Source organism: Centruroides vittatus, unplaced genomic scaffold, assembly GCF_030686945.1.
Source record: "Centruroides vittatus isolate TY-2023 unplaced genomic scaffold, ASM3068694v2 contig_10, whole genome shotgun sequence".
Classification (NCBI taxonomy): Eukaryota; Metazoa; Arthropoda; class Arachnida; order Scorpiones; family Buthidae; genus Centruroides; species Centruroides vittatus.
In genome coordinates, this window is record NW_027120658.1 from 1,816,877 (window position 1) to 1,931,914 (window position 115,038).

Consider the following 115,038-nt stretch of genomic DNA (forward strand, 5'->3'; position numbering starts at 1 on the left):
AAAATTATTAAATCCTTTTACAAGTATTTGATTAATTAATTAATTTATTTAAATGGTATTTAATTTTGTGTTATATAATAATGATAATTTTGTTATTAAAAAGGATAATACCCTCGTTGCCCTTGGGCAGGGAAATTACAAATATTAAAGTAAACATTACTTTACACAAACATTAATTCGTTAATTCCAACATTTTTTTTATTGCTTTAGACTTTAGTGATATGAAGAAATTCTTTTTGTTGGTGTTTCTTAAATCAGGAAATTTTGTGTTACTGTCCGGAAGTACTCAGCAGAGATAAATTACGAACTTACTACAACACCTGTACATTTTCTGAGAGAATTTTTTATTAACAAACGTTCTCAGTCTACTCCCATAGGCCATAATCAGGCTTTTAAATCCGTTTTTAGAAAAAAAAAATGTTTCACAAATAAAACAGTCCATTTAAATTTTAAGGTTTGAAGTATACTAAATACAAATTTAACGAATTAAATAAATAAATTATGAAAAACATAAGGTTAACAATAAATAAAAATAAACTTAAGAAATATATAAGATTAACAAAATACAAATAAAAATGAGATTGAGAAAAATATAAAATATAACAAAAGCCAAATATGATTATAGGGGGACATATAATTCAGATTTTATCTCCTAATCTTTTTTCAATGATGTATTTCCAAGCTGAAGGAAATGCATTTGCATCCCTCGCGTTTAGGCACTGCTCTTTCATCTTGCTCTTGTATATCTCTATTTTTTCCATATTCATAGCGATGGTTGGAGAATGTACCTTTTTAATAATGTTTGCTTCATCCCACTTTATAACAGAGCTTTCCATCTGTAACATTGCAGATAAAATTGTATTACTATGACCTTTTTCTACATTGTACTTGTGTTCCTTGAGCCGCATGACGAGGTTTATTTTTTGTGACTTCAACGTAATTTTTTGGACTCCTAACTGTTGATTTTCATAGGGTATTTTGTATACAGCAGCCTGTTCTTTTATAGTTTGTCTTTATCATTCCTCAGTAAGTTGTAAATATTAAGAGCTTATTTGTAAACAATTCTTGAGTCAGCTCATTTATAGTGTTTCCCAACCGTTTGTTGTATGTAAATTTATTGATTCTATTGATATTTTTGGAAGCTTATTTTTATTTTCTTCATAACTCCTGATGAGCCCTTCTATAGGGATGTTGTTTACACTAAAGTTGTTGCAATTTCTTTAAAATATATAATTTTATCGTCATATGTAATATATAACTTTATAATTTATTGTTAATGTTAAAAACACTATCAATTATTTAATGCTTCTGTATCGAAATATATAGGCCTTATAAATTTACTATTAATGTTTGCTTGTAGATTTTGTCATATGCAAATATCTACAAGTATATTTAATAGATTTTCATACGTTAATTATTGGGAATAGTCGTTACATTTCTCACAAAGTTATGTAATAAACGGGTTGATGATAATTAGTAATTATTATAATTAATTATATCAGTTAGTGTGCCACGTAAAGTTCAAGAATTTACATAATATATTTTATGTAAAATCAATATTAAAATTGTTAAATAATTATTTAATTCATAATTAAAACTATGTTAACAAATTTAAACAAACTAATTTTAATTTTAATAAAATTATAAACAGCTATTCCGTAATTTAAAGATATATATCAGGCTTTGATTTAAATGATTGTTTAAAGCTCACAGAGGTATAAAAGTTAGTAGAACTTCAAATTCAAACTGTATTTACAGCTTATGCTATAAACTAAAAACTGTAAAATGTTTAATTTTATAAAATCCACAGCTTATACGTTTGTCTAGGGAATATTCTATAAACTTTTTGATACTTAAAAAGAATCTTTCGGGTTCTATCACCCCTTGGATACCAACATATGTTACCAGAACTTTATGAAATCCATTGAGAGGACTTAATCTTATCGTGTCTGCAATTAAATAATGATTTAACTACGTTATACTCACATAAAAAGTGTTTACCACGTTATAAATCTAAAAAATACACCTCGTTATATCTTTTAAAAATACTTTAAAATTAAAAAAGTATTATTTAAACTTCTGCTTATACATTTACTTTTAAGAATATATACAGATTCAAAAATAAGACAAAATATTCAACAATATATACAGATTTTTTAATATAATTAAATATAAATAATTGATTATATATATTATATATATATATATATATTGATTATATATTGATATATATTGATGAAAGTCGAGACCAGATATGGAAAAATTAGGGACAGGATTCCCCAATTAACGGCGCTACATAGATGACCGGCACGACTCTGTTGTTACCAGAAAAAGTATGATGTACAGGGGCAAGACGTTAACAATTTGAGATCCAGAGCATATATTTTTAAGTAAATTAATTAAAAATATTATTAAAAATTGCTGCTCGGCATTGTGACGACGTCACAATAATTTTTGCTTATTATTTATAGTATATAACGTGCTTGAATTGGGCTCTATTTTACATCTTTGACTCTGGATAACTGAAAAACTTTCCATTTTATGACTTTTGCTTAGAGACTTTTGGGTGGAATCACTAAAACTACAAAATATTAAGGATTCATTCAAATTCATTCATAAGTTTTTTGAAAGATCCTTTATTTTTGCACATTACAAAATTATTGTTACTTTTACTCATTCTGAAAATTCTTTACAATCTAAATAATCCACATCTATTGTAAATGAATGCGACAATTCGTTTTAATTGCTTAATTTTATAAAAGAAGGGAATAAAATGCAGAAAAAGAATATTAAAAATTTAAATTAATTTTTAGTTTTGAATTATAATTAAAAAAAAACTAATTTTGCTCAAGTTTTGTACAAGAAATAAGTCAAAAACTTGATATTTAATTAAAAACTGGAAATTAAATTATTTAATTTTATAATAAAAAGAAAGAAGTAATATTTATAAATTAGACACTAAAAAGTTTTTTGTGATACTTATTGTTTGCATAAGCGATGTTCCTCTGCGAATGTCCTGCATTTATATGTACTGATCAGACAATATCCTCACATTGCACGAATGCCATTAGCTTTAAGTAATGCATTACTATGTGATTTTCCTGATGTTAACGTTATCTAAATTGACTTTATGTATACCACGTGGTATTTGTTTAGTAAAAATACGATTCTTATTTATCTAGATGAATACAGAAATTATATTCACATCGAACAAAATTATATTAAGTGTGTTACATCTAACATAAAAATTTGTATTGAGAAAGTAAATTTGATTGGTTATTCTAAATTATACTTAATAATTTATTAACTGTAAAATATTAATATAATTTTATTTTTAATTATGTTTTCATAATTTTAAATTATATTTAATTGAAGTTACAGCAATAAAACTACGTATAAAAATGGGGATAGATAAGCCAATCTAGTCGTAAATAACGCATTTGTTCATATTCTTTCAAATGTTTAACAATAAAAACGATCGATTTCGAAAATTTTCTAAATCTTTTGCTGATTATTGTCACTTTTATATTTTATGTCAGCATTTTACTGTCTACAATATTCAGCTAAAGTTTAATTCATCTTCCCAGACTAAGCAGAACATAGAACTTTTAGCAATAAAAACAGAAGAACATAGAATTTTTAGCAATAAAAAGATACCTTTTTTGTACCGTCGTGTTCCATTTATTTCTATTCATCCGTTCGTTTGTCTGTCGACAAGCTTTCTCGAGAGCAAAAGAGAAGCTTGGGAGTCGAATTTTCATAAATTCTGTTTTAAATGTAGAAGCAGATACAGGTCCTGTATGAAAAGTGTTTATACATTGATTTTTAAGCAGTTTCTATGGAAACTAAAAATTAAGAGCTTTTATTTTTTATTTACTTTGTTAAGATATTTCTTAAAACTAAAAAATCTATGCGGTTAAATATAAAAATTTTTATATAATTACTTAGCATTCAATCTAATCTCATATTTTTATAAGATGCTTTATGCTTTAATATGATTAATTGACTTCTGATTCAAATTAACCAAGTTGAATAGACTATATTATGGTTTATAATGCATATTTCTAAATTATAATTTAATTTGACACTTAAATTTAAAAAAATATTAGTAAATACATTCAACCACAAGTTTAATTAAAGTGATTAAATTTAGTATTCCACACTCGATTAAGCGTAACTTATGCTTGATTAATTGTTAATGAAAACAATAAAAAGGAACATTGTAGAAGTAAATTCGGGACCTACACGAAAAGTGTTTATAGTAGATTGAGAATGTCAATATTGAGAAAGTGAAACGTATGTAACATATATTTACTCACGCTGAAAGTCTAAACTGCAACACGTTACCTTGTTTTATTATTATAGTTTGTTGCTAGGAAATGGAAATAACAAGAGAATTAAACATTATTCTCTTGTTTAATAGAAAATTATTATTTTAAAGTCGAATTAGTACATTAAATATTTCAAATTAAATTTATAAAACTTTTGTTCTTAATGAGACTTTGAGAAGAAAGTAGCTGCAAAGCTATGTTCTTCTCAATGGTATTATTTATTGTGACATCGTCTTAATACCGGGCTGGAATTTTTATTTATCTTTTAATTTGAAAAAATCACGTGATTTCCGATTCAAACCGGATGTTCGTATATAGTTAATCGAGACCAAATATAAAAGCTTGACCAGAAGTCGAGGCCAGATGAAAATCGAGATTAACAAAGGAGAGACGGATAGACAGACGACGGATGTATGGGTCTATAGTTTGAAAATTGCAGCTTTATTATTAATATATAACAAGAATTTTATATTTATAAAATCTTTTATTATTTAAAAAATATATATATCAGTGTTACAAAAGTAATTCAGCCTAATAGCAATTTATTAAACTATATTATATGAAAATATAAAGATTTATAAATTTCTTACAGATCCTTGATGTAAGGGCCTTCATGGATCTACCTATAAATGTTTGTTAATTTAATATAGATTTCATATTTTCAATTTAAAAAGAGTATTTTTATAACACTATACTAATTCTTTTACAGATCCTTTTACACTAAACGGTAAGTACTTTTTTATTAAATTTATCTCTAATTAATTACATTAAAATACTTGTTTATTGTCATTTTTATTAATAATACATTATATTTGATAATTATAATCTGCTTAATTACTATATCAATGATTAATATTATAATATAAAATCATTTATATTATCTGAGTACAGCTTCGATAACTTTTACGTGATATATGTAATTTGCATTCAATGGATGCATAATGAGTTTGTTAGATAAGTTAATGTTATGAAATTAGTATTTAATACTGACTTATGTAATGGGTGTACCATAATTAAATTCATCATTAAATCATTAATTTATACTTTCAATTATCGATTAATGTACTTTATATATAAGAAAATAATCGAATTTTAGAATTATTGCAGCGGGGATAATATAAAGAAAGGGATATTTTCTTTCAAGTAATATATATATATATATATATTTGTCATCAAATATTTTGCTGTTATAGACAGGTTTGTTCTTTTAAATCCTCGAGATCAACAGAAAGAAGAGTTCTTTATTTTGAAATTCAGTTGAAGATGATGTCGGATCAGGGATGAAGATTTTGTCATAGAATTCTGTGATATCAGACAAAGAACAAACAATACATATTTTGAAACGTTTACTTTGTCTGAGACTTTTTTATTTATGTTATTTCGTAGATATGTACGTTTAGTAACTGTCAATACATACGCTTTAAAAAATTTCATAAAAAATTATATAAATATTAAAACATATCAAAGAAAATATTATTATATCCAATAATATATATCGCCCATCATAGTTTAGTTAAATAATATATATATATATATATATATATATATATATATATTTATGTTGTGCACTTAATACATAAGCCATAATAAAAGGGTTTTTTTAGTAAGTCTTTTTTAATACTTACCAACTCGCAATTTGTCTTTATATAGAGTTATGGTATTTGCTCTACTAAAAACGAATTTTATAAATTAAACTTTTTAAACATTAATAAAGCGAATTTTAAAAATATTAATAAAGAACTATTCTGAAATATATATATATATTACTAATTTAATTAAATAAATAAAGGAGTATTGACATTAAAATAAAATTGTTAAATTATTAAAAGGAAATGTCAAAATGCTACAGAAAATGCAAAGGAATACAGTCAAACTTTGATTTAAAGTCCGTATTTAAAAAGAAAATTTGATTTGGAAAGTTTTGCTTCTGAAATTGGCGCTAAATCGAGTATGACATTAAATAGAGCAGCGCTATATAGAAATTCGACCGAATTTAGAAGGAAAATAGATATTAAATCATCATCGTTATTATTATTATTATTATTATTATTATTATTATTATTATTAAAAAGAAATGAATAAAATAAATTTTTTTTTGTAATATTTTTTGAAATTTTTAATTAATAGGATCAAAAGAATGAAAATGATACGAAATGAGATTTTTATTAGGTATGTTTGAAGGTAGAGTTGATTTGAAATATCCTCGGGTAAGCAAAGAAGATATAAAAGGATTGGAGAAACGAAGATTATTTTCATGGAATGATTAAATTAATTTTGTCATTAAATTTCGAAATTACTCGAAGAATTACCAAAGGCAAATACCTATTCCCACTGGAAAATACACAAAACCTTTATCAATTAAAATTAAGAACATTAATTTATTTTTAAATAGTAATTTATCATATTTGACAATTTCGACTGGTTGGAGATTGCAGCAAAAAAAAAAAAAAAAAAAAAAAACCTGACGAAAATAATTTTCTCTATGTTTACAATATAATAAAATTGATCTTAATTAATATATTTACAATCTAATATAATATTTTTATGTAAAGATTTACATTGTGCTAGATTACATTAAAAATTAAAAAATTAATGGCAAAAACATTAACTGGATGACCATCCTAGCGCTCTGAGGGTAGGTCAGAGGGGGTCCTATACAGCAAATTTTTTTTTCATTTACTTTTAATATAATAATTTAATTTACTAAAAGGCCCCAAAATTTTGCCCGCTATCCCGTGGACGGCTCTACTGAGGGGACTCAGATTAGATTTTTCATAGATGGACGAATATGTTTGGCCTCTTCATTGTGGATCTGTGATGGACATTTAGAAAACAGACACAAGTAATGCCGTAATGTTGAAACTTTTCTAAGTTAAAAAACTAATGTAATTAATTATAATCAGCAAATTTAATTAAACACCCACCAGTGCCAATAAGTTTGGTAAATAAATTTGGTACTAAACACAGGCAACTAGTTTTTAGAATTGCGCTTTGATGGCCACGTAGATTTTTCCGGATTTCTTCACGTGTCTAACATGTAAAATTGGCCAGTTTCCATAGAAAACTCTGAGATGTATTCCCTTGACACATTCCGTTAAACCAAATCATAATTAATAAAACTTTTATAAATAATTTTATAATTTTTCTCAAGCTCTTTGATGTAAAAATAAACTTAAGATACTTTACTAATTAAATGTTCGCTGCTTATATGTGCTTTTAATATTTAGTACAATTACATTAAAAGTGACTTAATGTAGAAATAAAATCCAGCAACGAGTTGCTTAACTTTTCTGGCAATATTTGGTGGCACCATCTGTTATAAAAAGTTTTTAGATAAGTTATCATACTTTTAATTATTATAAAAGAGCTTTTATTATAAAAGCTCTTTTATAATAATTAAAAGTATTGCTTTATTATAAAAGCCTTATTTTGAGGATAAGGATGGGTTTTATAAAAAAAATTGTAAATGCTAATAACGAGGACAATTGTCATTAAGTTAGATACTACTCGAGATAGAACACACGACCCCGCTTTATCTCCCCACTCCGTTGACCTTTGACAACAAAATTTAATAACATTAAGCCCCCTAATAAACAAACCTCCTTGCAAAATTTCAGAAATTTTCGACAAAAAGCACAGGAGTTATTAAGCTTCAAACAGGGTGATCTAAATCTTGCCCCCTCACACACATACACACAGTCTTTAACATCCATACATACAGAAAAAACTCTTAATTGATTTTTAGTTTCCGGACGTTTCAACGTCCCCGAGTTCAAAAATGTAAAAAATCTTGGGAGGGGGTCATTTTTTGACTGATCGCCATATTTTCCCTGTGTTATATATAACAGACCCGGGAAAGTAAAATAGTCTAAAACGTAAGAATTTTCTCATTTGAAATTATCCATTGAGGTACAATTATTAATTATTATACTATTCGGCTGCAATTTTCAAAAATTGTAGACCTATAAATTCCTACTGTTGTCCATCTTTTTGTCCTTCTATAATCTCGAGAACGATGTTAGATAGATGAAAGTCAAGACCAGAAAGCTTAGGGGCATTAGGCCCGATTACGTGATTTCCGGTCTAGATCGAAAGTCACGTGAATTCAATTCAAACTTTTCCCCAGAACGAAATTACATAGATGACCGGCATGACTCTGTTCTCAGGAAAGGTATGATGTACAGGGGCAAGCCATAACTAATTTGAGGTGGAGAGCATAGATTTTAAATTGAATAAATTAAGAATATGATTAAAAATTGCAGCCTGGCACTGTGAGGATGCCACAATAACTAATTTAATAATATAATATTATATATAATGTGTTTATTATATATTATTATACAAATTTTTTAATGTCAGAAACGAGTAAGAAATGAAAAAGTAAAATCTTCCAGATGGATCATTTATTGTTTTAAAACAGGGGAAAACTTTAACAGCATATTGATTGTTGTTAAACAGTTGTTTTGTTGGCAAACTTTCATCACTTAACATCTCATTAAGGAAAAATCCAAAAAAATGTCCAAATTTTTTGATTTTGTATCACTTCTTGTATCACTTTGTGTAGATTTTATTACTTAATTTTAAAAATTCCTCTTTATAGTGTGTTTCAAAGGTTTTTAGGAGTTCGAAGCACTAAAAACAACAAATGTGGAAGAGAATTTCAGCAAACTAAGGCAATGTTAACAATAATTATTATTATTATATTAATATTTCATTCAAACAAATATAACTTCTCTCACAGTACCCTTGCCTGAAAGGGGTACTGTGAGAGAAGTTATTACTATTACTAACATTGTTGTAAAGGATTCAGGTTCGAATCCGATCTTCTGATTTTCACAAATATCTCGAAATTTCTTTGTTATGATTGTAAATTGGATAGGATTAGATTGACGAAATAAGGCAACGTTAAACATGGGCGATCTGCCAAGGGGGTGTGCTTCTCGGGCGAGTTTTCTATGAGAAACTGTAATACCCAAGAAGAGAACTTTGAAAACTGCACGCGAGGCACAAACCCACCACCAACTACTAGTGCTAAATAGTGTAATCTCCTCGAGCAATGATGGGCATGATGTTGCCAATGGTACGGTCTTCTATGTTGGTTAAAATTAAATACTGGCAAACATCAGTTCAATCGTGTCTCGCGAAAAAAAAAATTTTCTAATTTCAGGCCCTCAGAACTTTAGCAACATACCTATAATTTAAGGTACCTGAATAAATATAGTATTATATAAATATATATTGATTACATAGCATTAAGTTATAATGCTAAATAACGTTTGCATTTATAAAGTTATTCATTATGCGTTAAAGATTAATTTCCAGATACATATTTATTTCAAAATATTATTTGATATTCTGATTGTAAAATTTATAAATCAATAATATTTTGAATTAATCACGTAATTCTATTTATCTGTTTTATACAGTATTTTGTATTGTAAAATAAGCAATAAAAATGACATTGAAAATTCTGCAATAATTCATTAAGTATTTTGTGATTTGGTACATTAATTATATCTTATTATTAATTATTATAGATAAAAATTTTATTTAGTATTCATTATGTTTCAAAATGTATACGGTTATTATCTATATTAAATATATATTTATTAAAATATAAACTATTTTTATGCGTGTGCAACTTTCGAATGTAAAAATAAATTATTGCGTGTGATATTTCATGCCATTCACTAAATGATAAATGCGGGAGATGGAATTTTGACAGTCGAACAATTGAAAATATAAGAAAGGGGATCCCATTACGGCTAACCATTTAACCTCTCCCCAAGAAATGACTAAGATATCAACTGGACTCTAGGTGATAGCTTACTCATTTCTTGGGGGGGATTGGAGTTAATCAAAACAATTGTCCACACTTATTGGGCCATTATGGAGCATCTTACTTCATTTTCCAGACATTGAATAAATACTACTAAAAGAATTTTCAAACTAAAACAAAAGAAGACTCAACTCGAAGCAGAATAAACACAAAAAAATGTTAATTTTTTATCGATAATATAAGTAATTATTTTTTTTATTTTCGACTATTGACGATTAAAAATTCGATTTCTATCAAAATTTTTAGTCGAACTCATCAATAAAAGTTAGAATATCGATTCAAAAACTAATTACCGGAAGAAAATGCATAAAATAAAATTATTTTTAAGGAAATTTTCACGTAATTTAAATAAAAAGTATTTCGAAATTAGTTTTCTTTCAACATTCTTAACATTTTGTCAAATAGATTTTAAAGATAAAAGTCTTTCGCTATCTATCACATGATAATTGAGCATGTTTCAAAATTACTAAAAAACTAAAGAATTTGAATGTTTTATCGTTTAACTATTTAATTTTTTTATATAATGTGTGAAATAAATTATAGTAGATTAACTACGCAGTAGATACTAATTATACTTCGTTTTAAAAATGGAATTTATTAACTCTCGTCGTGTTGTATGACACTTAAAATTATTGTGATAAAAGCAGCTGTAAAACATTTCAACAGTTTACAACACAATTAAAATATTTTAAAAGATGATCCTGTATAATTTTTGAAAAATCAGCAGAAGCTACAATAATAAATTATTGTCCAACATTTAATTCTTGAAAAATATTGTAAACTTTGTGAAGAGGCGAGATAAAGGGAAAAGGAAAGAAGGGAGAGAAAGGGAAAACAGGAGAGAGGAGAGAAAGGGAAAACGGGAAAGGAAAAAATTAAACAGGGGGAGCAGAGAGAGAGAAAACGAACGCTATCATCTTAGTTTATATTTTAACATAGTTCATAAAATGTATTTTTTTTAAGAAGTTGGACGTTGTCAGCTAGTCGAGGGAGGAACAATACATCTCTTAGAACAGCTAAGAATTTTTATCGAAATTCTGACTTAATACCTTTTGTGTGCGATATTTTTTCTTTTCCTTATTTTTCCTGCACGTTTTTTCAGATTCTGTTTTCAAAATTTGTCAACTTTCAGAAATTATAAATATAAAAACTAGTTAAAGGATGATTACGTTTTTTTCAATGCTTAATTAAGAATATGCCGACAATTTTTCGAATCGAAATTATAAATTTACTATTGTAATGCTTTAATTTAAATTATTTTAAGATATCGAATTAAATTATATCAACATTAATATCTATTAATTAACATTAACATCTCTATCAATCATTTAATGAAAGTACTTATCCAACGACAAATCCAAACAAAATTAATTTTATTTTGTTTGGATTTGTCTTGGAAATTAGAGAAAAAGCGCAATTAAAGAAACCATTAAACAACAAATACAGTAAAACCTGTCAAAACGGAAAAAGTAATTCCGGTTTACACAGATTTTACTATATTACAAAGTCTTTATTGAAGATTTCGAGTTGTAAATTTAAAATAATCAAATAAAATAGTTTATTTTTAATATTAAATTTGAAAAATTCTTACCTTATAAAATTAATGTGTGCATATGTATGTTAAATATTTATTATAATCCTTTATTTATCTGAGAAACAAGCCTAGATTGCATATTTTGCTTCGATGTGTTTATACTCGTATTTACAGGGTTGAGTATGTGTATTATAGAGTGGTTATATATATGGGTAGAATATGTGGATATATAGGGTATAGCCTATCAGCGGCGTGCCGTCATTGGAAGCGGTGGAAGCGCCGCTTCCACCTTCCCTTGTAGTTTCTAAAATATAAATTTTCATATTTTAATGTACTTCGAATTAATTAAAATTAATATTTTATTATAATTGCATTATGTATCTTATTACAAATTTCTATACCACATGTGAAAAAAACGATAAGATTGCTATTGTATATTTGAATATCAGTGGCGGAAGGGAAGCGCTTACGAGACAGCTTCCACCGCGAGAATAACTGAATGGTCTGAAGCAGCCAGAGGGCATTGGCGCATGCGCTTTACAGAGCACCAAGGTCAACCGGTTTAGCTGGTGGAAGCTACACCACGAGTAACGCTTCCAACGATTCTATCCCTTAGCCACTGGGTAGGGAGCTATTTGACTAAGTGAATTGTTTATGATTTAAAAAGTAAAGAATATTCAATGTTATTTTTATGTACGTTTTTTGCAAAGTTGTATTTAATTATAATTTTCTTTTAATTATATTGTAACTAGCAGATAGGCCCAGCGTTGCTCGAGCAAAAGTAACGATAGCGAAGATTAAGATTATTACGTTATAGTCACAGAAGAAAAAGAGTAATTTCATCAACAAACTAAATATTTCTAAAGAAAGGTCGAATTTGAAAATCGAATATTTTAATATTGTTCGATTTTCACGACGTGTTCTGATTATATCCTTCGATTTTCATCGAATGTTCTAAAGAAGAAAAGTCGAGAAAAACCGAACTAATCTGTTTAAATTTGAAAATCGAATATGTTCTGACATATTACTCTTTTTTTTTCCTCCAGCGCCTGTAAATCTTGCACGTCGCTTTCTCTTGTTCTCCATTGTTACTTAACACTTCCATCAACAATGGAAGTGTTAAGACTTAATCTTGTCCCTCTCCCCCGTGGGGAGGAATTTCGAAAAATCCCTTCTTAGTGTGCGTTCTCCTGACATACCCTAACTGCGTACCAAATTTCAACTTTCAACTCATAACCGTTTGGGCTCTGCGCTGATTATTATTATTATTATTATTATTATTATCAACTCGTCTCGATTATATATATAGATTATATTGACAAATTTTCAGACAAAATCTTAAGAATTTTTTATCACTTTTAGATGTTAATAATTTTAATATTATGAAAAACAATTTTTCCAAGCGTGTTTTAATTCTATAAATTAAGTAAATTTTATGGGAATTTGTTTTGATTTATCTAAATTACGTAGTGAATCGCAATACAGCAGAGCATCGATTATCCGACTCAATTGGAGACTGAGGTTGGTCGGATAACTGAAAAAACGGATAACCGAAAAGTATGAAAAATACATTATTAGTATGGTATATTAGTATATCACATGTAATAAGCATATTAGTATATCGCTATTAACCTACTTCGCGTTGAATTTTCATCGATGTTAAGCCTAACAAAATTTTTTTAAAATAATAATCGTCGTTAAATTATTTCTTTATTTTGCACAGAATAAATACAGAAATAAAGAAAAAATAGAAAATTAAGCCTGGTTTAAATACTGGCCTCCCTTTCATGATCGAGCCAGTGTTTCCAGCTAAAACACGCAAAAATTTAACAAAAATAATATTAAATATTAAAGTAGCCAAGATATAGCCAAATATTGTAGCGTCACATCACTAGCGGACATTTGAATTACCGTGGTCGGTTAACCGACGTGACGGTTGATCGGGGGGTCGGATAATCGATGCTCTGCTGTATTTATATTCGTGTCCGGACTATATTGACAAGTAACTCTTAAACATAAAACATATTATAATTAATGTCGATCCGAACAAAGACGTACTAAAAGAATTATATGATTTAATATCATTAATTTTTACGGTACCATCTATCTACCAGTGCGTCTGTTGAGCGCAGTTTTTCGACCACGAAGCAAATTCATACATTGGCCAGGAACTCTCGGTCGGAGGAAAAATTGTGGTCGCTAGCGTTGCTTTCGATAGAAAAAGAGCTTTTAAATACGTTGATAGAGTCGACGACCAGCGACTTTTATGATAAAGTAATTAACGACTTTGCGGAAAAAATCGCCGAATACAGTTATATTATAAAAAATTAAAAAAACAAGTATCATTGTTTGTATCATATAAATTTGTATTATGTACTGTACGTATTATTTGTATTTCAGAACTAAAATACATAAATTGTTTATTTTTGTCATTTCCAGTATTTGTTTAAAACTTTTATGGAAATGTCATGTACTGGACAGGTCTGACCCGTCACGAAAGACGCGAAAAAACGGTTAATTTAGAGAAAAATTTATTAGTTTAAAAAAACATAGGTAAAAGTCGTTTGTAGTCGGACACCCATTGTTTATATCAAACTGCGAGGCAGAAACCATAAATCGCGGAAGGAAGTCGTCCTATGATCGGTGGAAGATCGAATTCATCTTCGATTTTGACTTTTCTCTCCCGCTCCATGTAAGAGTCTCGTTACGTTTAGTAACCAGGGACCAACCACTCGAGAAGCGTGGTTGAGGGAGAACGCCCGATCAAAATGGACGAAAGAAAGAACGGAGATTGATATAATCCCGATAATCGAGGACACCTCGCACTCGGTTAATGTTCCGAATAACTAAAACGCCGTGTGTCAACGCGCAAAACAAAAAATACAATTTCTCGTCTATTGTGCCAACCTGTAATCCGTGCCACTTCGGGCTTAGACCGTGTCCCTGAAGCCAACAGAGGAAGTCTCGCCGTGCCCTACAGACTTGTCAACGCCGCTGAGTTTAGGTCATATTTATGTTCTGACGGTAAACTTAAATTATTCAAAAAGTACGAATGTAATTCGATTCAAATCGAACGCAGTTAATTAAATGGTAAATGGATTAATAAATACAACTTTCAAAATGTTAGCCTTCAGACACAATCAAATTCTGTAGACGTTGGTAAAGTTGGTCTGACTGCTGCCGAAATTCCTTTCTTTGCATCTCTGATGCGCTCTTGAAGAATCTGCAGGTTTTATATCGCAAACACATAAACTCATCTATGATTGTCGCTATATTTCAAAGTCTGAAGTTTAAATCCGGCGGCTATAAGGAGCATCAAAGATATCAATCTGGAACCACATACTTGTGATTGTCAAACATTTTTTGAGCGGATAAGGTCTGGTGTCATCTTGCGTGAACCAATCGCAAACAATTTCACCATATGAGTGAAACTGCCATATATAGGCTACTATGGCGTGCCGTGACATTTGATGATAGGAAAGCTGTGTTTCTGTAAGAAGCTGACTTCCAGGGGCAATCAGTTAATTGCGCATTACTGATTGCCTAGGGTCCATTCGTACGTGCGTGGTGGCGGAAGAGACGTATCTGACAAAAACCGACAAAAAAAAAACATAAAATAAACATATACTATGTACAGAATAGTTTGCTTTAGAACAATCAGCTATTCCGACTTCCTGGGCGTCGATATGGTTCTTTGATGGTCGATCGAAGATGGCCCCGGGACAGTATTTACAGTATATCTAATTATGACAACACGTTGCAACACAATCAAAACAGTTCTTTTGAAAGGTTTAAATCGGTATATAAATACATTTTATTTTACATAATTTTAAATAGCAATAGAATCTTTGTAATGATAATACACTATATTTCATCCTAAAAAAACATTAAAATTTGCTGTTAAGTAACTATTTTAAAATATAGCACAAAACTAGCATAAAATTTATCTTATTTGAAAGATACAGCTTTACAAACATTTACAATTTCATCAACAGACATAAAATTTTGAAAGGGTATTGATGAGAAGAATACATCAAACTAGAATTTGATTTGCAGTTTCAATAAAAATAGATATAAAATAAGGATTACGTTAAAAAAACACTCCAAGTAACTACAAGACTACTTTTTAAAATTGGAGGGAATGACTTTACATTTAAAGAGATATTTTATTGTTTAAATAATTAACTATTGTAAAAAATATCCAGCAAGAGTTGCGCAAGTTTCCTATCAAAAAAGTTAAAATTGCGTGTGGCGTCATCTCTTACGACATTTTATTTTAAAAAGTTTTTATATTATTAATTATTATAAAATGGCAAAAAACTTTATTATGAGGATAGAGACGAATTTTATTTAAAAAAATAAAAAGTTGTAAATGCTAATAACGGATAAAATCGTCATGAAGTCCGACCCCACTCGAGATATGACACGATCTCTTCTATCTTCCCACCTCCTCGACCTTTAACCATTAAAAATTAACAGCATCAACGTCCCTAAAACACAAACCTCCTGGAAAATTTCACAAATTTTTGACGAAAGGTACAGTAGTTATTAGGCTTCTAATTGGATGAATAAAATTGTGTCCGTGAAGTTCTTGTGAACTTCTTTCCCAAACTCGTTTCTTCGGGTTGGTCCGCCGTATGTATCACGACTCGATATAGTTGATCCAGGTTCAATGGAAAGCATACCCCCACACTCAAATTATACAATATTTACAGTTTATTTACAAATAAAATATGTAGAGTGTACAAGTTCGAAAACATAGTATGTGCAGAAAATACAAAGCGTACCAGATTGGCCTTCAGCAACTATTAAACCTTGGAGATGCCTCAGTTAGCTTGTGGAGTTGACTCAACTGCACGGTCCGTCCAGTCTCCGCACTTACCCGTCCCTGAGATAGTTACCAGAGAAGAATGCTCTCTCTAAGTTCAGCGGGCTTCCCAAGTCCTGAGACTACCGTGTACCAGTGTCTTGCCCTTCTCTCCTTCCTCTCCCGTTCGCTCCGCAATTTAAGGATATTTTGGACGGAAGCTTCCGACCAATCACGAACCTTTCTTGCCCGAACAGCTTACACCTAGGTCCACTGTTATCCCACGAGAGTGGGGCTTACATTAACGTCCGTCACCTGTTTACATTCAGTAGTTTACCATATAGCAAGTGGTCTATCGTCTGACCACAGGTGGGTCCAATAGACAACGTCGGCGCTTCCTTTGTTTTCCCTCTGTTGACAAGTCAACACCCTTACATCTGGCAAGTGGTATATTACTCGACCGCACGTGGGTCTAATTGAAGGTCGCGCTACTTTTGTACCCACTCAGCTAAAAGCCAATACTTTACAGTGTCCCCCACACATACTAACATCCATACATACAGAAAACACCACTTTTTTCATTTCTGGACTTTTTAAGGTCCCGAGTCCAAAAATGTAAAAATCTTGGGGGGGGGTAATTTTTCGACCGATTGCCAGCCATACTTTTCCTCTGTTATATACAGCTTCCCAAAAGTAAAAGTAATTATTAAGAACTAGAATACTTTATAATTAAATTTACCCCAGGGAAAGTTATTTTATTTATAAAAATATATATTTTTTTATGACATGTTTTATTTAAAAAGAATATCTTTTAATTTACATTTAAACAATATGCCAATGCATTGCCTAATAAAATTTGAAGTTTATTAAAAGATTATTTTATAGTTTTATCAAAATTTATTGTGTTTTTTTCCTCAGAAATTATTTTTAATTAATTAATATCCCAATCTTTATACTGATAAAAATTGCTTACTTTAATGCTTTATTTTATTTTCATTATATCAATTATCATTATTAATTCTTAACGAAAAGCCACTTTTTTACTTACGTCTAAAAAGTAAATTATTAACAAAGAAAAATTATTTAAAAAATTCGGAAATTTAATTATACATTATCTTTATTGAATTTACATAATGCTAATGACTAATTATTAATTATTTGGGCTAATTTAATTAATGTCATTTGAAATTTGATATTTGCTAAACAGAAAATATATGCAATTCGATTGATTAATCATAGTAAAAAATGAAGAAATTTAATATTCACGTTGTCTTCCAACTTCGTCTTAGAAATTAAGTTAATGAAAAATATAAACGATTCTTCCTGATAAATTATAATACTACCATTCCTGATTTTAAGATAATGGCTGTGAAATATGAAATTCTGTAATGCGTTTTATCTTAATTCATTGTACACACTCATTGACAAAAAAGTTTCGCACTAACAAGAAATTTCTTATGAAGCAAGAAGGAAGCACCAAAATTGAATGCAGCTTGGTTCCCAGATCAGCAGTAGAATAGTATGTCCTTCAATAGTAATCCTAGAAACGCACTTGCGGTTTTCTGTCACGCAACAGAAAATCTCACGTGTATTCCTAAGATTAGACGTTGGAGTTAGATGTACAGTACGTTTAATGGCTCAAATCAGATGCAGCCAAACAGCAACGAGCGAACGTCGTCACATGGCTCGACGTCATTTTCTACAAAATTCAACAATGAGATTATCTTATCTACGATCGCTTCGTTGTCGTCCATCTTTGATTTATTCCCCTTTCTGCCAGATAGTGTAGTGTATATCAGGGGTGTGATTGGCTCAGAAGTCACGTATTGTGTTTGACTGCGAAGTACAGGTTTGTCTATCGTAAGAAGACCAGGTATACTGAAAATTCTGAACACAGCAAGCCTCCGAGATCCTTTTTTAAAGGATACTGATGTAATGATTTTAAGGCATTACTTGGCACGAAATAGAACGACAACTTTATCATTTATGTATTTGTCTGAGGCATAGCTGTATGCCGAATTCTTCAGTAATGAGACAGTAATTTTGAGTAATATTTTCTGAATGTACTCAAATTGCATCTTTTGAATCAGACTCTTCAAGAGATCTTTTCGGGAAAGTTTGAGTTTAATCTGAATGTTGTAAAATATTTTAAACTAATTGGCAACGAATTTATTTAAAAAATAAGAATGATACAACCACGAACACATGGGCTAATATTATTGTCAAGATGCTGAAGAAGGTAAAAATTACATCTTCTTTGAGAACAAATTTATCTTAAACTATCCAATCTGTATATTATCACATTATACAAATTAGATAATTATAAAATGTCATATTATAATATTCATAAAGAAGATTTTGTGTAAAATAGAATGACGAACATTCGTATTAATTGCATTTCTCCTTCACAGATAGCTCGTGCAAGTATTGTGGAATATAATTATTTCATCTTAAGAGATTAGATCCGGCTCTTTAGAGAATGAAATTATAAATATTAAAAGACAACACAATAAAGTCTTGTTATTCTACGAGATTAGGAATACTTTTAAGACAAATTTGCATAATTGACAACGAACTATTACAAACTGAATTAAATTATCTAGCAAAACTTTTAATATCGTCTAGTCCAAATTTATGAATGGACATGGACGAGGAACAATAAATATTGAATTCTAGACAGACATTAAATGTCTTGACGAAATAGAAAAATTTGTTATTCAAAGACTATTCATAAAATATCCTTAAAGTTCTTTTAAATTCTTGGTCTCCTGTTTCTGATGCATCTATTTTTAAATCTAAGTCTTGGGAGACATTTATTTTTCTTCTCGATATTTATTCAGTTTGTTCAGGTAATATTTATAGGAATCATTCTAGTTGACAAATTTAAGTGCCCGTAATAGTTCTAACTTAAAAAAAAATGTAATAAATTTAAATGACCATTAAGGAAAATTTAACGAGAAAAAGTAGAGGACAAAGAGGAAATAATTTATGCACGTCATGTTATATTAAAAATTATATTCACTCTTATATATATATGAATTTACATTTGGCAAACGTAAAGCAGCAGTAAAAATTTAAATAGCAGTGTCTAAACCATTTATGTCCTACTAAAAATGATGTATTAAGTAGTGTTTTATATGAATATTTTTAAATATAGACACAGAAGGAACAGTTTTTCTCTTTGTTTGTTATTCTAACAAAGAATAAATCATTTGTAGTTCGTTAGATTTATCGCATCCAATTTTTGACCCTTTATCTCACGTCTTCAAGCAAAATAGGTGAGATCTTCCAGAATTAGTAATTCTATTAATAATAGGATATTGAGGAAGATTGATTTAAATTCCATTGTATTTGAGATTTTTGAATTGAATAATTTTTAAAAAATGTTATCATCTATACATTTCCAAATAGTTCAGCTATTGTATAATATTATATTTATTTAATGCATATTGTATATTTATTTGACAGGGAATGAAATGAAAAATGATAATACCGGGACATTATATTGCCAAAATACTGTATATCATTCTTTACGACCCGACCATTTATGCTTGAAATATGTCACGACAAAAAAATAAAATTGAACTTTTATTGTAGGCTCTTCTCCATCCAAAAATGCAAAAATTACATTCAGTCCCTCGGCATCAGATTCTAGAAATAAAATTATAATAAAAGATCGGTTCGATTTTCTTTTAATTGTGTTTTTGTAGCCGTAAATGACGTAAACAATACTATAATCATTTTTTAATTGTCTTCATTTCTAATTTTAATTGAATCAAATTAGAAATAAATATGAATTTATTTCTAATTTGATTGAGCAATTTTCTTATAATTTTGGCAATGCATTGTACAAAACTTAGAGAAAAATAAATTAATTTTTTCATACAAGCACACATGATAACATGAACACCCCAGGACATCTTCAATTAAACTTGAATTTATGACTATTTACAAAAATATAAAATTTTCGAGTCATTTCCTGTTTCACTCCACCACAGAAGTAACAGTGTATTGGCTTGAATAAACTTCAGTAGAACAAATGGTAAGTTATAAAAAAATTTCACACAGTTAAAATTGATCGAAACGCCGACCTTTTATTTGAGGATTCGGCGTCCTTTAAAATTAAAATAATGATTACAACTTTCAATTACAACTACCTTGCTCTTTAGCACAATATATTACTGGTTCAGGCCCTCTGGTGGCGGTTTTGGGTAATCCTAAAGTTCATTTGCATACAAGCACACATGATAACATGAACACCCCAGGACATCTTCAATTAATTTATGACTATTTTCATTGTTTTAATTTTAAAGGACGCCGAATCCTCAAATAAAAGGTCGGCGTTTCGATCAATTTTAACTGTGTGAAATTTTTTTATAACTTACCATTTGTTCTACTGAAGTTTATTCAAGCCAATACGCTGTTACTTCTGTGGTGGAGTGAAACAGGAAGTAGAATGACTCGAAAATTTTATATTTTTGTAAATAGTCATAAATTCAAGTTTAATTTTTTCACTTTCCCTCTTATTTTAAATTAAAAACTTCTTTTTATCAGGCAAATTATTCATATTAAATAAATTCATCGATATTTAATAAGGTATTAGTCTTAGGGAAAAATTAATAAATAAATATTTATTTATTGTGACATGATCAAAATGCAGGGCAGCAATTTTTTATCATATTTTTTATTTATTTCATTTAAAATATATGGTCTCCACCTCAAATTAGTAGTGGCTTGCCCTGTACATCATACTTTTCCTTAAACAGTAGCGTAATGCTGATCATCTATCTAACACCTTACAGGGAAAAATTTTGAATTGAAATAACGTAACTTCCGGTTTACATTGAAGGTTCATATATAGTTAATTGGGGCCCACTGCATCTAGGCTTTTCACATCTGTCTTGAGTTCCATTTATCTAACACCGTTCTCAAGATTGAGGAAAGACAGACAGACGGACGACAATGGGAATTTATGTCTACATTTTTTCATATTGCAGCTCAATGAGAATGACGTATTGTTTTAGTATATATCACGTAAGATAAGTTAATTAATGTTACGGATGTATTTTTATTAATATTTATGTAATATGATACGAAATTACGATTGTAAATGGATTTTAAGAACTACAAAATTAAACCTCTCCCATTTAGTTTACAGGCATTTTAAAACTACTTTAGGTAAATTTAAGTACTTATATCAACTAATAACTTCGATATAAATTGCAAAAAAGTACGCTAGAAATGAATTGATTATGTAAATGAGGATCAACATAACACAAATTCAATTTTGAATAAGAATTTTTACATCATTAAAAACGAGAAAAACTTATTGGACAGAAATTACTTTAATACAATTTAATACGTCTTTTTAATTCAGTTATAAGATTTTAAAATTTATACATAGTCTTCATTTTAAAGTTATAAGAAAAATAAAGATTTTTACAATTTTTTATATTACATTTTTATTCAATTACATCTTCATACAATCCAGAGGCATTAAAAACTACACAGACATAGGAAGAGATTATTGAAATTTATTTTATTAGAAAATAATTTATAGAAATAAATGCCTTTTCATAATAAATATTTTAAATAAATTACAAAAGAATAATTTAAATATATATAATTAAAAGTGGATGAAGATTTTTAAATTAAAAAAAATCTTGGAAAACATTAATTAATAAAATATAAACTACTACTGGTAAAAATTAATTTTATATTTAAGTTTTAATTCGTTTAAAGTAACGCAAAATAAAATAAATATATTAATAAAGCTAACATATAAATAAACAAATAAATAAATACTCTTTTTGTGTTTAAGTTTATAAAGATATAAGTTTAAAAAAATGGTAAAAATAATAAAATATTGTTAAATAAGATTAATAATTAATTAATATCTCATATGAACATCTTTATTTCGGTAGGAATCAAAACAAAGGCATCATTTCATGTCGTAGGATTAGTAGGATAAGGGAATGAAATACACAACGATCTGCCTCTCCTAAGAAGACTTTCTATAGGAAACTGCCTGTGTTTAGGTGTTAGACAAGTGAAGAAACTCTCATTGGTGAGTCGCATCACACTCGAAAACAAGCATAACGAGCTTTTGATATCTTACAAAGAAATATTAAATTTAAAATAGATCGTTTAGTGGATTATCAGCTAAAATAGGTAATCCGTTTTAAATGGATTATCAGTCGCTCACCCATCTTCCCTATTTTCAAAACTTGTTTTTATATAAATCAATTAAAGAGAAAGACAGGAGGTAAACCTCGACTACAGTATTAAATATGGCCTACATCAAAAATTGATGAATAAAACAGATAATTTACTCTATTTTTCTCATATTTTAACAAACCTCCATACTTTTTTCTGATTTATGGTATAAAAATATCAGTTTGGAAGGAACTATGGTGTTCATAATTTTAGAAAATCCATTAAAAGATTTACGAGTTAGGAAGAAAATTAGACCTTGAATGTTACTTTCCACTAAAAAAAAGGAAGTCACAATATAGATAATATCGCAGTAATAATCCCGTAATCCGATACTTTTCTTTATCTTATGGATTCAGTGTTTAAGGATTAGTTAATGCTTTCATTCGCTCGCCATGCGTGAATTTTTTATGATATTATGAAGAATTTTCTTCTTAATCTGAATACATTGAACAAAATAATGGATGAGATAAATATATATTAATCCGATAACGCTTTCGAGATTATTCGCTTACTTTTTGGGTGGATTTACATAAATACATTTGAAAGTCGCGCTGCAAATTGCATCACGATATTCGAAGGTAAATTGAAATAAGGTAATTACTAAAGAAATTTCATTTGATCGATTTAATACAATTAGCATCGGCAATATAATTAAATAGCAATTTTCGTGAAATTATGGGATGGGAATGTGCCGAAATACAAAAGAATTTAGCTTTCTATCTGTAGAAATAAGTCCTTTTCTCACATGGTTTTCGGATAAGATGATGGAGTATGGTTATTACTTTATAATAATTAACATTACCCTATTGTATATTTTACAAATACATAGAAATTAGACAAAAATTTCTTATGAAAAATTGTGGCATACATAAAATTGACTAACAAAAAGATTAATTGAAGTCCTTTAGCAAGAACGTGTTAAACCAATTTTTCAAATTTCTGTAAAAAATTACCAAAAGTTTCAAATTTACCCTGTATTTAAGACGGCTCCTAGGTGATTAATATTAGAAATTAATAAGCCATTCTGTGAAAAGTTATGAGTCAGAAAATCATATTTGTCCTGCGTGTGTAAAATGAAATTCAACAGTAGTGTTCAACAAGGACACTGAGTTAATTGAATGTGGTCTTGCTTCAAGATCTTCAATTAACGTTAGGATACATTCAGGAGCGAATTTAAATACTTGATCCTGGGCTATACACAGTGATGATTAGGTTTCCTAAACACACCAGCTTGGTGGGTGGAATGTGACGTCATTCACAGTTTAGTTTAAGAACATAATTTAAAATATCACTTGATTTCGTTCGATTTAAAAAGTAATAATTCATTAAGAAGGAATTTTACTTACATTTTTCGAGTTCTTCCACTGTCTTAATGTCGATATTCAATTTAAATATTTACTGTGTAAGCAGGTCTACGTTTGTTATGAGCGCTGCCATTACTGTTTTCGCTCTATCATACGTCACAGTAATCACATCGACGTGATTAGGATAATGTCATATCATTCACGAGCTTGTGACGTCGTTTAGGGACGATAAACGTGCTGCCAATTCTTTTCGCGGGTAATTTGTTAATTAAGCAAAGATAATTAATCCATTTTCGTATTTCTTGTAAAATAAATAAAAAACAAACAGAAGAAGAGTCATTTTATTAAGGAAAGTATAGAAATAAAAAGGAATAAAATAATTTAGGGCAACACCAACGCGATTTAAATAAAATTTGAATCTTGTTTAATCTCACGTGCAAATATACTTTAATTTTATCACATGGAAAAGGAGCTGTAAATAGAGAAAAATAACCTAATATGATATAAGTTTACTGTATTTATTTGATGTATTTTGCTGTAAAATATAATCATAAATTTGCAGAACATAAGAGAATTTCTTTGTACGGTTTCAACGTTAAAAAATTAATTTTATTTGTATAAATTTTATATTTTTCTAACAAATATTCCTATTTTTATATCATTAAAAACATCGTTTTAATCTTAAAATGTCCAGTTATATCTTCTTAGAATTAAATATTTAAATTTTTTTTATTTACGTAATTACCACATTTATTTATAATAAGTTTCATTTAATCATAATTAAATGTTTTCTTATTAAAATTCAAATTAGAGCCTATAATTTATGTATTAAATGTGTAAAATGAGTGGAATTGAAAATAAACTTAAAACAAGAGTTATAATTACGTTCTATCACAGCTAGCATAAGCATGTGATTCGTTGCCTGGCATTTATTATACATGGATTTACCTCATTATATTAAGAAAAAGTTATTTATTTTTTGTCAAATTTTATTATTTAAAAAAACTAATACAATTTCTTTATCTCTTTTGTTTCTTTAATTCACGACCACCTCCAAAAATTAAATGGTCAGAGCATCTCTCGATCTGAGAGGTTACTTATAGTAGTAATTTAAGTAAAAATAAAATATTAGACAAATTTAATTAATGTAATTTCCTGTAAAAATTTAAATTAATATCTAAATAAAATAATAATTAGAATTACAGTAAAATTAGATTAAAGAGTATTTTAATTTTTAATGTAATTAAGACAGAATTTTATACCAACGCAGAAACTTCATTGTGAACTATGAAATTATGGTATCAGAAGAGCGGAAATAAACAGAACAAAGAGTAGAAAACGGATATTTAATTAATTAAGAAGTCTTAAACTTTTAAATTTTTAAAAAAAGAACAACAACAATATGTAATTTGATCAAGTCAAGATCATTTCTAAAACCGTATTTTATACGTTAAATTTGGGTTAAAATCACAATAAAATTTTCAAATTTTAATTTAATTTACAGTATAAAAATTATTCCAATAGTGCGCATTATACGCGGTATCTCGAAATACGAATGCAGATTTCTTAAGTTTATAATTCTGTAAAGTAATTTCTTTTCCAGGTAAAAAATATACAAGAAAATTTATTCTAAATTATTAAATTATTAAATTAAAATTAATAAAAAAAGCTTAGAAGTTGTTAAGATAGAAATTAAGTTTACAAAATTTTTTGCGGCATTTTCCACCTTTTTATAATTAATAGAGTAACAAAATTGTTCGTTAATAATTAAATATTTAGCATAAATTTTTAAAAGTTTTAATTTTAAAATATATATTAATTGTTGAATGTTTAATGTTAAATTCAATTTTGAAATACTGTATTTTGAAATAAAGCATGAATTTGTCACAAGAACGGATTAAGAAGGATTCCATTGACGTCGAACAGCTGTTGATGACATTAAACTCGTGAAATTCTGGTTTGTTTTTATAATACAATTTTTAAAAATTCAAATGGAAAATTTTGATACAACAAAAGAACAAACAAACAATTTAATATTATTATTATTATTATTATTTTCGAAATTAAATTAAAATGAAAGTGTATCATTTACATTTTAAAAGGTCAAGTTATCTTTTTTCATTATTTGTAATTTTGACATTTAGACTTTCATTCCGTAATAAGAACCAAATTAAATATTACTATTTTTAGTATTTACTTAATGATATTTAATTAATTCGATACGATTTTTTTAACGATAATTCAATTAAGAAAATTATTATTAATGATATTTATTTTATAAGATCGAATTTAAATGCATTTAATACATATGTAAAGAGAATTAAATTTTTGTTATTTAAATTTATAAATTAATTATATTTACTTTTTATTGTTGAATTTATCTTTACTAATTTTTTTTCTCGTCGTATTTCCTTACAAGAAAACACAGCTTATTAATTTACGTAGAATCTCGACTAAGTGACCTAAGTGCAGTGGCGTAGTTAGGGGGATGCGGTAGGTGCGGTCCGCACCGGGCCCCTGGAAAGCGATAGGCCCATAGGGGCCCCAAAATCACAGAAAAAAAAACCCGAAAAATTTTTCACGGAAATCAAAACAAAGCAAAATTTGGCATTTGGCTGCTCGAGCTGCTGGGGTCCCTATTACACAGAAAAACAGGAAACTCAATTCTAATCTAGTTATACACTATATAAAACACTATACAAAAATATTTTAGTCCGTTTCATAAACAAATCAAAAAAATACCTAACGTTGCTGTATCTTCGGAACTTGACCTGATTTGTCAAGATGGACCAATGGAGCTTCTGAATTTTAATCATCGATACAAATTGATCGATTCGGTACCGAATATAGAAATCGGTCTCCGAATCTTCTTAACGATCGGAATTAGTGTTGCAATTTGTGAGAGAAGCTTTTTCAAGCTGAAGCTATTGATAATTAAAAACTACCTTGTTTGTTTGTTTAGTTATGGCAACGCAACACTTGGGCGATCTGCCTTAGGCGGGATGCCTTCCGGAAGGTCTTTTTAAGGGAAACAGGTCCTTATTTAGACGTTACAGACGTGGAAAATATCCGGAAAATTCCACGTGGCCAGCCGGTCCGAGCGATGCGCGAACTACCAGTGTTCAGGGTACGAAGATCGCTTGGCCACTGGTGGGCCTTAAAAACTACCTGAAATCCGACAATGAGCAACCTGAGATTGACGAACCTTGTCATTTTATGCCATTGAACGTGAAGTTACTGATTCCATCGATTTCGATTCTGTTATTTCTGATTTTGCTAGTCAGAAAGCTCGTAAAGTAAGTTTTTAAAATTTAAATGTATCCCAATATTATTTGTTTTACCTCGCACAAAACGGAATAAATAAATTCAAAAGCCAAAATTTACAGAATAAAGTACTTGTTTTTGTTTGGACGTTCCCGATTATCATTACCGAAAAAGGATACCCCTGACGAAAAAATTTTTTTCGGAGGCCCACAAATCTGGTTCCGCACCGGGCCTGGAAAACCCTAGCTACGCCGCTACCTAAGTGGTCATACAAGCATTGAAAATGGTTTAATTTACTGTTTAATTTACACACGATTCGCCTTATCCGGAGTTTTTCGTTATGCCATTACCGTTTAGGCCGGATAATCGAATTTATACTGTATTAAATTTAGGCAGAGACTAACTGAAATCTCATTTGAATGAATTAGTTTAAAATGTATAAAGAATTTAGTACAGAAGGTATCACTTCTACTCATAGAACACTAAGTGCTGAACAATGTAAAAAAACAATAAAGCATTAAATTGATGGCCAGGAAACAATTTTTAAATTAATTTTAATTAAGTTTTTTGTGTTATAAATAATTTGTTTGCATGGAATAATGTGATTAAAAGTGAAAGAAGACAAAATAATCACAATCAACAGATATGTTGTTTTAATATAGTTGATACAATTGAAGCTACAATAAGGATCTATATATTTTTCATTGTTTTTGAAACAACAACCGACCATAAACAGAAAAATTTCAGTTATTATTAATATTATTTTTTTTACAATTTTATATATTTAAATCATGAACAATATTATAATATCACAAACATCGAAAAAACTGTTTTATATATTAAAATTATTTTAAAATTATAATATATATATATTATATATTTATTTATTTATATTATTTAAAAAAATAAACAAAATTAGTGAATTAAACAAGAAAGAATTAAATATTCACGTTTAATTAAAATTTTAATTTAAATTTTATTTAGAATTAATAAATTAAAATTTTGCCGAATATTTAATTATGCGAAATTAAAGTTTGGATTTTTTAAAAAACTTCTTATTCTTTTATGTTATTTTATAATTATTTTACATGAAAAAAAATCCATTTGAAGATATGATGTGCAATTGAGATATTGTCGTCCTTTATGACATCATTTGTTTAAGGACTTCAGGATCTTCTGAAACAGAAAATAACGCCGATAAATATGAAATTATTATACAAAATAATACATTTTAAATATATATATATATATAAATAGTTAAATATTATTATACTACATCATTAGTCTAAGGACTTCGAGATCTTCCTTCAACTGTTCTGGAGCATAAATTATAACTAAAATCTACGTTCAGTTTTTTAAATTGTTCAATTAGTTGTTTGAATAGTTAACTGACTTTTGGGCCACACCCTAAATTTAAAAAATTATGTAATAATATACAATTTTTTATGCTTTATAACTCGGTTTAATCAGTATTAATTTAATCCACCACATCAAGATAGTAAATTAATAAAAGGCAAAATTTATTAAACAAATAATTTAAAATATAATTAGTTGACAAATATAAATATTTTAAATGTAAATTCTCGTAGGCCCTTTCTGACAAATGCGTTACGTATTAAAGGGTGAAGAATTGAATTAATATCTCTTATGACTTTATTTATCTTTAACAATACTTCAAAGTGGATTTTCGTAATAAATTTTATTAATACACCCTTTTAGATTAAGAAAATTGCATTAGAACTTTAACGAAATGCTAAACATAAATAACAGATGCTACAAATCAGATATTCAAAGTTGAATACTTAAATAGGTAAGTGAAGGAGGTAAACATCACTTATAATTAATGAACCTAAGGCATTTTATTTCATATAATATAATCGTGATTAAATTTGATAAACCATTTATTTTCTCTACTGTTAATGATATTTATATTAAAGAAAAATTAAATAAAAAAACGAGCAATTATTTATTGTGACGTCGTCACAATGCTCTCGATTTTAGTAGTGTCTTGTCCCTGTACATCATACTTTTCCTGTTAACAATAGAGTCATGCCGCTCATATAACTCCGTTTTAGAGAAAAATTTTTGGTTTAAAATCACATGATTTCCAGTTTGACGTTAAACTAATAATAATAATTTATGGCTATTTAAATCAGGTAGTTGCATTAAAATAAATTTTAAATAATATTATCATTTTTTAATTATTAAAACAAGAAGCACATTTCTTATGCATTTCTGTCTTTGACGCATGAGAAGTGGAAACATCTTTTTTACTTTTCTGACATTTTTAATAAATTTACGATTTTTTAAACAGTTAATTTTTTAAATAAAAAATAATAGAAAATTAATTTTAATTACTTTTTAAAGTTTTTATTTAAAAAATTCTATCATTAACTGTTAAAAGTAAAAATTACAACTTTTATTGATAAAATTCGAATAATATAAATTTTTCATTCATAAGAAAACAATTTTAATTAATTTTTTTACAATAAACAACATTTAATAAAAATTATAATATTTAAAAAATGAATAATTAATTTTCTCTTAATTAATTGTTTTCAAATGAGACGGAATTATTTTCATTAATTTGTTAAAAATATCTTAAAAATTTTCAATTTTTAACTTTAAATTAGAAAAATTTTTATTATTAAATGCTTAATAAGCTATTTCCTTAATATAAAATCAATTAATTAATTTTTAAATAATTTCTTTACGAACATTAGCTTCATATAACACGTGTATCAATTTAATTACCATATTATTAAATGTATAAAATTACAATGACACACATACACATATATAACGAGCAATTATTTATTATGATATCGTCATAATGCCAGGCTGTAATTTTTAATCATATTTTTAATTTATTTAATTTCAAGTATATGTTCTCCACCTCAAATTATTAGTAGTGGCATGCGCCTGTACATGATACTTTTCCTTTAACGATAGAGTCGTGCCGGTCATCTATATGACTGTGTCCTGGATAAATTTTTGAATTGAAATCCCGTGACTTCTGGTCTAAACTGGAATTTCATGTATTCTGTCCCTACGCATTTCATATCTTGTCTCCTATTTTATCTATCTAATACCATTCTCGAGATTACAGAAAGACAGATGAATAATCGCAGAAATTTACAGGTCTACAATTTTTTCAAATTACAGCCCAAAAATTACATGTAATAAGAAGTTACACCTGTTTAAATATAAAACAGATGAGCCTTCTGTGTATAAAAATTATCGATTAAAAAATGATTACTTCTTGTTAATTTTTAGAAATGTAATTTTTGCTTAAATTTGCAAAAATAATATATAAAATTTTTAAAAATTAATTTTTGCACCTTTAAAATAAAATGAAGTTTTTAAAAATTAACAAAAAAATTAGTAATTTTTCTTTTACGTACTTAAAAACACCTTCCTTAGCAAATCACAGGAGAGAAATGTCATTCTGTTGTATTTGATTCATTAAAAATCAGCATTAAAAAAATCCTAATTTAAATAAAATTAAGATTTCGTGTATTTGTATTTCATTATTGTACTTGCTCTTCTTTAATGTTCCTTGTGTATATTTAGATTTTGTGATTGCACTTGCTCTTCTCTAATGATGACATTGTACTTTCTCTTCTCTAATGTTATTTTATTATCCATTATTAATGAAAGTATAGCTAAAATAGTAAAGACGAATACTAAGAGAAGTCGAAAAGGAGAAAGAAAAGATAGAAGGATACTTTAAATTTTACAATATAAAAAAAAAAGTTAAACTAATTGAATTTTTGGAACCTCCTCAAATTTTTTTTTTTTTAATAATTGTCCTTTTATTAGTTGTTTTACAAATAATAAGTATGTGTTATGAATTGGCCGAATGGGTTAATTTGGAGAGGAAAATAATTCTTAAAATTATATTAAATTAATATAGATTTTAACTGAAAGACAATTATTTAGGATGAATATTTGTTATAGAATGCTTATGATATTGTTAATTTAAAATAATATTTTAATTAATTTAATCTCTATTACTAACGAAAATATAATTTTGATAATATTTCTCGTTAGGAGAGATAAAAAAATTTATATAGATTAATTTTTAGAATGGATAAAAGGATACGGTTTAAGTATGCAAGGAAGGTTATTTAATTTCCTCGAGAAAATGAAATTCCAAACAGTTTTAATAAAGGAAAAAAGGGGGAGAAGTTGATGACAATTAACGATGAATAGCTAATGAGCTAACGTGTTTTTTTAAATACGTTTTCTTAATTATTTTTTCGATATATATGTGATACTTAAGCTATACTGGTACTGTCGAGAAAAATGGACTTTTCTAATCGATATTAAAATTTATATCTTAATTCTGTCATTTTATATTATTTTTAATGACGAAACGTTTTCGTTGTTTAAATGTGTTTACATTGTCTTTAAAAAATTTTACCGTGTGCCATTCTCCTTTGAGTAAAATTATTAATTTGAAATAATCAATTTGACCTTGAAACTACTTATAAATTACCCTTTAAAACCTCATTATAATAATCGTCGAAGAAGGCATTTATTATATTTAGATACATTTAGATCATTAATCTAAAATGCCAGATAAAAAAGGAAATTTTCATAAATTTTTAATCATTTATTATGTATTTCTATAGAAAGATGTTTATCTGTTAATTACACAGGGTGATTCATTAACAGTTTCTTAGAAAGATTTATGATCCAACTAATTAATAAAATATTAAACTTTTAGCGCTTATTAACCTTGGCTCTTATAATTAAATACAGGATCGATAATATTAAACAAAACTTTTCAATACCTTCTATTTTAAGAAAGGATTCTATATAGGTTCTATCATAAATTTAATATATTATATATTTTTTTAAATTACAATAATATATATATATATATAAATTAGTCTGTATAATGTCTTAAAATATAATTTTTTTCTGTAATAAATTGTTATTTTTGTATGATAAATGAAGCAATATTAAAGATATAAAATTATTCAATATTTATAATATTTAAATATAAAGTTGTATGCCTAAATAATATACAATTTCATATCTTTATATGGGATGTGGTTATGAATGTTACATTGTTAATTGAATAAATTGTCTTGTCTTGTTTTTTTTTATTAATTAATTCATTATTTAATGTCGAAATTATTTTAAAATTTTATTTAATTATAATAAGACAAAATATTTAAAAAATTGTTATTATTTCTTTAATAATTTTATGATTGTATGGAAGCAATTTAACATTTTTTTCCTTTTTTTGTTCATAAATTACTCAGAAGTATAACTTATTGTCCTGAAATAAGAAAAAAGTTAAGATTCATCTTAAACTCTAATTTATTTAACTTAAAAACAGTAATATAAATTTATATGTTATTATTATACTAATAATAATAGAAAATATTAAAAATAAACATCAAAATTAAAAAAAATTATAACGATAATATAAGAAAAATAACATTTTAAATTGACTTTCAGATCAATAAACGTAATATTTATTAATAATAAAACTAAACTAAATTGAAATCTGAACGGTTTGTTTAAAATAAAACTGTAAAAAAATATTTATTTATAAATCAAAATTGTTTACAGAACGAAATTTTCCGTGCCAAAAGTTATTTAGAAACACGACATAATTTACGTAAAAAATAAAAACAAAATATGAATTAAAAAATTCTTTTTGCTTATCAAAAGTTTGCAAAGTCAAATCCGTACTTTTTTATTTATTTTTTTTAAATATATTTTTTTAAAGTTAGCGGACAAGCAAACTTCAATGGCAAGTTCTTATTGCAGATTAATATAGACAGATGCTGGGATGGAAGCAGTATCTATCAAGAAAGTGAAGCTAAGTGTTACTATAGCAACAAAGTCTTAAGTGTTGTGTCTACATAGAACATAAATGCCTAAAGTAATAACAAGCGAATTTATCATCAAGAAACACGTCGCATAAAAGCCATTAACAATCAGAGCAATTTAAATTTTTTTTTTCATTTTAATTTTAAGTCACTTTAAAGTAAGATAAATCAGTAATAACGAGTTTTGAATATAAATTTCATAATATAAATTATTTATTAGTATTTGTTTCCAAGTAGTTAATTAAAAGATTATTTAAGCATTAGAGACTAATTTAATTAAAACTTTTAACTGAATATATTTAATATTTATTTCTTTTAAAAAAATTAAATTTTATCGAAATTTTTAAGAATTAAACACGATTAAAGTCATACTTTTTAATGTATAACGTTAATTAAGTATGTATTTAAGCTTACATTATTGCATTTTTTATTATTATTTTTGAAATAAATTTATAAATTTTTAATAAATTCTATTAAATTTTTGTTTTAAAAAGTTTTAAAGTTTATTATTAAATTAATTCTTTATAAGATAAGGAAATAAATATATTTTATAAGATGATATCATATGTCATAATTTTCCAATGTAAACACAAACTTAATTCGTGGCTGAAATGATATTTTTTTAAAAAGTAATAATAAAAATTGAAGAAATAAATAAGAAAAACATGTCATAAACAAATAAAAAAAACCAAATAATAATTCTGTATTTATAAAAATTTTTGACATATGTCTGCTTATAGCTTAAATTGTTTGTTTATAATAAAAAAATAACATAAAAAATAATAATATTGTTCAAAATAAAAGAAATATTTTTTATTTTTATATTTCTGAAAGATAAAAATTAATTATTTAATTTATTTATTTAGCTAAATTGAAGCTATTTTAGCTGTTTTTAGTATTGAATTTCTTTATTTAGATTTCTAAATTTGTGAAAATCAATATTAATTATTTGTTTTCAATTCACGACGATAAAAAAAAATTCATAATTTTAATATTTTATTTGATTTTCTTGTATTAAATCTCTTTTTTAAGGGATTGAAGTTAAAAAACATCCAATTAATTACAAACTTTAATGGGAATTTTTAAATTAATTAATAAAGTAAAATATATATTTACTTAATTAATAATTTTGTTGTATTTAAAACATTTATACTATATAGGATATATTTTATATCATAACTAGTAATGAAACAATTTTAATATACAAAACAGTAAATTTAAAGGAAAACACCTTTAAATTTATTAAAATTAATAAATTCTTGCTAAATAATTTCTGTAAATAATATATATTATAACATAGAATAATTTGTTTTCCTGAAATAGAAATAAATATTTAGTTTAGAGTAATATATATTAAAATATTAAGAAGATATAAAAATATTTATTAATTCTTAGAAGTTTTAAAAATTAAAAAACATTTTACTTAAATAATTATTTAAGTAAGAAATTTATTAAAATATTTTATATTAAGTAGTAAGAAATCACGATTTTAAGCGAAGGACTTTTGTTTAAAATATATAATTTAATTTTCCTGGACATAAATTAAATTGAATATTGTAGAATGCATTTTATGACTCATTAAAGGAAGTGTTATTTATTAGTTTGAAGGTCAGTGGACCATTTAAACAATCTACACTCTTCATCTTCCATCAAACTTTTGATAATGATCCTTTAAATAACAAAATATCATATTAAGTGCTCCCTAAATAACTGTTTCATCAACGCATTTTGTTAAACTACGTCGTCTCTTAATATTTTAATGGATATCTTACAGTAGAAACTCCCTAAGTTTGTAATATATTTTTAAAAAAACAGTTGTTTTACTCTTTAAATTATAAAAATATTTTAAAAAATTAAAATGTAAATAGAACTTAAATAATATAGGTTGATATATTTGTTATTGAATAAAGAATAATATTCAATGAGCAAATTCTAATGTGTAAGCTTTACGACTATCTAAAATAGGAAAGATAAATATAGAATTTGAACCCACGTTTTAGAATAATATAATGAAGTGAGTTCGGATCCAGCAAGACTACAAAAATAATTTTCTGTCTGTGTATTTTTAGATAGACGTGTAATCATTGGAGGATTAATCATTAGGATGAGTTGGGCCCGAAAGAGAGGGGGCCCTGCTGTTTGGGACCCAACAAACGGTAGGTCCCCTGTTGAATAGAATGAAGTGATAGGAAACGAAGTAAGGGGAGCCTTATTAAAGCTCAGCCTTGGGGCCGGATGGTAGTTAATCCGCTACTACGTGTAGTTTAAACACAGGGAATTTCTAAATTGTATGATATACATAATGTAAGTTCGAAAAAACTGTAAAATTAATTAAAAAACTCACCTTCTTCAACAGAATACAGATCCACTAAATTTGGGTCTATCCTCCAACCTAAACTGGATCTCTTTCCCCACATTCCAGTTAATTTATTCCATCCATTTTTCTTATCCGCAGGAGTTTCAGTATCTCTCTTACCCCAGACTCCTTGCAAATTATTCCAACCTCTTTTACCCCACATTCCTTGGAGGTTGTTCCAATTTCTTTTTCCCCAAACATTTTGAAGGTTATTCCAATTTCGTTTTCCCCACACTCCTTGAAGATTATTCCATCCTCTCTTTCCCCAAACTCCTTGTAAGTTGTTCCATCCTCTTTTGCCCCACATTCCGGACAGTTCGTTCCATCCTCTTTTATCTACATTACCGTTTTCTACCCTATTAATAGCTGCTTCCAGTGCAGATTGAGAATCGCTATTCTCTGCACAAACTAAAGCCGCAATATAGAGAAATGTGATGGAAGAGAGCATGCATACTGTAACATGCTGCATATTGATGTACCCTACAACAGAAAGAAAAAAACAGCATAATTGATATTATTAGTTTAAATTTTTTAATCATTTTTTCAGAAGTATTTTAATATTTTAACATTATAAAATATACAATCTCTTCGAGGAGGGAGACCTTTAGACAACGAAATTACATGTCTAGAAAATATTATTTTATCTCTTGTACTAGAAAACAGATAGAGAAAAGATAATATTTAATGAATCAAAAATAAAGTTTCGGTCAATAAACGTTATTTTATTTTAATTTTAATATTTAAGGTCTGTCGTAAAAGTTTCTTTAGTGTGTTAATTAAGTTTAAAACTTTTCTCGAGATTAAAATATAAAATTAATAATAAATACTGTATGACTCTGACATTGTTTTCTTTAATTATATTAAAAACTTATTATTTTATCTCGAAATTTTATTTTATTTTATGAAATAATTTGTATTTATTAATTATTAAAATATTTTTCTCATTTAAAATTTTATTAATTAGTAAATTAAAATTATATTTTTAGAATAAAATTTCATTTATATCATAGAAAAAATTGAAAATATAAATGTATATACATATATATACAAATTACAATAAAATTAATTAAGTCTAAATATAGAATATTTTATTTAATATATTTATAATATTAAAAGTGAAAGAATTTTTTTATATCGAATTAAATTTTTAACATTTTCTTTTTCTGTTAAATTAAATTATAAAATATATGACTTTAATCGAAATTCTTGAAATAAAATAAACAATTGTTTGTTTTCTGAACTTTAATAAATATTTAAGTATAAAAAATAAAAATTATAAATTTTATTTAGAAATTGTAAGGATGATGAATACGTTATTGAAAAGTCAGAATTAAATAAAAATAAAAGTAAAAATTTAAATTTCAGAATATAAAATGATTTTTTATTAGATTTTGTTGTCTTTAAATCGAATTGAAATATTGTAAAAATCTGCTTTAAAATTTAAATTTGTAGTTCAATACATAAACTGTAGCGTGTAATACTGATATTATATATCGTTTTTGTCAGCTTCTATGCATTCTTAACACGATATTTTCATAGACATGATGATTTCTAAATCTAAATTATGTATTTTTCCATGATAAATAATAAAACAATATTTGAATTTACAATCAGAAAAATTCATTCCGGTCGATCGGATATTAGCATCAAAACAGAGTTAGAATCATCGTAACCAACAAGTTATTCAGGAAATTAGATTTAAAATTACAATTTTTGGAAATTTTTAAGGATTAATTTATTGAAAATTCTTCTAATTTTTAATTTTTTTCGGTTATATTATTATAGAAATAAACGCGAAAACACAGTTTTATTACTTTTACTACGTGCTTTTATTGGGGATTGCATTGTTGAGATAAGACTATCTGTCAAAGGGAGGACTATCTATGGGAAACTTTCCCTATTCAGGTGTTAGACACGTGAAGAAAACCCGGAAAAGTGCATGTGGTGAGAGCGAGCTCGTGATCAAATACCACTGTTCAGTGGTTTTAGCCACTGAGCCACTGGTTTTTATTGGGGATATCTTGTTTTAGTTGTTTTGTTAATGGGGGCTTGTATTATTTGCTTCTTTGTTTATAACCTAACTGTTTCACTGTTAAAATAAAATAACAAATGTACACGAATATATACTATTATTATGTTTAAAAAAGTTAAGTCAAAATTCGGCACACATTTGCTTCGTATATCTATCTGATAAGTATGTAAAGTTGATTTAAATATTGGCTAAAAGTGGTTATTATTTTTTTAATAGAATAATCATTAACATTTTTTAAAATTTATATAGTAGAACCTCAAATAACGGACACCTCTAAAAGACGGTCATTTTTTAGAAACTTTGTTTTAAATGCGTACAAAATATCCTCTAAACAACGTCTACCTCAGAACAACGGCCATTATGTTCCTCTGTTGGCCGCTGTTAAGAGGTTTATATTTTTTAACGTTTACTGTGACAGTTTTAAAAAATAAATACAAAAAGATGAAATATTTGTGTAAAATATGTTACATTTCTTAAATCACTCGAGTCAATTAAAATTAATTATTAACGAAATATTCTTTTTTGTTATTAAAATAATTTAGTTAATAAGTATAAAAGCTTTTATAAATAATAACTTCGTTAAGTAAATATTTAATTTACTTTTTATTTTTACAGAATTACAAATGATGTAAATCCTTATCTCTGCTATTATTTACATTATATAAAAGGATTTAATACAAAGTTTTTATACTAAAATTAAGTAAGAAGTTGATAGAAAGTTAAAGATCACAATATAATTTTTCTGTTCTTTATAAATAGAAAAAGAATTAATTAAATTTTTCTTTTTAATTTGTAATTTTAATTGAAATATTCATAAAAGAGAATTTCATTCTTATGAATCAAAGTAAACGATAGTGATTTCTTACTTTCGACTAATTTAAAAATACGTGAACTTGAATAATGCTTTTACTTAATACAAAAAAAGAATTTTTAATTTAAATTTTAAATTCTAATTAATTAATTTAAATTTAATATAAAAATAAATTAAGGAAGTTGAACAAGTATCGTAACAGAAAATTCCCTTAATGTTTGATGCATTGTACCTCAATTTAAGGTGGTCCAAAACCTATCTACCCAACTTCTTTATAGTAATTAAAATTCAAAGATTGATGTGCAAACTTGAATCCTTGAAACGTCTTTTATGGCGTTATATCGAGGGAAGATTGTATGAAACCCAAAGACTTTGGAGGAGTTCATCTATTGTATATGAAATCTTCACTACTTCGAGGGATATTATCTTGCTAAAGTTTGGATAAGATTCAAAAAGATTAAAATTGAAATTGAACATATTAAACACTACTTTATATAAATGGCTTCAAAACACGATGTGAGTGAGGCTTATTGTATACCTCAGCCATTAAATGTGACAAAACATTAAGGTAAGAAATGGTAACAAATAGGTAAGATAAAATATTTATCTTTATCTTCATCATCATCATCATCTTTAAAATTATGCATAATTTACAATAAAAAAAATAAAAATATTCAATAAGTTTAATTTTTTTTTTAAAGTATGCTTCAGTGTTATTTATTTAACGTAATAATGTAAAAACAATTTAAAGAAAATGAAGATCAATAGAAGTTTAAGTGATAATGCGATCATTGTATTTCTGTTAAACAAGGACTAAAAGAAAGAGAGAAAAAACCAATTTCAGTGTAATGATGTAGAAATCTCTAAACTGCAATTAAATTTGATGGGTGGTTTCCAGTTTCAACATTTGTTTGAAGTAGAGAGTAGATACGAGATGAGAGTCCATCAAAGATTAATAGAAACAAGAAAAAATAAATATTCGCATTTATATCAAAATCATTGTAAATTTATCTACATAAAAATATATTAAAGCTATTAAATATCATTTTTTTATTTTATTTCAAAATCAGTATTACACACTTAGAGGAGAAGTGCATTTAAACTTTACTATGTAATCAATAATTTGTGTTTCTTGACACGAAACATCTAACAATATATTAACATTAACTAACATCTTTTTGACATTATCGCAATTCGAGAAGAGAAAAATTAGAAGAAAATATGATAAATATATATATATATAGAAATTACAAATTTAAATACTTTTTTAAAACAATTTTAATAAAAAATAATTATTAAAATATATCCTGGAATATTTTATTTGGCTTTATAGATTAGAAATTTTACATAGTGATAACACTAGTATACTTTTATATATGGAAAATTCGAGTTACAGGATCAATTGTTATGAGTTTTGGCTGAAATTTTATTGTTATCGTTCTTGACTAATTGATGAAAAGTCTCAATGGACACGAAGCTTGAAAATGGCTAAGTTCTTTGCTAGTCATTCGAATATATGGGAGTTATATATAATGGGTAATAGCAAAAGTCCTTCCCCTGCTTATCTCGTAGGGCAATCATAGTAGATTGTACCTTTATTACTTATTGATGCTTAGGAATGCATTAAAAAGTACCCTTATTACTTTTTAATGCATTCCTAAATATGAATAAGATTCCGGAAACAGATCGTCACATGTAACAGGTAAATGCTTTTCTGCTTAACACACGGGTAGGCGTCCATCGCTGCATAACGCGGAGGTGATTGAATGTGCGGCTCAACACCTCGGAAGGTAGCATAGTTTCTAAGGTTACAAGTATCGAGTGTGCTGTTGCGCATGCAACAATAGTTCGATATACATAAACTAAAAAAATTAAAATAAAATGAAAAAACTGTTAATATTTAGTTGTTTTAATAAATAAGTATTAGTTTATTGGTTCTAATTAGTAAATACTGAGTAGCGCGCGATGCGGCGCGCTACGTGGTGCGGTGCGTGGCGCTTCGCAATGGGGAATGTGACTGGTGCGGGAGGAGAGCGTCAGTAAGTTTTTAAGTCCTAACCTAAGTCTACAATTAGCTTTTAACATCGGTACTGATATTCGAGATATTAAAAAGCAAAGGATTGGCTTGTTGAGAAGATGGGTGTTTTTATTTGGAGAGCAATCGCGACTGTTCTCCAGATAACGAATTTCAAACACTATCATAAACTAGCAGGTAGGCCCGGCGTTGCTCGGGCAAAAGTAACGATAGCGAAGATTAAGATTATTACGTTATAGTCAACCTTACCCGTTTTCACAGAATGCAAGAATTGGGTCCCCCCTGTTTCCGGACTAATTAGAGAATTTTTAGATGGGTCTAAAAACATGTTCGATTTCCCGCAAAAACGAAAAAAACTGCATCTGCGTCTTGCACGTCGCTTTCTCTTAACAATTACATTGTTACTTAACACTTCCATTGTTGATGGAACTGTTAAGCCTTAATCTTGTGTCTCTCCCCCGTGGGGAGGAATTTCGAAAAATCCCTTCTTAGTGTGATGTTCTCGTGACGTACCCTAACTGTGTACCAAATTTCAACTTTCAACTCCTAACCGTTTGGGCTCTGCGCTGATTATTATTATTATTATTATTATTATTATCAACTCGTCTCGATTATATATATATATAATATATATATCTTTAAAATATGTAAATAATTTGCAATACTGCTATTTTCAAAAGCAGAAACGATTTGCTGTAATTTAAATCGATCTATCGTGAGTCAATCCTAGTTTAAATGGGAGGCCTCTGTCTAGTCTGTATTTTAAATCGACTTCCGGTAGTACTTCCGGGTAGCGCGGTAACGTCATACACTATCGTCCACTACATCGAACGAGCACACCTTATTAAAGAAAAATAAAAAATCATAACTTCTATATCGATTCAAAGGGGTTTGCATTGCAGTCACCCTTTAAATGTTTATAAATTTAATATTTATACATTGTCAACGCAAAAATATTTTTAAAATTATAAAATCCGGGCGCATCTACTAGTTCAAAATATAATTCTTATTGAATTCGCTTAAAGTTTTTTGATCATAAGAAATCCGAAACAAAGATCTTGATCTCTAGGGCAGTTTCTTGACTTTTCTTATTACATAAGATAAATATATTCAAAGGAATATTATTATTACACAATAAATAATGCTAATTGTACTTTTAGGCCTACATACTTATAAGTAGGAGCATACACTCCCTACACCCTCCACTACAGCTCTGTAAAAAATACACAGAGTATAAAGCATATATCATGATATAGCCTGTGATTTTTAATTGTGTAAATGTCATATATCCTTTAGTTACAGGACAAAAACGTATACAATTTGTATTGTGGAAATATTCTTGAAGTAAGAATCAAATTTGAAATAATCAAACCATCTTCATTCTTACAGTAATTACACATTTTATTTTTTCTAATGCCAATTTTAAACGTCGAAAAAATATATACAAAATCTCTATACCGTCTGCTGAATTTACGACCACAATCCTGATTATAACTTCTTTCTTCTAATATTAATTATTAAAAAAACAAAAACAAAGAAGATATTTGTCTCCCGAACAGCTTATATGATTAAATCAATAATAATCAATGTATAATCGATGCAGGTTTAATATCAGGGATTATACAGGTCTTTATATGGTGTATTATTTCCAGAATATATATATATATATATATTCTATTTAGCGCATGATATATATCATGCGCTAAATAGAATAGCTTATAGGATTCGGATCCTGTAAGCTATTATATTTCATTTAAGTCCATCTAAATTATTACAATGTAATTTAAATGAGATTTAATTTCATTCTAAGAATTTTTTAAAATGTAATTGTTCATACACTAATTAATAAATTATTCATATTTTTTTAAATCTGTTTTGTGCCTATTTCTTTCGATAGGTGCGTGATTTGTGAACGAGAATTTATACTTTGTAATAAGTTAACATGACTAAATTATCCTTATAAATTACACAAACTTTTATAAAATATCACTAATAAAAAGCTAATTAAATTTAAACTTATTTTAAAATTATTTAATAGTAATTTAATAAGAATTTTGAGAAAGAATTTCAATTTTTCACACTTACATCTGTTTATATTTTAAAAAATGATAAAATTATAAACTACTAAATTCTCCCCAAATATGTCTGTAGTCATGAATTGTTTACTTCAACATATTCGTCTTATATTTGTAAATTTATGTAATTTTACAATTGTTCATAATTAAATAAAGACACACGAAGATGTACTGTACTTATTATAATAGTATTATGTATTAAGCTCTACGAATTAATATAAAAATGTGATAAAAGAATAAAACTTTAACTTTCTAAACTTAAGTTTTTATTTAATTAATAAATAAATTCCATAATAATTATTATTTTATAAATTTATTCGCTTCATTAATAATTAATGAACATTTTTATCAATTAAGTAATAATAAAATCAAAATAAATAGTAATTAATTAATAAACATTTTAGAAATAATTAAATATAAAATATGTAGATGAAAACTAATTTACAAACTAAGATTAATTATAGTTTTAAATAAATAAGCTTATTTAAATAAGTTAAAAACAAACAAGTATCGAACCTAAAGGAATTTATTTATACAGTAGATAAATAAGTTTCATAAAAGTTATGCAAATTTGTTCAATATGGGGGGCAAAAAGAAAAAAAATTCATTTATAATTAACGACTTTATTCAAAGTTGTGAAACCATTTTCTCCTTATGTAGTCCCATGTGTAAATTGTTGAAAACCATCTTTTATATTCAATCAGTCTAGAAGACTGTCACTGAAGAGAGTCATTGCAACAGCTTATCAAGAACACCATCTATCACACTAACTAATCCATCAACGACAACCATCTACTACGAGTAGTAGCTGTTCAACTCCATTGTTGATCCACCAGCAAGACAGACAGCAGGAAAGAAAATTAGGTCGATTTTTCTACAATGGACACAATGTTTGACGGTCCATGTCCCAGCAACTAAACCGTACTTCTTTCCAACTCTTTAATGTTAGGATAAATGTAATTAAGGGCATTAACTGATGAACTGATGAATAAATGTATTACGGGAGTCAATTGTTTAAGCTGACAAAATACTTTCGCACCATTAACTTTATTTAAAAGAAAGTTGAAAGCTACAGAAGTTTATATATATATAAGATTTTTAATTATATTTTCTTCGAACACTTAAAACACTTCGCTTTTTAAAGGAGAAATAATTGAAAACACTTATTTTGCTATTTACTAAAGCACAGTTCCGAGTAACTTATATTTTAGATTTTTACTTTTATATATTTAATTAAAACTTATGCCTTAAGTTTTTAGTAATTAATTTTAATATAATAAAGTAAATATTCTCTTGAAGAAAGTAATAGTTACAAATATAAAATATGACAACGTTGTTGCTGGACTTTCTCGGTATTCTTTATTTGTTTTCATGCCTAATAATTGCTACCATTACCTTTATAAGTTTTCAGGTTGGTTCGGGAGATATTAAGGGGTGGGCCATATCTCCGGAACCGATCGTCCGATTTACCTGAGAATTTCTGAAAACATTTCTCCGCAATACACAAATCTCTCTGCAAAATATCAGAAATTTTTGAGAAAAGACACAGGAGTTATTAAGCTTCCAACTGGGTGAGAAAAATAGTGCCCCTCACACACTAACATTCATACATACAGAAAACAGCCACTTTTTTGCATTTCTGGACGTTTAAATGTCCCGTGAGTCCAAAAATTAAAGATATTAGAGGGTCGTATTTTGACCGATCGCCATACTTTCCCTGTATTATACTGTATGTAACAATCAGGAAATAAAAATGACTTTAATTATAGAAAATAATGGTTAAACAATGCTGTATATTAAGGAAAATTATGTTCTTTATGTAAATATACAATGGATAAATAAAGGAAAATAATAGATAGAATTTTTATTCTCTTCTTATATTATTTATGTTGACATATGGTTTCCCAACTCTATCAATAACATTGTTTGGTTATTTTATCAAATATCCCTCGAGATAAGTACTACATACGCAAAATTTAATCTAGCAATACATATTCAAATATACGCCCATTCTACATTTTCCCATACGCTTCTAAATGTATATTTAAGTCTATTTAAAAGTAAAAGGATTTGAAATTTATAAAAATAATTCCAATTCTTATTAAAGAAGAATTTATAATATTATCAAATTGAATTTATAAATATTAAATTTCTAAATAAATTACGTTATTAGCTTATCGTAGAAAATGAAGATAATACTTAATAGAATTGACTTTTAGTTTTTTTAAAAGTAAGAAAATTTCTCAAATTTAATCGAATTTATCAATAATAAATAACGTTTATGTAATATATTTTATTTGTTTATTTATAACTTATTATTATTATTTATTATTCAATTGTTTATTACTTTTCGTACAGAAAATTCGAAAAGTAATAATGATTTTTACTTAAAATTTATATTATAGATTTATATAAAAACACATTACATAGTCTAATAATGTATATAAGTTTTGTCTATACTTTCGATATTTTCTAAGTGATGTCCTGTACAGGGTGTCAGGAACTATAGGTGTAATGTTTACTCAGTACAATACTTTACCTATAACTCCGTTCCAGACTTTAAAGGACATTTTTATGTTGTAGACAAAAAATTAAAAATATATTCGAAATTAAATATAAAATTATAATCAATTTTATTTATAAATATAGATACATTTACAGTTTTATTTTTTATTTAGTTTTTTTATTAAATCTACAGTTTGAATTTAATTTTTAAGGTTAAATAAGATGTTCATTAATGGTATATAAATATATCATAAATGATAGATTTAGTTTCTAACATTTAAAATAATATATATAAAAATGAAACAATAAAGGATATTTTCCTTATTTAAAAAAATACTTTATAATATAATATAAAACATTTAAATAGAAAATAAAATAAGAAAAATATTCTTTAGTATTTTATTTATTGTACATTTTTTAATTAAAAATGTTTTTATTTTAAGATTTATATTTATAAGTATCCAATTTATAAATAATATATTTTTAAATTAAATTTTTATGTATTTAAATATAAAATAGAAATTTATATCAGTTAATTTGCCTAAATTTTTAGGACATTTTCTGAATAATTATTTAAATAAATTAAATAATTAAAAATTATTATAATTTCCAATTATCTTATTTTAAAATTAAATGAATTACAATCTATTATCAATAATTTATAGAAATTATTTTAATATTATATGAAATGAATCGAAATGTTTATATAAAACTTATATAACAATGTAATTAGGTTAAATTATAATATTTAGTGTTTGTTTATAAATTGTAAATAGTAAGTCTATCTCATTAGAATATAAATTTAATCTTATAATATTATAATACTCGTTCACAATGAGTTAGATATACAAATTATTCAAAATCTACACTTAGATCGTCGATTAATATATATAATTGCGAATGGGAAAACAATTTAAGAGCAACAACGCGAACATAGAGACAGGCAAATAGGTTTTCTGTTCTACAAACGAAAATATAAACATTTGTATTCATATTTTCAAGGTAAGTTAATTTTAAATAAACAAGTATAATAATTAAGTAATAAATTTTGAATAACAATTCTCAATTAATAAGGCTATTTAATATAAATTTATAAATTCCTGATCGAGATCTACAATGAATTATAGCTCTTGAAGGTTCAAATTATATTTATTAGACTGAATTTAAAAAAAAAAAATTGCCGCTCTATTCATTTCCATTTACTTCCATCTGTCCTTCGTTAATCTCGAGAACTGAATTAGATGAAAGTCGAGACAAGATACAGAAAGCTTAGGGACAGGAGAACCCTGTTAACTATATACGAACTTCCAGTTTGAATCGAAAGTCACGTGATTTCAATTTAAAAATTTTCTCCAGAACAGAGTTAGATAGTGACCGGCATGACTTTATTATTAACAGGAAAAGTATGATGTACAGGGGCAAGACGCTACTAAAATTGAAAGCATAGTAACGATGTCACAATAAATAATTGCTCGTATTATATTATATTTATATTTATTTTCTTATTAAGTATTTTAATTTAGACAATGTTTTCTAATTCTTGAGATAAAGAAAACGTTGCTTCTTGCCAATAAATGGCAATAAAGGAAAAGTTTTACTAACAAAATTCTGTGTTAAATATATAAATCGATAGTGAATCGATAGTCTAATTTATGTTATATATATATTTTGTTTAAACTGACTGATAATTATTTATTTATTTGTATATTGATCATTAGTAATCAATATTAATTACTTTCTATGAATGGAAATGTCAGAAATAAAAAGATTGGTATGCTAACTAATGTATTTTTAATGAAATAAATGTTTAGAAAAAAATTAAAGTGAATTTTTATATAAAATTTAATTGTATATTAATGACAAATAACTCTCTTTAAATGCTAGAAAATGGGTCAAATTACATAAAATTCTCATGAAATTGTAACTTGTCGAGAAGTAAGTAGTTTTATTTTTATGATAACAAAGAAAGTAATAAGAACAGCATCAAATAAGCTGGAATATATAACATTAAATATTTAATTCTTACTGAAAATAATTGTCCAACCAGCTAATTTATATGAATAATTTAAACAAAATAAATAAAAATTCATTTCTTGTTAATTTTAAAGATATTTCGTAAGCCATTTGAACCTGGTCTTACAGAACTAAATGCTTTCTATCAGACTATGACATGAGATAGAACTGTAAGAGTAAAATTAAAATAATTTATTAGAGGGTCAACAAATAATATTTAAAACACTAAATATTAATTATGCATTCGTCGAGTATGTTTTAATAGTCTAAGTGTGTTGTAGAGTGCGGTACGACCTATTGGATTATCATAGGAATAATATATGTGTGTGTATATATATAGAAAAATATAAAATTGTTAACGAATAGAAAAGCGAAAATATCACGAAAACAAATATAATAAAAAATAAATAGAAAATTATGAATAACAACAATTTAAATATAATCGATTCAAAGTAAATATTAAATATAATATGCATCCATTAACGTTTACACAATAATTAAATTAGTAATACACAATAAAACTTTTAAAGTAATTTTTCCAGAAGTTTTTATTTTAATAATTCAAAATAACACTTAAATTTTAATCAATAAATTTATAATATTTAATTAAATTAGCATTTAATACTTTAACAATAATAACTTTATTATTGTTAAAAGTGATTTAGATTTATACATTTCTGCTATTTCTTATCTCAAATTATTTACATTTTCAGTTTACTTTTATTGTTGGTTTATTATTTTATTTGTATTCGATTTGCTGAAAGGTTTTCGAATAAATAAATAAACATAACAAAGCAATTTATTATTAATTATCACACATATATTATATGAATATATATATATAAATAATGTCCTACATTTTCAAAGTATAGCTACGAATCGATCGACAGATGTGCTATTAAAAAATCCAGCGAATGTCGTCAAGCTATTTAACTAAAAACATAAATTCTGTTTTAAAATATTTAACAATAATAAATATATTTTTAAAATAGATAAATAGAAGTTAATACTACAGATCGTAAAACTTAACTTAAATATTTACATTCATTAAAATTTTTCAAATTCCATTCTTTAACGGGTAAAATAATAAATGTTTCGACTCTCTTACAAGAGTATGTACAAGAGCATGTAGCACACACACATATATATACAAGAGCATATAACCATCGCAAGAGAGTCCATAGCAAGAGCCATGGCATTTACACATTATGGGTTCGAATTAGATTCAACCCATTATTTACCATAAGTAATACGTATCGTGGTAGTTTCTCACCCAATTCCTCACCCAAGCTAACTGATTCTTTAAATCATTATTACCAAACTATATTAAGAACACACCCGAATATTTAATTCAAATCCTACATTACAATGAATCTAGATTGACCTTATTTTTAAAATTAAAATAACATTTTATTCCCATTTTCGTAGGCTATTAATATAAATCAATAGCATTGGAATATCATTAAAAATGTTCGAAATAGAAACTATAAGGCGAAACTTTCATTTAATAAAATTCATCGTTGATATAAGATAAAATGAGGAGATTTACATGCGGAAGTAAATAAAGACCAGGTTATTTGATATTTTAAAGAAAGTCGTTTCATCTACGTAAGTCACCATATTGATAGATAATCCTTCTAAGCAGACTGAATGCTGCTCTTAATCTTTTGCTATTCTTATATACAATACCTTTATGTTATCTAACTTTGTATTATCCAACCCGTCCTTGAAAATTGCAATAAAAATTTAATGATTGAACAGAGTTTTACCTTACTTACACTTGCATTTTATGAAATAAATTTTCACAATATTTGCATATCTGTTAGCATTAAAATAAAAAAAAAATAATAAAATTTTTATCTAGAAATAAAAACCGTAAAAATCGTAAAAAAACATTTATTTAAAAAATTATTTTAAAACCGTTTACAGAAAGGACTATCGGGTATCTTAAATCTGTATATTATTCGTTTCCTTGCCTTAGGATAACTTAAAAATTGGTTTTTTTATATACATTTGACCACAAATGCCTTGGGGTATTATACAGAATATGGTACAAACATTATTACTACGTCTTATATATAAAAAGAAAAATACACCGTCCAAAAATCAGAACTTATTTAGAAAAATATTGTATATTTTAAAGTTTTTCCAATAAAAATAACTTTATAAATTGATTTTTATTACATTTATTCAATATTTTTTATATGCAGTAAAACCTATTCAAAACGGAACCTGCCTAAACGAAAAAATTTCTTAGAAACACAGTGATTTTCTGTGTTAAAAAAAAACCTGTTCAAAACGGAATAAATATTTGGTGCCATACGAGTCCGGTTTACACAGGTTATACTGTATTTATTATTATTCATATTTATTTTATTTTTATTATTGTATTGTTAATAAAAACACTTTATAAATTTGATTTTATTATATTTTATTCTATACTTTTTGTTTTTTTTTGGATTTTAACAGGGAAGAATTTATATTTAAGTTAAACAAGTTACAGTTAGGGCCTCAATTTAGGAGACCTCATGCTGTAATATTTGTTATTATTATTTAGCGTATGGGTGGAGAAGAGCCACTTAAATATATCTGCAAGTTTAGGCTCTGAATTTAAGTAGTTTAACGTGTTATAATTATAAAAATAAATTATAATAATACATTATTTTCAATAATTATCCTGTAAAAATTATCTTAATTAATAGCTGCTCTATTATTAATAATAATGTACTTAATGAGCATTTATCTTTATGCACAATTATGATTTAAATGAGTAAAAGTATATCAAGTTTTATGAAGTGTTAGTGAATTTAATTTATTACGACGTGATAATGTAGAAATTTATTTTAAAGATATTCTTATTAACGAATAATCATCATTATTTATTATATTAAAAATAATTTTAGTAGACAATTATTATATTTCATCATTTTTTTTAATAAATTAAGACACGAATATTGTATTAATGTAATTAACTAATCGTATTATTATTATTTAATAGACTAAATTACTTAATTAGTATTATATATATTATGATTAAATAAAAAGAAACCGTATGTTTTAATAATTATCTAATTAACTTATTTATTATTAAAATTTTTATATAAAATTAATTAATGTTATACTTTGATATTTGCAGTTAAAAATATTAATAAATTACCAAAAACTAGAGTGGCGTTATATCCGATTTATATCCGAAAGAGAGTTATTTCAGGAAAGCGCTTTATAGAGGTTAATCTCCATAAAGCACTTTCCTAAATACCGTTTCGAATTCGTGTTTAAACCTGGTTATTGCGTACAATTTTTCTGTCTGAAGTTTCAGTTCAGCGCCACATACCTATACAAATACGAATTTTAAAGTCGAAATAACGCCGCTATAACGACGTTTGTTTGTATATAAATCAAAATAAATTCTATACATTTATTTTTATTTATAAAAATGTAGAGGTAGAGGCATGTTGAATTTACCTAAGAAAAACAATTTTTTTTTTTGTGAAATATCTAACTAACTTTCTATTAAAACGTATGATCGTTATATCGAATTTTTGTATAGAACATGAAAGAGGTCGGTTGACAGAATCTTAGTCAAACAACTAAAGTCAAACATTATAAGAAAAAAGCAGTCACTATGAGAGGAATATTATCTTTTATTTTTTTTATTTATTTTTTATTTTTTTTTAAAGACCCTCATGTATATAAACGAAACAAGATCTGCTTGAAATACGTTACAAACCCTTATTGTCTTTGATATAAAAACATTCTACAGTATTTTAAATTCTGAAAAAGTATTATAAATTTGTCAAGGAAAAAAATATATAAATAAATTGTATCGCTGATTTTTAGATGTGAAAATATAAATCTGAATATCTTTTAAGCTTATAAAAATAAAAAATATATATATATATTTATATGTATATACACTACTTTTATTGATTTACTTGAAAGTTTTCTGCTGTTTATTGAAGAATTACTGAGGCAGAATTCTTAATTTAATAATATAAAACCTTTAAACTTTGTAACATAAACTTATATACAATTCTTGAATTTTTTTTTGTGTAAAAAAATAAATAAAATTATTTACATAAAATATCAAAGTAGAAAAATTTTAAGATTTCAGATTAAAAAATCTTTTTCCTCTCAAAATATTTCATATAATAAATTTGAGTATAAGAAAAACTTATATAATTTCTTGTGTGTGGTTTAAATAAACAGATAAATAAAATAAAATTTTCCTAAATTTTTATTGAGTCCTTCCCCGATATAACGACCCTCAATATATCGATTCCGGATATGACGATTCCCGATATAACTTATATAGGAATCCAGACATAGAAGTAAACAAAAATAACATTAAATGTATTGTTTATTTATTATTTTTAAGGCTGCTTTAATTTATTTTCTATTACATGTGCTGTATGACCTTCGATGTAACGAACATAAGCCACTAATGAATAACGCCGTACAGGCAATTATATCGAGGATGGACATTAAGCATACTGTATGTATTAAAAATCAATTTAATAAACAAAAAATTAATTCCACTAAATTTTCTACTTTTATACTACATTTTTCTGACGTTGGCATAGTATAAATTTATTACTCCCTTTTAACGACACATTTATAGCAACAAAGTACTGTACATCATTATCATCGTTATTTGTCAATAAAAAACCAGAAGAATTCTTTCAAACTTCGATATAGCATTCTCCAAAATAACGTCACCCTCTTAAAACGCCAATGAATATTTATTATAGAAATCTTCAGTATCTGTGAGGGTGAATACATTGTCATCACCAAATTAAGTGACTCAAACTAAGTGAAACAAAATTAAAACTCAGTATGTGTGAACACCTTAACACTACATGCAATCCTATTGCTTGAGATAAGTTTAGCGAGTGGCACTCAATTTAGCATTAGTTTCGGAGCCAAGCAAATGATAATACTAAATCGAGGTTTCACTGTTGAAAATAAAAAGATTTTCTGGCAATTTTCTTCAATTGAACCATTTAATTAAATAATCGGGTTCACAGATCAACTAAAACATGCAAATAAATAAAAAAAAATCAATTTAATGCTTTTAATTTATGATTTAATCCTTTCCGATAATTGCAAATTCCGTAGAGCTTTCCTTAAGTAGTTTTATTTTCAATCAAATCTATAATAAAACTATAATACTGTAGATAAATCCTTACTAATTAATATCTAAATGGTTACTACGGAAATTTTCGTTAAAATTAACTGTAATTAACCCGAACTTAAATTAATCAACTGATATTTTTATTAAGCGTGAGTTCGATTTAGGCCATCGCTTGTTTGCCACGTCTGAAATTGGCACTAAATCGAGTGTGGCGCCAAACTGAAGTTCATACGCAGTAACGAGGTCTATCATTAGTGTCACGTGAATTACCGTTAAGAATGTCATTTGCAACGCAAAATCGAGTAGTAATTTATAGCTGTTGAAGAATTCTCTATTTAATATTATTTTGTGGGGAAAATCTGTTTACGAGTATCATTGGCACTTTACGAGGTTGGCGCGAGTGTTATTTATGACGACACTATATCGAGACCTGACTATGATTTAATTAATTTAGTTTTTAAACTTTTAGGAGGAAAATTAACAAAACACCACGATGAGTATGAAAAAAGGCCCTTTAGTGCCCACAGGACTCTAAAGAGCCCCTTTTCCCATACTCATCATGAGTCCAGACAGGTCTACAAGAAGGGATGAGAGATGGGACCCGATACATTCGTGACACGAAAAATTCCTGGGTAAGTCTGACCCTGACTCAAACATGGATCCTCTTAGCTGTTGGGCCCTCCGTCACAAAGGGGTGATCAGAGCCATTTGATTTGGGCCTCACATTTCAGGGCCCTAAAAACATTTGTTACAAATTATTCATAAATTTGTCAAATTTAATTATTTAAAACATACAATACAAACCTTTAAACGCTGTTCTTTTTTTTTTTAATTTTAATATACGAAGGACCTATAATATGCCAAAGGCTCTCTAAGAAACTGGTTACAAGCAAGATTATATAATGTTTGTAATTAATACATTAAATATTAAATAATACTTAATCTTATACTTATTTAAGAAATTTTTACCGCATGGAAAAATAAAACCATATAATATATATATTGTATGGCCAACAGGTCCAACCAAGTGAAGTTTTCCTCACGTTTTTAGCAGGTAAATTGGAATCAGTTTACCATCTGAGTGACATCCCCCGGCAGATCGCCCACGTATCGCGTTATACCGCACACAAACGAAACAATATACGTAACTTTCTTTTGTTTTAATCAATACAATATTTACTTTATGTGGAAGTGTAAAATATTAGAAGACGAGTGTCCACTTTTCAAGAAAACTGCGATATTAATAGCAGATGTTTCTTTATAAAACTTTTTATCTATTGGTTAAAGTGGAAGATGATTGAAAGAAAGCATCTATAGGCCTACTTTTATTCCAGAAAAGAAAATAAAAATCGACATTTAACCATTTTCGTTACATTTCAGTGAAAGTTTAACCCCTTTCTTAACGAAATATCCGATTACATAAAAACAACTTGTAAGAATAAAATATACAACAATGTATCATCAATCTTACAACGTCAGAATCTCTTTACAAACTCTACTGAACATCCACGTTAATAAATTGTGACAGACCACCTTTTGCTCCCTGATACTGCTATATTATTGAATATTTAATCTTTTTTTTATAAAAAAATATATAAAAACTTTAATTTCTTTTTAAAACTAAAGAAAAACTTTATTATGATTCAAATTTCTTGTGTTTATCACGTGTAATCAGATACAAATACTTACAAATTCATATTCGTTGGAAGATGAGAATTAAATTTCAAAAGTTTGTGTTATTGTAAAGGGAAGTCGTCCTGTTTTGTAATTAATTATTTGTTTAATTAAAAATCCTTTGTTTAATTAATTATTTATTAATCATCGCTGATATTCCTAATCAATTTGTCATATTTGCACAGGAATTGTTTGATTGTTTTTAATCTTTATCGTCAGATATTTCCATATTTTTCGATATCTCTAATTCTAGTGGGCAGTTTTAGAAGTTGTTCTGTAACTTTTTAATACAATATATGAAAACAGATTGTTTCGGAATAAGAATAACTATAATATAATTCAAATTGATATATGCCTTATAATGTAAATCTTTATATGATGCTATAAAAGTTAAATGCCCGCGTGTTGATTCGGATATTAAGGATAGGAGAGCGTCCTTCATCTTCACACACTGTTAATCCCATTTGTAATGGGCATAGATGGATCCATTGCTAGTTAGGCCCATTTGTAATGGAGATAAATATGCCATCTATACAGCCGAAAAAAGTGCTGTAAACCAATGAAATGAAATCAGCGGATCTAATTTTTTTCTTGCAATATGTGGAAACAGTGTAAGATTTTAAATTTTTGGACTGAAATTTGAAAAATATTGTAACCTATAAATTCCCACTGTTGTTTGTCCTTCATTAATATCGAGAAAGGCGTTAGATAGATGAAAATCGAGACAAGATGTGGAAATATACGGGGAAGAAGGCCCAAATTAACTATATAGGAACTTCCTGTTTGGTCCCAAAGTCACGTTATTTTAATTTTAAAATTTTCTCCTGAATGGTATTACATAGATAACCAGCATGACCCTTTTGTTAACAGGAAAAGTATGATGTACAGGGGCAAGACTATTAAAAATCGAGCTCACTGTAACGAAAAATTGCAGCCTGACGTTCTGACGTTGTCACAATAAATAATTGCTCGTTTTTACATAAATTAAAATTTAAGAATTTTCATTAATCAAATTATTAATCAAAGTCTATAAAAAGTTTTTTCTTTACATTCAGTACTTTCAATAAACTACACACCGAAGAGTAAAGTAACAAAATATAATTGATACGAAGAGCAACAGCTACAACTTTCAAAAGAAGTTACTAAAAATTGTCTGTTAAAATTGAATTTTTTAATATTATTATTTGCAACTTCTGAAAAAATAAGCAGATTAATGTCTAAATCCTACGACTTTTAAATTGAATTTACAATTTTTTCACTTAATTCAAGCTAGAAATAAGGAAAAAAATAACATAGCTAAACGCCTTTGAGAACGTTTGCATATTATATCCGGGTGATCCAAATATCCCAGGTGAGAGATTTCGATCAGAATTCAATGGATTTTCTTATATAACAAGAGATCAACAGCAATGAATATAATGGAATGGATCGTTTCTTAAATCGTAATATTCTCAGAAACCTTATTATTAAGTTTAAAAAATGAATGTTACAACAATATTTCAAAGCTTAAAGAATAGGCTCTACTTACTTTTTATTTAACCCCATTTTGTGAGTGATGAGAGTCATTCATCAGGAATGGATTTCTCTTGTTTAAAATAAAATTCTACCATAAATCAAGCTGTAGAAATCTGTTTTATAGTTCAGTTACCTCTTTTAAAGTTGGTTTCCAAAATTTCGAAAGTTTTGATGTAAAATTTAAAATCGTTTTTCAAATTACGATGAATTGAAAATTATAATTTAAATTAGAATAAAGAAGAAATTCAAATGAAAAGAGAGCAAAAAATTATAAACTTTGCACCGTTCGGATAATGTTAAAATCAATTTAAATTTACACAAAACATAAATATTTTACATACAAAAACGACATTTTTGTACAAAAAACATTTTAATGCACGTTTTCAGGCTTTGAAGCAGCATTTAATCATTTGAAAAAATTTAGAATGTCAAAAGAATTGCTTACTCTCTTCTATATTTTTCACTTCATACATACGTGTAAGAATGCCTATTTTATAACACAATAGATAACTATGCGAATATAACTTTAGAAAAAATTAAAATAAATATTTTGGAATTAAATATTTATTTTAATTTTTTAATATATATATTATTATTATATTTTGAATCTACGTAAGGTTATAGTTTATGCCACGCACACGCTTAAATTTTACTGTATATACTAAAACAATGCGAAAATTTATCACTGTTTATGCAGTTTATACTTTAATACACGCGTACAGAATTAATGTAATAGAATTTTTAACGAAATAACTAATAAAAACAGTAGTTATTATTTATAAATTCCAGGACTTGTAATCTTCTCGAAGCTTAGTTACAGTTGGAACATATAAATTGTATAGACACTTCAAATCACAAAGTAAATCGAGAAGCTAAAAATACACTCACGGTTATCAGAAAATGGGCAAAACAAACAATGTTTCGAAAAGTTAATAAAAACTACTGGCTCTAAAATTCCAAAAATATATTGATTAATATAAACAATTCCAATGTATAACTTGCAATATATATATATATGATAAATGGCTTTATTTTTCTAATTTTCTAAAATGAAATTTCCTTATTCTGTAATTAGTACAATTATATAGAGATTAGTTTCTTTTCGTGTAAGAAGAAATCGATTTTGGATGAACAAAGAACGAAATTCCCGTATTTGAATCAATAATTTAATATTAATATAAGTTATATAATTATATATATATATTAATTGTGCCAATTCGAACTTAATTATGTTTAAAATCATGTTAAATTTTGAAACAAGAGAGAGGAAAACTGATAATTACGTTGTGAATTAATTATTCAAGATTCGATAAATGGAGCGCCATTTTAACTTACGACTGTATTTTTGTCGTTGTATTTTTACTTTCACAGTTTTATATATAACAAAGAAAAAGTGTGGAGATAAAAGAAAAAAATTAACTTTCCCTCAAGATTTTTACATTTTTGGACTCAAAAACTCCAAAAACGCGAAAACAGTTGGAGGGTTTTTCTGTATTTATAAACGTTAGAATGTGTACATGTAGGGGCGCGATTATGTTCACACATTATCAAGCTTAATAACTCTTTGTTGAAAATTTCTGAAATATTACAGGAAAGTTTATGTATTAGGGAGGACTGATGCTGTTAAATTTTGATTGTTAAAGCTCTAAGAGATCTTTTGCGAGGTGATAAGCTTTTTCCCATTTTAGAATAATTAATAATATAAAAGTTATTTTTAAATAAAATCTAATAATGATGGCGTCATGTACAATTTTATCTTTTTTGTGAATAAAGTTACGCAATTTGTTGCTAACTTTCTAAAAATATTGTAACTATAAAATTCCTCTTCTTTAAAATATATCCATAAAATTGTATATAACAATATATTTTAATTACTTGATGAAAATATTTGATACTTCAACTTAATTTGGGTGATGTCAAAGATAGAGAAAATGGAAAAAAAAAATTTAAACATAGATTTTTATCTGAAACATTTATAAAATCTCATGAAATCTAATGCATCTCTTCATAAAAATATATTATTTTTTATATAATTTTTTTGTAAAAAATAATAAATTTTATAATAAAAAACTAGAAATTTAATAGAAATTTTTTCCAATTTCCTTTGAATATTATAATAAAATTTAAAAGTAAAATGAGTACCATGATTATCATTTTCTTAAAACACAAAATGTTAATTCAGCAACCATAAAATGAGAATAAAATATTTGTTAATTCGAATGGAAAGGAAAGAAAACGAATTGAAATCATTTCGAATTGCCAACAACGAATTTGATTTCACTTGTTTAACGAGATTAAATTATAATATTAGAACTGAGAAAATTGTAAAGAGAATAAATGAAACGAAAATATAATTCCACATTAATTTAATTGATTAGAAAAGAAAATATTTAAAAAATATTTGAACGAATATTCTTGTAAACGAAAAATAAATGATTCTGAATAGTTAGCGATTCAATGCTGAAATTTCAATATTTCCACTAACTTTAATCCATTCTTTCTTTGAAAATACTCTCAATTTAACCATTTTAATTGACATTTCTTAATTAAATATGAAATCTTTAAAATATAATTAAATTTTTAATTATTTTGAATATTATTCTTCTGGCTTTTAAGTTGTGATAAAAGAATTTCTCATGTTGGTATCTAGTAATTAATTATTTAAAATCACAGCAGATATATATTTTCGAAATAACTATTAAATGAATGAATAAATAATTAAATATTAGATTATTTTAAGTAAAATTCTTTACTAAGTTTAATTGAACCTATGCATATAGTCTGATAAATAATACTTGACTTCTATTTCTAATGCACAAATAATTAACTTATTTATATAAGGCTAATGCAGTTTAGAAGTTATATTTAAACTAAATTTATTATATAATAAAAGTTAATGAAAACAAAATAAAATTTATGATGCGGATAATATTTATTATCTAGAAAAATATTTTAATTATCATTCTATCAATTTTACTTCAACAATTTCATATTTATTATATATAGTTTATTATTAATCCTGTTCAAAACGGAAACCAGTCATACCGGAAACATATTCGGTACCGTGCGATTATGCTTTACACAGGTTTTACTGTATATATATTACAATTAACGTAAAAAACTTGTAAAAGTAACTGTCATCTCCTAACTTTTTCTTCGAAAATCTTAATAAAATATGGAAAATTTATGGGTAAACTTTCTGAAATTTTCATCTTTAGCAATTCCATAAGCTTTAAATAACTTAATATTGTCAATTTTTTAATATTATTGAGTTTAAAACACCTCAAAAAATTACAATTTCTTCACACGGAAACAAAATATAGCCATAATTAAATTTTCAAAATTTGAAACTGTTAAAGGTCAAGACATTATTCGCATCATTAACATTTTTTCTATAACCGAATAAAGTTTCACGTAAAATAATTAATATTGCCGACTAAATTGTATTATATAATTAGAATTAATTATTAATGAAGTTTTTTTTATTATAAAGTTTAAATTAAAGAATTATTAAACTTCGATTTCCTTATTAAATTAGTAAAATTAAAGCCAAACTTTACTAGATTTTAATACGAAAAATTATTAAAAAAACTGTTTTATAAAATAAATTTTAAATTTAGATCTAAAAATAAAATTATTTTAACTCCGAAGTTTCAAAATTATCGTCTAAATTTTATATTTCTCACAGAACACTTTCTCAAAAAAATATTCATTTGTTCTGAATTATCACCATGCAAATAACAAATTTATAAACATTAGTTAAAATATTAATGTTCATTAACATTTTAATTAATTTAAACACACAAATTACGTCCATTTAATATTATTAATAAAATCAATAATAAAAATTCAATATTTTTTCAATAAGGCATTGTAATTATAAATTCTATTTGCATAGAAAAATGTTCGGCTATAAGTAATTTCAAAAACTGTATAATTTACATAAATTGAGATCAAGTTTGCTTATATCCTTGTATGAATATTGTATTGTTTGTTTTATTCAAGTAATTCGTTTCTTATCAGTTAATTCAACATCAGAGATAAAGATTTTTCCATTTGTTGTTTGTAATGTAAACTTTGTAACTATGTTAGAAAAAAGAATCACTGTGATGTGACGTTGATACATATTAAAATATCGTTAAAGTTTAAGATTTTATATTCGTTTTCAGAAAAATAATATAAAATATTCATTTTATTTCTTTCGAATGAGAGATATTCCTGTTATACGTGAATCAGTTAGGCTTTAACACGTAAATTAGCTTTTAAAAAAAGCAAATAATTGGGCTACAATTTGAAAAAATTGTAGATCTATAAATTTCCACTGTCATTCACCCTTCTGTCTGTCTGTTTCTCCTTCCTTAATCTCGAGAACGGTGTTAGATACGTAAAAGTCGCGACAACACATTGAAAGCTTAGGGGTAGACGGTCCGATTAATTATATACGAACATCCGGTCTAAATCGGAAGTCATGTGATTTTAATTGAAAACTTTTCCCTAGAACGAAATTACATAGATGACCAGCACGACTCTGTTGTTATCAGGAAAAGTATGATGTGCAGGGGCAAGACACTACTAATTTGAGGTGGAGAGCGTATGTTTTAAATGAAATATACTTAAAATATGATTAAAATTTGTAATCACAATAATTTTTACTCGTAAAATTTATTAATAAATATTCTAAATTTAATTAAAATTTAGTTTAAAATAGTTAAGATTTATCTATAGTTTTCTATGAAAATATCCATTTCTGTAAAAAGTAGTTGATGTAAATTTATGCAAACACAATTTTAAATTGAATTTTATGAATTGAGATAAGCTTAGTAGCTTTATGTAATTAATAAATATAAAATTCTTGTTAAATTACAATCAAAAATTTTTCTGTAACAAAATTTAACAGGAGTTAATGTAAAATTAAATGCCTAAAGTTCATATTTTCTATTGAAAATATATTTAATCAACAAGAATATAGTTCATCCCCTTGTCTTGTAAATATTAATTTGCATTAAATTCGACTACACGACAAATTGTTTTAAGGAGGAAGCATCACGACAAGATCATGACTGAAGAGTTTTGCAAACTCCGACATTGGTGTCGTGTCATTGATGTGAAACTTAGTTTCATGTTACGTCATTACTTGAGAAACTATAAATAAAACTAAGTATAGAATTTTAGTTCGAAATTCTTTTTCAAATTAGTAAAATAGAATTTAGTTTATTTTCAAGCAAAAAATTCTTTTTATGTCTTTTATGATATACTTCCATAAATTTAATTGTGAAATTGTGAAATTTGCTACTAATTAATATATAATTGATTTTTATATTTATAAGCTTAATGGTAATTTTTAATTCTTCTTGTGAATTGTGTTTGAAAAAAATCACACAACACTAACCTCAAAATCATATCGTAGTTCCAAATTTATATTGTTCATAGTCTGTCAATTTTAACATCTAATTAATAAGTTAATTAGTAAAATTATAAAATATATTTTGATTTATTTGCAGGATATAGGAAGAATATGGAACTTCTTGGGGATATTCTCATATTCTCGTGAAGTTCCATGACTGATATCACTGATTATCATTGCTGAATATTTAGTTTTTAGTTATTTTTTCCGAATATTTTCCTAAATAATGTCTATATAAAAGTAATAACTACTCAAACAAGCCATAATTTCCTATGAAAACCATTTTTTATAATAAATGATGTAAAATTCGAGTTCTTTATTTGAATCATCAACCAAGGAAGGTCATACAACCATTTACAATCCACGTTTGTAAATTGTTTAAAATGAGCCAAAAAGAGCTGGATTGCGGATTTTAATTAAGAATATATTATGTTTATGTCCGGTAGCATAAAATTACTCTATGCAAGCATATGTAAGGACATTCTTGTTAGTATGCAATGAGGCTTTCACACGAAAGCCATTAGCTAAATTACTCTATTGATGGATGAAAATTACTTTGTATCCTTAATAGCGACCTTGAACTAAGGGATGGAAATTGTTTCCATCCCTAGTGATTTAGTTTCAGCTTATTATTCTAAAATTATGAAAGCTTTGGCTTAATAATAATCCCAACTTCCAATGAGTTAAGCTTTACAGGGGACTGAATTCTTATAATTACTTTCATTTTTTAATATATAAACAGTGATGTTATAGTTTATGTGTGGTTGTATACATTAATTTTAATGATTTAAAACGGAATTTAATGTAAAAATTCTGGTAATTTTACGTTAGAGAACATAAAAATAAAATGTATTTAGACTGAAATTTAAAAATTGCAGACCTATACAGTTCCACTGTCGTCTGTCTGTCCGTTGTTAGTCTGGAAAACGGAATTAGGTAAATAAAACTGAAGAGCAGATATAGAAATCGTAGATGTCAGAGACCCTGATTTACTATATGTGAACGTACAATATAACCCGAAGTCATGTGATTTTAATTCAAAACTTTCTCAAGAATGGAGTTAGATAGATGACCTGCATGACTAGATTGTTCTCAAGAGAAGTATAATGTACAGGGGCAAGACATCACTCCTGACTAGATATGGAAAGAGTAGAGGCCGGACACCCCGAACTATAAACGAACTTCCGGCTTTTACCGGAAGTCAAGACTCTTTTTAAAATTATAAGCTGATTAAATATTGCAGTAGTTGCTGGATTTATATTATTAAAGCTTTTAACACGAGAAATGTGAAATAAATATGTACGAATTTAAAATCTCGAATTAATGTAACTTTCAGGAAAAGATCTTCCTGGGGTTAATCTTCTTATCTATTTTTCGATAAATAAACGTAGAAGCTAATGATTAATTAATATAGATTTGAGAAATTTACTCACATAATTTAATGGCTAATAATTGATTTAAATTTAATCCTTAAAAATTAACAGAAAATGCAATTATTATTGGCATAAAATTTGTTAAATCAACATTTGAATCGTTAACTTAATTGTTTACTCATCACTCCGGATAAATAGTATTTGTTAAATAAATGCAGATTGGTCAAAAGTTTGTATAATTTATCACAATGTTTATACTGAAACTGTTCAAAGAAATTATATAAATATCCTTTATAATTATTTCTTTATAAATACAAAAAAATTTAATTATTTTAGCGAAACTTTAATTCAATCAAACGAACTCTTATAATTAAACACAATCCAAATAAACTTATGTTTTAAATGTTTGTTTTGATTTAAATTATTTTAAAATAGAATTTAATGATTTTATCAACTGTCCTGTTGCTAAATTTAATAGAATAATTTAAATAAATTTTCAATTTGCCTCTCAAATTAACACTAAATCGAGTGTAACGCTAAACTGAAGTACTGTACCTCAAACAATACAAATTATATATTACAGTGAGGTCTAAACACAAGTTACACGTCGAAAATCATGTAATTTATTATGATTTACCATAAAAAATCGTAACTTTAGTAATTCACGAAGGATTCATTCACAAGTATGGGAGATTTACGCTATTTAGAAGGGCACTATATCGAGGATTGACTGTAAATATGTTTGTTCGTCTACTTACGTTCGCACATAGTAAAAGAAGAGACAAAAGTAAACTGAAATAAACTTTAGAATGTCATTTAATACAACCTCAGAAGAATTTAACGTAGTGTTAAATCATCGTATTTTCGTAGGGATGAGCTACAAATGCAAGAAACTTCTGTATAATGGGCGAATTTCACTACTTTACTCTTTAATATCTTTACAAAATCTGATTCTGCAATCTCTTACGAGTCGCTTGATACAAAATTTGTGTAGATTTACTAAAAAAATTAAACTATTTTTTGTATTACAATGTCAACTGCAGATTCCTTTTTTATGGCTACGATCTTGAGTTTATTAAAAATTCTACACTTAATATGAATATTAAGTGCAGAATTTTTAATAGAAATTTACTTCGTAATTACTTATTCTTTGCTGTTTATAACAGATATTGGCAATAATTTATGCTAATTAGCTATTTTAAGTAAATGAATCGTAATAAAAAACACGTGTTTTAATTTCTAGATGCTTAGAGAAAATTTAATGGCAAATTCTTAAAAATTAATAATCTTTATTAATTATAATTATTTAAATTTTAATGCTATGGGTTAATGTATAAGAAGTGTTAAATTATTGTTATTTTTTTATCATTAATATTGAAACAGGAAATTTTTGTAGGCAAAAACATTAAATAGTAATAAAATTTTCTTAAACATGAATTATAGAATAATATTAAAAAAGTAGTTTTAAATTCTGAGTCATAAAAATATAAATATGTGAGGGGTGATGTAGGGTTTGGAATCGCTAGGCAAGCGATTTCCGCCCTGTTTTATTATAACGAACTTTCATAACGGAAAAGCCGTTAGAATCGGCCGTTAGAAACGACCGTTAGAAGAACCGTTGAGTTTCAAGTCGACGACAAGACGACGATTGGCTGGCGAAAAATGACCGTTGTCGGCCGTTGTGGAAACTCTCAAATTTGATTGGCGGACGATTCAAACGCCGGACACTATTTAAGCAGTAGTTTCGACGGGAACAGCAGTTCGTATCGGGATCGGCTGGGTTCGTATCGGGAAGATCGGATCGGATTAGGATCGTCGTTATCGAAGTGCTAACTAACTCTCTCGTTGGACGTTACGGAGATCTGGGGAAAGTAAACCCCAGTGGTTGAGTACGAACTTGTTCCTGACTCGGAGGTTTTGTTAATTACAAGTCTGTTTGATCGTAAGGAGTTCTTTCGACGAATTTGTACGGGAATAGTCGGTTGTCGTTGGATTAGTGTTTGTGCATATTTAATTGTGACTCTAATCTGTATTATTTTGTACATTTATATTGTAATATAAACTTTGTGTCTCGTCAAACCGACTGAGTGGGTTATTTTGAACATTACTGGTGACTCATTTTACATTAGGCATCCCCTTGTAACTAATTTAAAAAATAAAATAAAAATACAATATTGTATTTTAGATATACCCGCCCATGTGTATGACACACCACTTTATTGAATTTCACTAAACAACATAGAGTTGGGATGCATTTCGGGATTTTTATCACCTCCTCAGCCAATCATACATATTGTGACGTTTACCCTAAAGTTCTATGAATCACAAACTCACAGAACATATCAAAGGAATTACATTTTGCAATTCACAGAACTTGAAGTATAGGGCCTATGATTAGCTAAGGGGTGGTTAGTTTGATTCATGTCCAATAGTAACAACATAAAGCGTGATATATAAAACACACGCATGTGTTAGAAAACAAGTGAATAAGACAATTGATCCCTGACCAAACTGATCACGCCTGTAGAGTTAATGACGAACTTAGTTCTGATTTATATCTGGAACACAATTAGTACCCTTCCATACATGATTTTAATTACCGGTAATAATTTATCATCTTACCATAGTAAATTTGAGAAATGTAGAACATGTTTTTAATCAGAAGAGTTGGCGTGTTAATTGACACGTCAACTTTTCTAATTAAAAACACATAAACTATAATATCATTTGTAAGAAAATGTTTATATTTTATTCATTAAATCATTTATATTTAATGTTTTAAATGAATCTTAAATAGAATTCGATTTTAATAGCCTAACGCGTGTGAAAACATAACGAAGGATTTTATATTTGTAAAAATATTTAATAATTTAATTAACTAAAAAATAATTCAAATAAATTATTTAAAATATGTATTTAAATAGAACAAAACTTCTAAAAACCAAACGAAATTTTAGAATTTTACTTTTCTAGCTTTTATATATAGCTCTTATATAATAGATATATAATAGAGGGAAAGTACGGCGATCGGTAAAAAAAAAGACGCCAAGATTTTTACATTTTTGAACTCAGGACACCTTAAAACATCGAGAAATGAAAAAACATTTGGGTTTTTTTTCCCCTGTATTAGTGTGTGGATGGAAGCATTATTTTGTTCACCGAACTTTGAAGCTTAATAACCCCCCTTTTAATGAAATTTCTTGAAATTTTGCAGGTAATTTTATGTGTTAATGTCATTAATGCTGTTAAACTTCGGTGGTTAAAGATAAAAGGGGTGAAGAGATAGAGGGGGTCGTGTGTATCGCTAGTGGGTCGGATTTAAGAACGATTTTACTCGTTATTAGCATTTACAATTTTTTTATTTATTTATAAAACTCATATTTAACCTCAAAATTAAGATTTTTCCATTTTGTAATAATTAATAATATAATAATTCTTTTTTCTCTGGAATGTTACGCAACTCTGGATTTTTTTCTGTTAATAAAATTCTTTTATTGAGAAAACAATAATTTTAACACAAGAAAACAACCATTTAAGCAATTTGAAAATAGGTTACAAAAAAGGAAATTCGAAAGAATTCTTTTAATTAAAATAAAAAATAATTGTATATTTTTCACTTAAAAATAAAGTTTATAACATAAATAAATTACGAGAAAAAATTATTGTGACATGGTCATAATGCCGGGCTGCAATTTTTAATCATATTTTTAAATTTATTTCATTTAAAATATATGCTCTCCATCTGAAATTAGTAGAGTCTTGCCCCTGTACATCATACTTTTCCTAATAACAACAGAGTCATGCCGGTCACCTTTATAACTCCGTTCTGGAGAATATTTTTGAATTGAAAGCTTTTGACTTCTGGTTCAGACAGGACGTTCTTATATTGTTAATTGGAGCCTCCTAAGATTTCCATATCTGATCTCGACTTTCATCTAACTCAGTTCTCGAGATTAAGGAAGAACAGACAAATAGACAAACAGACGAATGAACGGACGACAGTGGGAATTTATAGGTTTACAATAACAATTATTTTTTAAATTTGATATATATTTTCTAAACAATTTAATTCATTTGAAATGCATATAATCGAGTAGAAAAACAAAAGAAAGCATTGTATTTATAAAATTTGTTGATTCATTTAGTGTAATTTGAAACTGAATTTAACTTCCTACGATTTAAATCCTCGTCGATTGTGATTAACTTAATGGAAAATAAAAATAATACAATTACTGATATATTTACTTTTAAACTTATTTCTTAACAAACAGAATTATTACTTTGTTCTTAAAATTTCTTAAAAAAATTTTTCGAAATTATGTTTATATTTTGAATAAATTTTCAAGATAATGAATAATAAATTAGCATATTTGCTACGTGAAAATGCAAAATAGTTAACCTTTGTTTATACTAGAGCATAGAAATCAATATTTATATTATACTCGTATATAGTAAAGTGTTCATATTGTTACTAATATTTTGAATAAATTAAAGAGAATTTTAAGCTATAACATTTAATAGTTGATTGGAAAAAGTATAAAGGAAATCCATTAGATAGTTCTGAAAGAGGGCGATTAACTGTTTATTTTGATGATTGTCTTCTGATTACTCTTAATCTCAAGGGATCTGTAAGCATAGTCAAAGTAATAGGTTGAAAATAATTAAGCCTTTGAGATAATACTTAAAAGTTTCCTTTATTTTCTTCAATTTTATTATTAGTTAACCATTACTTAATATAATAAGCCCTATACTATTTAACCTAATACTATCTTCTCATTCTTAATATAATATAATTTTCCCCTTAATATAACACGCATTCAACATCAGATAACTTTGTAGAATAATTAAAATGGACGTTTTACTTATAATTAAACAAGTTTTTATAAATATAAACAACTTTAAAATCGAGTTTTGAATATTTGATTTATATTATTTGAATGCCAATAATGAATAGTCAATTGAAATGTGTAAATATCTAAACGAAACACATTTATTCTTTACAAATGCATCATGAATTTTCGAGAATAGCAACATTAGAGAGAATTTGTATAGAAATTCGAATATATAATTCAAACAAAGAATAGAGAAGACCCTTTCTGAGAAGAATAAAGATGTAGAGATTACCAAACCTTTGCTGAATTTATTACAGATGCAAGACACATTCAAAAACATTGAAAAGAATAAAAAATATAACAATATCGCAATTGTTTTCTTTGTTATAAATAACTAAAATTGTGATTTATTAAGACTTCTATCGATGATAAAAATTACCTTATTTTTAAGGAGAATTTTCTATTAGAATTATTAAATATTCTTAATTAATTAAGATAGAAACATAATTAAATATCCTTCATCTACAATATAATATTTGGCAGTGACTAAACTGTAAGATTAAATATTATTATTGTTTAATTAAATTAATTATAATGAACTTCTATGAGTTATAATGTAATTATAAAATAAGTATATTTAAAAAAGTTCTATTAATAAAATAAATCAATAGTAAATAAAATACTATACTTAATAAAGTATTTCATTTTAAATTAATTAATTAAGGAAAAAAAATTTAATTAATTATACTAGGAAACGAGATATTTAAATTATTTATAATATTCCATTATAATACTTTATTATTAAAATATTATCTAAAGAAAAATTCTTAAATTTTATAAATATATTATAAATAATTTAATAAATATATTTAATTATCACCCCTTAAAAGATTTATACAGTTATATATATATATGTTATTCAAACATGTAATTATGATGTTTAAAATTATGCTTTGAGGCGAATATAAATTATAATTTTGTACTATATAATTTACATGATTCATAATTAAAATTTACAGCAAATTATGCTTAATATAAATTATTATAATTTAAAAATATAGACTTTAAAAAGTGAGTTTTATTTATCTCTAGAAGAACTGCTGAAAGATAATTCAAGAACATTCAAATGTAGAAACTTGAATACATCTAGAATAACTGGAGTTTCATTCAAATTGACATTTCTCTATTTTCTGAAGCTTATGAAAGTGTTTCTGTTATCGAAACTTTATCGATTTTTCTGCAACAAAAACTGAATTTTCTAAATGATTATTGTCAGGGGCGTGAATTAAAAATCAATAAAGTAAAAGCCAAATCGAAGTGCCAAACAGATAAACTTTGTATACACATCCAGCAGAGAGATTTTCGGTTGTTTTTAACAGTAAAATATTTATAACTTTTTTTTATTTTCTAATGCTAAATCTAAAAAAGGAAAATTTAATCGAATGACTTCTTTTAATCGAAATTAAATTATACGCAATTATCCATTGTTTATGTGTAATAATATAACAGTAAAAAAGTACGATTTATTGTGTTGTTAGCTACATAAATGAGGTGTTTAATTATTATTTGGAAGATAATTAAAAAGAATTTTATGATCTGTAGCGAATGTCCGATTTCTTTATTATGAATTCATTATTCCTTTCTGCAAATTTTTGATGTTTTCCCTTATCTCTTCGCTTCGTTTAAATTATTATACATTTTTTTTTTATTGATTTAGATTCTCTAATGATAATTAGTAAATGGCATTGTATCATTTAATTTATAATTAGTAATTTTGTTCCAATAAAGATTTTATATTTAAACTTTGTAGTGTTTAATTTAATAAATAATAATAATTATTATTAAATCTAGAATAGTAATTTTGTTTAGAACTATTAAAGAAATGCTGCTCAATGCAAGAAAATTGTGTATGAATATTATTTAAATTAACATTAATTTAAAATAAAACATTATTTAATACAATTAGAAGACTTAAATTTAACATTTAATCTAATTGTTAACTAGAAAAAGGCATTTTTAACCTATTAAGAATGAGATAAATGGGGTAAAGATACAGTCGATGCAGTGTATACGTGACTTTTTTTCCTGTACTATATCGTTTAAAAAATCTCCAAATTTCAAATTTACCTTCTGAATAAAGATAAATATTTGTTAAAGAATAGTTTACAAATAAAAAAAACTAATTAAATATATTTATTTGTGTTGTTTGTAAGGGTGATGCTACAAAAAACTCGTTATAACCTTCTGTTTGCTTGAATAAAATAACGATTTGTGTCTTGTTTTATATTACATGACGATTATAGATTATATTTTATTTATATTTTCCGTCGTATATAAGAAAATATAAATTACAAGTGTTAATATATATGATGGATGCAGTTTTAGGGCATCCATTAGGTGCTCCATTATGCTTTCAACAATACAGATACGTAGTTTATTGTAATAAATCATATTCTATCTTAATATTCAATAAATAATTTCACATCCACATTAAAAATAATATACATTTCTTTTTATATTTGCCTGTTTAAAGCAGTTTTTAATAATTAATTTAAGTATAATTAAGTTTATCTTACGTAGTAAAATTAAATATAAACCCCGAAATATTTGCTTATAGCTAAAATTATTTTTATATATTTAAATAAATTTTTCCCGGAAAAAAAATAATATATGAGTGGTTTTAATTTTTCATTTTTTTAAAAATAATTCTCCGAATTTAAGTGTGTGTAATTCTTTCTTTCAGATTTTATCAGGTTTCTTTAATTGATTTATTTTTTAAAAATTAATAATTTAAATGAATTATTATTTAATAAAACGTTGATAAATTTAGATATAACATAATTTAAAATTAAAATTGAAAAATGAAATAGATAAATAATGTTAAAAAATGACCTGGAGTCGTAAATTATCTTGATTTTTCCTGTAAACTTCCATTAAAATGGCATTGAAAAACTATAGAATTTCGTGAATGAATGTTAAAAATAATGAATAGATTAATAATTAAAGATTAAAATATTCGAGATAAAAATAAAAGTTAAATTTATAAAATTAATTTTTATAATTTATAAATAATTAAACTAATTATAACTGCAGTAATATTAACGAATGGATAATAAATTAAGATATAAATTGAATAAAAAATAATTAAAGTGCCATTATTTGATTTTTAAAAAATTAATTAGAATAATTCTTACTTTAATGGCTTTATAAAACATTAAAATTTATTATTTTAACTTTTTTGCATTAAAAACATTTATATTTTCTTGATTTTTATTGTTATGTTAATAAATCTTCCTAATTATTAGCTGTGAAATTTTCATTTTGTTGTAATAGAACATACTTAAAGATACTTAAATTCTACGGATTTACTATGAATTTAATGGTTTAGATTTAAATATTTTAAAAATTAATTTAAATATATGTAAATAAATGACGTTTGTTATGTTAAGATAAATTATTTTCAGGGGAATATTTTTTTAGATTAAAAAAAATTCGCATATTATATGAAATATTATGAAAAATTTCTACTTTTATTTATAGCTTATCATTTAATTTAATGCCTTTTTTATTATCATGCTTTAAATTTTATGGAAATGGGCAATTTTTCATAAAAAATTAGACTTTCAAATATTCATTTATTGAATTTATTTAATGAATATTCGCGGAAAAAACAACTATTCTCCAAGTCAGAATTCGTATTATAAATTAAACTAATAATGAAAAGTTAACGTAATTGATATAAGTAATATAATAATTTTTAATTAATTAATTACTTTATTAAATGTTATAAATCAAGAAACTATATGTTATTAATAAAATAAGGCATATAAATGAATATTTATATAATTAGATTTATTAAAGTTTATATATTTAATTACGAATAAATGTCTATACAGTATTAATTAAAATATATCTGTATTGTAATAATTATAAATTTTATAATTAAAATTATATATAATTGAGTTAATTATAACTATTTGTATTAATTTAAATATATTTTAAGTGTCTTAATTATTACTTTTTATATTTAATTACTGTTTAAAAAAGATATGCTGGTGCGCCTTATACTCGATTCTTGCGCAATCGGCCATGATCTGAGGTTGATTTTTAAAAGAAATTAAAGAATATGAAGCAATATATGAAGGAAAAGAAGGGTTCTATCGCACTACATTAGATAAATATTTCATAAAGTGTGTAGTTGAGAGAACGACGAAATATACAACGGATCAAGAAAAGATCTCAAGATCCTTCTTACAGTTTTGGACTAAGTTTTACAAGGAATTAGCATATTTATAAATACTTTTCATGCAAAATTCAATGCTAAAGATTAGTTTTTGCGATTTAAATAATAATAATAAAAATAAAAACTTTCTTTTATAAAAATTTCCATATAAAAATTCCAAAAAACAAAGCTATTTCGTTGTATATTTTGAATAATTTTAAAAGGAATAAGCGAAATAGTAAAATTGGAAATGCAAGTAGTTTATATTGTTACAATTAGAAACTTAATAAGTTTCTTTTAAAATAATTACAATTAAAATATTTTAATTTTTCCCAATAAACGTTAAGCGGAGCGAATGAAAAGTTGGTTTTAAAATGATAAATTCTATAAAGCATAGAAAATAATACTTTCAAAATATGGTTAAAGCTTAATTACAACGAATTCTCAGCTCTCGTAGGAATAATTACGTTGTTTACGCTGGTCTCATTAATATGCACGGACACGTAACATTGGAAAGACATATTAATATTAAACTTATGTATTAAACTTACTATTTATGTAAATAGTGTTTTGAAACATGATACGGGAACATATTTCATGTTTATTGGCGTTGTGTGCCAAATACTAGAACTTAACACATGACTAGGTAAGTACAGCTAATAGCAAATACTACTTCATTAAACTGTATCGATTGTTAATAATATAGTAAATAGCTAGCATCAATGAGAATCTAGTAATTATCGTTAAGAATTTATTAAGATGGTTAGATATTTAATTTTATACGAGTTGCCAACATTGTAGGGACTTAATATATATATATATATAGAATATAAGGTCTAAGATATATTTGAAATTTTCGCAAACATTACCTGATAGAGTCAATCTTCGGTAAGTGCGACCTGTTGAGAAGAGAGAGCCTCAGAGAAGGGATGCTGTGGCAGAAACGTGCAACACAACTTACTTTTATGCGTTTCAACAACGCGGGGACGAGAAGGGGCGACATTGTCGAGAATGCTTACTTCTTATTGGCCAATAGCGAGTTTGCGTGGGCAAATAACGATGATGTCATCACCGGTACGTTGGCGGTAGGCTGCACATTGTAAGAAGATAAATGGATAAATGTGGATTTTTTTTTTAATATTTAAATATGCATAATAATTCTTGTTTATATGATGTATTTTTTAAATATAATAATCGACCAAAAAATTAAGAAATAATTTCATTGATTCATTTCATAACTTCTGGCTTATTGTATAACTAAGAAGTGGTGACTTAAATAGGTGTTGATACTCAATTTAATTAACATTAAATGTTATAATCTAATTATCTTATGCATTACAAGTAATAATTCAAGGTAAACCACTATTTTTATTTTATAAATTTAGAAATAATAATTAAACGTAATTAACTATAAATAAATGATAAGATTAAATTATTATAAATTAAAATTTATACCGGGGCATTACATTAAACATATTTTAACTGTAGGATATTTTCATTTAGATGAACGTTAATTAGTATTATTTTAATAAATTTTATTTTAAATTAAAATTTTCTTTATAGAAATGCCTTATAACTTTTACTTTTTAAAATTTTGATTGATATTCTCTTATACTTAAAACTTTCAAAGATAATTTCGATTCTAAATGGATAAACATCAGTGCATTTTAAATTTTCTGGGGGCATTTTACAAATAATAAGTTATATTTAAAAATTTATAATAGAAATGCCATTAGAAAATCTCAATTTTGCTCTAGAAACTTAAAGGAAAAATGAAATTTTTTGACTATTTGAAACCACATGGCATTTTTCTTTTTTTAAATTGAAAGACATAAGAAATATTATCTACAGATTTAAAAAAATAAACAAGAATTAAATTTATAAATTAATTTTATTGAATTTTCAGCATTATCTAACTGTATCAGATCTTCTAAACCGTAAAAATAAAATTCAAAATTGTTTTATTTTACTAAAATTTATCGATATATTAGTCATAATTTATTTTATTTATTATAATATATACGAGGAAATGTCTTACAGACAAAGGATTTCCCTCAATAAAAATAAAAATACCCAAAACAAAATGTATTTAAGAATAATATAAAATACGTTTATAATGACTTTTGTTATTATATTATTAAGTTATTAATGATATCCCTTGTAATATATTAAATTCTTAAATTAATCGGCAAGCCCCTCGTGTTTGCTACATAATATACATCAGGAGGTTTACAATACCCTTAACTCTCTCTCTCATTTTTTCCAATTTATATTTAATTATTCGTCTAAAAATTTAGCAAAAATAAATAAATAAAGTTATAAATTATTATATAATATTTATTAATTAATTTTATTTAGTTTTAAATATATGTATATTTATATCTATCTACTTAATTTCATTTATTTTTTAAATATTTTATATGCACATTCAGACAGATATTATGAGTAAAATAATAATAAGAAAGGGAGACAAACCTAAATAATTAATGTTAAAATTTAAAAAATATTTATTTAGTTCGGCTCGGAATTAAATTCGTAAAATAAATAAAATATAAATGTAATCTTAATTGAATTGAAAATCATGTTTTTAAATCTAGAAAAAATAATATTTTAAAAGGTTTATTACTAAGTTTTCTAAAATTCCCATCAAAACACAATGACTAATAATACTTGATATTAATAATGGTGAATAACACAACAGATATGACTTTTATGACAGTGACAAATTATATTAGACGTAATTTAATTTAAAATATTTTAAATTTTAAAAAGTATATATGTATTTTTTCACTTATTATATAATTAAAATTATTTTTAAAGTGATTTTTATTATATAAAATATTGATTTATATGGAGATAATATTGACACGTAAGTAACCTTTATCGATGAAAAACCTCAACCATGAAAAAATGTCGAGTGATAAAGGCTGATAGACATTTCGATTAGATCACAATCATTTAACTTATGTTGCCTTAACCACTAAGCAACTTTAATTATAATTAATGAATTGATTGATATACTACGTATATACATTTCCATTGGGAAAATATATCTTCCCTAAACCAATTATCACTAAATTATACACCTGTAAATTAAGGTAATAAGTATATGTAACACTAGAAATCTGTTCAAAACTTATGTATAATTATTTTTCAGTTAATTATAATAATATTAATTAATAAAAAATAAATAAATTTAAATGATAATTATGTACAGTACAATTTTATAAAGAGTTTAAATTGATTAACTGAACCTTAGAGAACAATTGATACGCAGATTTATAAGGATGATAATATTTAATTATTCGCATAATTTAGTAAAATTTATAAGAGCTGTCAAAGATTTGAAATGTTTAAACCTTAAATTAATAAAAATTATATATATAAAATGTTATTAAAATTATATTCTGATATAAGATAGCATTAAATATTTTTAATAAAAATTGCAAAATTAATATATAGATCAATTTTATATTTTATATAATTTATAATAACAATTAAAATATATGCTTTAATCTTACATAAATTATTTTATAATAGAGTTATTTATTGGTTTAAATTGCTAACGATGATAAATTTATATACAAATTTCTTAAATAATATATAAACAAACCGAAAATAATTAATATTACGTAAGGAAATTGATAATATATTGTTTAAAATCAAATTCTTTTCTAACACAATTTATTTTAATTTTATTTTAAGTAATACAAAAAGTAAACATAAAAATGATGAAGCATTCCCCTGTTAAAAGATAAATTTATTAAATTTTTTTATATAATAATAATAATATTATTTAAATTTAAAATTTATAAAATAAAATAAATATATACTTTAGTATATTATGTGACTAACAAAATTAAAATGTCTGAAAGTTAATTTATTGTCACGATTTTTATAGATTTCACATGGGAACAGCTAGAACACAATGAAAGTATTGGAATATATAAATGGATATTTATGATACGTCATATCATACTTTTATCCTAGTGACTGGGATTTGAAAATGGTTCTTTTCTGAAAATGCTTTTCCAAGGTATTACTATTGTCTCTACTATATTAGAGTATATTGAACAGTAATCGAATAAAGTTAAAAACAAATATATATATATATTACAATGTGTATTATCTGCTTAGATTCTATTATTATATTCAAGAAGAACAGATTTATGCTTTAAAAATGTATTTTATTAACTCGAACCTGCAATAACGATCACTCTCGGTTACGTTATCGCCACTGGCCGTTGTTGACAGGTTTGGCTGTGGTAATTTATTCAAACAATTCAGGAAGTTTCTATAGAGTGGTAGGATATAAGAAATGCATTAGAAGGAATATTAACGTATATATCATGGAATATATAGGTCTATATAGAGAAGGAAGGAGAGATAGAAAGAAATTTTAATAACTGGAATTATAAGATACCATATAATAACTGATGGAACATAATAAAAAGAAGGTCAGAAATGACACGAGTAACTTTATAAATTTTTAAATATATCCTTTTTTTATAGTTTCAAGATATGAATAAGATTCTGAAGAAGATTTAGAAAAACCAAGCTTAATAATTGAAATAATTTTTTATCATTTTTTAAATACATCGATTTAAATATAAACTGAGTACAAACGAAATTTTATGCTGAAATTACACGAAAATAAAGTGCAAAGTAAGTAAATTCGAATGAAACAATAACGTGACCTTTATCCAATGTTAGAAATTAGAAAAAATTATTATTTTTATTGATTTATTGATGAGTAAAATGCATTTGTTTTTAAAAATAAGATTGCGGTTTCGAACAACAGCTTTTAGAAGTCATCAGACAAGTTATATTTGATTTCGCTGTATAATGCACGTGCAATTGATCGAGGAATTCATTTATTCTTGTATTTTTGAACTTGACCTAAATTTAAATATAGAATAATTATGTTATTTTCTATATAAAAAATTAATATATTTTCTTATAATCTGTAATAATACACGTAACAATATACAGTGAGGTTTTCATCAGATTAATTATTACGTTTAATGCTGATACATTGTTTAACGAATTGATCTTGGATGAGGAATTTGGAATCAATTAACATAAAAATTTATTTAATAAATTAGAATAAAATTTACATTAAAAGTTATGTTATACATTAATAAATCGCTTTAAATAGAACTAAAACTTGCAAAGTTCAATTAAGAGTAAATTGATTTTCAATTTTTTCCTCAACGAAACATTTGCCAAACCATAAAATATATATATTTACGTATATATTAAGACGATTCTGATGAATTTATAATAATTACACGTTCTATATTTAATATTTCTGAAGATAAACAAGACACTTTCAGACGTATGGCGCCCAATAATCTAGATGTTTGAGCCATGTCAGGTGGCCATGTTTTATTGCTTCATTGCTGATTGGTATAATCAAGAAAGAGATTAAGTCTACTAACGAATCGATTTAATAAATCACAAGATTCTTACTAATTTAGATCATAAAAATTATTTATATCCTATTAATTACACATCAGAATGTTGAAATTTCACTTACTTGCTTGAAATTTCTAGTTTTATTATTAGAAATTACAATACATCTTTGACTTCGAGTTCACAATAAACATACTTCTTTATTATATTTAAAAGAAATATTAATAATTTTAATAAAAAATACAATAAATACTTAATTTTTAAGCTTAGAGGTCTAAATTATTTAAAAATTAAATGTAAAATATTTTATTTTTCGTCTTAACTCGTGAATACTTATTAAAGTTTTATTATAAAAGTTTAAAATATTTATACACAAAAGATATATTTTTATACATTTAAAATATAAAGGATTTATGCGAAGTTTTTACTTTTATAATCCATAATAATATGTAAAAGTAAACATATTTATTCTTTGTTTACGATCTAATAGATAAAGTACTTAAACTTTAATAAGTTTCTTATATATATATATATATATATATATATATAATGCTTAAAAATCAATATAAAAATGTTAAATTTAAAATATTTAACAGAAAATAAGCGTAATTTATTGTTTTATAATATATAGTAAGGTATATTTAATAACTTTAGTTGAATTATTTACAGTTTTTGTTTTAAGTGGTATATTTTTAGAAGATTTTTGCACGAATTTAATGACAATATTTTCGAATAATTAAGAAAAAACAAAGGGGTGTTTTTTGAAAGAACTGTCACTGTCAAAATTTGAATGGCAGATTTTTATAAAGTGCACCGATAAGTCGACAGAAGGACATATTTTGAAATAATTTTGAGTAAAAAAATGAATAAAAGTTTTTTGTAGGAAAGTTGAGTTTGAAAAAGATTCTGATCATAATATATAATTTTAAATTAGCCAATTGAACAGGCCATTTACGAAAATTATATGTTATTACGTAATCTGTAATAACAATAATTTGTCAAATTCGATTAAAATTAAATTTTATTATAAATAAAATCATTTTTTATAAATAGATTTTTATGATAAATAGAGTCAACGGATGGAAATCTTTCTAAAATTATTTTGTTGGGCTGCAAGTTGAAAAAAATTGTAGATCCATAAATACCCACTGTCGTCCGTCCGTCAGTCTGTCCGTCCTAAATCGCGAGAATAGTGTCATATATATGAACAACGAGAGCAGATGTGGAAAGAGGCCCGACTAACTATATAATCACGATATTTCAATTCAAAACTTTCCCCCTGAAAGGTGTTGGATGATCGGCACGACTCTGTTGTTAAAAGAAAAGCAAGATAAAAAAAATATATGCTCTCCACCTCAAATTAGTAGTGGCAGGGGCAAACCACTACTAATTTGAAATTAGATTGATGAAAATGAAAAAAATGTTGAAAAATTAATAAATAATTTCTCATTACATTATATATATTTCTATACAAACAAATATCTTTTAATAAAAAATTAATGTTAAATACGCCATTTAAATTTATATAAACTCACTTACTTATTTTCTTGAATCGATTCAAGATTAGTGATTCAGTTTTAAATTTATGTACGAAAGCATAAGCGATTAAAATACTATTATACATAAATTTATTCATTCATAAATTATTCGCTTATTATTCAACTTATTCACTGTTTAATCCTGAAATAATTTATAATGAAACAAAGGAAAGCACTGTTCATTTTGCCGAAAATTTTGCCTTAGTAAACAGTCTTAAATATGATTATATTCAACTCACGGAGTACATAAATTGCAATAAAATTATTAAACCGGAAAATTTATAAACTTAATTTTAATATTATTTAACTAATAATTCGATATTAATATAATTTTCAGCTGAGATGAATCAGAAATCGAATTTTGACTCATTTCTGTGGTAATTTCAGTCGAGATCGGTTTTCGTTTCTCAAATTACTCTTGCAGAGTCTATTAAAGTTTGGCCCGTTTATAAGGGACAAAGTTGAAGTTATGTTCGGTTGATCCCTTCAACAGATCAAAGGCGTGTTCTTAACCTCTTCTTAACAAGCCCATTAATAGGAATGGCTATAAAGGAGAGACAACTTATAATTTATACTTTTCCAGATGAAATGGTCACAATATCGGACTGTGTAATTGTTAAGTGAGCGAAATTAACGGGAAATAATCGAATATTCAACCAGAAATTAAGCAAGACAGATGAAATTACAACAGACTTACAGCAAGATGAATCACTTTCTGATATCATTGCGAGTGTTTTGGTGAAATGAAAACATAAGAAATTGGATTATTCATAACTCGTTAATTGAAACATATACTCTGTACACGGTATTTTAATTTCACATTGATTAAAAACAAATGAAATGTTCCTGTTCTAATATATATACAGTAAAACCTGTCCAAAACGGAACCTGTTCAAAATAGAAACCTGTCAAACCGGAAAAATATTCAGTACCTTGCAATTCCGTTTTATGCAGGTTTTACTGTATATATTCTTAAATTTATATAACATAATCAATATTATTTTTAAAAATATTATGAATTATTTTATTGTGAAGAACAGTTGAAACGATGGCCAAAATCTTAAGATATTGAATTTTGGACATTTTTGTATGTCCAATAATATTAATTACGATATAATTAATATTTACATTAAAGTATAACAATATAAAAGGCAGTTTACTTATAAGTAAGTATGTTGTTTAACTTAAACATAATAATTCTTTATACTAATTTAATAGATACTTTCTATCAAATCACGATCTTAAATCTAAATTCAATAATGATTTAACGCTCATTTTATATTATCACAAAATTAATTTATTCAAGATTTAAGATCAAATATAATTAATCTTTAAGATAAATAAACACTTTACATGTTAGAAAATGTCTTAATTAAATTAGTTGTAAGATAATTCCTATAAAAATCATTTTATAGGTATAAGATGAGTCAAAAGTCAGTTACCGTAATTAAAGACTAAATTACTTGTTTACTAAAATATTTTATCACTTAATAACTGTACAAAAATTCTCCGAAATAAAATCCTTCTTGTTTAATACGTAGATTCTTTACAAAAGTTCTTTAATTTATAAATAGATTTTAATGTTACAATTTAATATTATATTCTAGTGCGGTTTACTGAAAATTGATCAATATATGAACTTTTACATGCTCTCGACTTTAGAAGTGTTTTTCCCGTGTACATCACACTTTTCCTGTTAACAATAAAGTCATGCCAGTCATCTATTTAAATAAATTGTGAAAAATTTAAATTTAAATCACATAATTTTCGGTCCAAAGAGAAAGGTTATGTATAGTTAATATGGGCCTCACGCCTCTACGCTCTCGACAACTAATCATAGCTTTTATCTATCTAAGTATGGTCTTGAGATTAAGGACGGACAGTCAGACAGACTCTATTGAGAATTTATAGGTCTTCAATTTGAAAATTGCAGCTCAATAATAATTATATATATATGTGTTTTATTTATATATATTATATATATAATGTATACTTCGAGAGTTCTTCCTATCAATAAAAAGCTTAACATTTTTCTTTATTGTTGTTTAATACAGTGACCCGAAGGGAAGTGGGACCAAGAGCAATATGCCATACATTCGCTATTTCGAAACCATCGAACCGAAGGAACCCTCAATGGAATCATTCATCTGAACAGACTCAATAATTTTATATCGATGCTTGCAATATATGAGTTTTTTCTCGGATCACAAATCATTTTTGCAAACTTTCATCTTTTTTTTGTTAATTTGCTTTATATAATTTAATTGCTATACATTAATCTGAAAGGTTAGTTATATTTAGAATGTAATTATAAATATTATAATTAATTTATATAAGAATATGCATTAATTTAATATATTCTTGCACCCTTTATTATATTTACATTATTGGGCTGCAATTTGAAAAAAATGTAGATCTATAAATCCCACTGTCGCATGTCTGCCTGTCGTTCCTTAATTTCGAGAATGGAATTAGATAGGTGAAAACTGTTACCAGATGTGGAAAGCTTGTTAAAGGAAAAGTATGATGTACGGGAGCAAGCCACTACTAATTTGAGGTGGAAAGCATATATTTTAAATTATATAAGTTAAAAAACACGATTAGAAATTGCAGCTCGACATTATAACGATGTCATAATAAATGTTTACTCGTTGGTGTTTTACATTACATTTATATATTATTGAATTTTTCACAGAATTTTTAATAAAATCGCAAACTTTTATTGTAACTAACAAATGAAGTTGTTATGAAACATTTAGTTGAACATTTACATCAATTGGAATAAGTTAAAATTAATTTTATTGCCAGGTAATTTATCATAATTTGACAGAAAATCATAAAAAAATCAGAAGTAAGAAGTCTTCGTTATTATCTGTTAGAGTAAGTCCATTAAACCTGATGATAATTGCCTAAATTAAACACAAGTGAAACACTAAATAAAAACCAAGTAAAATATAGAACAAATAAAATTATAATAAAAAGCTAATATATTATAAAGAAAAATCCATATATATAATTTTTTTCATATATAATATACAATTATATAAAAAATGATATTTTATTTTCATAACAAAGTAAACATAACAGAAAAAACAAAGTAAAACATTATTAAAAGTTGGTTAAATCATCTTACGGCGGGTCCCTCTGTTAAATACTTTGTGGTACAGAGTTAATTTTCGATAACAAAGTGGATCTGAACTTAGAGTTGCAGAAAATAAGATTGTCAATAGCTTGGGTTGTTACTATGTTACATAGAATAAAAGATTTCGCCGACGGAAAAACTATTATTATTATATAAATATTAATTTAATGAGAGACTTATATTTTCTTTTCGCGCTTATTATATCTTTAAACTCTTTTAAAAATTATATAATTTGCTGTAAAATAAGTATAAGATCTTAAAATAATTACAACAAATAAATAAATATAATGTCTAATATATTAATAAATATTTATTATCAATCTTTATTTTTTTATAATATCGTTTTAAAAAATTTATAACTTTAATTATAACTAGAATGTCTGGTTTTAGAATTTCTGGAGATTCTACAATAATAGATTAATCTTTCTACATATAAAAATGGAATAAATCAATTTAAAAATAGTTATAAATCTATAACGATAAACATATTTTAAAAATAAAATACTTTTTATAATATATTGAAAATATTATATATTTTATTCAGACAATTAGGGACATTTTCTATGCAAAGAGAAAAATATTAATAGAAGAAATATAAATATAAACCTTAATAAAAATATAACAAAGTAGGGATATTTTAAAATATAATTTTAATATTTAATTTTATTTTTAAAGATAATTTTTAAAAACATGTGCTTACGTATATAATATAAATATTTACATCTTTTTAGTGGAGTTTATAGCACCCCTCTCTGTCTCCCTCCTCTGTGTCTCTAATTACTATTTTAATATACATTTATAACATTAACACTATCATAAAATTTAAAATGTGACATTATTTATTAGTTCTGGCGTAACAAAGAAACAAAATTGTAAAAGTAAAAAATTGTAGTAATTAAGGTAATTCCTTTACATTAAGAAATTAAGTTATGTATATAACTTTAAATATATGAGATGAAATTGTAATTTCTAAAGCTGGTAATTTAATACACAACATTTTTTTAAAAAAAATTTATTGAAGAAAGAAACTTATCATTATGTAAAGAGTACAGTTACATCTCAAAAATACATATAATTAAAAACAGAAAGAAAATAATAAATAAAAGTTATATTTTTTAAAAGTCATTCAGTAATAACATAAAGTAAAATAATTTTTATTAATTTACGTTGTTTCAATTAAAATATTTTCTTCTGAACAGTTAGATAGATGGCCGGCATGACTATTGTTAACAGGAAAAGCATGATGTACAGGGGCAAGACACTACTAAAATTGAGAGAATTGTGACGAAATCATAATGATTACTTGTTTATATATGTGTATCAAAGAATTATTAAGTACAGATTCATTTTGTTTTAAATAATATAAATGTTCCATAAAAAATAACAAGTAAATAAATAAAGATGATATAAATGTCGCAAGTATAAAACTTTACATTATTTTATAATTTAATATAAATATAGTTAAACCTCTAATACTTAATAAGATAAGATATATAAAATTACCTGAATAAATATATAATTTTTTCTTATAAAGATAGAAAATATAATGAGAATATTATCTTTATACATCAAAATAATATAATTATTAAAGAAATTTAATTACATATATGTTAAATATTCATTTTTAAAATGTTTATTTAGTTAAAATTACACAAAAGAATCCATTTAATTAATAATTTAACTGAATTTTCTTATGATCAAATTAGATAATTTAATAATTAATGGTTATAACTATGCATGTGCTTCTTAATTCTAAAAATATAAAGACAAATTGTTAAGTTATTTTTAAAAAGTGAGAATGAACTTTTTCTATAATTATAACACGTCAAATGCAGTAAAAGTTTCCAGAATTCAAATGAAATTATTGATTATATTATGCGCATAAATGTGTCTGAAATATAATGGAGCAGTTATTGATTTAGTTGCTTATAGTATTGATCTAGAAATCATTCCTATAGAATTTTTCTGATAAAAATTCATACCTTGTTCCTAGACTCTATAATGGCTTTCACCTTTAACAGAAAATACCATCGATGAAAATATCAATTAAATAATTAAAAAAATAAAGTTAAATACTGATTTAATTTTAAAGTAATTAGAATTGAATAAAACAAAATAAGCACTAGTTTATAGTAAAATACTTACTTATTTACTTGAAAACATAATTACAAATTAGTTATATTAAATTGCTATTCGAATTTGAATTTGCTATTTCTCTACGACTAACTATATTAAATTGCATTTAAAAAAATAATTCGTTTAATAAGATAAAGAATATGGATATAACATTAAAAATTTAGATGTAAAATGATTCCTAATTATGAAATAAAAGATATTAAATGAATACATTTACTATTGAAAATTATTTGTTTAAATATTTACTAAAGTCTTGCATTAAAATGCCAATTTAGGTACACGTTAGTACTTTTATCAAATATCAAATAAAACCTTCAAATGTTTCTTCATACAAATAAATAAAATAAAACATTTTAAAAGTACACAGATTTAAAATGTACTAAATATACTTATTATTTTATTATTGATTTTAAATATAGCATAAGATTTATTCTTATTTTTAACTTGTCATTGTTTTACATCACTTTCTCCGAATAAGACAAATAATATGGATTAACCTTATTATAAGTGTCGTATACATTCGCATTTTCTTTTTATTCAGTAGAAACCACAAAATACATTTTTACTTTTCGTGTTTTTCTACACAAAAGTAATAATAATTTAAATTAAATTCCAGCAAGAAAGAAGAAACTTAAACTATATCAAATAGAATGAAGAATACTCCCCAATCTTGATATTATAAAGTTTAAATCGTCGTTAAAAACTTAAATTTAGCAAATTTTAAACAAAGTCATAAATGGAGTAGTTAATAATATTTGAAAAATAGTATATTAAATGTATACTAACCGAGACGAACGATATAATATCTTCTAGAGTGAGAATTTTCTAATGAAATTAAATAAGTGTTTAAATGAAATATATTACTCTACTGAGTTTTAACAGTGTAATTAAGTTAATGAAGTTGTAATTTTGTGAAGAGAAGATCCAACTCCAACTTTTATATTCTTTACTATATTTAATCGATTAAATGAAGGTTACGTCTTCCGAAAATATACACTTTTGATTTCGTATTAATTTTATTTAACATTTTTGAGATTTTGATTTGCGATTAATGAAACTAAATTATCAACTTGATGCAATTAATTAATCTGGGAAGCAGTAATTATACTGTATTTACCAGTTTATTCCTTTTTAAATCTCTTAAATTTATTTATTTGATTTTATTATTTTTTATCTTATGGTGGGTATTCGTATTAGTTTTGTACTCTGTTGAAAGGAATATTCTTAAATAAAATAATATAAGAGATTATTCTTGTGAAAAAATTAGAATATAAATTGGAAAAAATAAATCAGGGACCGCTTCAACTAGTATACATTATTATAAATATGATAGAAACCTAAATATAGAAAGAAAAGTCCAGTAACATCTCATTCAAAGTTTATTTTGTAAATTATAATGAATGCCCTAAATCTATTTTCGCCGCATTTGTTAGGAACTCTGAATATGTTATTAGGAAAATTTCACATACCATTGATTAAAATTAATAAAGAACTATCAAATAACACAAATTAATACTAATAAGTGTAAAATTCTACTATTTGATTTATTTCAAGACAATATTGATTTTCCCTTTTCTGGGTTAATAATGTTTACAAATACAACCGATTTTAAATAAATTAATAAGTTCTGAACTTAATTAATTTATTTGAGAATTATCAACTCTCATTCTATAAATGTTCGGAATATCTAAAGAAATTTATTCAACTGGATTCTAATTTGTTGCTACATTATTGCAGATATGCTTCATTTACCCTTTCATAACTATTGTATTAGACATTGTATTAGAAATATTGTAATATAATATACAGGCTTTAGTTTAATGAGAATTTACTTAAATTCATTAAAAATAGATTTAAATGATATTATTCTCGTGAAATAATAATTATTTGTATTATCTCAAGAGAGATCTAAAAGATAATTGTGAAATTTTAATTGATAATTGTACCAATTGTATCTTATTTCACCCTTTTTTCATTTGTATTTTCACTTAAGCGACATTGTTCGTGGAATAGAACGTTTTATTTCCAAAGTGGCATATAGTATGTAACTTTTCCAGAAAGCTGCCATTGTCATTCAAGTATGGGTGGCAGTGTGATGATAAAGCTTGTATGCCATTTTGGAAGAAGTATGAGTCAAATTCATAGAGTTATGCTGTCTTCTATCTGGAAGTGTGACTGGTCAGATGCTATTTCTAATGACAAAACAAGATGACGTAAGGTCGGGATTGAACAGGTGTTCTGTCAGTTTAAACAGTTGCATAGTGATTTGAATCACGTGTCATGAGTTATTGTGGACTATTCTTCTCACTTGAGATGCAAACGTCATCACAGCGTCATATGTCACTCAAACCAAATATATTCGCTTGTATTTATCAATGTAATTTATTACATTTGATTTTGTCATCTCCAGGAGACGTCTGTTCTTATTCTTTATTTGCATATGCATTGGGGTAAATAAATAATAATGATAATGATAAATGTCATAAAAGTATTTTAATTTAAACCTGAAACAACAAATTTAATTTACGGCACATTTAAATGGACAAGGAAAAAATATTTATAAGGCTGACGTAGTTCCGCAACAAGGGCTACTCATATCATAATATTATTTTCCTGTAAATTTAATTCTTATTTACACTTTTTAGAGAAAATTTAAACACCTTGAAAACATTTAATTTTATAAAATAAATAAATAAAAAGATTTCTAATAATAAAAATATAAGAAACTGCTTAAAAATCGAGAATAAAAATGATTCATTTTTATTAATGATTCTATCAATAATACAGAAAAAAATAAAAAAAACTAAAATTTAATTATATATTTATTGTTTTTATTTGAATACTTCAAGCTAAATTATTTCGTAGACTGATTTATTTCAATCACGGAATTTAAATCCGAAGATATTTATTATGAGGATGAATAGAAAAATCGATAAAATTTTTATTAAATAAAATTATATTTTGCTTTTTCCCATTTCTCTTGAGATGTTCTATTAATATTTACCAGAAAACATGACTAATAATTTATATATATTATTAGGTTTATTAATAGAATATTTTAATTTGTGTATAAGTTATTTGGAGAAATTAATATTTCTCTTTTTCCTTTTCAAACATTTTCTCTCTTCAAACTTAAAAACTTTAAAATTAAATAATTTTTCAAAGTTTATTAAATATTTTTTATACCAAACTTTAAATTTTGGACATAATTTTCTTGTATAATATTGCTTTTTATTATTGAAAATGTCTCGATATTGTTGTATATAAATGTATTTAAATTGATAATATACTTTTTTATTTACGAAATAGGAAATATGTCAAAGTGTAATTCTTTTATGTATTTGGAAAAATTTATTTAAAAAATTTTAAAGAAAATAAAATAGAAAATCGATAATTAAAAATTCAGCATATATTTAATATTTGACATTTATTAACACGAGGACAAACATAGGACCTGATGACAATTTCGCGCATAAAAAGAGAAGGTCGACTAGTCTCCAGTTTTTTTATAGCAACACGAACATATTGAGAATATCACGTGATATGAATTCGTTCGGTGAATGGCCTCACTTAACAGGTTCGTATCAGGTGACACCTTCATGTTTGCAGAAAGGGTGAAGAATAAGGAACTACGTTTCTACTCATACTATCCATGGTAAATTATGGAAATCTGAATCCAGTTCGAACCAGAAAACCTTGTAGACTTTAGCACACACCTGGTTATCTGTTCGACATATTTTAGTATTCCACTTAATTCGAATAAGTCATTAAAGAATTTAATTAAAAATGAGCAATCACTTATTGTAACACCGTTAAATGCCGGTCTGCAGTTTTTAATCATATTTTAAATTTATTTAATTAAAAATATATGCTCTCGATTTGAAACCAGTAGTCTGTTGCCCCTGTATATCATACTTTTCCTTTAGCAATCCAGTCATGTATCTAACTCCTTTCAGGGAAAAATTTTGAATTGAATTTAGGTGACTTTCTGTCTAAACCAGAAGTTGTTATATAGTTTATTGTGTCCTCCTGCCCCTAAGGTTTCCATATCGGTGTCCCTATAAGGCTTCTATATTCGTTCTTGTCTTTCTTCTGTCTAACTCCGTTCTCGAGATTAAGGAAAGACGGACAGACGGACGACAGTGGGAATTTATAGCTCTACAATTTTTTTCAAATTTCAGCCCAATCAGCTTCTTATATTACTTACAAAAAATTTACTGAAAATTTTTTCGTCGAAAGACTGAAATTTAGGTTTATACATGTTTTTAGGGTTATGTATTTCTGAAAGCTTTTACGTTATTACATATTAAAATTCGACATCTTTATTAAAAGTTAATCGGATGAACGACCAATTGCTAAGAGATTTTTTTCTTCCTGCCAAGAAATCTGATTCAATCGTTCGTGTGTTTTCATGTGTATTTAGAATAAGTGTTTTTTTCTCCTTATGCATGCTGGCCAATTTCATTGTGTTATATCCAAAATGACAAAATTGAGGTAAGTAAAAACAAGTTTAGTAGAAAAAACTTTTGTTACTTTGTAGAAACTTTTTTTTTTATTTTTAAATTAAAATTAATTTACAATACCATAATCTTTAGTTGTATGAGCAGATAAACATCATTTATATTGTCAGAAGCAAGATAAGAAATTAGGAAACGAAACCACGTGTTACTTATTTTCATCATTTATGCGTATTAGTTTTTAAATTTTAAAATTATTTCTAAATAAAAATGGTTTTTTTGAAATTTTATTTAAAATTTTATAAATTATTTGACTGCAATTTTAAAAAATTGTAGACCTATAAATTCCTACTTGCTGTCTGTCCTTCCTTAATCTCGAGAACGATATCAGATAGATTAAAGTCGAGAACAGATATGGAATTAACCAATTAACTGTATTTGAACTTCCGGTCTAAACCGTAAGTCACGTGATTTAAATTCAAGTATTCTACGGTGTTATATAGAAGACATGCATGATTCTTTTGTTATCAGGAAAAGTATGATGTACAGGAGCAAGACACTAGTATAATCGAGAGCATATATTTTACATTAAATAAATTAAGAATATAATTAAAAATTGCAGCCGGACAATTTTTCCTCGTTTTTGTTATAAACTTGAATAAACCAATTACGAATCGCGATGAATATTAGAGAAAAATAAATCCACATTTTCGAATTAATAAATAAAATATTATTTTATCAAAACATATCAATAATAAACTAAACATTTTAGATGTAAATATTCAATTTTTAACGTTAATTTTTATTTTACTTTATTTTAATACGTAAAGATATAAATTTTAATTAAATTATTAATCGCACGTTATACACGAAAACAAAATGCTGGTGTTTTTTCTCTGCTTTACAATTTCACACTTTTCGAACATTACAGTGTTTGGTACGTGATAAAATTCCGTATTCTCACATTGGTTATTTTAAAAGCTTTAAAAGTTTATGACAATATTAGAAGCGCAACAGCGATATTAACAGAAACCATCAGAAATAATAACTTTTGATTTTATGCCTTGTTTTACGATAGAAAACAAAACAAATTTAATTGACTACCCACGAAATGGTACAAGTAATGAATATTTTGCTGGTGTGTTATTGTTTATCTTTGTAAAATTAAATATTTTATATTCACTATTGAAAATTTAATAGAATTAAAGCCGATTCTCCTAATTACACGTTGACAAAATAGTAAAATAAAGGGTTATTATGTTAAAAAAGGGTTATATTAGTAAAAAAAGTTTAAATTATGAAAATCATACTTTAGAACTATATTCTGTTATCACGTTCTATATTTGTATTATAGAATATAATTAAAGTTTAACAATTTGTCCTTTATGTAAATTGAATAATTTAAAGTAATTATGTTACATTTTTTCATGAAGTAAAGCAAAAGTGCTTGTGTGATAAATTTACGTTATTTGTATTATTCATAATTATTCACTAATTGGCACTATTAATATTTCGCATTATTAAGTATAATTGCAGCGATTTATGCAGAAAATTATTCAATTATTTTCAAAGTTATTCTTGTATAATATTAAGATAATTTATCAATTATGACATTTTCTTAATCTCCTGTAATTAATTCATAACCTCATGGCCATTATCTACTATTTCATATAGGAATTTATTATCTGTATTTAAAACTATACACAGATTTATTTCACATTTATAAAAAAAACCATTAAATTGTATACAGTTAAAAAATATTTAGAGTATTTAATTAAATCTTGTGTTGAATATTTGAAAAATTTTTATTTTGATAGTAAGTACGATTTTATTTTAAGCATGAATAACTTATTTTTTACATTAAGAAATGTTCAAAATTTAGAATTTAATAAACTGTAGATATTTGTTTATCAAGGAAGAAGTTCAATTAAACACAATCAACTTCTTAGAGAGAAGAAAGTAAAATAAATGATGCGCATTATATATGAGAAATTACTTTATACATTCAATCGGAAAATTTTCTACAAAAAAAAAAATATATACAGTCAAACCTGTTTTTATGCGGGGGATAGGGACCGCATTAAAAAAAACGCATTAAAAAAAATCTCACGAAACTTCACGAATGGCTGTAAATAATAGTTTTCGCAACACAATTAAAAAATAATTTTTTTATGCGGTCAACAGGGACCGCATAAAAAAAGTCTCACATAGAAAATAACTCAAAACCGTACGAAATAGAATTTATTGACAACAGATGTCAGCACTTGACTGCATCGTCTGGTCTATCGTCTGTTTTACATATTTTTGTCCAGGTGGTGTTTTGTTGACTTAAAAAGTAAATTATTTCATTTTTCGCATATTCATGCAATAATATTACTATAATAAATGCATTTATGCTATAATAAGTTTATTTAGCTATAATAAGTCAACGTGAGACATGACGAATCGCACGAGACTAGTCGCCAACTATACCGCACAAATTAAAAATTCGCATTAAAAAAATCGCACAAATAAAAATCGCACATAAAAAGAGCGCATAAAAACAGGTTTGACTGTATATATATATTTTTAAGTATCGTATAATTAAATTGCTATTTATATGATGTATATGAATATATAATTTTACTCTGTCTTTCTTAATAATTGATTCATTTTACATAATAAATTAAATAATTTTAAAGGAATAATTAGGGAATTTTCACTGTATATTACACTGGGTAAGTAAGATAATAAACAATAGATTTATGTTCTCTATAATTAGTATGGTTTCGGTTATTTTCGTTTCTGCGTAGGGAATATAAATCAAAGCAATTGACATCATCAATTACTTGTTGATTGGTTAGCATTTTTTAACGTTCAATTCTAGGAAAAAGGAAATTTCTCATGGGACTATTCAATGACGTAAAGCTTAAGAAGCAATTCAGTTCATCTGAGATTTCAATTGACTTATGTATTCATCACATCTGAACGATATATTTTCAATCACAATAAATGATCTTTTTGTTTTATTTTTTTCGGCTCTTATAATGTTTAAGACAATTAATATAATTTAATTTATATTTAAAAAGTTTTAATAAAGTATAAAAATCAAGTTTATAATGACGGAATACTTCCGTAATTGATGAACTAACGTCTTGCAACACACCTCTTTTTTAATCTACTGCTGGAGTCTGAGTTTCATTCTCCTGTAGTGGAAGTCGAATTCTGTCGGAACTGCCTCAATAATTAATTAAAAAAATAGTAAAGAAATTACAAATATCGTAAAACTTGTTAAAAAGCTTCGTGATTTTGTAAAGGCAGTTCGTGGATGTTACTTCGTCAATTAGGAAACTATTTCGTCATTATAGATTTTTTTTTTTTAGTTTATTGGAATTTTTTATGAAGCTCATTTACAAGTTTTATATTTTCAATTTTAAAATTTTGATTATGTTTATAACTTGATCTATGTATAAACAGTATATATATTCGCTAAACTATAAGATTTATACAGTATATTATATAGTAAGGAAAAAGTTAAATTTACCAAGGAATTCTAGAATTTTTGTAGTATATTTAGTAATATATAACATACAAAACTTCCAATAACACTTACCTCTAAACGGCAGCCATTTTCAGTAATGCTTCTTTTAAAAACGCATACAAAATAACCTTCAAACAACGGCCATTTTGTATGTTCCTATCAGCGGCCGTTGTTCGGAGGTTTGATTGCATTTGTCTTATCTATATATATAATCGAGACGAGTTGATAATAATAATAATAATAATAATAATAATAATCAGTGTAGAGCCCAAACGGTTAGGAGTTGAAAGTTGAAATTTGGTACACAGTTAGGGTACATCACGAAAACGCACACTAAGAAGGGATTTTTCGAAATTCTTCTCCACGGGGGAGAGGGACAGGATTAAAGCTTCTATATACATTATCAAGACGTGCCTAAACGGTTAGAAGTTGAAAGTTGAAATTTGGTACGCAGTTAGGGTACGTCACGAGAACGCACACTAAGAAGGGATTTTTCGAAATTCCTCCCCACGGGGGAGAGGGACAGGATTAAGTGTTAACACTTCCATCAACAATGAAAGTGTTAAGTAACAATGGAAGTGTGAAGCAACAATGGAAGTATGAAGTAATAATGGAAGTGTCAACAATGGAAGTGTTAACAATGGAAGTGTTACGTAACAATGGAAATGTTAAGAGCCCAAACGGTTAAGAGTAGAAAGTTGAAATTTGGTACATAGTTACGGTACGTCACAAAAACGCACACTAAGAAGGGATTTTTCGAAATTTCTCCCCACGGGGAGAGGGACAGGATTAAGGCTTAACACTTCCATCAACAATGGAAGTGTTAAGTATCAATAGAAGTGTTAAGTAACAATGGAGAACAAGAGAAGGCGACGTGCAAGATTTACGGGCGCTGGAGCGGAAAAAAAAGTAATATGTTAGAACATAATCGATTTTCAAATTTAAACAGATTAATTCGGTTTTTCTCGATTTTTCTTCTTTAGAACATTCGATGAAAATCGAACGATATAATCAGAACACGTCGTGAAAATCGAACAATATTACAATATTCGATTTTCAAATTCGACCTTTTATTAAAAATATTTAGTTTGTTGATGAAATTACTCTTTTTCTTCTGTGACTATAACGTAATAATCTTAATCTTCGCTATCGTTACTTTTGCCCGAGCAACGCCGGGCCTATCTGCTAGTAATCAATAATACAGAAAGTAGTTAGCTTTTAATGCTTTATTTAATTAAATATAAATGAATAAACTTTATATACTCTGTATACTTTTTGGAGCACTTTAAAACGTAATAGAAATTTAAATTTCTGACTTAAATATTTTGTAAATATTTAAATATGTGATTTAAAGAAAGAATAAGCTTAGGGCAGTTTATTGGTTACAATAGAAGACGTAAGAAGTTAACTTTACATAAGTTTTTGGCAAGATAACATGGTGTAAATCAAAGCATTTTCAATAAAAAAAAACTAAATTTAATTCGCTGAAAATAAAACAAAAATACAAAAAATGTACCAAGTTAATTTATTCAAAAGTAGAAATAATACAACAAAAATAGTATTTTAAAGTTTCTCTCAGATAGTAATTGATAAACTGTCTTTAAAAAACAAAATAAATATTCCGGTGCAAATTTATAGCAAGATCTAGAAAATTTCTCTTAATATTAATATAGAAACTGAATTAATCATGAGATAAATATATACATTTTAGCTTTATATATAAAGCTAAATAAACAATATATAGCTATCCATAATAATTTACGATGTGAAATAGTACAACTGTACAATTACTTGAGTAAATACAGTTAAAACAGAAGAAAAACTTAATTTACATTCATCTGTTGAGTTCAGTTTATACCACGTATATGCAAATTGCTAAATTAATAACTTCCGAAATGCTTCACCGTAAACTAGATTGAACAATGTATATTTATATAAAATATATCTCATAAAACAATACTATTCATCAAATTTGCGTACGCTTTTATTTCTTTGTACACTTTCTACAAAATAAATTGTCACTGGAAATTTTAATTTAAAGCAGTTTCTTTTAATAAAAGGCTCTAAACAAAAACTAGAACAGTAGTTTTGCGTAATTAAGTAGGAGTTTTCGGTTTTTAAGCTCGTATAATGGAACATAATTGAAATTCTCAAATTTGAATTCGTTCAAGACTATAGATTTTATGATGCTAATAATTCAAGGATTTGACATCTTACGTAATAAATAATTATGCTATAAAAATATTTATTACGTCTTATATGAAGCGAGTAAGTAAACAGAAGTACACAATTTATAAAACCTGTTTAAAATTATATTTAATATTCTACTTCTCCTGAAAGAACTACATTTAAAAAAAAATTAAAAAAGTAGTACATAATTATAGTTACATAGCTTACTAATTATACTGTTAAACAGTTATGGAGATAAGTTACAGTCCACGAACATATTAAACTACTATTATAGGTTATCGTTGCCTATTCTTTCAAACAAGCTTCAAATTATTTTGTTTTAAATAATACAATTCATAAAAAGAACTGTTCTCTGTAATGTAGGCTATGATATATTTTAGTTTTATATTTTATTTTAATTAAGAAAAATCAAATTAAATATATACATTGTATTTCTGGCTTCTTCAGTAGCATATAATATTAAACAGTAAACAGTTGTAACACGAATTAATTGTGCTGCAATTTAAAAAAATTGTAGACCTGTCTGCTCTGTCCTTTCTTAATCTCGAAAAAGGTATTAAATATATGCAAGTCAAGAATACATATGGAAGGCTTAACGCTAGGAGGCCCCACACACTATATACGAACTTCCGGTCTAAACTGGAAGTCACGTAATTTCAATTTAAATATTTTCTCCAGAACGGAGTTACATAGCTGACTGCATGTCTCTGTTGTTATCAGGAAAGGTATGATGTACAGGGGCAAGATACTACTAATTTGAGACGGAGAGCATATGTTTTAAATTAAATAAAGTAAAAATATAATAAATTTTTTTTTCTTATTTAAAAATAAAAAATTCTTATGTTTATTATTAGACTCGATACTATTTATTTGAATATATATAAAAAATTTTTTCTAATATATTGATTGAACTTAATACATATTTTAAAAAAAAACGACTTTAGGATATTTTATTATAAAATTTTTAAAAGTGTAACTTAAGTCAAGTAAAAATAAAAAGGAAAGCCTTTTTGAAAAGTTTTCACTAAGTAAAAAAAGAAACATTTCTACTATAAAAAAACGATATCGTTCTTTAAAACTCTACTTCTTACTTAGAGCAAAATATATTTATATAACGTAAACCGAGATCGCTGTGACATTGCAACTTACATATGAATTTTAAATATAAAATAAGGTTTTTTATTTATATTTAAGAACATAAAATGTAGTTTTTGTTGGTTTCTTTCTAACGAATCGCAATATTGTAAAGTGAAAATACAATCTGAATTTCTTGATTTTAATCTTATTAAAGTTTAAACTAACTTTCTTCTATTATTTTATTTATACTATTTTATATTACTTTCAGGGTTAAGATTGTTAAGAATGATTTATTGATTTTTTACTTTTCCGGCTGTTATACATAACAGAGGGAAAGTATGGCGCTCGGTCAAAAAAATGACCCCCAAGATTTTTACATTTTTGGACTCAGGACAACATGAAAGGTCGAGGAATGCAGAAAATTCGGGGTTTTTTCTGTGTGTATGGATGTTAGTACGTGTGTGGGGGAGCACGATTATGTTCACCCTATTTGAAGCTTAATAACCCCTGTGCTTTTAGTGGAAAATTTCAAAAATTTTGCATGTAACTGAGTTGAGTGTACTAGGATGATTCATACTGTTAAATTTTGGTGATTAAAGGTCGAAGGATTGGGCAGATGAAGGGTATCGTAAGTATATTCAGTAGGATCGTACTTAATGACGATTTCACTCGTTATTGGCATTTACAATTTTTTATAAAATCCTTCCCTACCCGCAAAATTAAGCTGTTTGCCAATTTATAATAATTACAAATATAAAAGCTTTTAAAATAAAATATCATAGCAGATGGCGCCAGCAAATTTTGTCGGAAAAGTTAAGCAGCTTGTTGCTGGATTTTTATTATTCTTTCTTGAACACGAATTAAATTTTAACAAAAAAATTGATATTTATTGATATATCACGTATTTTCAAATTAAATTTTATATTAACGGGAAGAAAAGATCATATCTTGTGCCATGTTAAAGGAGTTATCGATTGAAAAATGCAGTAAGGCCATAAACTTTAAACTTGTCGAGTGAAATGAACCAAGCGTGAATACTCCTGGATAATGTTAAGATATAACAATATCACTGAAGAAAATCATAAACAAAACTTTTCTCCTGGGAAAAAATATAAAATGTTTTATAAAAGAAATTTATCGAGTTAAATAAAGTATTATAAATTGTGTTTATAAACGATCAAGAATTATTGGGCTAAAATTTTTAATCGTATTTTTAATTGATTTAATTTAAAATATACGCTCTCGATTTTAGTAATTTCTTTTCCCTGTACATTATACTTTTCCTGATAACAAGAGTCAGGACTGTCATCTATCTATGGAAAAGATTTTTGAATTGAAATCACATGACTTCCGGTCCATAATGGATGTACTGTATGTATACGGTTAATCGGGGCCTCCTGCCCCTAAGTTTTCCATATCTGATCTCGACGTACTGTACATCTATCTAACTGCATTCTGGAGAATAAGGAAAAGAAGACAGCCAGACATACGGATGGCAGTGAGAATTTATAGGTCTACAGTTTAAAAATTGCAGCCGAATAATTAACTAATTAGTTAATGAGATTTTTAAACTAAGCTAATAAATATAAATAAAAACATAAATAATAATTTTAGTTATTAAACAACTAAATCAATTTTTTGTATAAAACTTATTAAAATTGAATCAATATGTTATAAAATAGAGAATTATATATTAATTTACATACAGAAAATATTTTATACATATTTAAATTACGAAAATGAAAAAATCTCTTCAATAAAAATTAAAAATAAATAAATATAAAAATTTAAAATTTAAAAATGAAAAAGGTAAAGAAATTTAATTTCTTTATCTTTAAATTTCTTTTTATGTTTTCATTTAAAATTTTTTGTTTTGTAATTAAATAAAGTAAATAATGATATATTGTTTACTAAGTGGTTAAATACATTTTACGAAATGAAAAGTTAATTGCTAGCAATTTTTTTAAAAATTAAATAATAAATTTTAAAAAATCTTATAAAAGTTAAATTTTTTCAAGGATCAAATTGTATTTATGCTACAAGTTTTGTATTTATGATATTTCTCCAGGGAAAATGATAATGTCAATAAGATAAATCTAACTATCAAGTAGCAAGAGTCATGTTTTTCAATTATTAGTTTGCATAACAGTGAATAGAATTGAGTTTTGAAGCTGAAATTATAAAGTTTGTGGCTTCACCAAAAAAAAAAAAAAAAAAAATACAGCAACAAGTTGCATATCTTTCCAGGAAAAAATATTTAAAATTATAGTGGCATCATCTGTTATGATATTTTATTAACAAAATCTTTTCATGTTATTAATTATTTTAAATTAAACAAAAGGTTTAATTTTGAAGATAGGTGCATTTTATAAAAAATTGTAAATGCTAATAACGAGTAAAATCTTCATAAATTCTGACCTCACTCTAGTTATGACACATGATTACCTCTATCTTCCTACTCCCTCGACCTTTAACCACCAAAATTTAATAGCATTAATGCTCCTAATACACAAATATGCATGCAAAATTTCAGAAATATTTCACAAAAAGAATAAAAGTTATTAATTAAGCTTAAAATTGGGTGAACAAAATTGTGCTTTCCTCATATACCAACATTCATACATGCAGAAACCCCCCGAAAATTTTTGAATTTCTCGACGTTTTAAGGTCCACTGAGCCCAAAATCTGGTGAGTCATTTTTGACCAGTCGTTACACTTTCCCTCTATTATATTTTGTTATATATAACAGAGGGGAAGTAAATATGTTATCATAGAAAATACTAAAGCTTCCTATAGAAGTTTTATAAATTCTTCTATACTAGAGTCTTAATTAATATAAAGCTTTATTATATTCATCAGAACATATATTAAAATATAATTCTCGAGAATAAATTGATTTAATGTGACTAAACCAATTTAAAATACGCGCTTACACAAATAACTTTGATTTAAATAACTTGTAACCGGAAGGTCCAAGTGTTTTATGTAAAAATGTTTGCTTAAAATGGAATAGTTTGATCAAATTTTATAAATAATACTCACTTTTCCATTCCAAACTAATGATTTGAAAAATTTCCGATTTGAGTATATTAATAATTCATAAAATGGTAAAATTGTTTGCACAATTTGGTGATGTTTTGTTTATTTTTGAAATATCGAATTGTTGATCTAATAAACAGCCACTCAGAAATTTTAATATTACAAAGAGAATAAAAAGTAAGGAAATAAAGTTTCTTGAACTTCCGCTTGTTGATGTGATTTGCAATTTCGCTAAAAATTTTTACGTTTAATTCGTTTAAATTTCAAATACGATTCCAATTTCCGCACAAAATTTTAAATTTACGACTTTTAAATTTGCAGTTTTAAGAATGGACCTTAAAAACATTTAAATGGAGTCACGTTTAAAACATATTTCGATTAATTTTTTTCATATTTTGGGAGTTTAGAAAAGTGAATAAAATGTATTAATGTTTTAAATAATTAAATTATTTTGTATTTTAATAAAAACACTTACGCTAACTATTGTAAGCCCAATAGGATTAGGATTGAAGAAGTGAGACAACGCAACACGTGGGCGATCAGATAAAAAGTTGTCACTCAAAAACTTTCTACGGGAAGTTGTTCCTATTTAGGTGTTAGACACGTGAGAAAAGCCAGGAAACTCCACGTGGTCAGTCTGTTGATCAGGTGCGACTCCACGTTCACACCAGTGTTCAATAGTGCCACTAATGGATCTGTAAGCTCAATAGAATCTGATGAGCAATGTAATTTAACACTTTTCAAAAATTTTCACCTATTCCACGATGATCGTGACATCTTAGTACCCACAAGATTCTCTTAGTGTCTTTGCAAATACTAACAAATAAGAAAGCCTTAATGAGGCCATCACGAATCGTTCCATGTATGGAACTACTGAAGTTCTGCAGAGCAGCAGGTTCTTAAAATAATTTAAAATATGGCCTGATAGCCTGAGACGGTAAAGCTATTAATTAAATTTTTCCATTTAGAAACATTAATAGCATTTTTCTATAGTTCTATACGAGTAGCCATTTTTTAAATGGTCATATACACATTATTTGTAATTAAAATTTGAAACTTTTAACATAAAAAAATCGAATTATCGTATTAAATAATTTTATTTGTTATGTTAATTCTAATTGAAATTACCAAAAAAGAAAATAATTCAAGATAAGTTTATTTCCTGTTTCTAGTTAAAGGACTTAAAAAGAAAGAGAAATAAATGAAATCTTGGAATTATCGATTGACTAATTTAATAAATATTTACTAAGCATAAATTATTGTTGATTTTCTGAAAAAAATGAACAATTTTGTAATGCATTGTCCTGAAATTTTTCTGTTGAGGCTACTCAAATTGCTTCAAAATATTTAAATCTTTGATTTTTCGAATCAAACAATAATATGATTAAATTGTTTCACTGTTTATATATTATTTATTGCAATGATATTTTAAATATAATTTTACTACAAAATTTCCATATAAAATTGGAAATTGTCTTAGAATTTATAATTAAAAACTGAAAAAATTTGGCAATAATAACGTTATAGTCAAAGCATAAAAATTATAGTTCAAATCGATATTTATGTAAATAAATCAAAAGAAATTTTTCAATTTAAAAAGTTTTTATTGTTTAAAGATTAATTTATTGTTTTCACATTTTTAATAGACTTTTTAATAAAAACAATCTTTAAATTTTGTCTGATGAATAATACAAGGCAGTTTCCTTAAAGTTAAACTATATAACCAGTATTAAATTTTGGTGGTGAAAGGTCTAGAGCAGGGATGGGCAACCCGCGGCCCTGGGGGTCAAGAGGTAGGACTTAACGAAGATTTTATTCATTATTAACATTTACACTTTTTTTATATAAAACTCAAACCTACTCTCAAAATTAAGTTTTTGTCATTTTATAGTAATTAAAAATATAAAAATTTTTATAACAAAATTTGATAACAGATGGCGCCATATACAATTTTATTTTTGCTTAATAATATAAAAGTATTGTTTTAAATAAAAACTCATAACAGCCAGGAAAGTTACGCAACTCCTGTTACTAGATTTTTACATGAATATCAACAAAAATTCTAATGATATAACTTATTTTTAACTTAAAATCAAGTGTATTTACGTGTTTATACAAATTACTTAGTGTATTTATATACAGATACAGATAGAAGGTAACCTGAATTTAATGTCAGTCTTGTTTAAACTTAAGAATAAATTAATTTTGACTTTCATATATTATAAAAGTATACGAGTTAACCATTCAATTGTTTATTTAATTGTACAAGACGTGTGTACTCTTGATGATTGAGATCGCATGTTTAGAATCATAGGAAGCTCCAGTAATGCTTTAAGTGTTTTTCTTTGTTTATATATTTTGATTTTAATTTATATTTTACTATTACTGTGCACTGACGATGTCATTTAGAAATAATAACGTAGTATATGGGGCCCCGTCTCTCACCAACCGGCCGCACCACTGTGGAAAGGACCTCTTATTATTACCAAAATTATTTTCAAAAAAAATTTCTTTTTCGTGGTCACAATAAAGAATTTTTAAAATTAACTTTATAAGTAATTTAATAATAAAAATTACCATTATTTCTATATATTTGTAAGAATTTCTTAGAACACTGACTATGGACAATCGGAAGTGCACATTTTTACATAAATTTGACGTTATTGTTTACAATTTTTCATAGTAAAGTGAAGTGATGATGTCAAATTGACATAAAATTTACAGTGTATTAAATAATCAAACGGGCCTTGTATTTATTAAGAATAAGATTTAAAAACAAGCTTGTCAAATCATTTTCTATTGCCATAGTTCTAAGAATTACAGCAATTGAAATAATAATACAAGAAAATTTTTCTCTGGAATATAGAATTTCAAAAATAATAAAACTTATCAATTATCTTGACATTTAATACAATATTTTTATTTTTATTTTTAAATTGCTCCTTAAAAAAATACGTTTTTTGAAAAGTTTTCTGTTGACATCATCAACAATTTTTCAAAAAATCTTTGTAATAATCTTTAATTTTTTTACAATTTTATTTATCACTTGATAAATAAAATAATTCAAAATAATTAATCTAGTTTAAAAGATTAAATTAAAACAAATTACTACACGCTAAATAATTATAGATTTCTACTTATAAATTAATATACGAGTAATATAGAAGGGGGTAACTTTAAGTAAAAGATCTATATTAATAATATAACAAGAACCTAAAATATTTTATAGAATTATATAAATGTAGCAAAAGTAGAAATGTCGTCGAAGAGTAATCAATAAAATATTTCTTCATGAGTAAAATAAAAAATAGGTGTATTAAATTTATACATAAATAAATATATTTTTAAAAGTTTAATAAAGAAATAAAAATATTATTTTTTAAAATCTTAAAATAATTTCTATACTGTCAGCATTTTTCGAAATGAGGAAGGATGAGACACTCTATCATAATTTTTTATAATTTTGAAAATTGAGATTGTCTGTTGGTAGAAAAGAAAGACAGACAGACACTAGAAGCAGAAACCAACGCAATTTATATTATATTATTGTTTTAAATTTGATTTTTTATCGTTTTTATTTAGGATTGTTGTTGGGTTGGAGCGGTGGAATTCATTTGTCTTTGGACATGTCCTATTTAATTAAAATAAATAAATTACATATATTTACTTATTTAATGTAAATGTGATCACGCTTTAAGAAATCCTTTCTTAATTGTTCGCCACACAATTCAACTCTCCTGTATTTTTTATATGGTGTAACGCGATGTTACTAATCAATAATTTTGTAATTTATATTTCTTTTTGTTTTCTTTAGTGATTTGATTGAACGTTTTATTAACGTTAATTGGAAACTTCTGAAAAAAAAATTGCAATTGACCACACAATTTTCTTGTTAGATAAAAATTGACAGTTGGCTACATAAAAAAAATAAACTACAGTTTATCTTCATTAATCAATAAGAAACAAAGCTTACCTCCGAAAATTTTAAAGCTATATTTTTGTACTCCACGTTAACGAGGTTGAAGTTCATTTCCGAAATTAAAGCATTAAAATTCGGGTTATTATCTATCAAAACTACTTTCCTAATTTTAATGATTCTACATCGATTTATATAAGCTAAACATCATTGACTGGTCAAGGAGGTGATGCAAGAAGAAAAACTTCAGACATGTAATTAAACGATGAACTTCATACTTAATGTTATTTCCAGCTACAAAAATTTAGTAAACCTGGTTGTAAACTGTATTATATAACTTCTATTTTAATATTATAAGAGATTACAAAAATTGAAATTGCTAAAAAGTATTGTAAAGAAATGTATTAAGATGTGCAGTGAAAATAGAATCTAGACAATCTCTTTTCAAATATCTGTTTATCAATTTCTTACACTACACAAATATGTTTAGACTACAGAAAAATATATCAATCGTGCAAAACAAGTGAAAAACATATATTAATTAAATGTTCTTACATCTCAATTAACATTGAAAATAAAGGGGTTGTTAGTAAATTAATTACACGTGTTGGTTTTACAGAAAGTTATCCTCTCCAGTCTTATCAATTAATCGTTCAAAACTTTTATTACGTAATATCAATTTAAATATAATTATAAATTTAATTAAGCTTTGTTTTACTTCTAATTGTGACAATTTGATGATGTTTAGTCCTTTCTTTAAATTTTTCTAAAGCAAAACAAGTTTGAAGTCGACTTGTATACAATAAATGACTATAAATTTCTATAATTTTCATTTTTTTTTACACTTTTACATTATACATTTTAATAAGAATACAAATATACGTTTTGTTTATACAAATTTACCTACGTGATCTACATTTCTTCAAGCTTGTAGATGAATACTTCTCCACACATCTCATCACCAAAGGTAATCAATGTTCTATTTATTGCTATGCACCACCTTTATTATATAATAGGGACATTTATATATATCTTGAATTAAAACACAGATATAAACAATCTAACATATTAAATTTACCTTGTATTTTTTAAAAATATTAACTTAACAAGTTTAATATTTATGTCTAAAATAAGTGAAATCTTCATTTCTTTCTCTATTGAAAAATGTATCACAAACGAAATTTATTGAATTCGTTTGCCCAAAACTTTAAATTTAAATAACTTTTTTTTAAATTAAATATTATAATAATTATTTTTTTAGAAAAAAGAAATAAAGTTATTGCATTATTGCATTTGATAACATTGAATGAAACTATTTTCTAAATCTAATGCGATCAATCTATCAAAAGGAGATTTTGAGGCTTCATAAAAATATCTCACTTGGCATTTGTTCATCCTTTTTATTAATTTCCCTTTGTATTCAACTCATCAATCACCTTATCCACCCATCTGGATAATGTATTAATGTATTTTCTCTTTAATTCGATTATTCATAAATCTCAGCATTAGTCAAATTTTTATTTATTAATATTTTAAAGTTGTATTTAAATCATTTATAATGGTTAATTTAATTTAATTTTTTTGTGTGTAAATACACAAAAATAGTAAATTATAGTTATTTTTTATTATAAATCGATTAGAATCTAAACATGTAAATTCTCTACGATTTTATGGGAAGCAATTAAATACAAATTTAAATACAAAAGTATTGTAAATAATAATTTTATTTACAATAAAATAAATATTTTCTGTTTATAAACCTATACAATTTCACATAAATTCAATTGTTTTAGTTAGTCTGGAACATATCGCCCACATAATACATTAATTCAATGGGAAATCGATGTTCGGTATACGACCGTTTCGTTGTAAGTTATGATACCTAGCAACGTAACTATAACGTATATTGAGGATTCCCTGTATTAAATAAATGCTATTAAATAATGAGGTCGACATTATATTACATTATCGGAAATAATAAATAAAATAAAACTTTGTGTAGGAATAAAAAGAACATAGCTTTCTTAGTAAAGTTACACTAAATAGAATTGAAACATGGGATTTAACAAGACAAAAGGAGCACAGAAGAAGAGCTAGTCAACGGGCAGTTAAAAGAATTTGTGGCATAGGCAAAACTGAGCATAGAAGAGACATGTCGAGGGTAAGAAATGTGACAAAATTCATCAATGGCAGCATGATAAGATGGGATAAAAACTATAGACTATAGGTTGTCTAGGAACTCTCATCAGAACATTGGAAGTGTTCCGGAGAAGAAAATTTACGTACAGAGAATGTGAAGTCACTGAGACCTGCAGTGTGGAGCGATCTTACAGATATCACATGTCTTTTAATGTAAACAAAATAAATGAGAAATGAAAGTTGTGATTAACATTCGTAAAGTTTATAATTTTAAACATAACTAGATTTTATTAATTTGTTTCATGTTTTATTTAACTCATCTCGATCCTCGATCATTGTTAGAGAGATTCTTTCTGATTTTTGTTAATGAAAGTGCAACTGTAGTATACTTGGTATCTCACAACAACGAAGGATTGAAGTAACGAATCAAACATAAGAATAGAAATAATTTTCCAAAACAAATTTTTCATCGTAAAAATCTCGTAAAAGTACTACAAAATTTTCGTAAAATTACGGTTCTATCTGTTATGTTAAGACAGTGATGATACAGCCTTCGTGTAAAATTTCTGTATGTTTATATTTTTTCATTATTTCAAACACATAAAATGAGAATTTAGGCCTGTTTCCAATTTGTGTTTTGCTTGTCAGGTGATAAAAATGGTAGAAATTAAAACAAAAATATTATCCTGAGAACCAAACAAATTGATGTCGTTCAGTTAATGAAATTACTAAAATATAACTTGAATTTTTATTTTATTACGGTATTTAACACATTACAAGTTCTTACATTCGTAATACTAAATTGCTTTAAGTAGAAATTTAAACTTGGATAGAGCACCCGACAAAAGTTTCAGTCAGAGCGAAGGCATATTTCATCTGGGCATAATTTTAAGTGACGTTGTCACAGTCGTAATTTTCACGTAAATTACACTCGAATGCACTTTATTCTTAGTAGTTGATCGTAAAATAACAGTGCCGAATAACTAAACAGAAGAATCTAGTATGAAAAAAAATTAAAATATGATTGATAAATCACGAAGAAGGATGCAGGATGTAATGGGATGAGACGAGGCAACGAGATACATTGGGAGATATGCCAAAGAAGGGGATGCCTCCCGGAAAGATTTTTATGAGAAATTTAGGTGTTGGACATTTGTAGGATACCATCATAACTCCACGTGGTCGCCCAAAAATTCCTTACCTTCCTGGGAGGAAACTGTTTACGTGGCGTCCACGTGGATGAGTGACGTAGACAAACAGATCCTTTGTTTGTAATTTTTGGCCAGCGATTGTAGAGATTGTTGGAGAAAGTGTCCTGATCCAGCACGAGCAGAACACTTTGTAACTTTTAACTCTTTATTATGTTTATCGATTTACTATTGTTTATGAACTATTTTCGTCTCTTTGATAAGAATTTTCTGTATTTTTTTAACAAGTACAAACACGATAATTAACAAAAGAAAGAAGAAAAATATTCGTAGATCTGCGATAACGTCATTTAACTTCTCATTAAATAATTTTGTATTCTTGTGTTGAAAAAGTAATAATTTCGATTTCCTTTTTAAACCAGTTTTTAAAATTTAATAACATCATAAAAGTAATGAGAAATTGTTTATTGTGACATCGTCCGAATGTTGGACTGCAATTTTTAAATTATTTAATTTGAAATATATGCTCTCCATCTCAAATTGTTAGTGTCTTGCCACTGACATACTTTTCCTTTAACAATACAGTCGTATCGGTCATCTATCTAAGTTCATTAAGGGGAAATATGTTGAATTGAAATGACATGACTACAATTGATTTTTGGTTTACTTTCAATTAATCTGTTAGTGGCCTAATAATGATTATCTTTCGTAATAATCTATTATTGATTAACTGTTTCGAATAAAATTTTGAAGGATAGATAACGAATTTACGATAAATAAAATTTGAGGTATAAAGATAGAAATTGTATCTATATATATGAGATACTAAATAGGCCTACATTATTTTTACGTACACTTTCTAGAAGTATACACAAAAGTCTAATATAAAAAAATTATGGTATTTGAAATTAAAAAAAAAACACTATAATGCTGGAAAATAGTATTATTTAGTTCTTTCACCACATACAACAAGAAACTGAACAATGCTACTACAATCTCTAACACACAAACGTATCGATCATAAAGAAATTCTTCCACACAACATTCTGTTTTCTGCCTGTTATGATCCAATTTAACTTTTTTTTAATAGAAATTAAATACCGCTCTAATGTCTTAGTGAAAATTCTAATGTAAAAAATCATACGAATGTGTCCCTAATATACCCTCATACTACAATTACAATTTACATTTTGTATCTAATAATTTAAAGATTTTTAAATAAATTTTTTAACTTTATTCTATAGAATATATAGAAAATTACATTGTTATAAAGTATTTCTTTTTGCATAATTATAAAAAAATATACACAAAATTCTTAGGTAAAAGCTTGAAACTCGGAATAAAAGAATAAAATATAAATCTTAGTGCACAACAAATAAATCAAATTTGGAAAAAGACGCAATTTTTTGTCATTAAGAAATCTAAAAATAGCTCTGAAATTCGTTTTCCTTCCCCCCTTTTCCCTCTCGCAACTCAGTTCATCCAGCGATATCCAATTTACGATTTCAAAAGACGAGACACTCAAAAATTCATATTTTTACTATTACCTAACACTTTTTAACATCTTTATTTTTAAAAAGTATTGCTTAAATATACAGAAAACAAAAAAAAATAATTATTTAAAAAGAAAAAAGTATTGTTACTACTCATCGAAAGGTCAAAATCAAGTTAAAATTGCTCCAGGATAAAACTACTGAGCACAGACCTTAGCAGTCAAATGACTTTTAACTTATTTATTTTGTTATCTCATATTTACTTTATTTAAAATTTAAAAAATTATATATTAAATAATCTGGATATATTTTTAAAAAATTTATTTAAGTTGACAGGTGTTTTTGCCATCGGAAATTAAAAATTAATGCGTTTTAATAGTTTAAGTAAATATGCTTAAACTATTAAAAAGGCTGGTTGAAAGAATCATTGTAAACAAACTTTATATTTTTATAAAATAATTCAATCTAAAAATAATATTACTTTTTCTTTAATAAGTTTTTTATATTAGTTATTTTTTTAGAATGAAATCATAGGAAATGTAATGAAGGATATGTTTTTCTTAAGTTTTAAATAAAACAGCGCTTAAAAAATATATTTTAAGTAAATTTAATTAAATTATACAAGCTCTTAAATGATTAATTTTCATGAAAAATTTAATTAATGATAATTAAAGTAATTTAATTTATAATATTGTTATTATTTATAACATCATGGCGGGTACAAAAGTATCTCATGCTTCTATAAAATTGCTTTATATATATACTCTTGCCTCTATTTATTTCAATTGAATTTAATTCAAAAATTTACCCCTGAACGATTTAGATAGATGAACGGCATGACTGAATTGTCTACAGGAAAGTATGATGTACAGGGGAAGACACTACTAAAAGTGAGAGCATTGTGACTAAAATTGCAGCCCGGCATTGTGACGATGTGACAATAAATAATAGTTTTTAAAATTATTTTAAATGTATTTTTTTATTATTTTATATATAAATTTACTATTTTATTTATATATAAACATATATAATGTTTTCTAAAATGTAAGGAACATGCTGATAGTTATAACCCAGCAACTTTATTTATATTATTCTTCAATCATTTTTTATATCATTTATAAAATTACAATTGTATACATTTAAATAGCAAGAAATTTAAATTATAAAAGTATTAATAAATAAAAAAAATGCTGAATAATTCTTTAGAAATGTTCATCATAAATTTTTATGACTTTATCCCTGCATTTACTTCCAACGGATGCTTTTCTCTGATTAAAATCTACATTGAGGAGAAAAGCAATATTCTTCAATGTGAACGGCTTCATAAATCGAACTTATTACTCCATCTCTTGGCACCCAACAGCTAGAACATTGGCAAGTTTAAACAATATTAAATTGCTATTTAGAATGAATGACAGCTCTGTCACTGTTGAAACATTGTTATAAAAAATAAGAATAAAGTCCCGAGAAGATTAACTACTTTAATTTTTTTCCCTTCTTCCTCCTCCTACTTTACGAAAAATTTAGTTTTTGTATAATTGCATACACTTTTTTATGTTTTTAATTTCGAAACTTATCGATTAATCTATGTTTTTAATTAAAATATTCATATATATTTGGATAGATATTGAAATAACAAACGTTCTTATCCATTTAATAAGTTGTCTAATGTAATAAAATTTGGAAAATAAAATGTAGAATTTATACATTTTAATAATTAATTTTAAAATATGAATTTTAAATTGTTAATTTTAATTAACATCCGCTTTATTAAACGTATTTAAAGCGCCTCTTATGAAAATTTAATTGAATTAAACACGGTGAAATTAATTTTGAAAATGCTTCGAATGTATTTTATTTATTATTTATATGAATTATTCGGCATTATTTCCTTAATTATAATAATTTAGCGATTGTGATTATTGTAAAATAATAAATATCTGTTTAATAATTAAGTTTAAATTTAAATTACGTAAGTAAATATCATAGAGATGTTATGTATTTTTAGAAAGTGTTAAATTTTCATGAAATTTATTAAAATGCCGATAAAGATTTAAACACGAAATGATCCATAAAATATTTACGATGAACGATTCTCAAAGCATGATTAACATCTCAGATTATTTACAGTAGATGAAACATTTAAGAACTCTGCCAAAATGAAACATTATTCTTTTTAAAAAATTGCGAGTGAATTCTTTACTGAATGTCACATGACATAAATGAAACATTATATGCATTATGGTTTATTAATAGCATGGCTCTTGAGAGTTTCTATATTTATTTCCATTAGTTTCAATTTCAGTTGCATTTTTTTATATTAAAAAGCAAATTTATATATTTGACAAAATATAATAACAAAAATAACAAGAAGAATTTTAAGAGTAAACAACGTATTACTAGAATATTTTAACTACATTTAAGTGTTTATGATGTCAAACAGGAATCAAGATGGACTGTTTTAAAGTAAAAGTGTTCGCTTATTATAACAACTTTGGGACTGGGTCTAGCTTATAGTGATAATAGTAACCGAGTGATAGAGGCTTTGCCGGCTATTTTTAAACGATATTTTATTAATAAAACACTTATATTCATGATGTTTTTGCAACTAGACACATCTGTACTAAACGCTATGATGAAGTGCTCACAGAACTGTCCACTTCTGAATATTTGTTGGAAGATCTAGACTATCTTCTTGTTGACTTTCTTCAATTTTACCAGACACTTCTCCAGAATCTTCAGAGGTAACAATTCGACATATTTCTGCCGATGTCGTCATAGCAGACACTGGAATTTTCTTGTTTAAAACCTGGTTTGCAATTGACTTTTCCATTGACGTCAATAGAAAAGTCAATTGCCAACTAGGTCTTCTGAACTGTTATTTATGTTCTCTTCTTCAATAGAAACAACTTCATTTTCAGATGTCTCCTTGTCTATTTTTTAAACTATTCTTTTCGAAACAATTTTCAATGCTCCTCTCAGACGACATTGCCAAAAGATGCAGTGCGTCATAGAAGGTAGGAAAATTCTTTTAGCAAGTCATATCAGTTCGTTTTTAACTATCGTTTTTTCTAAAATTCTTACATTTCAATCCTGTATTATGCCTTTGAATTAAACACGAATTCTTGGTGGCATGGCCGAATTAATGTTGTTGTATTTGCAGGATAAAATTTTATTATAATATTTTAAATAACACGTGACTGTGCATGCGTTATTTAAAATATTGACATGTGTGCACGTTTAAATAATACGTGAATTGTCTAACAGTACAAACTTTCAAGTTTACTTCTCATTTAACTAACCAGTCTTTATTTTTTGCCTTGCCTAGCACAGCAAAGAACTGTAATATGTTCCTTCAGTGATTCAAATCATTTCGTACTTTCATTTTAAAGAACATTGAGTAAGTGTGATTAGGCATTGCAGGTGTCGTCTGCATCGTAGATATTCCTGGTGAATATTCAGAAATTTTTTGCATTCTTTCTTTATTCACAATTCAGCTGGCACGAAATTGTAGCTTTTTTCCTCGTCACAAATTAATCTATACACAATGTTCTCTCGTTTACTCCACCGGTTGAACTACTCATTGTTTGTAATAAAATCTTTCTTATATTTTTAGCCAATTCGTCTACTTTATGATGCATTAGTAGCCGGTTAACGGGCGCATTTTTCATGAACATTACTAAACCAAAGTTTCAAAACTTACTTAATTTCACTGCCTTCACCAGTTTGATGTCTCTTGAGAATCATGTTCTCCTGCCGACAATATTCAATCTATTTTTAATCTTGCACAATTTTTAACTGTGCAGCAGCAATCTATTGGCTCCTTTATTGCAACTTATAACAGCATTCTAAAATTTTCAAGTTTGTCTTTGAGGGATATATCTTTATGTTTGTTATCTGTTTCATGCATTTTGATAAAAGTCAGTATTTTATTCTAATTGAATATTAACGAAAAGTGAAGTCAAGACAAGTGAAATAACAGGTGCCTGAAATCAAAATTTAAACAACAATACTGTAGTTCACAATACAATACAATTGCACAGATTGCAATAAACCAACTTAAACGTTTTCATTGTAATAACACTTGTCTTCTAAACGAGATAATGATTTAATTCATATTTTGTTTAAAGAAAATTATATTAAATAATGCCTTTCAACAAATATTTATTGTGTTGCTCACTTAAATATTTTTTAGAATAGAAATTAATTAACTAGGATCAACTGAAAGACATTTCTAAGCGTTAAACATTATTAAGTGATGCAAACAATTCCCTGGCAATTTCTATTTCGTGGCATCAGCAATTGTGAAATCAATAAGGACTGAACTTGCGTGCAATCGTAAACCTCTTCTCATTCGATAGTTAAGGTTCAATTAACGAAGTGATGATATTAACTGAGCTTAATGTTCAATTATCTTGCTACTGTTTTAATTTAGCTTAAATACCGACATTTACAGCGACGCACATTGAAGATTATTATAATATTTTACAATAGTTTTTTATACAAATTTACTAATTTTTAAGGTTATTTACGAGATAAATATCTCGCAAATATTCATCTCGTAAATTAAAGCAATGGCCATAAACAGTGCTATTTTTGCAGTGATTTTAATAAACATTGTATAATCTGAATAATCAAGAAGGTGAGTAAATATTTACTAATAACTTTTATGATCATAACAAATACTTTAAGCAAAATAAAGAAAATTGTATATTATGTTATTGCCGTTAAATGCTCAAACAGTTCACGTATTACACTACTTATTGTAACTTTAGTAAACAAGTCAATATAATAAATATTTTTACGTTATACAAATATTTGATTATATCATCTTAATCGTGTTATAAATATGCATAAGTCTGTAATTTTTATAAAATATTTGCCTATTTTAACTTGGGAGATAAACAAAGTTTAAATTATGCAATGAAGATATATTCAAACTTCGATTTAGCGCCATTATTTGCCCTCCACAGAAATTAGCAGTGAAGTGAAGTACGATCGAATTGTTTAAATAGTTCAAATAATAAGAATTATATGTAATAGTGAGGTCTATACACAAATTTCAGCTGGAGAGTCACATGATTTAGGGATAACGCTGTTTATAATGCAAAGCTTAATTCACAGATATAAAAGGGTTCTCTGTTTGATATTTATGGGAAGATCTGTTCATAAGTACTCATTGACACTTTATCAGGGTGACGCTATTTAGGAGGACGTTATATCGACAGCTAAAGATATTTGCATTCTTTAAATGTCACGACTGTTGGGTTGTTTTTATAGGTTTGAATGCCCACACAATTGTGTATTAAAGCAAGTGAAGATTGTAACTTGTAATTCCAATTCAGTCTTTAGAAAATCAAAATCTACTGAAGAGGAAAGGAATATATATAACAAAACAATACATTTGTTTTTGTAAGTAGGCGTTAAAAAGATAAATCAAGCATTGTAAATAAATACAGGTGTCAATACTTGCGCCGTATTATCTTACTACTTACAGAATTGAAGTTAATAAGTTTTAAATAATTTTATTTATTAATTTTTATTGTTTAGAAAATCAAAATCATGAATAATCAAAACTTTATTAAATTTATATCGCATCAAATTTGTCTTATTGCATAAAATTTTATTTATAATATAATTATTTCTTGTCAGAATTGTAATTTTTTTATAAAAATTTTAATTTACTTAAAATAGAAATTCCATATTTAAATCAGCTCATATTTATATAATACAATTTTTTAAATCAGTTTTATTTAGAAAAGAATCTTAAATTATTATAATTTTGTTTTCCTTCAATAAAACTCAACAATAAAATATAAATAGGCTGTTTGTTTATCATAACAATAACTTTGTTTGTTATAAAACAGCGAGATATGAAATTATATTTATAGTTTATCAATGTTTAAATAATTGCATGCTTGTATTTTATAATTTAAAATATTTTTTATAATATTTTCCAAATGAAAAATTCTTTCAAATTATTAGAAACTTTAAAAGAATTATTAAGAAAATAAATTTTCATCTTAAATTTCCTTTGAAGAGTTTCCATTAAATCACAGGAAAGCATTTACGTTACGCTTTCAAGAATTAAAACGAATTACAAGCTAATTTATTAAGTTTCATACTAATAAGTACAATTTTGTATACGGGATATTATTATTTTCAAAAGATTCTCGATATAACGCGATATCTGAAAGAGCGACAAAGTGAATCCGTGTGATGTAGTGTACCGCACTATAATGAATTAACTGTAATTGCATTAAAGTAGCGTACAAAGAAAATTTTTATTTAATCTTACGTAAAAATATTAATTTATATAAAAATATACTTTTTGTAAAACAGAATAATGCGTTAAATCAAGGGTTCTTAATCTCTTAATCTTTTCATGCTTGTCAATCCCTTTCCAAAATCGAATTTAATCAAGGAGTGAAGGAATTAATTAATCTTCGATCCCTTTCTGTATTTATTTAATTCTGTAATTAAGATTAAATTAAAAATAGAACGAAATAGAAAAATCAAATAGGAAATAAAACAAAATAAATTTTAAGATCTATCAGTTATTATTACCAAATCTTTAAATTTAATAAAAATTAATTTATCTTCTTACGACCTTTAGTAACTTATACATACACCTAGATAAATCCATTGACCCCTTGGGGTTATTTAACAACCAAATATTCCTGTATTATATAAAATTCTTTTTAATTGTTACAATTAAATCAATTAAATTAAATAATAAAGTATTAAATGTATAAAAAACACAAATTTATTTATTTACCACAAAATTTAAAAAAATATTTACAGTTAGGTTGAAAGTCCTTTGTTTGTTTGATTATTATAAAGTAAACATGTCTTCGATATAACGTATTTTTTAATGTAGGACAGTTATTTTTATCTGAACTTGTTATTGTAAAATACACTAGTCCCTATTTACATAAAAATAAAAGTGGCAGCTTTATAGATTGAAGGAAATTTTTTTTTATCATTATTATTATCATTATATTTGATTTTTTTAGGTGTATGAATATTTTGTTTCCTGCTGATCCTCACCTAATGACGTCAACTATCAGCAGGATCGAATGCTCATTATTTGAAATCTGAAAGATTTTTTAATAACTATACATCAAGATATTGAAAATTTTTAGATGAAATTATTTACATAAGAAGAAACTATTAAAAAATATTGTCATTCGATTTTCAATTTTGTAAGACACCCCCCGATGTGGTCGCACTTTTCAAACTTATTTTAAATAAACTACTTTATTGCATTTTCTTCCTTTTTCTTCTTTTTCTTTAAGATTATAATAAAACCTCCACACATTTTATTTAATATACCATTCTATACCTTATAAACAAGAGAACCAGTGGAGAAATGTGATAGAGTCGTGTTCTACTTAAGCAATAACTCTGTTTGACGTCAAAAAGAAATTGTAGTTATGAGTTTAAAGCACGTACATTTATTTTACAGTTTTTTTTAAAAAAATTTACTGCAAAAGTCATTTATATTGTTAAAACATTAGTAATCTAAATACAACCGAAAACGTTTCCTGAATGAAAATAATGGATATTTTCTATAATGTGTTTTATTCGTTTTCAACTTATTAAAATTCTGTTCTGACCTTTCCTAATGCAATTTCTAATATAAATTTTATGTTTAAGACACGAATATTATCTTTATAATGACGTATATATATTCTTATTTATCATGTAACCATATATATATATACATATAAATTTAATGGAAAATGGTACTTTACGATAAAGTATATTGTGCAAAATAAATAAATAAAATTAATTTATAGAGAATATTTTTTAGAATTTATAATTATGTTGCCCAGAAGTGACAGGAGAGTGTTTCTTAAAGTGCAGTAGAGTACTTTTGAGAAATCCTGCACTGTGTCCATCGTATTTAGTTCTCATTTTATGCCTTATTGTATATAAATTTGAGTTTTTATTGGACTTCTAGAATAGAATTTGGCCAATGTAACGCTAATTTTAATTGATATTAATCGATTGAAAACAGTAATTTAAAAGTAATTTACTGTTGTTTTAACGTTTAAATCAACTGGAGTTGTATAACTGTTGCTAAGCTGGAGGAGTATTTATCGATCGTTAATTATACCAATATTAAGAAAAAGCTAATCATACCAGGGAACTTGACATTTCTTCGAGCATTTAATTACTTATATTTAATAATAATAAAGTTAGCTTTCATTTTTTGGAGCCATCTCGTTTACGAAATTAAAAGTCATTTGGATATTTTTGGATTTCGTTAAAAATTTTTAATTAATAAAATAATTTATCATAAGTTATTAATATAAAAATCTATAACTTTTCGTTAAATTGAAGTATTTTATAAACAGAATTTTATCATTTTTTTTCAATTATTTTCGCCAACGAAACGATATATTTTTACATTGTTTCATTACTTGTTTATTAGTTATAATTTGTAAATAATTTATTTATGAATATTATACAGTCTAACCTCCAATAAAGACCACCTCTAAACAGCGGCCATTTTTATGTTCTCGTGAGTGGCCGCTGTTAGAGGTTTGACTGTATTAAATTAATCTTTTGTAAATAAATCAGACCCCTTTATTTACTATTATTATAATAAAATTGAAATATTAATTGGGTATGATTTAAATGGCATTATTTAATGATATTTAGGATTTTAAAATCAAGTTAAGGGTTATATTT

General features: G+C 25.8%; 1 protein-coding gene and 1 long non-coding RNA gene across 3 annotated transcripts; one reads left to right on the forward strand and one right to left on the reverse strand.

The window, feature by feature from the left end:
- Positions 1–27,925: 27,925 nt before the first annotated feature.
- On the reverse strand, positions 27,926–72,131 carry Mip (Myoinhibiting peptide precursor). 2 transcript variants are annotated; one of them, XM_067267848.1, is made up of 3 exons: positions 71,998–72,131; positions 35,492–35,983; positions 27,926–28,468 (listed from the first exon to the last, which is right to left on the reverse strand). In XM_067267848.1, the coding sequence occupies exons 2-3, from the start codon at positions 35,970–35,972 to the stop codon at positions 28,437–28,439; spliced, it is 513 nt and encodes a 170-aa protein (XP_067123949.1). In that variant the 5' UTR covers positions 35,973–35,983; positions 71,998–72,131; the 3' UTR covers positions 27,926–28,436. The 2 variants fall into 2 exon arrangements, with proteins under 2 accessions (XP_067123949.1, XP_067123883.1); XM_067267782.1 differs by having other exon boundaries at positions 27,926–28,471; positions 71,998–72,128.
- A 79-nt stretch (positions 72,132–72,210) lies between these two features.
- On the forward strand, positions 72,211–82,634 carry LOC136973781 (uncharacterized). The gene is made up of 4 exons (XR_010880554.1): positions 72,211–72,482; positions 75,030–75,164; positions 80,136–80,367; positions 82,423–82,634. It is a non-coding gene; the product is annotated as an uncharacterized lncRNA (long non-coding RNA).
- Positions 82,635–115,038: the final 32,404 nt, after the last annotated feature.

Bases quoted from the DNA above. Each gene is read 5' to 3' on its own strand.
- Mip (XM_067267782.1), bottom strand. From the start codon at position 35,972: ATGCAGCATGTTACAGTATGCATGCTCTCTTCCATCACATTTCTCTAT. The intron at 28,472-35,491 runs GTGAGTTTTTTA...TTTCTGTTTCAG, and splicing joins TCTGTATTCTGTTGAAGAAG to AAGATCCTGAAGTCCTTAAA.